We start from the raw sequence: 121,896 nt of genomic DNA, 5'->3' as shown, positions 1-121,896 counted from the left end.
AACTGTCGCAACGGCCATGAGCGTCGACTCCCAAATTCTTATGGGTTATCAAAGAAACATTACGCCGTAAAGGCCTGATGTGAATGCTGAAGAGGCGGAAGGCGACGCCAAACCCGAGAGGAAACTCATAATAAATATGCTGACACGACTGCAACGACGACGACTCTAATTGTTTCCTCACAAGCTAAACAACACGATTTTTTTTAGTCAAATGATTAAGTTACATTTTTTTGTGATGATTTGGAACAATGATAAATAACGTGTTCGGCAAGTTTTCTAATACATTTTTCGGTATTTTCTTTCCTAGTTTAGTTATACTCTAGGTTCCTACAAAATAGGTACTTGTAGTGCTGGCGTTTTTCTGCACAAAAGTATTCTTGATTTGATTCCACCCGATGTAGAAATTACTTAGATTTTTTATTAGCAAATATGTAAACTGTAGTGTTTTTAAAAACACACATAATGTCTTTATTTTTAGATTTTTTTTAATTAAGTGAAAATTATACACTCCAAATCTACTTTAACAATTTTCTATTTAAATTTTGGCAATTCAATGACTTTATAATAAAAACTGCTATGATAAAGCTGTCGGAAGAACCAAAATTTCAAAATGTCTTTGTTCCAATTTTTTAAATTTAGTGAATTTCTGGTTAAAATGCGCCAATGACGCATTTCCGACTTACTTTTGTGATTTTCTATGTCTCTGGTTTTATTTCATATGGTCCTAAAGTCACGGATAACAACACATTTTAAGCTTAAAATGTAACATTTTATTATAATTCAAAGGTTATACTAGAATTTTAGAAAACAATTTGTTTCAGATGAAATTTTTCGAATTTTTATTTTTGTTTGACAAAATCTTTAAAATTATATGGAATTTCACGTCAAAAAATGTTCTAAATAAACTAAATAAACAGAAAAATTACATTTTATAGTGAATTTTGTATGAATTTTTGTCAAAATATTATTTCCTGTTTTAGAGCGTCAGTCATTTATTGAAAAATGTTTCAAAATTAACAAAAATTAATGTATTTATATTTCGGATTTTTCGGCAAAATACTTCTAGTTTACTTAATCTATAAAAAACGTTTCTAAATTTACAATAAATCAACATTTTAAGCCTAAAATGTAACAATTTTACATCTTATTGTGATTTAAAAAACATACTAAAATTTTAGAAAACAATTCGTTTTAAAAGTAATTTCTCGAATTTTTACTTTTGTTTGGTAGAATCTTTAAAATTTATTGTCGAAAAACGTTCTAAATCAAACAAAATAAACAGAAAAATTACATTTCGGAGTGAATTTCATGGTAATACGTGGTTTTATCAATAGGTTTAATAATTAATGCAGTTAGCTTTCTGCTTTTTGCAAAAAAATGCTTAATTTACTTAATTACTAGTAAAAGTTTCTAAATTTATAGAAAATTTCAAACCTAATTTATCAACGATTTTATATTTTTCGCTGAAAAATGGGATTTTAAATTCATATACAATTCATTAAATTTATGGACACATTTCTTTTAATTTAGGCATTTTTGGTTTATTTGTGTAGCATTTTTTGAAAATTTGACTGAATGTTTTGTCGAAAATGCTGAAAATATATAGAATAATCATATATGATTTTAATTTTTTTTCTAATTTAGTGAGTTGTTTTAGAGCAAATAAGAGATTTTTAGACAATTTTTTATTAGTATTAAATAAATCATTAATATATAAATAATTTTATTTGCCTTCATAAAAAATTCAGTTACTAAAGTAATCTTATCAAAATCTTTAAAATTTTGTGCGTTTATCGTTTATGTTCTGAAATAGAAAGTTTTATTTAATAGTTTAGCGGTTTTGTTCGGCAAAAGATTTTCTACATTGTTTTTATACAATTTTGTCTTTAGTGAATTGTTGGTCAAAAAAAACATGACGTATTTCCGACTTAATTTTATAATTTATACATTTTATACGGATTTACAACATATTTCTAAGCAAAGAAAAAACATTTTGTTTCGATTTAATATTTGTTCAAACATTTTATTAAATAAAGTGTTCCTAGCTAATTTTTTCGATTATTAGTGTTTGACATAACATTCAAATTTATCGAATTTTTTTCGAAAAAAGCGCTAGATTGAACAAAACAAGCTTAAAAAAATTGAGTTTTTTTGTGTTTATGTTTTAAAAATAATTAATTTAAATCTAAGGAAATAAGAAAATTATTTTTTCTTTTGACGTAATAGAAATTTTTAACACATTGTTTAGTGTGTTAGATGGTAAATAAACAAAAAATATAAAAATTTGATTATAGAAATGTAAAATAAGTTACTATTTTTAAACGTTATTTGTGATTATCCCGGCGCATTCACCATTTTTGCTAAATATATGTATTAAATATTTTGCTATAAAACCATGTTTTTCGGTAAAACTTTAAAGAAATGTTTTAATATTGTTAATTTAATGATTCGTTAGTAAAAAGTTTCGAGATCGTATCTAATAACAAACTTAAAAAAATTGAGTTTTTTTGTGTTTTTGTTAATCTATTTATGTTTAAAAAATAATGAATTTAAATCTAAGGGAATAAGAAAATTATTTTTCCTTATGACGTAATAGAAATTTTTTAACACATTGTTTAGTTTATTAGAAGGTAAATAAACAAAAAAAAATCTAAAAATTTGATTAAAGAAATGTAAAACAGTTTACTATGTTTAAACTTTATTTTTGTTATCCCGGCGCATCCACCATTTTTTCTAAGTATATGTATTATTAAATATTTTGCTATAAAACCATGTTTTTCGGTAAAACTTTGAAGAAATGTTTTAATTTTGTGAATTTAATGATTGGTTAGTAAAAAGTTTCTAGGTCGTATCTACGATATTATCAAAAATGCAATTTTATTAAATTTTCTGAATAAAAACTGTCGATAATGCAACAATGTTTCGAAATAGAAAGTTTTATTTAATAGTTTAGCGGTTTTGTTCGGCAAAAAATTTTCTACATTGTTTTTACACAATTTTGTTCATAGTGAATTTTCGGTCAAAAAAAACCATGACGTATTTCCGGCTTAATTTTATAATTTATACATTTTATACGGATTTACAACATATTTCTAAGCCAAGAAAAAACATTTTGTTTCGATTTAAAATTTGTTCAAACATTTTATTAAATAATGTGTTCCAGGCTAATTTTTTCAATCATTAGTGTTTGACATAACATTCGAATTCATCGAATTTTTTTTCGAAAAAAGCGCTAGATTGAACGGAACAAGCTTAAAAAAATTGAGTTTTTTGTGTTTTTGTTTTAAAAATAATGAATTTAAATCTAAGGAAATAAGGAAATTATTTTTTCTTATGACGTAATAGAATTTTTTTAACACATTGTTTAGTTTGTTAGAAGGTAAATAAACAAAAAAAATATTAAAATTTGATTAAAATGTAAAACAGTTTACTATGTTTAAACTTTATTTGTTGTTATCCCAGCGCATCCACTATTTTTGCTAAGTATATGTATTAAATATTTTGCTATAAAATTATGTTTTTCGGTAAAACTTTGAAGAAATGTTTTAATATTGTGAATTTAATGATTGGTTAGTAAAAAGTTTCTAGATCGTATCTAATATCGCTTCGATATTATCAAATGCAATTTCATTAAATTGTCTCAATAAAAACAGTCGATAATGCAACAATGTCACAATTTAATCCATTATTAGGCAAAAAGTTGTGACGTGTTTGTTCTAAAAAAAACTCCAGTGTTCGAATTTGGAATATTTAATTAATCAAGAATCTATAAATAACCATCGGACTCTAATTAAAATTCTGTTGTGTTGGACGTGTCAATAATGGACCCTTAACCATAAAAAATTCGTCAATTTGCGATCGAGTCAAGCAATGTAATAAAAAATAAAGTGTGCGTTAATCTTGCTTTGAGTTTATCCGACATCTCGTTGGAATAAATTCTGCTAAAAATTCTTAAATATTTACACCGTCTTTTGAAATATTCGCTGCCTTTCGTCCGTAATCGTTATTTGTATCGTCTAACCCCCGTCGTTTTTAACCAGTGCCATAAACTCGAATATAAGAAGATTGTGTCGGAGCGTTTATTTTTTCTATGAATATAAAATTAGCCGCACATCGTACACAAGCGCGCCCTCCACAAGTAATATTTTTCGTTTTCGTTAATTACTCCCATTATACATTGAAAATCGATTTATTCAACAATATAAATACAAAAGCATTGTTTGGCATTGTTCGCGGCCGTGCTTTGTTCCTACACCTTGTGTTCCCATTACGGCTATAATTAAAGTTATATTGCGACGTTAATTTTTGCATTGTACTTCGGGGCGTTATCAACAGGATTCCGTTTTACGAGTTGCAAATAAGATAATACACGCCACTTTATGGACAGAGCTGTAAATTTGATCCGGAATTGCAATGTGGGAGATAACGACGTGGGGACGGAGATAAGCCCGGGATCATCTCCAACTATCATTTTTGGCGGCTTTTTGCGCTAGTTTGATTCGCTAATCTTGCGAGCTTACGTGCTATTGAGACGTAATTCGGTATGTGACACGTCTGCACGTATAATTGTCGTTGTCGCATGTTATTATGGAAATACAGTGATGATTTAATGGCACGGTTTGTAACTTTACGCCGACGGTGACAAGGGCAATATTGCGAAAAATGTCAAGGGGGCCATATTTCACGCCTCTGGAAACATTCGCAACAACCACCCATATTAAATTAGCGTTATGCACTGTATTTTGAGCTTTTGAACACATTCAACGCAAGAATTCGCTGGATTTTATTGCCACAACATGAATTTTCCTGCTTTCAAATCGAAATACTCTATTAAATTTAGATTTAATTTACGGTAGATTTGATTTGGTTTTGATGACGAACAATGTAAGGAATTTCCACATTTCATGAAAAAAAAAATCAGAAATTTTGTACGGTGTGTTAGAAATTAATAATTTGGAAGAACCTTAAAAAAAATTTAAACTAAACTAAAATTCTAGAATAGAAAATGAGACTAAATAGAAAAAATAAATCCAATAAAGAATAAAGCGACAAAAACAGAATTCATCGTACTTAAAGTATACCTAAACTAATTTATCTATCTTGTCCGGAAGATTAAGAACATATAAATAAATTAAACTTTGAAAAATAGAATACCCAATTTTTTATCGTAATTTAAATGACGAAATCATCAAATAATGGACTTTTTAATGAAGATGAAAAAACATTTGGCGCCGGTTTGTAAAAAGCTCTGTTAAAATTTAATTCGTTGTTCAAAGTTAACACCAGAAATGGACCAATCAAAATGCTTCAATTTGGTCAGGTGATTAGTTAGCCGCATTTAATTGCGGATTAAATAAATAATGTTTCAATAAACCGGCTTTGTTAAAATTTAATTCGTTGTTAAAAATTAAAAACGCGGATGGACAAATCAAATTGCTTTAGTTTGGTGACGTGATCAGTTAATCATGCATTTAATTGCAGATTAACTTAATAACGCTTCTATAAACCGCTTCTTATTAGTTTGCCAAAAAAGGTTATATGGACCCTTAAAATTATGATTAAGGACCGATTTATAGAAAAATTATTAATTTAATCGGCAATTAAATGCTTGAATAACTGACCACGTGATGACATTGAAGCGTTATTAAATTTTAGCAACGACTTAAATTTTAACAGAGCTTTATCTATACCCACCCTAAATCTTATTAAAGCAATAAACAATAAACTGTAACGTGATAGAAATTTTTTAACACATTGTTTAGTTTTTAGAAGGTGAATAAACGAAGAAAATATAAAAATTTGATTAAAGAAATGTAAAAAAAGTTACTATTTTTAAACGATGTTTGTAATTATCCCGGCGCATCCACCATTTTTGCAAATGTACGAGTGAATTGCAACAAAAAAGAGATTTGATATTTGAATTAAAATAATAAACGCGTGTGTATTACATAATTGGAAAACTCTAGGACTTGATAATTCATATTTTTTTGTATTTTTTGAATTTTTTATTACAAACTTGCATTGGTTTTCAAGAATTTTAATTCCAATAATAAAATTCCGTGTAAATATGGACCCATTACTTGTTTTTTCACAATTAAAAAATAATAACACTATATATCTTATAAGTTTTTTTATTATCTTATATCTCAAAAACTAATCAGTGCACAGAAACTGGTGTTTGTTTTTTTTTAAATATGTGTGATTTTTATTAGTTTTTTACTCATTTTTATAATTAAAATTAATTTATTTAGAATATCAATATTAATAAAATTGAAAAATATGAAATCGACATTTTATTATTTCTAATGTTTTTCTAAATAATGTTACGTTAATGTGAATTTAATTTAATTTAATTGTTTTGCATAAAGTAATATTTAAGCATTTTGCAGCTCCTTAATTGTAATGAATTAAATAATTTTAACTACAATAAACTGTAGAAAATTTTGTAAAAAATTTACAGACAAGAAACATAAAATTTTAATATCTTTTTTGTATTCCTTTGTTTGGAAAAAGTAAAATAAAAATAATACTATTTTCTAAAAAACAAATTTTTTATCATAAACCCTTAAAATTATGATTAAGGACCGATTTATAGAAAAATTATTAATTTAATCTGCAATTAAATGCTTGATTAACTGACCACGTGATTCAATTGAAGCGTTGTTAACTTTTAGCAACGACTTAAATTTTAACAGAGCTTTATCTATACCCACCCTAAATCTTATTAACGCAAAAACAATTAACTGTGACGTGATAGAAATTTTTTAACACATTGTTTAGTTTTTTAGAAGGTAAATAAACGAAGAAAATATAAAAATTTGATTAAAGAAATGTAAAAAAGTTACTATTTTTAAACGATGTTTGTAATTATCCCGGCGCATCCACCATTTTTTGCAAGTGTACGAGTAAATTGCAACAAAAAAGAGATATGATATTTGAATTAAAATAATAAACGCGTGTGTATTACATAATTGGAAAACTCTAGGACTTGATAATTCATATTTTTTTGTATTTTTTGAATTTTTTATTACAAACCTGCATTAGTTTTCAAGAATTTTAATTCCAATAATAAAATTCTGTGTAAATATGGACCTATTACTCGTTTTTTCACAATTAAAAAATAATAACACTATATATCTTATAAGTTTTTTTATTATCTTATATCTCAAAAACTAATCAGTGCACAGAAACTGGTGTTTGCTCTTTTTTTAATATGTGTGATTTTAGTTTCTTTTTACTTATTTTTATAATTAATATTAATTTATTTATAATATCAATATTAATAAAACTGAAAAATATGAAGTCGAAATTTTATTATTTCTAATGTTTTTCTAAACAGTGATAGTTTATACAAAATTTTTAATAACATTTTTGTTAGCACCAAAACGTTAACGTGAATTTAATTTAATTAAATTATTTTGCATAAAGCAATATTTAAGCATTTTGCGGCTTCTTAGTTTAAATCAATTAAATAAGTTTAATTACAATAAATTGTAGAAAAAATTAAAAATTACAAACAAGAAACATAAAATTTTTATATTTTTTTGGACTTTTTTTATTTAGAAAAATTTAAAAATAATACTATTTTCCAAAAAACAAAATTTTTATTATTAATTAAATAAAATAAATAAAAAGGTGTTAAACAAAACTCTGTTTCAAAATTTAGAACTCTTTCTATATCAAAAAAGTTAAAAAGACGAGCGAAAAAGTTGAGTTGTTATATTTTAAATAAATAATAAATAACTAAATAAGGTAATTGAAAAAATTAGGGATGAACTTTTAAAGATGTTATTTGTTTACTGGAATCACTCCTTATAAAGTAAAATTAGAGCAAATAGATAATTTACTTTAATTTTTTTATTTGCCTTGATCTTTAATTTTTTGTTTATTTTTTATATGTTTTCCAGAAAGTTAGAGCAATAAACTATCAAAAACAAAAAGAAAATATGTTGTCAGTAAAAAAAATAAAAAAAACTAAATTTTTCAAAAACCAATTACGTTATAAATTTTGAAATAATGTTAAAATGTAGTGCTTATTTACAGAAATACAATTCATTTGTTCAAGGTTTTTTTTTGAAAAATGAGTCATAAGAAAGACTGTAGACCAAAAAAATAGCAAATTAAAAAAAATGTATCTGAAAATCAAGAAAAACTAAATTAGGTTTTAAATTATCTTTTGTCTAATAATTTTTTACATTGAACTAATATTATTTAATTAATTAACTATTATGAGAAATAATTGTAAAAAAAATCTAAAAAAACTGTAAGTTAGAATTAGACATCGCAGCTTTAAAAACTACATATGGGAAAAACGGTTTGGCAGTTGGTGACAAATAAATCATTACGATCTTAGAAAAATTCGTTAAAAATTATTTGCCCTAACCTGGCGATTAAATTGATCGACTTTCCATCTGACAAAATGCAAATTTTTTGAGTTTAGTATTGAATAATACGTGGTTGTTTCCAATTCTGCCTTATAATTTGGCGTAGTTGTGTCCGAAAGCGAAACAAGTCTGAAACCACTTTATTTCGTTATTTATGTGCATAAGTCAAACGTCAACTGGAGAGAGGGTCGATAATAAATGGAAAGCCACGCTCGTGATAGCACCAGATGAAAATGCTGTGAAATATGACGACTGCTATCTCCTGTTGTCAGTGGGTTTCTATGTTAAAAAGCGAACCGAAATTAACATGCGGGACGGCAAATGCAACATTAAAGTTGAGCCAAGGGCGGCCCTTGTAGGGCACAAGACTAATCACAAACGTACACGCATCGGAAAGATGGGGAAAGTGGGTCAAGGGTAGGAAAACATGGATGTTTCAAGTCAAACAAAAAATACTATTAAATTTTATTTTAATTAAAATAAACATAAACTGAAGACTTTATGAGGGGGAATAAAGTTTGAAACTGAAAATTCTTCCGGTACAACAATAAAAACCATTTAATTCTGGCATTATAAATGTTATACTTACACAAAACATAAACTTAAGTTTATAACTGGGAAGTTAAGTTTCTAATTAGTAATGGTGCTCACTAAAATTAAATATAGAATACAGTGATCGAATTTTTGTGTTAAATATAAAAAATGAAAAAAGTGAGAGTTTTTGAATAAACTGTTTTCTGAATTCCAACAGAACTAATTTTAAAAAAATTTTAAACAAGTTTTTTGGTGCTTTTCCAATTATTGTAAAAATAATTATTGGACGATGTTGATTTTTTCAATATTTTATATATTTTAAAAAAAAAATGCTAAAATCGGAATAAATACCAATTAGTTTTTGTTAACCAAAAGAGTGAACTGGTTATTATGTAAAGGTTCATTTTTTTATAACTTCAATTTAAATTTTTCTTCGAAATTATTTCATTTATTTTGGGATTACTTAAATTATGGAAGCAGTGGACCAGCAAAACCTTGATCACTTAAACAGGTAGCATAAAAAAATTGAAATAAACTTGTCTAATATTCAAATTAAGACTTAGAAATTTTCGTTCTCCGTTTCTAGAAAGAAAACTTATCAAACAAGTGAATTGGAATGGCGTTTTTAAAGAAATAAACTAAAAGAGGAACATCAAAAATATTTGTTGGATGTGATAATAATTGTGTTTTCACTAATTTTTTTGGCTCTAGGATACTTTATTTTATTATTTGAAATCTACACATTTATTGAGCCTGAACGCAAAGAAACGGAAAAAATCTTTGTTATGGGTGATTTTTCAAAAAGATCTTCGACATTTTAGCAACAGTTATGACATTAAAAAAAATTAAAAAAAAAATAAAAAAGAAGGAAATTAAATTCAAAAGTAAAAGAAGTCATTGATAAGTAATTTTTCACACAGGTTTTGCTGTTTTTACTTGCTATATTTATAAGGGTTTATTGTTTTTGTGTTAAAATAATGCAAGAACAAAAAGTTAAAGTCTGCTGTGTATTTTATTTTTTATTATTTAATTTTATTTTTTATACCTGAAAATGTAAAAAATGTTCTATCAAGAATAGTAAACAAAAACCATTGACGTCACAAAGTTACTTAATTTTTCTTTCTTGATTTTTGGTTCTAAAATTTTAATTTATAAATTTTTTTTTAATGCTAACTGCTAGAATTTTGTATTTGTCTACTTCAACTTATACCAATGTCTAAAAAAATAAAATAATTTAACTAAGTCACAATTTTTCATTGTTTTTTGTAATTAATGTAGATTGAAAAGAAGAAATTAAAATAAAAAAGATATGAATGTTATTGAGAGTCTTACACAAAGAGTTCAATTTTTTGTTCTTGTTTTATTTTTTAAACAGTGATGTATTTTAAATACAATGTGTTTTTATTTTAAATGATTCTCATCTAGTTAACGTTGAAATTGGTTTACATGTAAAGAAAAATGTGCCGCTCTACTCAATTGAATCCTCTGTCAACAAATGTCAAATCTTTCAGTTGTGAAATTCAATTAATTTCTTTAAAAATTTCGTTAAAATACAACTAAATTGTTAAAATGTGCAAGAAAACATTTTTATTATCGAAGCTTATTTACGAATTCGAGACTGAATAAATGAAGAATGGTAATATTCCATGTCTAAATGTCTGTCACTAGATCTATGAAGCGGCATTTTTTGATTTTACATGAGAAATTTACAGACGACTAGATGAGAATCATTTAAAAACACGTTTTATGCTAATTTTGCAAAAAAATATGAAAAAAAACATCTGTTGCTTGTAAGAAAGTTATGAACAAAAGGATAAAGCCCATTATGTTTCTTTTCAATATTTTTTTAATCTATTTTTTTTTCTTACCATAATGAATTAAATGTGTACTATCAAAAACAGTGAACAAAAATGTTGGTTGTTTTATAAAAAAAAAAAAAATTGACGTCACTACCCAAAAACCAATGTCATCAGAAATGTCACAATGATGTCAATATCTAACATTAAAAAAATAAAACCGACCTGTACATTTTTTTTTGAAAACTGACTAATAACAAAGGTATGAATTTTATGCTTTACTTTTAGTGCAGTCTGTATTTAATTGAATGTTTAGTATTTGATTTTTTTTTTCAATTAGGTGACCTTGTGAGTTTGGAATTGTTGAAAATTGTGGGGTTTGCAATAAATTATTAAAATTCCATCAAATAATTTAATAAATTTTGAATTTATTTAATTTTTTGAAAAACGGTCACAGTTAAACGTCTATCCAGTTTATTAATCAAAATGCTAAATTCGTTTATTTACCAGTAGGTTATTTCTTTAAAAGCTCCAAAATTGCGATTGGAAATTAGTTATTGTCATTCGCACACCCTCCTTGTATCAATTCCACAGGTGAAGTATAAAAAACCCTCCGATTTATCTTAACCCTCTCCCCGTTTAATTACGATGTATATTTTATTTTGGCATGTGGGTGGGAGGGTGTGGGTGTAGTTTCCTGCAATGCTCGAACGGAAGCGACGATAGCAGCAGCGGCCGTTCGTGTGCCCTATCACGCTACTCCTCCACTAATGATTCCAGCATAGCAGGATCCGGACTCTGATGCATACACGGAACATGCGGCCACGGTACACTGAATCGCATTTCCAGCAGGATGTGCATGCAGCGGCTACACGTGTGGCTGGCTCAAGTGCTCCGGAATCACCGACGAACTGAGCTCTTCACGGAAACTTTTAATTAATATAGTAGGTACGACAAGAGGGGCGCCCACTTCACCATTCCGGAGTGGATTATTGTGGAGGAGGTGTCGTGACGCGAAATTGGCAAAAAATTCACGCAAAAACTTTGTGCGTCATTTGGGAGGGTGCGCTGACATGGGCTGATTTAATATTTCAACTACTGGCGGGCAAAAAATAACTACAGCCTAATTCAGTAGCTGATAACAAAAAATAAGACGGTAGAAATATTGGTGTGATGGAGGGAAATGTTGTCTATTTAATAAAACGAATAGTTGTAGCTAATTGGTTTTTTTTTCGTGATAACAAAAAGTTTTTTAGTTTTTATCTATCTCTGCTTTTTGAGCAATTTACGAAAAAATTAGAACATTTTTTTTTGAGAAAAATAGACAAATTAAAGAGCTTTTCAGCGATAATAAGGTCTATCAAATAGGATAGGTTTTAGCAATTTTTTTAACAAATTTTTATTTTTTTTTATTTTCTTAACTACGGCAAAAGTATGCAAAAAAGTGTAACTATTTTAATTCAAGTTTATGTAAAATGAACCGGAGAATCGACTGGTGTCAAGAAAATCGATAAATTTCTTATAATTTTTTAGTTATAATTTTTTTTTATTTTACCTATTTTTGTTTTTATGAGCTAGTTACGAGAAAACTATTAGTGCGAAAACAATGATCTTTTTTGATAAAGATAGGTAATCAAAAGAGCTTTCCAACCATAATAAACTTTATAGAGTTATCTCTAACAGTTCCGGAGTTATTGCATGATAGATGTACCGAAAATCGACAAAAATTTTGACGAAAAGTGAAGGACTAAAAGTAAAACGGTTTATTGCATTGTAAAGAGCAGATCAAAATCTATGAAATATGATAGACTTTAGCAATTTTTTTCAAAATTTTTAATTTTTGGAGACACTGGGGGGTGTTAACAATTTTTTATTTTTTTTATTTTCTTAATCACAGCAAAACTATGCAAAAAAGTAAAACCTTTTTAACTCCAACTAATGAAAAATGAACCGAGGAATCGACTGGCTTCAAGAAAATCGCAAAATTTTTAATAATTTTTTAGTTATGAATTTTTTTAATTTTACTCATTTTTGCTCTTATGAGCTGTTTACGAGAAAACTATTAATTTAAGAACAATGATTTTTTTTTTGAAAAAGATAGATAATTAAATGAGCTTTTCAACGATAAAAACTTCATGGGGTTATCTTTAATATTTCCGGAGTTATTGCTTGATAAATGTTCCGGGTACCGAAAATCGATAAAAATTTTGACGAAATGTGGAACAATTGCGGCGAAACTATAAGACTGAGAGTAAAATGATTTATTCTATTGTAAAGCGTAGATTAAAATCTGTGTAATATGATGGGCTTCAACGTTTTTTTTCTTAAAATTTTGAATTTTTTGGAAACACTGGGGGGCGTTAATAAGTTTTAATTTTTTTTTATTTTTTTAATTACTGCAAAACTGTGCAAAAAGTAGAACTACTTCAATTCCAGCTTATTTAAAATGAACCGGGGAATCGACTGGCGTCAAGAAAATCGCAAAATTTCTAACAATTTTTTAGTTATGATTTTTTTTAAATTTTACCTATTTTTGCTTTTATGACCTATTTATGAGAAAATTATTAGTTTGAAAACAATATTTTTTTTTAAAAAAGATACATAATTAAAAAAGCTTTTTAACGATAATATTTTTTGTTGGGTTATGTCTAATAGTTCCGGAGTTTTTGCATGATAATTGTTCCGGGTACCGAAAATCGACAAAAATTTTGACGAAAAGTGAAAGAATTGCCACGAAACTTTAAGACTGAGAGCAAAACGATTTGTTCCATTGTAAAGAGCAGTTTAAAATCTATAAAATGTGATGGGCTTTAGCAATTTTTTATTTAAATTTTGAATTTTTCGGAGACACAGTGGGGTGTTAACAAATTTTTAGTTTTTTTATTTTCTTAATTACTGCAAAACTGTGCAAAAAAGTAGAACTACTTTAATTCCAGCTTATGTAAAATGAACCGGGAAATCAACTGGCGTCAAGAAAATCGCAAAATTCCTAACAATTTTTTAGTTATGAATTTTTTTAAATTTTACCTATTTTTGCTTTTATGATTTATTTACGAGAAAACTACTAGTTTGAGAACAATGTTTTTTTTGGAAAATATAGATAATTAAATGAGCTTTTTAACGATAAAAACTTTATGGGGTTATCTCTTATATTTCCGGAGTTATTGCATGATAAATGTTCCGGGTATCGAAAATTGATAAAAATTTTGACGAAAAGTGAAACAATTGCGACGAAAATCTAAGACTGAGAGCAAAACGGTTTGTTCCATTGTAAAGAGCAGCTTAAAATGTATAAAATGTGATGGGCTTTAGCAATTTTTTTTTCTTAAAATTTTGAATTTTTCGGAGACACGGTTAAGGTGTAACAAATTTTTATTTTTTTTATTTTCTTAATTACTGCAAAACTGTGCAAAAAAGTAGAACTATTTTAATTCTAGCTTATGTAAAATGAACCGGGGAATTGACTGGCGTCAAGAAAATCGCAAAATTCCTAACAATTTTTTAGTTATGAATTTTTTTAAATTTTACCTAGTTTAGCTTTATGAGCAATTTACGAGAAAACTATTAGTGCGAGAACAATGATCTTTTTTAAAAAAGATAGATAATTAAAGGAGCCTTTCCAACGATAATAAACTTTATATAGTTATCTCTAACATTTCCGGAGTTATTGCATGATAATTGTTCCTTGAGGAAAATTGAGGCACAATTGTTTTTTTTTAAAGTCTTTTGAATAAAAAGTTTTTCTTAGACGCAAAAAATTTACTACTTGTAATAATAATGAACAAAAATAAATGAATTATAAATTATCTTCGAATTAGAATTTGACTGCAATAAATTGTAAACTTTTCTCAACTTCTTTTCCTACAATTTTTTACGTAATTCTTGTACAAAACCACATTTCAGCATCACTTATACATATTTTTTTTCTCAGCGACTCATTGAATATAAGAAATCAATTGAAAAAAAATCACAGTAAAATGTACTTTTAGCAGGTTCACTCTGTATGTCTTTTATAAGCACCGACTTTAACACATGTTATCAGAACTCGTGTGCAAAATAAATAATGATTATCATACGTATAATGTGTACTCAAATAAGCTTGTAACCATTTGCAACAACAATATTGCAGTGCCCATGCTGTTTTTAATTAAGTTGTGTTGTGTGTTATCTCTTATCATTATGATAAGTTGATGCAGTTGTATGATGTGCCAATCAAAAAAGTGAAAGAAGCATGGTAGAGTCATTAATTAAATTTAGGTGAAACACCTGATAGATATTAATAAACAAGTAGTCAAATTTAGTTGTCAAAAGAGCTTTTTGAGGATCAGTTTTGCTATAAAAGCACCAAAATCGCTACTGATCCTTACAGTACGTTTATTTGGTGTTAGTGAACAACAGGTAAAAACTAGTTCTGTGTTATTTGTTGTTTATTATTTTTTTTATAGTAAATATGACGAAAGTTGTAATTTTGTTGATCCTTGTCATTGCTGTGGCCTCAACCTTGGCCTACTCCACACCTCATTTCCACCGCTTCCGCAAAGCCGACGTCGACCAAGCTGAAGTCTTCAGATCCCTCTCCAACTTCTTCGACCAATTGAGCGTCGAGGCCGCCAACAATCCGGGAAATCCGGGCGCTCCGGGAGCTCCGGCCCCTTAATTTGTTTCAAAGTTCGAATAAATTTCAACAATGAGATGTTGTGTTTTCGTTGATTTAATGCGACCAGAAAGGGGCTGTTAGGGCGCATCAATCCACAGACGCACACACCTGTAGATAGGCCATTTCACCCGGAATGGGATTACATGGGAAAAGTTGCTTCGGTTTATTGTTATTTGGTTTGGAAGGATGGAAATTAGCGTTTCCTTATTTCTTTATTTAAAAAAAATCTTTTACACTTATTTTATTTCTTTTGATACTTTAAACATAGCCCAGGCCAGGAACAAGTTAATGAACCACAAAACAAAACCTTTTGCTGCAATCACAAGAACTGTAAGTAATGCAGTCGAGCAATAAAATTCGAAATCTAATTTTGAGTTACTTGTTTTTGCAAATCTTAGACAATTGTCGTAATCGGCACCTAGAATAACCACTGTAAGAAAATCCCAAACGCAAATCAGTAACGTGACCAAACTCCAGGCTTTGATACTTTTTGATTCGTGTCGAAGCCAAACTGAAAATATCTTAGTTTCGGAATCAGAAAATTGCACAAAATTTACCTCGAACTGAAACTGCAATCCAAGCCAAGTCTAAGAAAAAATAAATCAACATAAATCCAAAAAACACACCGTCTGTGAAAGCTTGCTTGGTGAAAACGACCTCATTGTCTGAAATTATAAATTAAATTTTACAGCTCGTTTTTTTGATAATTACGAACTGTTTAGTAACAATTGGTAAATGAAAAAACCGATATAATCGTGGTAACTTTTTGGCTCCAAATTGGCCAAGTGGTCGTTGGAGTAATAGATCATGCAAATGAGGGACATAAGTGTCCATGCCAGGCCTTGGATCTGTAATAAAAATTAATAAAAAATCTTGATGTAATTTAAATTATTTGACCTACGATTCCAAAAACACTAGCAATTTTTTTAATCTTGACATCGGCTTGTGTTATTTGCATTTTTCTACCAATGACACTATTTTTCTAACTACGTAATCACTCTGTACAGACAGGGAAATGAAAATAAAATCGCTCCACCGCCTGATTTACATAGCGGGATAAGAGATAAGATATAAATAACTGTGGGAATTATTACCAGGAATTCATAAATATTCCTGTTTGATTTATTAGTAATGAAATAGTTTATTTAAATAAAGTCGTAAGTGATAAATTGTTTATTTACAAAAAAATTATATTTTGAGGAACTAAGGAGAAATTGTTATACACACCTTTAAATAAAGATTAAAGGAAAGTAAAGTAGATAGGACTTATAATTGTTCTTTAGCTTCGCGGTAATCGGCCTTTTAATGATTGAAATCTTGTACGAAATATTGCACATTTTAAAAATTTTATTATGAGAATTGTGATGGCGTTACACGTTTCGCGTTAGTTTCGCCGTAATCGGCATTTAAAAAGTTAACAAAAACAAAATTTAAGTTGTTTTTTTAAAGTTTTTCTCACTCGAAAACAAAAAACAATGCTAAAACGTCGTAAATTGGGGTTACTTGCAAACTTAACTTTTTGGCCTAGTTCTTCTAGTTTCGCTGTAATCGGCGTTTGAAAATTATTTTTTAATGATTTTGCCTAGAAACGTGCTACATTGTGTGGTTTTTTTATAATAAATACAACGGCGCCGTTTGTTTTGCGCAAGCTGCAAAAGTTCTGCCGTAATCGACTTCTGGAAAATAGGTTTTTTATTGGTATAAAATATTGCTTTGAAAGTTATTTTATTTTATAGATTTTTTACGGGAAATCTAATGATGTTAGACTTGTTCTGCTTAAATAGTACGTAATACATGATTCTGAGCATTTTAGTTTAATCCATTCTTATTCGAAAACTGCTAAATTTTTTTTGCAAAATGTTTTCTGAATTCGTTAATTGGGGAAAAATTATTACACACACCTTTAAGTAAAGATTAATGTAAAGTAAAGTTGATAAGAGTTATAATTCTTCTTTAGCTTCGCCGTAATCGGCCTTTTGATGATTGAAATCTTGTACGAAATATTGCACATTTTAAAAATTTTATTATGAGAATTGTGATGGCGTTGGACGTTTCGCGTTAGTTTCGCCGTAATCGGCATTTAAAAAGTTAACAAAGGCAAAATTCAAGTTGTTTTTTTTTAAGTTTTTCTTACTCGAAAACAAGAAACTATGCTAAAACGTCGTAAATTGGGTTTACTTGCAAACTTACACTTTTTGGTTTAGTTCTTCTAGTGTCGCCGTAATCGGCGTTTGCAAATTATTTTTTTATGATTTTACCTAGAAACGTGCTACATTGTGTTGTTTTCTTATAATGAATACAATGGCACCGTTTGTTTTGCGCAAGCTGCAAAAGTTCCGCCGTAATCGACTTCTGGAAAATTGTTTTTTAATTGGTATAAAATATTGCTTTGAAAGTTATTTTATTTTATAGATTTTTCACGGGAAATCTAATGATGTTAGACTTATTGCGCTAAAATAGTAAGTAATACATGATTCTGAGCATTTTAGTTTAATCCATTCTTATTCGAAAACTGCTAAATTTTTGTTTGCAAAATGTTTTCTGAATTAGTTAATTGGGGAAAAATTATTACACACACCTTTAAGTAAAGATTAAAGTAAAGTAAAGTTGATAAGAGTTATAATTCTTCTTTAGCTTCGCCGTAATCGGCCTTTTGATGATTGAAATCTTGTACGAAATATTGCACATTTTAAAATTTTATTATGAGAATTGTGATGGCGTTGAACGTTTCGCGTTAGTTTCGCCGTAATCGGCATTTAAAAAGTTAACAAAGGCAAAATTCAAGTTGTTATTTTAAAGTTTTTCTTACTCGAAAACAAGAAACTATGCTAAAACGTCGTAAATTGGGTTTACTTGCAAACTTACACTTTTTGGTTTAGTTCTTCTAGTGTCGCCGTAATCGGCGTTTGCAAATTATTTTTTTATGATTTTACCTAGAAACGTGCTACATTGTGTTGTTTTCTTATAATGAATACAACGGCGCCGTTTGTTTTGCGCAAGCTGCAAAAAGTTCCGCCGTAATCGACTTCTGGAAAATTGTTTTTTAATTGGTATAAAATATTGCTTTGAAAGTTATTTTATTTTATAGATTTTTCACGGGAAATCTAATGATGTTAGACTTATTCTGCTTAAATAGTACGTAATACATGATTCTGAGCATTTTAGTTTAATCCATTCTTATTCGAAAACTGCTACATTTTTTTTGCAAAATGTTTTCTGAATTCGTTAACTGGGGGAAAATTATTACACACACACCTTTAAGTAAAGATTAAAGTAAAGTAAAGTTGATAAGAGTTATAATTCTTCTTTAGCTTCGCCGTAATCGGCCTTTTGATGATTGAAATCTTGTACGAAATATTGCACATTTTAAAAATTTTATTATGAGAATTGTGATGGCGTTGGACGTTTCGCGTTAGTTTCGCCGTAATCGGCATTTAAAAAGTTAACAAAGACAAAATTTAAGTTGTTTTTTTGAAGTTCTCCTCAACAAAAAACTATGCTAAAACGCCGTAAATTGGGTTTACTTGCAAACTTACACTTTTTGGCCTAGTTCTTCTAGTTTCGCTGTAATCGGCGTTTGCAAATTATTTTTTAATGATTTTACCTAGAAACGTGCTACATTGTGTTGTTTTTTTATAATGAATACATCGGCGCCGTTTGTTTTGCGCAAGCTGCAAAAGTTCCGCCGTAATCGACTTCTGGAAAATAGGTTTTTTATTGGTATAAAATATTGCTTTGAAAGTTATTTTATTTTATAGATTTTTTACGGAAAATCTAATGATGTTAGACTTATTGCGCTAAAAAAGTATGTAATACATGATTTTGAGCATTTTAGTTAAATTCATTCTTATTTTAAAACTGTGACATGTTATTTTTATTTACAAAAATTATTATCGGCACTTTTAAATAAATCTAGTCTAAACAAGAAACTGGTTCAGAATCACCGTTTCAGTCATTGGAAGGCAATCCGGTGGTTTTGTGATTTTTATTTTTTTATCTTGGCAGTTTGGTAAATAATTTTTTAGGTGATTTTCAAAAAATTCCCACATTGCGTTTTGCTGACTATTGACATACTGTTTTACAACATCTATTTAAATATTTAATAGATAAGATACTTTGAAGTTTGATTTCATAATTTATATTTCATAACGTATGGATTAGACTGCTGTTTAAAAATAGAACCTGAGTGAACAGATTTTTTATAGGTTAATCCGTTTGTTGCTTCAGAACAATAATTTTCTTTCATAATATCTAATCATTTTTTGATATTCGAGCAATGTAGTAGATTTTAAAATACCATTTTTGAGTAGGCACTAAGACAAAAAATACGCTGATAAAATTACTTTAAAACAGTTTATAAAAAAGGCTTTTGACTGCAAAAAATTATTAATTAACCAATTCTCGTATAATATACTTTCGTAAGGGAGCTAACTAAGCAACAATTATATTATATGATAAAACTTAATGATCGTAACATTTTTGACGTTTTTCTACAAATAAAAAATGGATTTATAATCTTGAGTTTACTTTTGCAGAAAATTTATTAGGTAATGTAAATATCTACAATTGATTACGAAAAAAATATTTTACATAAAAACTGTAACTATTTAAAAAAAATATGAAAATAGGCAGAAGGGGGCGTTGATATTGTTAATTTTTAATGCCATTGATAATTTAGGTGTTTGGTCAATTGTTTTTTTTTCTTAAATACATTTTATTTAACAGGCAATTACAATTTTTCCAACATACACATGGTATTTTAATTTCCTAGAAATTAATCGCAAAAAAGTTCAACTAATATTTATTTTAGTAATACTTGTACAAAGTATTCAAAAATGATTGTTCATCAAGTCGACTATGGAATTCAAACTCAATGTGCCGCGTCATTCAGATGACTGTTGTAGTTTTTGAGAAATGTCATATCTGTCAAATTTTTGAATCAGCTTTTTACTGACTTTTTTATTTTTCGGCAAAGTTATTTCAAGTGTTTCTGTAATTTTTACTGTTGTGTATTTTTATTTATTCGATTTTTATACAGGATGAGCCAATAGTGGGTGGTTTCTGACATGTTCATAAATACAACCAAAAATACTTATTGCACTTAAATGAAAAACCTTAATTGAATCAACGTTGGTTTTTTGTCTTTTAAATAATAATAGCCTGTAATGAAATTTTAGCAAAACTGTCAAGACAGACTTGACAGTACTCAGAACAGAAAAAATTCAGAAATAACCCACTATTGACTAATCCTGTATGTGAAAAGGAACTCGTACTTTACTCGAAAATGGAACAAAATGTTTGAAATAAAAAATGTTTACTTACCTGTCTGTTTGTGTGGGATAGGTGAAAGAAAAACCGTACAGATTAAAAATATTTTATTGCTTCTTTGGGCTAGAGTGAATCGAATATAATATATGTTGCTCTAGATTAACACATGCATACACTATAACTACCTAAACTTTCCTTTATGGGTGATGTATATAAAGATTGACGTAATTCACATTTTTATTTTTGTTGAATTTTATTGCTTTCTATTCCAATTTGTGTCAGAATGTTCTATCGACTGCAAAAGGTTTATGAAGTTATCTTCAGTCAAGCTCTTGTCTACAACAGACGATTCATCCATTCCATCCCATTTTATTTATATCGCTTGACGGCGGAAAATCCCCGAAAAGGAATCGCCCTTCCGCCTCGAAAAAGTACTTTCGATAATTAAATCGATGCTAACGAAAGAGAAAGCAGCGCGACTGTGTTTAAAAGATATATTCCAATCAATTGGAAAAATGTTTAATAAAACTCGAGCGAATTTCACGCCCCATAGAAATTTAATGAATGCAGGAATCCGCATTATTGTTGATTGTAGAAGTTGGAATTGAATCCCGGATAGAACGGATGGAACGCTTTATTGTAGTCCTTTAACAAGCGCCGTGAATTAACTATTCTAATCTTTACACGTGAATTCTACGAAATTCGAAACGCAACAACCGATTTAGATTTTTCTTTAAATGTAATTGGTGTATGTTGTAAGGCTGCGACTAGTTTAAGCTGACAACCAAACAAGTCTGCCCCATCTCTACACTGCCGTCGACAAACTCGCCCTAAATATCACTTGGTTCACTATCATAAGCCTTAAAGTAACTTAATTCTAGGTGCATGCAGTATTGCTTCGATTTACATCAAAATCTCGCTTTTAATTGTGGCTCTTTTTTTTGATATATCGATTTGATTCCGAGACTGTGGCGACCTTTGGTTTGTTCCTCCCATAGAGTATGCATGTAGTAAAGGTAAAAACAGTGTCGGATTGGGGGCTATTGGGCCCACCGGGAAATCCCTGGAAGGGCCCTTTCAAATTTTTTTATAAGTATATAGGCTGATTTTAAAACGTCAGGCGCTGTAGAATTTTTATCAATGGCCTGATTTTAAAAATTCAATAACTTTAATAAAATTGCTTTTGGTGTAGTATTTAATGCTTTTAATTTTTTTCCAAATGTCATACAGTAAAACCTCTCAACAACGGACACCGATGAGGAACTTTTACTTGTCCGTTGTAGAGAGGTGTCCGCTAGTGGGAACATTTTAAAATAGGTTTTGTTACGTTCCTACAAAAATGTCCGTTGTGAAGAGGTGTCCGTTAAGGGAGATTTTACTGTAGTATTTTTTTAGTCTATTCAACTTAGACCCATATTTTTCTCTGAAAGATTTTAGCTTTTTCAGTGCAAACATGTGCAATTTATTTTTTTACTAACAATTTTAGTTGAAAAAAATTAATAAAGTTGGATAAAATTTAATAAAGGTCAATAGAGTGCTGTCAGCTGGTATAAGTACACACTTGGGCGGAGCCTAATTGCGCACAAATGTAAGAAGTGGGGAGCAGTGGCGTTTTTTATTTTTACAAGCTTCTATTTTTTTTAGGTTTCTTAATTTTCTAAACAATATTTTTGTTCAAATCTTTAAATTATAAAAAGAAAATTATACTTTCGAACAGTTAAATACAGCCTAAAATATTCTATGACATTTAGAAAAATCTTAAAAGCATCAGCCTGTACTAAGAGTTATTTCATTTAAATTTTTTATTTTTTGAGATCGGGCCATAAACAAAAATTCAACAGCATTATCTGTTTTTTAAAATCACCCTGTATGAGATGTACAGTGTCAAGTAAAAAATCTCGTACACCTTTGACAATACTTGTAAGTTCCTAGTTTTTTGACAATGAAATGTCAAAAGTGCTCCAAATTTTTGGCTTGTCCTGTTATAAGAACGTTATAATAAATTATCATTGATCACTTTTCAAACAAATCCTCGAACAGGTCGATTTTATTTTTTTAAATGGAACATTTTTACATCATAGTAACATCTGTAATGTCATGCGTTTTAAGTTGTAAGTTGAAAAGCTATTTTAATTTTTTTTAATGACAACCAACTTTTTTGTTTACTGTTTTTACTATACATCTTTATCTTTCCGATAATCAGAAAAAAAATAAAGGCTTTGTCTTTTTGCTCTGGCTTTATTTTATAAAAAGAATTGTTTTTTATGTTTTTTTTTATTAATTACCATATAAACACTTAATGTGAAACCTTTAGTGGAAACTTTAATAACTTTTACAATTTATTTATTATTTTTTTCTTTTTTAACTTTTTGCTTTATTTTTTGGAATTTTATTATACTTAGTAGAAAGATGTGTACTATTTAAAACGGTGATCAGAAATGTCGATTGAAATCTGAAAAAAATTGTTTTGTTTCTGAAACTAAAATGTTTAGAAAAAAAATGGATTTATATTTCTGAGTTTATTTTTTCAGAAAATTTATTAGATAATGTAGGTATCTACAATTGATTACGAAAAAAATATTTTACATAAAAACTGCAACTATTCAAAAAAAATTATGAAAATAGGCAGAAGGTGGCGTTGATATTATGTAGACAATTTAGGTGTTTGGCCAATTGTTTTTTTTTTCTTAAATACAATTACAATTTTTTCAACATACACATGGTATTTTAATTTCCTAGAAATTAATCGCAAAAAAGTTCAAGTAATATTTATTTTAGTAATACTTGTACAAAGTGTTCAAAAATGGTTGTTCATCAAGTCGACTATGGAATTCAAACTCAATGAGCCGCTTCATTTAAATGACTGTTGTAGTTTTTGAGAAATGTCATCTCTGTCAAATTTTTGAATCAGCTTTTTACTGACTTTTTTTGGTTTCTAGGCAAAGTTGTTTCAAGTGTTTCCGTGATTTTTAATGTTGTGTATTCTTTTGTTTTTGCATTATTTTGACGCATCTGTTACTTTGACGGCATTCCCAATTTAAATTGAGCGGCACATTACATTTAAATTTTATAGGTGACTTGATAAACAATCATTTTTGAGCACATTGTACTTAATTAAATATTTAGTATTGTTTCTTGCCTAACTACAAAAATAAAAATACTTAAGATTAAAGTAAATAAAAATGTATTACTTAAAAAAATATTTTATATAAGAAATAAAATGAGCTATTTGGCAATACCACAGCCATCTTTATAATTTAAAAATGCAACTTTATAACTTATCAACTCAGGGGATGAAGTGAGAAACTCGAGTTTTAAATTTAATTAAAAACAAGAATTTTTTAATATATCTTTAAAATATAATTTTTCGAAAAGTGTTATTTTGGGAAAATTCCCGGTTTCCCGGCGCCACAACCCGACACTGTGTAAAAATATATCCGCCCAACGCACGGGAGTATGTATAACGGGTATATCAAAACATTGCTAACTTAAAACGACTAACACAGAACATACGACTAGAGCACGAGCAATCCGGTTCAGAAACGGACTAAAACAGTCTTGTTATTGGACCTTTTGTTCGCAGAGAGACACCGAAGGTAGGGAGACACAATTCAGACGAATTTGCCCAATTTTGCCCAATTTCTCATCTTTTATTGACACCGATCAAAAGCACAGCCACGGAAAGACACTAACTCCGGTCGCAACGTTGGGCAAGCTTGTCTGCACGAACATGCACGAACACTGAGAAACACCAATTTTGTACTTATATAAATCAGCGATTTAATCCGCTTCTGAAACTGTCCCATTTTTAAGTGTTACAGCAAACGCTTTGTTGCAAAAATAATCTTTTTCAGGCTCTGATGGTTGTACTGGTAACAATTAAAAATTGTCGCTGGCGAAATCATTCGTTGTACAATTTTGGCCATTACTCGTAGACACTCACTATTCTACCAACTAAAGTGGGAAAAAATTGAAACGATATGACGGACTTGTCGGGTTTTGCGTTTTCACAATGGCATAGTCCTTAAAAGCCGTGACTAGATAAACTCCTATGACTTCTACTTATATATCTCACTTGATTCAAGGTCGTAACGAATATGGAACTATACAGGAATATAATTTATAATACGAATTGACATCTACGACTATGAGTTCGTTGCTTTATTAAATTCTGTCAGTTTACGTACGAATATTAAGCGTTTTTCGGTATTCGAGTATTGCTTTTTATTGCCTGGCCTTGCCGCAATCTTTTTATATTAATAAAGTTTTATTTTTCAATTATAATACACGATTTATGTACAATTAAACTCTGCAAGAAACCTGCCCCCGTACAAACTTATAGCCATTTTTCGGGTTATGACCTAAAGGACGGTACGTTTTTAAGACTGGTCATGGATTAAACAGATATCAGCTTACTCAAAAGTTAAGTGGAGATATTTTATTTTGTACAAGGGAGGTTTTGACCCGATTCCGGTTTCCCGAGTTGTTGCTACATTTCCGGGAGAGATGCGCAAAAATTGCAAAGTTGAAAACGGCTTTTATCTAGCCTCACTTGCTGTTTACAGGAGATAATAGTATTTGGACAGGATTATCCAAAAACATAACGCTTATCAGCAGAATTGTTAGTTTGATTTAATCAGAATTAGTCAAACAGTGGTGAAACGAGAGAAATGCCAATGCCAAAGTCTGCATAAAATAAGCAAAAAATTATAGAATACATTCAAGTAAAAGTATATAAAACTTAAATATTTTTTTAGTTTCGCCGTAATCGGCTTGTTAAGAATTAACTCTTTTACAAAATACTGTTCATTTTTAAGATTCGTTCTGAGAATTTTGATAGTGGGGAACTTTTTGCATTATCTATTATAGTTCCGCCGTAATCGCCATTTGAAAAGTTAAACATGATACACGTAGCTCTTCTAGTTTTGACGTTATCGGAGTTTGCAAATTAATTTTTAAAAATTTTGCTATGAGACTTTTATACTTTTATTAACAGCATTTCAATGGCGTCATACATTTTGCGTATGCTGCAAAAGTTTCGCCGTAATCGGCTTTTTGAATTTGTTTTTGTGCGAAATGTTGCCTTAAAACTTTGGTTATTTTAAAACAATTTTACTGGAAATCCAATGGTGTTAGTCTTTAATTGCTGAGTCTAATAGTTCCGACGTAATCGGCGCTTAAAACATCAAAATGATAAGACTGCAAAATGTTTGAGTTTTTTTCGAAAACTGAAAGATCACCGGAATGACAGATCAAGTCCAAAAAAAACAACCGCATTGACATGTCAAATTATATTTACTAACAAATTTGATACTTTTAGTTTCGCCGTAATCGACGTTTGAAAATTGATTTTTTAAGGTGTTGCCTTGAGCCGTGCATCTCTTTATAGGTTTTATACAATGATTACAACGACGTGGTACATTTTACAGAAGCTGTAAAAGTTTCGCCGTAATCGGCTTTTTGAACAATATGTTTTTTGCACGAGATTTTGCATTAAAACTTGTTATTTTAAATTTTTTATGGTGTTAGATTTTTTGGCTTTAATAATTTCGCCGTAATCGGCGTTTGAAAGGCGAAAAAGATATGATTATCTACAAATGTCGATACTTTTCTCGAAAACTAAAATATCAGATATCTACCGGAAAGACATGTCATAAATTTTATTAATTAATAAACTTAGACTTTTGTGTCTTAGTTTTTTTAACTCGCCGTAATCGGTATTTGCAAATTATTTTTTTTAAGATTTTGCGTTGGGACGTGCGTCATTTTAAAGCTTTTTTACAATGGTGCTATACATTTGGCGCATGCTGCAGAAGTTCCGCTGTAATCGGCTTATTGCGTTAGCTTTAATAGTTTCGCCGTAATCGGCTTTTTGAATTGGTTTTTGTACGAAATATTGCCTTAAAACTTTGGTTATTTTAAAACAATTTTACTGGAAATCTAATGGTGTTAGTCTTTAATTGCTGAGTCTAATAGTTCCGACGTAATCGGCGCTTAAAACATCAAAATGATAAGACTGCAAAATGTTTGAGTTTTTCTCGAAAACTGAAAGATCACCGGAATGACAGATCAAGTCCAAAAAAAACAACCGCATTGACATGTCAAATTATATTTACTAGCAAATTTGATACTTTTAGTTTCGCCATAATCGACGTTTGAAAATTGATTTTTTAAGGTGTTGCCTTGAGCCGTGCATCTCTTTATAGGTTTTATACAATGATTACAACGGCGTGGTACATTTTACAGAAGGTGTAAAAGTTTCGCCGTAATCGGCTTTTTGAACAATGTTCTTTTTGTATAAGATTTTACATTAAAACTTTTAAAGTTTTTTTTTAATGGTTCAATTTTTTTAACTGGCTTCAATAATTTCGCCGTAATCGGCGTTTGAAAGGTGAAAAAGATAAAATATTCTACAAATGTTGGTTAAGTCTGAACAGAACTTCACCAGAATGACATGTCATCAATTTTATTTACTAACAAACTCAGACTTTTTGTCTTAGTTTTTTTAATCTCGCCGTAATCGGTGTTTGCAAATCATTTTTTTTTTAATTTTGCATTAGGACTTGCGTCATTTTATAACTTTTTTACAATAACTACAATGGTGCTGTACATGGTGCAAGCTGCAAAAGTTCCGCTGTAATCGGCATATTGCGCTAGCTTTAATAGTTCCGGCGTAATCGGCGTTTCAAGGTTGTAAAAGATAAGTTATTAAACTACTTTTGGCGTTTTTCTTAGAAACTAAAAGACTTTAAGCAAAATGCAGATAATCATTGGAATGAATTTGTTCTTGGTATTGAAGCTCCGTAATCGGCTTATTGAATTTGTTTTTGTAAGAGATATTGTCTTAAAACTTGTGTTATTTCAAATATTTTTTACTGTTAGTCTTTGTTTGCTAGATCTAATAGTTCTGACGTAATCGGCGCTAGATACATCAAAATGAAAAGACTACAAAATGTTTGTGTTTTTCTCGAAAATTGAAAGATTACCGGAATGACAGATCAAGTTCAAAAAAACGACCGCCTCAACATGTCAAATTGTATTTACTAGCAAATTTGGTCGCCGTAATCGACGTTTGAAAATTGATTTTTTAAAGTGTTGCCTTGAGCCGTGCATTTTTTATAGGTTTTATACAATGATTACAACGGCGTAGTACATTTTACGGAAGCTGTAAAAGTTTCGCCGTAATCGGCTTTTTGAACAATGTTTTTTTGCATTAAAACTTGCGTCATTTTAAAGTTTTTTTTAATGTTAATGTTTAATGTTTTATTTTTTTTTACTGACTTCAATAATTTCGCCGTAATCGGCGTTTGAAAGGTGAAAAAGATAAAACTACCTACAAATGTTGTTTAAGTCTGAACAGAACTCCACCAGAATGACATGTCATCAATTTTATTTACTAACAAACCCAGACTTTTTGTCTTAGTTTTTTTAATCTCGCCGTAATCGGTTTTTGCAAATTATAATTTTTTTAATTTTGCGTTGGAACGTGCGTCATTTTTTAGTTTTTTTTACAATGATTACAATGGTGCTGTACATTTAGTGCAAGCTGCAAAAAATCCGCTGTAATCGGCTTACTGTGCTAGCTTTAATAGTTCCGGCGTAATCGGCGTTTCAAGGTTGTAAAAGATAAGATAATAAAATGCTTTTGGCGTTTTTCTCAGAAACTAAAAACTTTAAGCAAAATGCAGATAATCACTGGAATGAATTTGTTCTTAGTATTGAAGCTCCGCTGTAATCGGCGTTTGAAAAATTGTTTTTTTTTTGTGCAAAACATTGTCTTAGGACTTGCCTCATTTTTAAGATCTATTATGGGAAATCCAATGGTGTTAGAGTAATTGTTCTAGCTCTAATAATTCCGCCGTAATCGGCATTTGAAAGTTAAAAAACAAAGAAAATATGATGTTTTTGGCGCTTTTTTCGGAAACTGAGACTAAGACTTTTTCCATAGATTTTGACGCGCTGATTACGGCCGTATCGGTCTTTTAGATCGTGGTATTTTAGTTCCGTTGTAATCCACTTTTTTTGGAACGTGTATCATTTTATAAATTTTCTATGGCGATTACAACGATTTTTTGGGTTACAATTAAAAGTTTTACGTTTTGTTTTTGGATCATTCTGTATTCCAATCAAAACAAGCTCACCTCTCCGAAAATGTTTCATTTTTTTTTCTCGTAATCGTGTAATGTCATCGTCAAAAATACTTAATCGACGGTGATGGTCTGCGTTTCGGCGTGCACCGTCGTTGTCATCTTCAGCGTTTTTGTTGTCGAAACGTCGCTTCCTTGCTTCTTGGTCTTGTCGTCCCACAGCAAACAGGCCGTTTCCTGGTGCTTGTTCAGGTATGACTTGAGCGCGAACGTTTTGTGGCACTGCGGACAGCTGAAATTTTTATCGCCTGAATGCGTCTGCATGTGCGCCCTTAGATTCGACCGATCAGCGAAGGCCTTGCCACAGTGGGCACAGCCGTAGGGCTTCTCTCCAGTGTGCGACCTTAAATTAAAACAAAAATAAATTAAAACCAACTACTCTTTAGTTCAGTTAATTAATTCGTCAGCGAAGGCGACTAATTTATCGTTAATGTTTAAAGCACGAACGAGCTATTGCGAGTAGTTAAACATTTTTTTCTATGAATGTTAATACAAAATGAAAGTAATTCACGACACCACAACTGCCATTGTAAATCGGAGCAAATTCGGAAATAATTGGTCGTATTTTCTAAAAACTGGTCGCCAGGAGCCACGGTAATTTACCTCACCGGTAGTTTACTGAGCAATTTGTGTGTTTTTAAAGCAAAATTAGGTGTACCTTAAGTGGCCTTGGAGCAGCCAAGGCCTTGAGAACTGCTTTCCGCAGACGCCGCAGCTGTGCGCCAGCTTGTGCGTGAGCAGATGCATAGCCAGTGCAGGCATGCTGACGTAGGCCTTCCCGCACGTCATGCACTTCTTCGCCGATTGCGAGTCCAAGCTGCGATGGGTTTGTTTGTGACGCGACAGGTTGCTGGACGTGGCGTACTGTCTTCCGCATTCGCCGCAGGAGTATCGATTCAATTTCGTCGTCGTCGTCGTCGTCGAGTCGGGGGAGTCGGTGGGGCACCGGTCCGCGGAGTCGTCCGACTCCTCTTCGACCACTTTGTAGAATTTCTGAAACAAGAATAAACACACATTTATGATCTATCTCTATTTATAATAAGTTGCTAGTTTTATTGAACTAAAAATGGTGGATGCGCCGGGTCACATACCTACACAAGAAAATTTTGCATTATTTTAATTTTTTTTTAACTACGGCATAACTATTTAAAAAACTTTTTTTACCCTTACCTATGCAAAATAATTTGAAAAATCTATTGGCATTAGGAATATTTTTAAATTCCCAATAGTTTTTAGTTATGAATTTTTTAAAATTTGTCCAATTTTTGCAATTTTTTGTAATTTTTTCGAAAATTTTTAGTCGGAGAACAATATTTTTTTTTGCAAAAGATAGATCATTAAAAGAGCTTTCCAAAGATAGTACACATCATAGGGTTATCTCTAATAGTTCCGGAGTTATTGCTTGATAAATGATCCGGGTAAAAAAGTCAAACATCAAAAATTCGAACCTATGGACTTTTTTTTGACTTTTAACAACTGTCGAGGAATGTAAAGGCATATACAAGTCTAAAAACCTACGATAAAACGAGTTTTTAAAAAAAATATTTTTTCACCTTTTTAAAAGTAAGTGTATTTTACACAGGAAGTTTTAGCAAAAAAATTCAAAATTTTAAATCTCGTGAAAAGTTGGTATAATACAGAAAATGAGCCGCTGAATTCACTGGAACAAACCGCATTGCTCTACGACTTTTAGTTTTTGAGTTATGAATTTTTTTGTTGAAAAATTATTACGCAAAAAATTAAATTTTTTTTATTTTTGTGAAAAATTTATGTAATATGTAAAATGAGCCGCAAAATTCAATGAAACAAACCGCATTGCTCTACGACTTTTAGTTTTTTTTTATGAATTTTTTTAGTGAAAAACTTTGATCGCCTTTGTAGCCGGAACCGTTGCCCGGAGCGACTCCGGGTTTAGACGAGAAAATAGACAAAAATAAGCGCTATCAGATGAATTTTTGTTCGTTGCTCTAAGTCTTACAGTTTCCGAGAAAAATGCAAAAAAAGGTTTCCATTTTCCATTTTTTTCAATTTTCAACCGCCAATTACGGCGAAACTATTAGAGTTATCGAGAAACGGAAAAATGGAGGACAACCGGAATAAAAAACTCTACAAAATGGCATAGGACTCAAGGCGATATCTCGCAAAAAAAATTTTCAATTTTCAAACGCCGATTACGGCCAAACTAAAAGAGCTAGGAGAAAACGCTTTTTTAGATCGGAAAGAGCACATCAAAATCTATAAGATAGAATTGGTTTTATTTGATTTTAGGACACTTTAAAAATTGACCGATTTCTAAGGGGGGGGGCGTTGATTTTTTTTAATTTTTTTTATTTTCTCATTTACGGCTAAACTATTCTAAAAAGTGGAACTATTTTGATTCATACCTATGCAAAATGATCCGAGGAATCGATTGGAATCAAAAAAAGCGCCAAATTCCCAATAGTTTTTTAGTTATGAATTTTTGCGTATATGAACTAATTTTTGCTTTTATTTGCATTTTCTCGAAAACTATAAGTCGTACAACAATAATCTTTTTTGCAAATGATAGATCATTAAAAGAGCTTTCCAAAGAGAGTACACATCATAGGATTATCTCTAATAGTTCCGGAGTTATTGCTTGATAAATGATCCGGGTACCAGAAATCGACAAAATTCGCGACAAAAATTGAAAAAATCAAACATCAAAAATTCGAACATATGGACTTTTTTTTGACTTTTAACAACTGTCGAGGAATGTAAGGGCATATACAAGTCCAAAAACCTACGATAGAACGAGTTTTAAAAAAATTAATTTTTTTCACCTTTTTAAATGTCAGTGTATTACTCAGGAAGTTTTAGCAAAAAAATTCAAAATTTGAAATCTCGTGAAAAGTTGGTATAATACAGAAAATGAGCCGCTGAATTCACTGGAACAAACCGCATTGCTCTACGACTTTTAGTTTTTGAGTTATGAATTTTTTTGTTGAAAAATTATTACGCAAAAAATTAAAAAAAATTTTATTTTTGTGAAAAATTGGTATAATATGTAAAATGAGCCGCAAAATTCAATGGAACAAACCGCATTGCTCTACGACTTTTAGTTTTTTTTTATGAATTTTTTTATTGAAAAACTTTGATCGCCTCTGTAGCCGGAACCGTTGCCCGGAGCGACTTCGGGTTTAGACTAAAAAATAGACAAAAATAAGCGCTATCAGATGGATTTTTGCTCGTTGCTCTAAGTCTTACAGTTTCCGAGAAAAATGCAAAAAAATGTTTCCATTTTCCCTTTTTTTTAATTTTCAACCGCAAATTACGGCGAAACTATTAGAGTTATCGAGAAACGAAAAAATGGAGGACAACCGGAATAAAAAACTCTACAAAATGGCATAGGACTCAAGGCGATATCTCGCAAAAAAATTTTCAATTTTCAAACGCCGATTACGGCCAAACTAAAAGAGCTAGGAGAAAACGCTTTTTTAGATCAGAAAGAGCACATCAAAATCTGTAAGATAGAATCGGTTTTATTTGATTTTAGGATACTTTAAAAATTGACCGATTTCTAAGGGGGGGGTTTAATTTTTTTTTAATTTTTTTTATATTCTTATTTACGGCTAAACCATTCTAAAAAGTGGAAGTATTTTGATTCATACCTATGCAAAATGATCCGAGGAATCGATTGAAATCAAAAAAAGCGCCAAATTCCAAATAGTTTTTTAGTTATGAATTTTTGCGTATATGATCTAATTTTTGCTTTTATTTGCATTTTCTCGAAAACTATAAGTCGGACAACAATAATCTTTTTTGCAAATGATAGATCATTAAAAGAGCTTTCCAAAGATAGTACACATCATAGGGTTATCTCTAATAGTTCCGGAGTTATTGCTTGATAAATGATCAGGGTACCGGAAATCGACAAAATTCGCGACAAAAATTGAAAAAATCAAACATCAAAAATTCGAACATATGGACTTTTTTTTGACTTTTAACAACTGTCGAGGAATTTAAGGGCATATACAAGTCCAAAAACCTACGATAGAACGAGCTTAAGAAAAATTATTTTTTTCACCTTTTTAATGGTAAGTAAAGTAAGTAAAGGAAGTTTTAGCAAAAAAATTCAAAATTTTAAATTTCGTGAAAAGTTGGTATAATACAGAAAATGGGTCGCTGAATTCACTGGAACAAACCGCATTGCTCTACGACTTTTAGTTTTTGAGTTATGAATTTTTTTGTTGAAAAATTATTACGCAAAAAATTAAAAAAAAAATTATTCTTGTGAAAAATTGATATAATATGTAAAATGAGCCGTAAAATTTAATGGAACAAACCGATTTGCTCTAGGACTTTAAGTTTTCGAGTTATAATTTTTTTTAAACTTTTTCATTTGTTCAGAATTCATGTTTGTTGCCCTGTTTTCTTGGGAATTGCCTTCGAAAAACATTTTCCGGTCCGCGACCCGTTTCAGCTGCAGAGACTCGAAGTATCTCGGCATTAGCATGTTAGTGAGATCGATGGCACCGCCGCGTCCCCAACACAAACACTTGTTGTAGTCTCTCAACACATAAAAGTAAAACTCGACGCTCGTTTAGAAAAAAACGACGGAAACAACACCGAACTTCATCAAAGTTGGGCGGCGACGAGCCGCTGAATTTCACCAATTCCAACTTTCAAGGCTCTGATCGCACCCAATTATTTATTTCATATTTTTGAACCTTCGTTGATTATTCACTTAGTTGGAGGGCATTTTCGATGTATCCATTTACACACAGACCTGTTGCTTTGACGCAAAACGCCAAGAAGATTTTGAGCCGCTAGTGAAAACATTAAAGTATTTCTGGGCGAGGATTAAGCCCTAAAACTGGCTTGACTTTTATTTTATGGCCCGGAAATTAGTCGTTTATTTTACTTTGCGTGCCGTTTTATAATTAAAATGTAAAACAAATAATCAACAAAAAATTAATAGAATAGCATGTTAGCTGTAACAACTATTACTTGGCAAAATACGGTATTAAACCAAGCAATAATAAAGCAAAAAAGCGCTTGTGAAAGACAAGCATTTTAATGAAATTATTTATTTTCAAGCAGCTACACTTTTAGCAAAGTTGAATTGAAAAATTACATCGAATTTAGTTTGAAGTAAAAGACGTTCAGTTTAAAGAGAGAATTAATTTATTTTAAATTTTCAAAGCACGTATTTACATTACTTTTCTTTCATTTGCACCAATTAGACTTCAAAGAAGTTTTAAATCTCCAAGAATAGAAATTCTTTAACAAGTACTTTACAGTTGCTCGAAATGTTAGTGTTTTAATTACACACTTTTTCCTTTAATTACATAAAATTATATTTTGCTAGCTGAGGAGCAGGGCGTGTTTTATAAACTGTTTTGATGAACGTGGCAGAAGAAAATGCCAAGGACTTTTCAAAAAACTTTGCTAGATATAAATAACTGCGTTGTATTTTTTTCTTTCCTGTATTAATTATATTGATGTTTACGTTTGTAGTTAGAATTTGTTGTAGTTTTTTTTATAATAAAACTTGTATTAATTGAACGGTCGACGAGTTGGTACTTTTTTAGCACTTAAAATGGTCCTTCGAGCCGGATATTTTGTTTTTTTAACTAAATAGAACAAATCAGATTTATTTTAGTTAATTTCTTAAAGTCTGGTGATTAATAATGAATTCTTACCGTTTTGGGTGCTTTGGCCTCCTTTCCCCCATCAACATTATGATCGAGCGTGTCCCTATCATTGTTATTTTTCGCCGCCTTGTTGCTTTTATTGGTCCTTTTATTTTTCCGCTTCCGTCTGTCCGGAATGTTGAGATGGGAAGATGCTATCACTGTTTCGTGCTTGTCGGCCTGTTCGGCGGCGGCGGGCTGTTGGGGCGGCGGCGGCGGCGGCTCCTGCAGCCTGCTATCGGGCTCCGGCGACAGCGGCAGGATCAGAATATCCTGCTGCGCTTGAACGCTCCTCAGCTTGGTCCTGTCGCTGAAGTCGGCGTCGGAGGAGCACTCGGAGGTGGGCGGCGTGGGGGCGGCGGGCACCTGCACCACGTACACGATCGGGGGCGGGTAGCAGGGCACGGTGACGGGCAGTGGGGGCTCCGGGGACAGCGGCCGGTAGTAGCAAGGACTGGGCGACGGGGGGCTGTCTTCGTGGGGGACGGTGGGGTGGATGGTGACCACCCCGGGGGCGGGGAGCGGGGGCAGGCTTTGCGAGAGGGAGAGGAGGTCGTGAGCGGCTTCGGTCTCTTCGGCGCTGCGGGTGCGGAAGATGGGGGAGTCGCCGGAGGCGGTTTTGGAGGCTGGCGGCGGCGATGAAACCGCTCCGTTGGGGATGAACTCATGAGAGTAGCCTGAAGATAAACAACGATTTTTACACAATTATTTATTAAAACTAATAGTAAAACTAAGAGTAGGAGCAAAGCTTTTTTTGTAATGTTATTTAAGCGTTTAAAACAAACGTTATTAAATACGCTTATTATTAACAATTACGTTAAAGTATTTTACGTTTTTACGTAAATACAACTTTAAGTTAGTAAGTACAACGTTAATAAGTAAGAGAAAAATAGTTTTTAAACTACGTAAGGTAAACGTAATCATACAGCCAAATAACAACGTTATAAATTTCGTTAAATCAATTGTTGTAACGTTAAAAAAACTGCCATAGTAAAGAAAAAAATCATCAAAGGGCAACCTACTACTAATTTCGAAACGTCAATTATACGTTTAAAGCAAATGTTAGTAAATACGTTAGTAATAACGTTAAAGTTTTTTTACGTCTTTACGTAAATACAACTTTAAGTTAAAAAGTACTTTAAACGTTAAAAAAATGGTTTTCAAACAACGTAAGATAAACGTAATCATACAACCAAATAACAACGTTGAAAATTTCGTTAAATCAATTGTTGTAACGTTAAAAAAACTGCCATAGTAAATAAAAAATTATCAAAGGGCATAATTGTCAATTATACGTTTAAAACAAACGTTAGTAAATACGTTAGTAATAACGTTAAAGTTCTTTTACGTTTTTACGTATCTACAACTTTAAGTTAAAAAGCACTTTAAACGTTAAAAAAATGGTTTTTAAACAACGTAAGATAAACGTAATCATACAACCAAATAACAATTTCGTTAAATCAATTGTTGTAACGTTAAAAAAACTGCCACAGTAAAGAAAAAAATTATCAAAGGGCAACCTACTACTAATTAGAAGTAGAAGTAGAAGCTTTGTGTATTCAGTTTTTTTGAAACGTTAATTATACGTTTAAAGCAAACGTTGGTAAATACGTTAGTAATAACGTTAAAGTTCTTTTACGTTTTTACGGAAATACAACTTTAAGTTAAAAAGTACTTTAAACTTAAAAAAATTGTTTTCAAACAACGTAAGATAAACGTAATCATACAACCAAGTAACAACGTTGTAAATTTTGTTAAATCAATTGTTGTAACTTTAAAATAACTGCCATAGTAAAAAAAAAAATTATCAAGGGACATAATTGTCAATTATACGTTTAAAGCAAACGTTAGTACATACGTTATTAATAACGTTAAAGTTTTTTTACGTTTTTACGTATCTACAACTTTAAGCTAAAAAATACTCTAAACGTTAAAAATATGGTTTTTAAACAACGTAAGATAAACGTAATCATACAACCAAATAACAACGTTATAAATTTCGTTATATCAATTGTTGTAACGTTAAAAAAACTGCCATAGTAAAGAAAAAAAATTATCAAAAGGCAACCTACTACTAATTAGAAGAAGAAGTAGAAGCTTTGTGTATTCAGTTTTTTTGAAACGTTAATTATACGTTTAAAGCAAACGTTAGTAAATACGATAGTAATAACGTTAAAGTTTTTTTACGTTTTTACGTAAATACAACTGTAAGTTAAAAAGTACTTTGAACATTAAAAAAAATGGTTTTTAAACAACGTAAGATATACGTAATCATACAACCAAATAACAACGTTGTAAATTTTGTTATATCAGCCGTTGTAACGTTATGAAAAAACTGCTATAGCGTACCGAAGAGACTACACACCAATTTGTATCACCCTGTAGAAAGAAATCTTTAAAAGGCAACCTACTACTAAAAAACTTTTTCTCTAAAGTTGTGTTCTTTTTATCCTGCAGTATATGCAGCAAGAAAGGTTATTACATCAGAGACGAAAAAAGTTGTTATAAGATAAAAGTGCTAAAACTCTTGTGTACAATAAAATTAATAATTGAGTGGATTTCAAAAGACGCTGCTGTCGCACAAGTATCCTGTAACAGGATTTGTCAAGCCAAGCACGCCTAGGAAAGACGTGTTTTCTCTTGTGTTATTGGTTCTGTCTGAAGTTAAGGAGATTATTGTTGACGATAATGACATTAACTCATTTTTTCGACAAGGAATTGACCTATTAAGTTATCGGGGAAAACCTCTATCACAAAATAGACACTGCACAATCCTCAGAATAGAAAATCTGAGGGAATGTCATATGGTAATAATTTGTAATTACTAGAATCTACAAAAGTGACCAATTCTTAAAAGAAGTGTCGAAAAAAGTACTTTTTTTTGACAAAATATTGTAGATTTTCTATTGATACTTAAGATTCTGTTTGGAAAAATATCGGACATTACTTTAAAAACAAAGTTAAACAAAAATAGTTTTATCGTGAGTTTTGAACACGCAGCATCCGCGTAACAAATCATGCAGGAGATAAAAAACTTGTTTACGCCTCCGATTCGTTGTCACTTTTCCATAAATCTGTAAAAACTTTGTTCGTGGCAATAGTTTTGGTGTTTATTTCGTCGATTGCACATTTCTGTAGTCTGCACGTGTCCGAAAAACACAAATAAATCAGCGAACGTGCAAGATTCCAGGCCGATGGCTCCGAATAGGCCGTGGAAGGAGACCAAACAAGAAAGGAGGAAGTGGAGTGAAGCGAAGGCAACAGGGAATTGGCGCTAGTCTCCGAACTGTTGGCATTTGGCCCGCTCGATTAAAGGCATGGCGAAATTTCCGTTCAATTTAGTTTCTTGTTGCGCTTGTGAATGGCCCCCGCCCAACGCCGCCGCCGCCGCCGCCGACTTCCAAAGTAGCAACTACTCCTCGGGGAGGTGTTGTAGATAGCACGACGCGATCGATTACCGATTTCTTTCACAGATTTCTTCTCCAAAGCAAGTTTCCGATTCCGACGCTCGGTTTAATATTCTGCGAGAGGGGAGTTCGTTAAATATGCAGTTTAGAGGTTGGTAAACAACGGCTTGATTCGGGAAAATATTTTGCAGGGTTTTATAATCAGGAGACTGATTGATAAATAGAGAGCGGATTTTTAAAAACAACAATTAGGTATTAAAATCTAGTAATTCAGATTTCTTTTTTTATTAATATATATAGAAGGGAAAATAAAACAAACAGCCATCCTATTATAACGGACGGGACACTGCACAAATTTTTAGATTTAGCCGTGAATTAAAATTTGAAATACACACAAGAACATGATATACAATCTGATGACGGACGGGACAGGTTTTCACCTCACATTTTCATCGTTGAACAATTGTGTAAAAATTCTGTTAATTTAAAAGGCACTAATTGTAACAATTATTTTTAAAGTTATAGGTAGTACCTGTTAAGACTTTTAAAACCACAAAACCAAAAAATAAGGTAAAGTACAACGACTTCTAATTAATTTTCTTTTTGTTTACACATGACGGACGGGACAAAAAAACCGTATGTATAAAAATTGCTTTAAAAAATTAATTCAGGCAGGTTTTAATTATTAAAGATTAAAACATTACGTTTTGTAAAAAATTAAAAAAACATATTGCACAAAAATAGCAATAACGAACGTAATTGAAAAGAATATTGGAAGTTACTTACGATAAGCTGATAACAAAACAATTAATATTAAAAATAGTGAGTTTGAAGTTTTCAGAAATAAGTGACTGAAAAGTTGAAAAACTAAAAACATCATAGAACTGTAAAAAAGAAACACTATCTAATAAATTAAAACACTTACATTCTAAACAAAAAAAACAAAAAATAGAGATACTGAAAAGCTGAAAATCGTGAAAACTGAAAAACGGAAATACAAAAAAAAAAACTGAAAGACTGAAAAATTGGCAAATTATATATAAGTCTATAGTACTGCGAAGAAAGAATATTAGAAAATTAGAAAACTGAAATTATAAGATGATGAAATTTCGAAAAACTGAAAAGAAATTAGGTAAAGTAAATAAGAAACCAAGATGATAAAATTCTGAAAAACTTAGAAACTGCGTAACTGAAACACCAAGGAACTATGAAATTAAATGAATAAAAGCCCAAGAAACAAAAAAACTATTAATGAAAAATAAAAAAAATAAAAAACTGAAAGTCTTTAAGAGTGGCAAATTTAAAGTCTGTAGAACTGCAAAAATAGAACATAAGAAAATTGGAAAACTGAAATTATAATATGATGAAATCTCGAAAAACTGAAAAGAAATTAAAAAATTTAGAAACTAAAATGATGAAATTCTAAAAAACTGAGAAACTGCATAACTAAAACACTAAGAAACTATGAAATTAAAAAAATGAAAGTCTAAGAAACAAAAAAACTATTGATGAAAAATAAAAACGATAAAAAAAACTGAAAGTCTAAAAGAGTGGCTAATTCAAAATCTGTAGAACTGCAAAAAAAGAACATAAGAAAATTGGAAAACTAAAATTATAATATGATGAGATCTCGAAAAACTGAAAATAAATTAAAAAAACTTAGAAACTAAAATGATAAAATTTTGAGAAACTTAGAAACTGCTTAACTAAAACACTAAGAAACTATGAAATTAAAAAAATGAAAGTCTAAGAAAAAAAAATATTGATGAAAAATAAAAAAGATAAAAATAAACTGAAAGCCTAAAACAGTGGCTAATTCAAAATCTGTAGAACTGCAAAAAAAGAACATAAGAAAATTGGAAAACTAAAATTATAATATGATGAAATCTCGAAAAACTGAAAAGAAATTAAAAAACTTAGAAACTAAAATGATAAAATTCTGAGAAACTTAGAAACCCTGTAACTGAAACACTAAGAAACTATAAAAGTAAAAGAATGAATGTCTAAGAAACAAAAATTTTTTGACAAAAAATTAAAAAAAAACTAATCTAAAATCTAAAAATCTAAAAATTTAAATGTTTTTTTTCAACTAAATACTAAGTGACTGTAAAACTGAGAAACTGAAAAAGTACAAAACTGAAAAAAAAAATAATTTGTAACATGACATTAAAAATTATTGCTTTTTTTTAAGTCTACGAGGAGTGATTATTTGATTTCAAATGTTGAGAAACTGGATCAGATTTTAGTAAAATTTTAGAAACGATGGTCTAACAGGGTTTCTAATTAAGTAATAATTAGAAGATTTTTTAATTCCCAAACTTCGATAAAACTTAGAAAAAATTAAAATGGGAATAGTAACCAAAACTGTTTATTAGAAATAAAAAAAAACAAAAAACTAAGAACCGGTTAATAGAAGCGTCATTTATTTAATTCGCTATTAAAAGAGTGCTCAATTCTATATCCATAATATTAATAATAATAATAATAATAATAATAATAACAGCAGTAATAAGCAAAACAGATTTGTATAATTGAAAGGGCTTGATGTTGATTGAAGAATTACAAGTTTATGTTAGATAATGTTCTTGTTTTTTATAAAAAAAGAATGATGTGCTATTGTCAGATGTTGTAGTAATATTTCTATGTTGTTTATTACTCTGTGGAAAATAGCAGTTGCTAACCGTTTTCTTTTCTAAATGTTTTTTTTATATTTACAATCAAGTTTTAGGGAAGTTTTGTAAAAAATGGTGTCTATTCATTAAGCTGGCATTGTGTTTAAAAAATTCGATGTGCTGAGATGCCTAAGTCGTGTAGCTTGGAACTCATCTCCTTAAACCTATCAAATATTTCTGTCAGAAAATTGTTTGGAAAGTTGTAGCGCGCGAAGACGGTAAACAAGCCCACCCTCATGTAAACCAACAAGTTGATATTACTTGAAAATTTCCCTCCGTATATATTATTAAACACCGTTGGCAAATGGAATTTGAACTAGAAAGCGCGCCACCGCGCCCAACAGACTGTATATAATCCTCTGAAACTTTTAACTTATCTGCTGTAATTTTATAATATTAAACAAGTGGGTTTCTGAGGCACCTCGTTATCTTTATTACCGAAAGGAAAGCGGCCAACAGCGCTCTCTACAATAACAAGACCGGCACAAACGACAGTCTTACTTCGCTCCCTCGAGAATACCTAATCTAATTTGGTAAACCTACTCAAAACTCCTGACGTTATATTTTATACAGCGGCCTTCTCCCTGTTTAGACGGCTTTATTCGCCACTCGTTTTATTTCGCACGGAAAACGCTCCGCTGGGCCATAAGTACGTTCTAATTGGAAAATTTCATAATTTAAGGAAATGCGGATTAAAAAAGAACACTTTTGTCAGCCACTTTGTACCTCCAATTCCAGCGTAAGCAACTTTTCCTCTTCTTTTCAATTTCACAAAAAATACAACAAGCATTTGCATTTGTTTGTATTTACAAATAAGCAAAACAAACACAGGAATTCGCGGAATTTATTATCGGAAAGGAGGATGTGTGGAATAAATTGCAAAACAAAATGTAAAAATTTACATTTTTTCTCGGAAGTAGTAATGGCTGCAGAATATTTCAACGAAAACTATTTTTTTCTCTTTTCCTAAGAATAGATTGAATATTATTCTCGTCAGATTAAAAAAAATTGTCGAGTTTTAAAGGACTAATAAAAAAATAAATACACGTTGTAATTTCAACATGTTTTTACATTTATTTGAACTTAAAAAAATGCAAACAAGCACACAGGAACTCACTGAATATTTTGCCGTAAAGGAAGATGTGTGAAATAAATTGCAAAAATTTACATTTTGATCTGGAAGTAATAAATGTAATGCACGTTTTTTATAAATTCTTTTATAAAGCATTTAAACTAATATTTTATTTGTAAGTACATTTATTACTAATTTTAAGAAATATTAACAGCAAATCTTGTTTAAGTTCTCATATAACTCATATAACGATTTGTCTTAGAGATTTTAGTTTTGCGTTTGAGGAAACAACAGATTAATAATTATTTTTGACAATCTTTCAAAAATGACTTATTTACTTTTTACTTAAAAAACACTATGCCTTTTGACCTCCGAGAAGTAATTTTTAGGTATTAATTTAAACTTAGTTTAACTGAGGAAATAAACGTTAATTTCTGGAATTTTTTCTTATTGTTAAATTAATTGTTAAATTGTTTAACAAGAAGTTTCTAGGAATTTTCAGATTATCTAAACGTTCCTAAATCATTTAATAATGATTTAAATGCTAGCTGAAAACCAAATTAAATTAGACTTATTGAAAACCACCAAAGTTTATTATTCTTTAGTCGTGTCTAAATAAAAATTATAATTATTTACACATTTTTCAAATAAAACTAATTAATTTAATTGGTTCAAAAGTTGAGTATTATTCGTAAAAATTTTTATGAAAATACTTTTTCTCTTTGTTAAGTAAAAATTGTGTGTACAATCATTTAGTTAAAAAAATAGACGATACCTAATTATGTTTATGAACATAGTCTTTAAATAAAGCTTCTTACAAAATATTTTTTCTTACAAATAAGTAGGACTTTTAATCAGTCATTTAATTAAACAAAAATTAAATAAATAATGTAATCAATAAAGTACCGGGAACTACATTTTGTAACAAAATATTCTTTTAAAGTAGGAGATTTTTAAGAAATATCTGAAAATTATTATTAGTTTCCTATCATAATAACAAAGTATCTACTACAGACAAATTTTCAAGGAATTTTTACTTTAAGTAAATAAAAATCGATAAATATTTAATAAACTGCAAAAACTAACATTTTGCCAATAGATTAATTTGTTTTGATTTTTTACAATTTATTTGCAAACAAAACAATTTCAGAAAAGTTATCAAAAATGGTGGATGCGCCGGGAAACTTAGTTTTATGTAAAAAACCTCAAGTGTGTATCTGTACATTTATTTGTTTAATACAAGATTGGTAACAGTTTTTAATAATTGATTTTTGACAAAATTTTTAAAATATTTGCTTTAAAAGCGATTAATTGATTTGCAATTTTCTGTTACTTTTAAATTTTTTTCACACTTCTTTTCGGTTCGACGAAAGTCAGATTTTCTAAGAATTTTTACTTCAGTACTCGTGACATTGCAGAATTCATTAAAATGAAATAAATCGCAAAAACTTATCATTTTGTAATTGCATGTAACAGTTTGTGTTAGATTTTTACAAAGGTTTAAAAAAGTTTTGACACAGAAGTGTCACACAAAAGTGATCAAATTATTTGTAAATAAAACTAATTCAAAAAATAATAAAATATTAAAAATGGTGGATGCGCCGGGAAACTAATTTTTATGTAATGTTATGTTATTTATTTATTTAATCTAAGATAGATAACAGTTTTTAATGATTGATTATAAAAATTGATATTAAAAGCTATTTGGCTAAAAAGTAAATAATTTATTTGCAAATGAATTATTTTAAAAGAATGATTTAGTTATTAAAAATGGTGTGGGCGTCGGAAAACTTATTTGGTGTAATTAATAATTTTTTTAGTAGAAGGTGAGTAGTATAAGTAAGTTTTAAAAAATATTTGACTAAAAAGTAATCAATTTATGTGCAAATGAAATATAAAAAAATAATTTAGCTATTGAAAACGGTGAAAACGCCAGGAAACCTATTTTATGTAATTATTTATTTGTTTAAAACAATTTTTCATAACTGGTTTTATACAAGACTTCAAAAAGTGCTTAGCACAAAAGCGCCAATAAAAAAAATAATAATTTCGTTTGTCAAAAATGGTGGAGGCGCCGGGAAAATTTGGTTATTATTTTTACAACTATATTTAGAATAATTTGGGTTATTGATTGCTGTTTTTATTTTGTTCTAGTAAAAAATGGTTACATTATACAAATATTTTTGCAAGTAGAATACTCTTCGATTTTTAAATATTAATACGAAAATTCTATTACCATACAATTTATAAAATTTAGCAAAAGCCAAGCATTAGCAGAGCACCAATCGACTAGTTTTCTACTTCTAGGTACGTTTCATTCTATTGAGAAGCCTTTACCAAGTTGGAATAACATGTAACAATTGATAAATAATTTGCTCAATGTTTTTATTCTTGACGATATTTCACTGTAACAAGAAAGAAAAATCACCTGTCGGTATTAATTGCAAAGAGACTTGTACCCAATTAGTGCACCGAAGTACAAAATAAGCTTTTTGAATCGACAAACCACCCACACGACTGATTCGCAACAAAGCTACAGGTTGAGTTTCGGTTTAATCAGTTTAGTAGCGCGTTGTTTTCTCTGCTGTGGCACAGCAGTCTCGCTTCTTTGTAATAATTTTGTCCCTCGCGACGTCACAGTTAATGAAGTGTCTAACAAGTCCGAAAAAATCAAATTTTAATTAGACGTCGGCAGCCTTTACGCGAGCATCCTTCCTAATTAAATCATTTCCGGAGCGGCATCGCCTTCAAAGGCGTCTCCGAAACGAAACCATTCATTTTTGTACGTTTGCACATGTTCAGTGGCGCAACCACTGTTATTGTAACTTTTCAGAGTTAATTTTTTTTTCATTATTGCCGGAGGAGGGCGGCCATGTTGGCCTAGCAACAAGTAGCTTTCGCCTTATTTATCCCATTTCACTTTCACAATTTGCAAACATCGCCGAAATTAAGCGGGAAGGTTGTTTGCGGAGGATTTGTCCGTGTAAAAATTTTCAACGGCTTGTTTACGGAAGTGTCACGAAGGTTTACTTTGGGGTTTTAGTGCTGTTATTAATTTTACTGGCGTCTAACGGCTCTTGTTGCTTTTAATGGCGGGTTGGAGGGAATCAGACGCGGCTTAGTGGTCATCCTGGCCGTATTTCCTTCCAAGATACTAAAAACTTTGCTCTATTTGTGCGCCAATGTTTGTTCTTCTTGCTATTGTTCCAACCGAACTGCAAAGATTGTCAATATTCCGCCCAGATTTCATAATAAGGTTAAAACGGGCACATATTGCTTATCTCTAAACAATCTGGAAAAGCAATATACCTGAGAGTTTGTTTGACTCCGCAAGCTTTCCGGATTTAATATCGCGTTTTACATACAAAACGAAATCTATTACAGCGTCCTGTTTTAAGTGAGACCGTGTTTTTCAAGAACTAATACCTTTTAATGCTTTTTAGTTTGCCATAAAAACACTAATCCTGAGTTTTATCGGAGCATTTAAGTGCTGAATGTCTATCGTGCTTAGTCGCCATTTGGCGTAATGGGAGTTCTACAATCGGACGTTAATAAACGAATGAATCTGATGACACTAGCCGTTAATTTTTGATGAGTAAACGCAAATTGTGCGATTAATTGGTCTGTTTGTATTTTTAAACAAGGCAAAAATTTTTAGACATTGTTGTATTTAATGAAAAGCAATAATTAAAAACACATTTGTGTGTTAAAACACTATAATTATAAAGAAAAAGAAATTGAAGAAAATGGTGGAGGCGCCGGGTCAATATTTTTATAATTATATTGTTTGTTGATGTGTTGATTTTTTTATTATTTTACGTACGGCTAAACAATTGGAAAAAGTGAAACTATTTTAACGCTTACCTATGCAAAATGATTCGGGGAATCGATTGGAATCAAGAAAAACGACGAACTCGCAATAGTTTTTAGTTATGAATTTTTGAGCATATGATCTAATTTTTGCTTTTATTTGCATTTTCTCGAAAACTATAAGTCGGATATCAATAATCTTTTTTGCAAATGATAGATCATTAAAAGAGCTTTCTAAAGATGGTACATATCATAGAGTTATCTCTATTAGTTTCAGAGTTATTGCTCGATAAATGATCCGGGTACCGAAAATCGACAAAATTCGCGACAAAAATTGAAAAAATCAAACATAAAAAATTCGAACATATGGACTTATTTTTGACTTTTGACAACTGTAGAGGAATGTAAGGGCATATACAAGTCCAAAAACCTAAGATAGACAGAGTTTTAAAAAAATTAAATTTTTTCACCTTTTTGAAGGTAAGTGTATTACTCAGGAAGTTTCAGCAAAAAAATTCAAAATTTTAAATTTCGTGAAAAGTTGGTATAATACAGAAAATGTGCCGCTGAATTCACTGGAACCAACCACATTGCTCTACGACTTTTAGTTTTTGAATTATGAATTTTTTTGTTGAACAATTATTACGCAAAAAATTTAAAATTTTTTAATTCGTGTGAAAAATTGATATATTATGTAAAATGAGCCGTAGAATTGAACGGAATAAACCGCATTGCTCTGCGACTTTTAGTTTTTTTTTATAATTTTTTTTTGTTTAAAATTTTGATCGCCTCTGTAGCCGGAACCGTTGCCCGGAGCGGCTTCAGGTTTAGACGAAAAAATAGACAAAAATAAGCGCTATCAGATGGATTGTTGTTCGTTGCTCTAAGTCTTACAGTTTCCGAGAAAAACGCAAAAAATATTTCCATTTTCTCTTTTTTCCAAACTTTTGACTGCCGATTACGGCGAAATTATTTGAGTTAGCGAGAAACAGAAAAATGGAGGACAACCGGAATAAAAAACTCTACAAAATGGCATAAAACTCAAGACGATATCTTGCAAAAAAATTCAATTTTCAAACGCCGATTACGGCCAAACTAAAAGAGCTAGGAGAAAACGCTTTTTTTCATCGGAAAGAGCACATCAAGATCTATAAGATAGAATTGGTTTAATTTGATTTTGAGACACTTTAAAAATTGACCGATTTCTAAGGGGGGGGGTGTTATTTTTTTTTTTAATTTTTTTTATTTTCTCATTTACGGCTAAACTATTCTAAAAAGTGGAACTATTTTGTTTCATTCCTATGCAAAATGATCCGAGGAATCGATTGGAATCAAGAAAAGCGCCAAATTCTCAATAGTTTTTTAGTTATGAATTTTTGCGTATATGATCTAATTTTTGCTTTTATTTGCATTTTCTTGAAAACTATAAGTCGGACAACAATAATCTTTTTTGCAAATGATAGATCATTAAAAGAGCTTTCCAAAGGTAGTACACATTATAGGGTTATCTCAAATAGTCCCGGAGTTATTGCTTGATAAATGATCCGGGTACCAGAAATCGACAAAATTCGCGACAAAAATTGAAAAAATCCAACATCAAAAATTCGAACACATGGACTTTTTTTTGACTTTTAACAACTCTAGAGGAGTGTAAAGGCATATAACAGTCCAAGAAAATATGATAGAACGAGTTTTAAAAGAAAATAATTTTTACATCTTTTTGAAGGTAAAGTGTATTCTCATGAAGTTTTAGCAAAAAAATTCAAAACTTTAAATTTCGTGAAAAGTTGGTTTAATACAAAAAATGAGCCGCTGAATTCACTGAAACAAACCGTTTTGCTCTGCGACTTTCAGTTTTTGGGTTATGAATTTTTTTAGTGAAAAATCTTAATCGCGTTTGTAACGGCTCCGGGTTTAGACGAAAAAAGTTAAAACGTTTAAATTTTGTTGAACCGTAGTAACTTTACCTTTTCCGCATTAAACCAAAATTATTTATTTATTTATAGCACCCGGAGTTGACTTCAACTTTATCCATTGTGTTAGACCAAGCACAAATTAAACCAAAATCCGCTTTCAACAATAGTTTGATTAAATTAATAATAAATAGATTTCTGTAATACAATAGAATTCATCCATGGTGAAAATTAAACGTGGGTAGTTCAGCTTTTCCCCGAATTCCTTAGCTTCTTATTATTGAATAAATCTAAAGTTTGTGTTGTGTTTGTTCCTCTACTTTATTTTATTCCAACCTGTAATAAAACCATTATCACATCGAAATTATTCACACAGCCTAAAAAGCTATAGCTGCTTTACTTAAAATAAGGGAGAATCAATACTCAATTGCTTTATCAATAGTCATTAAGTGCGGAGTGAGGTCGAAATCGGATGTGCGTGTGACTTTAGAAGAGTAAATAATCAGCACAAATAGCTTTGATAGCTTTAAAATTACAGCAATAACCTAGAAAAATCATCAACTTTTTACATATTCATTTGATGGAACACTGAATTTACGAATCGACCTTGAGTTACCCCTTGGGTGCAAAGTCTTGTAAGACTTCGGAAGCCCTCGTGGGGCGCCTTAAGACCGGCTTATTTCCGGTCACTCTTCCCATTCCGGCTACAAAACGGCTGGAAATGGCACTTTATTGTAAATCAATTGCTGTAAATAAGAACACGTGAAAAATGTACGTTTGTGGTCGTATTGATTTGCAATCCGGCTGTCAAGTTATTATTCAAATATTGAACGTCGAAATAATGAAATCGTAATCCTTTGATCAAGGCTGGATTTGAGAGTGATTGGATTTGGGAGATACGGCCAGAAAAAATTATTTTATATCTGCTTGTGATAAACGGCGGGAGGGTAATAAGTCGTAAAATTAAAGTTTTCAAGTGGCGAGACATAAAACTTAGGTTTAGCGCTAGTTCGCTTCATCGCCTCTACGGAGTTGTAATTTTTATGGCTGTTTGTGTATGAGACAAGAGGTTTATGCATTACATGAAATTTGGGCGTGTTTGCTTAGGGTGACCTACTGGAAGCTTCTAAGTAATTTTGTCAAGAAAAATATTTATCAAAATACTCACTAACTTTTAGTTTTTGTAACAGTTTTCACGTCACAAATTTGGACATTTGTGCTTAAATTAATTAATTTAGGTAGTAATTTATTATACAAGGTGTTCCGTCTAAACCACACATTAGAAGTATTGTTAGTTCGAATAATCTCTTAGGTCCTGCTTCAAGATGGTGACACTTCCGGTTATACCGGAAGTCGCTATCAAGTCATTTATTTGTATTGTAAAGCTATATTTTTGATGTATTTTTGGATTTCTAGTCTTATTTTAAAGTAGTTTTTATAAGCTTTTCCTATACCTAAATTTAGCCGTTTTCGAAATATTTAGGACATTTAATTTTTTTTTAATTTGCACCTTTCTGTTCAAAAATCAATAACTCCGCCGTTTTTTAAAATTTGGAAATGGTTTTTAGCTCATTTGAAAAAAGAAGTCTTGATTTTTTTTTGATATTTTAAAATTTTTGGAAAAGTATAACAAATTCCAAACAATTAAAGTTAAGTTTTTCGAACTTTAGTCTCGCATAACTCAATTTTTTTAAATAAAATGACACAAATTTTTTTTCATTAAACCGTAGAGAATTTAATTCTGCATCGATCTGTATTATTTCTTATACTCATGTTTGACAGTTTTTAGGTTACAATAACTTTTTGTTGGGATTGAGAAATTTATTACCGATAGAACTTTTGTCATAGTTTGCCATGGAAACAAAAAAAATATGGGAAAGTAAAGTTTTTTAACACAACATTTAATGAATTAATTTTATCTTCACAGGACAAACAACACAATTTTAAACAGAATTTGTCTTTTGTTTAATCACAAATGTTTTTGTGACAAACTATGCAAAAAAAGCTGTGGTTAGTACGAAATTTTCTAGAATGTCAAGAAAACCAACATAACTTGAAAATTATCACAGATAGGTAAAGGAAATGTTAATACAGATCGATGCAGAAAAAAATTCTCCTCTATATAGTAAAATAAAAATAAAGTCATTCTATTTGAAAAAATTAAGTTATGGGTACTTGAAGTTGCCCAAACTTAACCTTAAAATTTTTGGGTTTTTTTAACATCTTTTCCAATTTTGATACACTGAGGAACAGATATAGGCTTTTTCTTTTAATTCTCCAAATATGGTTTCAAAATCTCTATAACTAAGAAAGTTACCGATTTTTTTAGTGACAGGTGCAAATCCAAAAATTTTCAAAAAATTTTAAATATCTCGAAAACGGTTAAACTTGGGTATAGGGAAAGCTAATACAAACGGCCTTAAAATAGCTCAATTAATCTAAATATGTAGTGAAAAAGATAGGTTTCTATTTAAAATAAGCAAGTTAATAACGACTTCCGGTATAACCGGAAGTGCCACCATTTTGAAAATATTTTATTGGGCAGAACTTAACGGATTATGGCTGAGTACCAACTTTCAGTTAAATATCTTTATTAGAACTTTCAATACTTCTAATAAATATAATAAGTTATACTTTCTTCAGTAAGTTCAGTAAGCTGTTAAATAAATTTTTACTTATTTTATATTTTTTGTATTTTTTTTATTTTTATTTCCCTTTTTGTTGCTAAATGCGCTGGCGCTGTTTATGCAGCTTCAAAGCGATGTAAATTCACTTAGAGGCTAATGCCAGGTGAAATGGCGAACTTTCGAACGATTTTGGACTGTGTATGACATACATAAACGTTCTAAACATGGAATGCATCAAGTTGCTCTCATGCGCTTGAATGAAGCGAACTAATTGAATTGAAACGAGGTTCGAACGTTGCTCCAATGTATATGTATGTTCTAATATCGACATGTTTTAGTTAGATGGTAATTATGGAAATATCAAGCCAGCTGTAAATGGCATAACATTGTGGATGTTGAGTAAATATGTGTAAACCGCTATTAAACTTGATATTTGAAAAGTCATTCATAATCGGAAAGTTTTGCTCTTATTGTTGTTGCAAGTCATTTTACTCGAGAAAATTAACTTTATTTATTTGGACGAGTTGTAGGTTTTCTTGGGAAGTAGCTAGTTAAAGAAATTGAAACTATAAATGTAAAAACTGAATTACTCGACTCTTGAAGCCAAAATAAAACTGCGAAATACAAGTACTGTCTACTAAACTGTATTTTTTACCTAAATATACGTATATACAGGATAAGTGAATATTAGAAAATTGTTTTTTTTTCAAAAACCGCTGATACAAACTCTAAGATACACCTAAAGTTATTTTCAAAATTGCAGGGTATTTTCGATATTTGCTACAATAAATTTTTTTTTGTTATTTTATTGCATTTTTAACACTGTTATCTTTAAGCGAAAACTGTTTTATTAAAAAAAAAACAAATTATTTAAAAATATAAGCAAAATCGATTGATTATTAAAATCAAAATTATTAATGTTAAAATCTACGTTCAAAAATGCAATAAAATTTGTGTGTTATTTAAAAGAAAACATTAATTTGTATTGTAGCTTATTTTTGAAACAGGTGAGTCAAGGGCTTAGTATCTACGGCTTTTATAAAACAATATCTATTTTTTAATTTTTTAATGGTTAGGTCAGGTCAGGTCAATAATCAATATATAAAAATAGAATTCAAAAAAAATATTATATTTGAAAATATAAGTTTTTTTTTTAAGAAATATCTGTTTCTTATCAAAACTCAATCAGCACTTCTTAACATCAGGATTTATATTTTACATTGACTTTAATTTTCATTTGTTTGGCATTGATGTACCATTTATAACTTGGATTGTTTCATATCTGACTCGCTGTAGTAAAACATTTTTTTGTTTTTGTCATCACCAGTTTTCCTGGTACTTTTTGGTGTTCCTCAAGGATCAATTATTGGACCATTGCTCTTTAATATTTTTATTATTGATTTTTATGATGCTGTAGATTTTATTTGTCTTCTCTATGCAGACGATATGAGAATTTTCCGAGTTATAAAATCCAGTAATGAGTTATAAAATGACATGAATGCTTTGGTAAGTTAGTGCAAACAGAATGAATTAGATTTAAATATTTAAAAATGTCGATCCATTATTTGCTTCAGTCACAAAGTATCTCATACCATTCCTAACTATGTCGTATTAGATTCCACTACATTAAAGATAATCGATTTTATTAAAGATTTAGGTGTATTTTTAGACAGTAAGCTCATTTTTTACATCACATTGATTTAATAGGGTGATGCAGCGAGTAGGTAGAGTCAACTATTCACCTTTAAATGTTGAAAAAATATTTTTTTCTTAGCTGTAGATACTAACCCTTGCAATATCTAAATTCCTGAAATTAGCCACAGTTCTAACTTTTTTGTTTTTTTAAAAAAAACATCCTATATTTTTTACACTTTTTTTCTTTATACCTTGAACATTCTTTTATAAAGTGGTAAAAGCATCACTTTTGTAGGAATTAAATAAAAGACGTAAAAATGTTTTTGTTAAAAAATTAAAATATTTTGTAAACTAAGCAAAATTGACCTATAAATATTGATCTTAAAATTATTCATTTTAAAACCTATTTTGAGAAATAATAAAAACAAAGATTGTATTGTACCTTTTTTTCCGAAACACTCAGTATATTTCAAAAAAATGAAGTGAGTCAGGAGGTTAGTATCTGCGGCTTAACATTTACAAAAAATATATTGTAAATTTTTTGTGTAAATATAAAAATTATTCTGGCGCCTCCACCATATTTTGGTATAATGTATTTGTTAATTTTGACAAAGTTGTTTAATTATTTGTAATTTAAGTTTTAATTATTACTTATTATAGGTGCGTACGTAGTGACAATTTTTTTTATTTCATCTTAATATAGTAAATATTCGCTCAATTGATTTTTTTCTAAATAACTTTTAAAACTTGTTTTGAGAAATAAAAAAAACAAAGTTTGTATTGTACCTTTTTTCCGAAACACTCTATTTCAAAAAAATTAGGTGAATCAGGAGGTTAGTACCTGCGGCTTAACATTTACAAAAAATATATTGTAAATTTTTTGTGTAAATATAAAAATTATCCTGGCGCCTCCACCATATTTTGCTATAATGTATTTGTTAATTTTGACAAAGTTGTTTAATTATTTGTAATTTAAGTTTTAATTATTACTTATTATAGGGGCGTACGTAGTGAAAATTCTTTTGTATACTTCTTAATACAGTAAATATTCGCTCAATTGATTTTTTTCTAAATAACTTTTAAAACCTATTTTGAGAAATGAAAAAAGCAAAGTTTGTATTGTACCTTTTTTTCCGAAACACCCTATTTCAAAAAAATTAGTTAAATCAGGAGGTTAGTACCTGCGGCTAACCATTTACAAAAAATATATTGTAAATTTTTTGTATAAATATAAAAATTATCCTGGCGCCTCTACCATATTTTGGTGTGATGTATTTGTTAATTTTGACAAAGTTGTATAATTATTTGTGATTTAAGTTTTAATTATTACTTATTATAGGTGCGTACGTAGTGAAAAATTTTTTGCATTCTTCTTAATACAGTAAATATTCGCTCAATTGATTTTTTTCTAAATAACTTCTAAAACCTATTTTGAGAAATGAAAAAAGCAAAGTTTGTATTGTACCTTTTTTTCCGAAACACCCTATTTCAAAAAAATTAGTTAAATCAGGAGGTTAGTACCTGCGGCTAACCATTTACAAAAAATATATTGTAAATTTTTTGTCTAAATATAAAAATTATCCTGGCGCCTCCACCATATTTTGGTATAATGTATTTGTTAATTTTGACAAAGTTGTTTAATTATTTGTGATTTAAGTTTTAATTATTACTTATTATAGGTGCGTACGTAGTGAAAAATTTTTTGCATTCTTCTTAATACAGTAAATATTCGCTCAATTGATTTTTTTCTAAATAATTTTTAAAACCTGTTTTGAGAAATAAAAAAAACAAAGTTTTCATTGTACCTTTTTTTCCGAAACACCCTATTTCAAATAAATTAGGTGAATCAGAAGGTTAGTACCTGCGGCTTAACATTTACAAAAAATATATTGTAAATTTTTTGTGTAAATATAAAAATTATCCTGGCGCCTCCACCATATTTTGGTATAATGTATTTGTTAATTTTGACAAAGTTGTTTAATTATTTGTGATTTAAGTTTTAATTATTACTTATTATAGGTGCGTACGTAGTGAAAAATTTTTTGCATTCTTCTTAATACAGTAAATATTCGCCCAATTGATTTTTTTCTAAATAATTTTTAAAACCTATTTTGAGAAACAAAAAAAACAAAGTTTGTATTGTACCTTTTTTCTGAAACACTCTATTTCAAAAAAATTAGGTGAATCAGGAGGTTAGTACCTGCGGCTAAACATTTACAAAAATATATTGTAAATTTTTTGTGTAAATATAAAAATTATCCTGGCGCCTCCACCATATTTTGGTATAATGTATTTGTTAATTTTGACAAAGTTGTTTAATTATTTGTGATTTAAGTTTTAATTATTACTTATTATAGGTGCGTACGTAGTGAGAAATTTTTTGCATTCTTCTTAATACAGTAAATATTCACTCAATTGATTTTTTTCTAAATAACTTTTAAAACTTATTTTGAGAAATGAAAAAAGCAAAGTTTGTATTGTACCTTTTTTCCGAAACACCCTATTTCAAAAAAATTAGGTGAATCAGGAGGTTAGTACCTGCAGCTTAACATTTACAAAAAATATATTGTTAATTTTTTTGTATATGTAAAAATTATTCTGGCGCCTCCACCATATTTTGGTATAATGTATTTGTTAATTTTGACAAAGTTGTTTAATTATTTGTGATTTAAGATTTAATTATTACTTATTATAGGTGCGTACGTAGTGAAAAATTTTTTGCATTCTTCTTAATACAGTAAATATTCGCTCAATTGATTTTTTTCTAAATAATTTTTAAAACCTGTTTTGAGAAAAAAAAAAAAACAAAGTTTGTATTGTACCTTTTTTTTCGAAACACTCTATTTCAAAAAAATTAGGTGAATCAGGAGGTTAGTACCTGTGGCTTAACATTTACAAAAAATGTATTGTAAATTTTTTGTGTAAATATAAAAATTATCCTGGCGCCTCCACCATATTTTGGTATAATGTATTTGTTAATTTTGACAAAGTTGTTTAATTATTTGTGATTTAAGTTTTAATTATTACTTATTATAGGTGCGTACGTAGTGAAAATTTTTTTGCATTCTTCTTAATACAGTAAATATTCGCTCAATTGATTTTTTTCTAAATAATTTTTAAAACCTATTTTGAGAAACAAAAAAAACAAAGTTTGTATTGTACCTTTTTTCTGAAACACTCTATTTCAAAAAAATTAGGTGAATCAGGAGGTTAGTACCTGCGGCTTAACATTTACAAAAAATGTATTGTAAATTTTTTGTGTAAATATAAAAATTATCCTGGCGCCTCCACCATATTTTGGTATAATGTATTTGTTAATTTTGACAAAGTTGTTTAATTATTTGTGATTTAAGTTTTAATTATTACTTATTATAGGTGCGTACGTAGTGAAAAATTTTTTGCATTCTTCTTATTACAGTAAATATTCGCTCAATTGATTTTTTTCTAAATAATTTTTAAAACCTATTTTGAGAAATGAAAAAAGCAAAGTTTGTATTGTACCTTTTTTCCGAAACACCCTATTTCAAAAAAATTAGGTGAATCAGGAGGTTTGTACCTGCGGCTTAACATTTACAAAAAATGTATTGTAAATTTTTTGTGTAAATATAAAAACTATCCTGGCGCCTCCACCATATTTTGGTATAATGTATTTGTTAATTTTGACAAAGTTGTTTAATTATTTGTGATTTAAGTTTTAATTATTACTTATTATAGGTGCGTACGTAGTGAAAAATTTTTTGCATTCTTCTTATTACAGTAAATATTCGCTCAATTGATTTTTTTCTAAATAATTTTTAAAACCTATTTTGAGAAATGAAAAAAGCAAAGTTTGTATTGTACCTTTTTTCCGAAACACCCTATTTCAAAAAAATTAGGTGAATCAGGAGGTTTGTACCTGCGGCTTAACATTTACAAAAAATGTATTGTAAATTTTTTGTGTAAATATAAAAATTATCCTGGCGCCTCCACCATATTTTGGTATAATGTATTTGTTAATTTTGACAAAGTTGTTTAATTATTTGTGATTTAAGTTTTAATTATTACTTATTATAGGTGCGTACGTAGTGAAAAATTTTTTGCATTCTTTTTATTACAGTAAATATTCGCTCAATTGATTTTTTTCTAAATAATTTTTAAAACCTGTTTTGAGAAATAAAAAAAGCAAAGTTTGTATTGTACCTTTTTTCCGAAACACTTTATTTCAAAAAAATTAGGTAAATCAGAAGGTTATACCTAAGGCTTAACATTTTCAAAAAATATATTGTAAATTTTTTGTGTAAATATAAAAATTATCCTGGCGCTTCCACCATATTTTGCTATAATGTATTTGTTAATTTTGACAAAGTTGTTTAATTATTTGTGATTTAAGTTTTAATTATTACTTATTATAGGTGCGTACGTAGTGAAAATTTTTTTGCATTCTTCTTAATACAGTAAATATTCGCTCAATTGATTTTTTTCTAAATAATTTTTAAAACCTGTTTTGAGAAATAAAAAAAACAAAGTTTGTATTGTACCTTTTTTTCCGAAACACCCTATTTCAAAAAAATTTGGTGAATCAGAAGGTTAGTACCTGCGGTTTAACATTTACAAAAAATATATTGTAAATTTTTTGTGTAAACATAAAAATTATGCTGGCGCCTCCACCATATTTTGCTATAATGTATTTGTTAATTTTGACAAAGTTGTTTAGTTATTTGTGATTTAAGTTTTAATTATTACTTATTATAGGTGCGTACGTAGTAAAAAAATTTTTGCATTCTTCTTAATATAGTAAATATTCGCTCAATTGATTTTTTTCTAAATAATAATTTTAACTGTAGTTTTTCTTTTTTAGTTGAGTTTAATTTTTTTATTTGAACACCGTTTATATTATTTTCGAATTTTTTATGTTTATTTATAAAAAAATAACTGCAAATAAACCACCAAAAGCTTCACAGTGGCTCTCAACAGATGGGTTAATAAATTTTTTTAAGAAAGTACACATTTTTTGGAAATGTGATATAAGGGTTTTTAATTAGTCTGATCATAACAAATTCACATCTGAAATATTACTAAGCCATTCCTGTAGAAACGCCAATGTTCAGCAAAATCAAATTATCACTGTAGAAGCAAACTCATTGATTTCTAAAACACAAGATTTTTTTTGTTTAGAAAAATAAGCATAATTATTTTTACAATTTCTTTTAAACAGCTCATTGTGTGAATCAAATAAATATGTTCAGCACTTGTGTTATACTGATTATTTAAATTATATGTAAAAAAAAATTGTAAAATTTTTTCACAAGTTATTTCATATTGTATCATATAATTCTAAATGCCTTTGAAGTCTAATATTCTTTCCATCTTTTTTAAACCCACCCTCGTATTAATTTTTTCGTTGGTTGTATGTTGATTAGTCCTTTTTGCCTGTTGTAATTGCGCCTCTTATTAAACATTCCAAGCGTTCCCGATTCGATGCAACATGTTTACTAGGTTTGCATGCCATCGAACCTAGTAGGCTTCGACTCGTGTTTACCACGTTTGGCCGACTTCTCCCGATCGCTAACCGAACCGCTTTGCTATGTATCGATGCAGAAATCCCCTGTATCGACTAAAATGACTCACTATCCTTCCGTAAAAACCGTCCACACTGTATACCCCGTCTGTGTGTTTTACCTGTGCTGCTGGTGAGGGGCGTGTAGTAAGGGGGCGCCACGCAGGCCTCGGTGGGGCTGTCGGGCGCCGCGGCGGCCACCGCCGCCCCGTCCCAGCAGTCCTTGTACTTGTTGCTCTGCTTCTTCACCATGTAGCAGCGCGGCATCGTGCGGCCGTATCGATCTCTGCTGTTGCAGGTCCCGGAATGCACCGGCAGGTGGTTGAGTGATGGCGGAGGATAGGTGATAGCAACAAGTAGCAGCAGCAGCACACGCCGGCTTAGCCAACAGGTAAGCACCGCCGACCTGGAGGAGGACTCCGCATGGGGAGGGCGCTAGAGGCGCACCCGCATCTTTTCCCTCAAGCACACTGCACACACACACTGCCACTGGAGTCTCCTGCTTGAAGGCTCACTGGGTTGCACTGAGGGTTTGTTGTAGCGACTCACCACTCCCTGGTTGCAAGTGCTGGCGTCGTGACGTTGGCAGCGGGGTGGCGACGCTCACGCATGCGCCAGAAAGCGCGTGGGATCGATCCGGACCGACACCTGTTACCGAACCACCGACGCTCGCCTGTCTCTTTTCATGGGAGCAGGGCGCTCGCTCCGAGAGGATGCAGTCGGTGCATGGGCATAGGGGACAGGACATACAAAAAGGATGCAAATTGATTTTTACTTAACTAGCAGTTTTCAGCTGGAAAAAATGCCAAAAACGTGCTCAAAACCTATAAAATTTTGCATAATTCTTTATTTTTTTGGGCAAATAAATACTTATTTATTTTATTCTATGTGCTTTACTGTAAAAATCCTTTAAGGAGGTTTACGTGTCATGTGATCGACATACTGGTGACTTGATTTCTTTTAATTTGGTTATTTCTGTACCACTTACACAAATAGGTCTTAACAACGTAAAAGCATCAAATTGTAGCGTATTTAACCCTTAAACGTTTACGCTAATAACTGGAAATATTTATTTTTGCTCTGACTACAAGATTTGAAACACCCTGTACTATATTATGAAAAATAAAAAGTTTTTTTTTGGTAATTTACTTCCATTTTAATGCGTTAATAAACATATTAACGAACGCAGCATTAACATGTGCGATGTTTTTGTGGTCATTACTTGACGGAACATTTTTTACAAATTTTTTTGAGTTGGCTCGAACCAAATTCGCGACCGTGTTTGGCAATTTCACAAATTTCAGGGAGCGTCTATGCCAGATTGCCTTTATTATCAGCCAGTTTCGTGTTTTTTGGCAGAATTTGGATAAAAAAAATTAGAACAGTTTTTTTTTTAAATTAAAGGCACTAGTAACTCAAAAAACAGCTTCATCTTAAGTGATAGTTCTGAAAGCGCTTATTACAGTAGTGAAAACCGTTTCTCAGTATTTGCTCTCTGACTCAAGTTATTTCTATTTAAAGTTGAAATTATGACGTCATAACCGCCTAGCAAGCATTTGATCCAATATGATCAAATAGTTTTGGACTTTAAATGACATTGTTAAAGTTTAGCGAAACTTGAGAAAATTTTTTGGATGTTTTCGCGAAATTTAAAACAAAATTTAGAAAAGAAATTAGTCAAAAAATAGTTATAATTATTTAGTTTAAATAGTCTCCGATGTTTTTGCGAAGTTTAAAACAAATTTTAGAACAGAAATTAATCAAAAAATTTGCAAATTTTTGACTTTGTAGAATATGTGTGAAAAATATTTAAATATATATAATGTTCTTGGAGATTGAGAGGGTTCAGTGATAAGAATTGTCTTTGATAAGAAGCGGTTGTGACGTCACGATTTTTTTTTTGAAGCGATTATCTCTATTGTTATAAAACGAATGATATTTTCAATTTCTATTAAAACATAAAACAGGTAAAATAAGTTGCCAATGTCTTTAAGACATTACCAATCATCACAAAAATTTCTAATCCCATTGAAGGTAAAATTTTTTGTTTAAAAATGGCAAAAAAAAGGCAAATTACAAACAACAGTATAAAAAACTCGTTTTATAAGTTTACTTTTTATTTTTATTTTGTTACGTTTACAGAGTAACAAACAACTGTTTGGTTACGACTCCAGAACCACTGAATAACAATTGATTTGTTGTGACAATGGTGACAACTGCTTCTGTATATATGCTGTCTTGATTTTAAGCTCTTAGTGTTTTCTCACTTCTAATACAATCGCTGATGATTAAAATTTTTTGACGATAGTCATGAAATGAGGAAATAATGAATGTTAAAATAATAAAATGATAATATGATAATATGATAATATGATAATATGATAATATGATAATATGATAATATGATAATATGATAATATGATAATATGATAATATGATAATATGATAATATGATAATATGATAATATGATAATATGATAATATGATAATATGATAATATGATAATATGATAATATGATAATATGATAATATGATAACATCATAACATGATAAAATTATGAAATTATGAAATGATGTAAACATCAATTTCAGTCTAATCCGATCACTTTTTAGCTAGTTTTAGCAAATTTTTTTGGAAAAATGGATTTAAATGCTTAATAAAGGAAAAAAATAGGAACTTTTTACTTAGTTTGGCCTGTCTTTACAAAACTTACAAAAAACGAATGAGTCTTTGGTTAAAAAAAAAGTGCTTAAATAATTGATAAAGTCAAACATAACACAATTTTTTATTGTTTTTGTTGATTTTATTCAAAATTTTGCTGAAACTGTTAATCAACATTATGTTTAATTTAGTTCGGTGAGTTTTTAGCTAGTTTTATAGAATGGTTGGGTTTAGCTAAATGTCACAAAACAACTAGGAGAATTTAGTTTAAAAACGTTACTGAAAAATCAAAAATGGAATTTTTTTAAATTATTTTTGTAAAGAAATGTTGACAATAACATGAATTTTAAGATTTGTCAGCCAATATTTTTTTAAGTTTTCGTTTTAATTTTTACGAAATTTTGATAAGCAATAAATTAGATTGAGTGAAACATACAGGTAACATCGAATTCGGTGTAATTCGATGTTTTTTTTTGATGTTTGCAAAAAAATATGTACCAAGGCACTAAAAGTCTTATCTTTTTATTACAACTGTGTGTTTAATAAAACAGAAAAAAAAACTTACGAGTAATAAAAAATGACTTTGTAATACCGAGATGCATGTTAAATATTTTCCGAAAACAATCGCAATTTGATCAAAATTTGTGTGAAACTGTTTACTCTAAACTTAAACAAATTTACAAAATCACATAAAGTATATTAATTTGTAGATTTAAAAACTAGTACTGAAAAACATAAGAACAACGTTTTCTTGCCGATTTTGAACTTTTGACTGACGAAAAAACTGTTTTCTTGTACTTATGACTTTAGAAGTAATTAACAAAACATTTCACAATATTATTAACGTTTAAAGCATCTGTGGCACAATGCGTGAACTCTTTTCAGAGTGATGTGTTTTTAATTATCCCGGCGCCTCCACCAATTATGCCGCATTTAGCGTGGCGTAAGGTAGGCGTATGCATATTTACACGCCTTTAATTTAATGCAAATCGAAAAATAATTTCTGGTCTAAATCAGCTTATGCCTCATTAATCAAAATTACATCTTCACCTCACTATTACTGGTCAAAATTGAGTGAAATGCACTTGAGTTAATTAATGCAGTCAAAAATGCTAGTAATATTTTAAACTATGGCATGAAAGCATAGTTTAGTCACACTACACATCGAGCCAATTAAATTGTGATGTCGCTGAATTTATCAACTACAAAGCTCTCCTATTTTAATTAAATCCGGCACTATCCCGGCACAAAAATAAACCCGTTTGAAAATTTAATCAACCAATTTAATAAATTAATGATTTCATTTTCATCGATGTAATTTGGTGAATAATTCACCTGTCGGTGACTAGAGCCATCGAAAACACGCTTGTTTCTCGTAAGACGTTTATTAATTCCTCAACGATTCATCATCATTACGAGTAAATTCCTTCATTAGCCGGATCGCTGTCTAACTTTACGGCGAATTAAAAGTTGGATGGAAGTCCTATTTTTCATCCGCAAACTGGAAACGTGTTATCTTAAGCTGAAATCGCCATTTTTGATCGCTGAGACGGTTTGCCGGAACTAAAAGCGTTTTCTTGTCGCAACGCCAGGATTAGCTGTTTGTCTTGCTTTGAATTTTACTGGGTTTTTCCCAAATTAGCGCCACCAGTGGTATTAATAGCGCATTTAATTATATTTTGCTTTATTCTACGTAAATTAATGGACGAAAGCATAAATAATTTAGATAGTACATGCATTTAATAATAAAAATGTGTTCGTGAACTGTTTTATTTTACCAAACACTGGACGAGATAATTGCTTGCGATAAGCTCACTATTTTTAAGAAGAGTTGTTTAGATTATTTCTTAAATTAACAAACGCCCCCTTGTCAGGTGATTTAAGCCACCCCCTGGCACATATCGAGCGTGGTCTTCCCCTTGTAGTGTGGGAAAATTGCGCCTTGCTAGCCTCGAACAATTCGCTCCCTTAGGAGTCGGCCGGCTAGCACCAGGTACCGTCCGTGTTAGATCCTATCATTTACTCATATCTCGCCTAATTTCCCTCCAGACACGGTGTCACTCCAAGCAGAGCCCTAAACACGCTTTAATTTCATTCCGACTCGAGGGGAAATGGGCCCGAAGTCGCCGTTTGAGCAGATTTTGGGTCTGAATGTTGAGTGTTTTTTATAGAGGCATTTAGATAAGATTATAGTCACAATCGTATTTGTGAAGCGTTGTGGCTAAGTTTGATCAATGAAGACAATAAAACCACGATAAAATTTTTGGAGAAAAATGTATATAAATACTTGAATGCGAGTAGAAAAGGGCTCTGAAGTTGGTCTCAACGTTGATAGATTTGTGTATATTTAATAATAAGGTGCGATTGTTCTGTTCAATTTTTATAAATTTAAATAAAATTAGTATAAGTTACGGACAAAGTTTTTCTTTTCTTTCTCTTTACTCTAAAAGTGGCGACTGAATTTTTGGGAGGTTAAAACTTTATTTAGTTGTCAAAAAATTGTAAAATAATAGAAAGTAGATATGAAAAAATGTGGTAGTAAAGGATACATTTTTTATTAATTCCAACCTCAGGAAAAACATAACATAATTTTTAGTGAATTAAATTTTATTACAAAAACAAATAAAACGAAATAAGTATTCAGAAAACAATACAGAGGGTCAAAAGTGCAGCCTTTTCGAGGGCAAAGCAGGTAGGCAACAACCACTCAAGAAATTTAGGTACTTTGGTCCTGAGGTATATCCGCTATTTTTGCATTTTTGAAACTAAAATATACATCATTTTCTGTCTACAGGGACTTAAGTATCATTTTTAGTTCCGAAAGTGCAAACAATTCTTTATTGCCCGAAAAAGCTATAAAAAAGTTAATAATAATAAAGCTGTAAATTAATAGAAATTAGGCATTAAAATATCTTGTATTATTGGACACATACAGCAGGACGAACAAAAACATATTTTTTGGTAAAACACATTTTATTACAAAAAAAAATAAAACGAAATACGTTTTGTAGAAAACTTATAATTCTATATTGCACAGAAAATCTATAAAAAAATTTAATAACAGACGTTGTAAATTAATGGAAATGAGGCATTAAAAAAAAGTTTGATGGGATACATTTTTTTTATAATAATTTCTACAGCAGGAAAAACAAAAATACATTTTGCCAGAATCAGGCATATTTGCATTATGAAATGTTTTACATTTAATTAAAATTTTTATTTTTAGTAGAATTTTGTATTCAGAACTTTTAGTGCAGTTTGCCACTAATTAATTTTTCCACAACTTCTTTAGAGTATTTTTTACAAAAATGTACACTTTTTTTACAAATTCAATAACTTCAAGAAGTAACAGGTGTTTTGTCTTCAACTTTTTTTTGGTATTTACTCGAATTTTAAAGTATGAAAATAAATATATCTAAATAAAAAAAAAAAAAATTACACTGTTAGTAAGTAACTTTAACGCTAAGAAACTATAAATATATTACACAAAGAATATGAAAAATTGTGACATTGAAATTTTGATGAACTAAGAGACTGAAAAACAGAGAAACTGAAAAAGAAAATTTTTGATAAATTGAAACAGATTTTAAGTATAAAACCAATGCACTAAGAGACTGAAAACTACTGAAATATCTAAAGAGAAAAAAACTAAAAAACAGTCAGACTAAAATTCTGTACAAAACTGTAAACTGAGAAACTTGAAATTGTAGGACAATGAACTATCAACTCAAAAACATAAAAAAATAAAGAAATGAATATAAAAAATTTAAACTTTGAAATTTGAAATTTTAAACACCTACTTACCTATAACTAATCTTACAATAATTCTCCTTAAACTTTTTTAAGTTAATTTATTTATAATAGATTTGATTAAACTTTTAGTTAGAAATAAAATATTTCGATTTCAGAATGTATGACTTCCAGCTTATTATCTTGACTGTAACAAGTTGTTAATTATAACTGTTTTATTTATCGTTAAAGTACTTTTTACCAACTACAACTTACTAATTAAAATCTATTTTGTTTGCTAAAAAATTGTATAGCGAAAACACATTTACTTTTGTGCTGGCAGCATTTAATTCAAGTTTACTTTTTGAATGTAAATTAATCACTGTTGTAAAAGATGCATTGTTATTAATTTTTTTGGTTTTATTTTATTTATATTAGCTGTTTCAAAACTATAAAAACACCGACGTCTCATTTTACCAAATATTTTTTTAATAAGACTGATAATTTTCTAAAATGGTTATTATTATTATATATTATTTTTTGATGTGCATGAATAATTTATAATAGCTAATTTTGAAAAAAAAAATGCGACGTGGACGCTTTTATAGTTTTTAAACAGTTAATATGTAAATTATTTTTTTTTGAAATTTGTATTTGTGTTGCATTTTTTGTTTTTGGTAACTAATTATGAATCAATGAGTTTCTTATTGTAATAGTTAAGTTTGTACCGACTTACATTAGGCTACGATCACCCTTAAAAACTTTCCCGAAGTACGGCGTCTGATATACAAGGTGATTTTGCTATAATTTTTTTTGCGCCGTATTTTGCTTTGCATCAATGGCTAGGAACATTTAATAGGTTAGTGTCGCTATCGTTGAGATGGAAACGGGCATTTTTTTACGATAAGTAAACACAAAATTATAAAAAATATTGATTTTTATTAAGTTTAGAAGATACTTGAATGTTGATTGTAATAAAACGTAAAAAACCGATTGTGAGTTTTATTAAGCAAAATTTTTTACATATGTCTTACACAAAACAAGTTTTAGAACAATTTTAAAGCAGCTACTACATCACAATGTTTTCGCGTGGGTACCTAATAAAAATCTGAACATCATGCAATCAACTGCAGTCCTGTACCGAACAGACCATTTCTAGTTTAATTAAATCGTTGCAACATTGCAGGTACTGCAATAGTTGTGTTTGTTGCTATTAATGTGTCTGTTTACCAGTTAACCGGCGAATTTTGCAAAACACCAAACTTGAGTCTTGTCCACTAATTAACGTTGTTATTTTTAAGTGCGACAGTTTAAGCTCCTGTGAAAAGTTGATCTTCTTAGCGCTCCGTTCCGTCGAGATGGAATAAGTGGCCTTCGGCAGTTCAGTTCGTCCAATTTTCTTAAACATCGAAAAATCTCGTCGTTGTCGAAATAAGTCGTTTGTTTTGCGACCCTCTGAAGCTTTAATATTAGTCCAAGGCAGGCCCGTTCTAGGCGAATATCATCATTAATTACAGCCAACAGGGCTCAAGTTGATGGCTCCGGACGTTTTAAAGCGGCTTCCTTCTCCCTTCGCTGCAAAAATTCCGCCGTGATGAAATTTTAATTGGTATCGATTCGTTGTTAATTGTAAGAACAGGCACGTGAATTGATTTATTGTTCTTGTGAGCACGGTAATCGGATTAGGCAGATGACCACAGCCCTACTGAAGATGTTATGCTAATTCAATAAAGTTAATATGGAACACGGGTAAGGTGGAAATTTAATTAGCACCGGATGCTCGGAGACTGCAAGATGCAAAAAGATGGAGATGGAAGAGCAACAGTTGGCCAGGATAACACAATTTTGGCACAAATCAATACAAGGTCTAGGTTTATTGTAAGGCCATTATGCAATTTCAGGCTTGTGAAAAATTCACGTGGTGGAAAGTGCGTTCTGAAATTTTAACGTTTTAATTATAGAACATTTGAGTCACTTTCTGTTGACATTTCAGGTCATTGCATTAACGTAAATAGTTGATTGTTATAGATTATTTTCTCGCTGCTCCGCAATTTCATCAATTATTTAAGGTATTAAACGTTACACAGAGCATGATTTCTTAATATAGACGACCTGACTTAAATTTATTTTTATTTATAGCAAGGAAAAAGGAGGACGTGGATTGTTGTTTTTACTAGACACATGAAACTTTATAAATAATTAAATTACCGACAAATATGGAACAATACACTGGAGTTAAAATGATAGGGAAGGATGTTTTCTTAGAAGTATAAGATGTTGAATTAATAACAAATCTACTGTTAGTTTAATTTTTAAATCTAATTCTACAATAATAATTTAAAAAAATGCTCATAGTTTCATTAAAATTTTAGTACATATTTGAATTAGGCGACTTGTTCACATTTTTTTTTAAACTCAAAAATTAATAAATGAAAAATAAAGAGTGACATAAATTTACTACAAGACTTGCATTTCTTCCGTAAAAAGATTCACTTTTGTAATATTTTGTAATATTTTTTATATCTATTACCTAACTTTGCTTCTGCTAAAAATATCTTACAGTATGTCACAAACACTAATAGTAACACCGAATTCAGCGCATACTATTAAATAGCTGGTTTATAAAAATCTTTATTACATTTTAATTCGTTGTTAAAAGTTAACCACGCGATTAGACCATTCAAGTTATTTCAATTTGGTCACGTGTTCAGTTAATGGTGCATTTAATTGCAGATTAAATTAATAAAACTTTTGTAAACCGCTTTTTAGGACCGGTTTATAAAAGCGTTATTAATTTAATTCGCAATTAAATGCGTGATTAACTGACCACGTGACCAAATTGAATAAATATGATTGGTCGATTCGCATTGGTAACTTTTAACAACGAATTAAATTTCTGTAATCCGGCACTTAATGTTATTCTCTACCTATGTAAATTTTTTCAGATTTTTTACTCTTTCTTATAATTAAAATTAATTAATTAACAATATTAATCAATAAAATTGAAAATACCTAAGTAGTAATTAATTGAAGTTTAATCATTACTAAAGTGAGTTTAAAAACCAAAATTAATTTAATTTTAAATTTAATTAAAAATCAAACAAATTCGATTTAAGTTGCCATTTATTTTGCATTGGGAACATAAATTTTAATTGCGATTAAAATGTTTATTAAAGCGTTCCATACTGTAATTTTAATTCAACGATGCTTAAATGACGTTTTTGAGCAAAAAATTTTTTTGCAAATTTTTACTAATACCTACGAAAAATTTGACTAATTATTTATTTTTTGAAGGTATCAATATTTAATTTACCAACGTTTAATTTGTTGTTCTCAGATGACACAAAACAATAACAATTTTTTTGAAACTACTTTACAGCAGTGTTGTGTAAAATATAATCTAATTAAAAATTAATTATTACAATTAACAATGTAATTTGTAATTCAATTACTCTGTAACAGATTATTCAAGAAATGTTTATTTACATTTACCCAATGTAATCGATTAATGTGTAACTAATTACAGATTAATCTAATTACAACGTAATTTAATTAATTTGTATTAAATTACATTGTAATTTTATAATTTGGTATTTTTTATAAAATATTAGAATCCGTCGTTTTTAAAAATATTGTATAAGAATGAATACTCGCACAAAAAATAGAAACATGTTATAAATTTTTTATTAAAATTCCACCTCAAGGTATTAAAATTTGTATAAAAATCTATATTTTTTAAATTATGTTTATCAATTTATATTTTTAACTTATATTCATGAGTATTAGTATTTGGGTTTCACTTCCAAAATCTTAAAATCTTCGTTTTTAACCAAAAGCTCTAATACCAGTTCTTCTAGGTACACCAATTTAAAAAATAATGGTTTTTAAATTTAACTGCATAATTTTCAGGGAAGTAACTTCAAAAATGATGAACGTAATTTATACTTTAACACCCATTTAGCAACCTTAAAAAATTATTTTGTAAAATAGTTTGTTATAATGTAATTAATTACAAAGATTAGTTTTTATATAAATTAATATGTAGGTAACTGATTATAGGTAATAAAAAATAATTACAATTACATTGTACGTAAAACTCGAGGTAAAACTTCTCAACAACGGACACCGATGCGGAATCTTAAATTGTCCGTTGTCGAGAGGTGTCCACTAATGGGAGGTTTTACTGTAATTGAATACAAAATGCCAACTTTGCTTATAAGTAATAAATAAATTAATTAATTAATTTTTATTATAAAGAATTGTAGAAAAATTAAAAAAAAAATATTAAAGAGCAAACACTAAACTTTGCGCTACTATTAGTTAATTTTTAAGATTTTTTTAAGTTCTTGTATTTAAAAAAATGTAAATTTTTAACACAAAGCTTTTCCACGTATGATCTGAAACTACTATTGGTCTTAATTAACTAAAGTTACAATTAAACATCTACTAAATTACCTAACAACCTCATCTAAAAGTGGGTCCGTAATTTTTTTATACTACTTTAGTAATTTTTTTTCTCTAAGATAATGTTCAAACTATTTAATTTTAACTCACATAACTTTAACTTTGTTTCGTAGAAAAATGCATAAGCAAGACAAATTTTAAGTGGTCTACAGTAAGATGGTACGTCTGATTATTTTCCAATAAAATAGAAACCAAAAAAATAAGAAGAAAAAGAAGAAGAAATGGTAACAACATTGCTGTATTATTTTTTCTTATAGTTATAAAAATTGTTCTCAATCTAATTAACTTTGGTTTTTTAATAATTCCATTTTCGAAATCATTATTGTTTTGATTAAATTACGCACAAAAACTTTAATTATTGTTGAGAAACAATTTTACGCAAGTATTTTAAATAAAACATATTTTATTGTAATTATTTTCGCCCTTTTATTTGTTCGAGCTCGAACCTCTCAATTCAACAAGTACCCCATCCACCACCTCCCTTTCCCTCTTGCTACATTTCAATCTGCAGCAACACCGTCTCTAAACTAGCAGCATGTTGCATTGTCCCAACTTTTTGTCCCTTGCGCATCTGTTTATCCCAGGTAGCAGTTTTTGTCGCAACAGTTTCATCTGCTTTGGCCATTGTTGCAACGGTCTGCCAGACACGTGCCTCGACTTTTCCGGTTAGCGAAAATTTACACCCCATTGTTCTCATTACAGCTGAGGGGAGCTAGCAACAGGAGGTTGGCCACATACAGGGTGATTCGCCTAATTCAGCTGATCGATGGATTTACGCGAAATTTGTCTTATGTAATGAATAAGTGGGCACGCCCACGTGCTCAAATTTCAGGCGGTAATCGATGGGTTTTGATGGATGATGACGGGAATAATGATGGAGTGTGCGAGAGGGCGCTATTTTACACGAGAAGACTTTAATTTCGACGAGGAACAAACAGCAAAAATATGCTAATTTGGACGGAGTGTCTGATTGGTGATCACAGGGTGCAAATGCAAATCGTTTACAAATTCGGAAAATTAGTTGAAAGCAACTTTCTGTAATTATTTTGCATGAAAACTGTTGATTTTTATTCAAAAGATTGCATGTCAGGGCGAAAATAAGAAAAATGTTAGTGTCAAGTATTTACTTGGCATTTTTGCAACTTAATCAATTTTCCTTTATTATGCAAATCTGTTACTTTTATGTACACCATTTTACCTTAAATAAACATTTTAATTTTTTATATTCTTGGAAAGAGTGTTTTATTGAATAACTGTCTCTAAGAAACTAACAAAAATTTAAAAAAAATTGTAAAAATTATTCTTGGAGAAACTAAAAGAGAACTAAACTGAAATGCCAAAAAAATAATGAATTGAAAAACTGACATTCTGAATAGCAAACTATTGAGACACTAAGAGCCCGTTTCTATAAAACTCTACAACGCAAATAGACCAATCAAAATGCTTTAATTTGGTCACCTGACTATTTAATCACGCATTTAATCCCAGATTAAACTAATGACGCTTCTATAAACTGGTCCTAAATAAGCTAATGTAGTAGGTACTCATAACGTTAATGTTTCAAGGACTGAAGCACTGAGGAACTAAAAAATCCAAAGAATTAAAATAGAACAAGATTTAAGTTTTTCTGTTATAAAAACGAAAGTAAATCAAAAATTGATAATTTTGCTGTTTTTTGCCGTTATTTTTAGACAACTTTTATAAACCTTTAGTCAATTTTAGTCAATTTTTTTTTAAAAGAATGCTTAATTTTTTATTTTACTTGGTGAAAAAAAAATTAATTCTGCAAATATCTGTATTAGCATTTTCTATACTTATCTGTTATAAGTATCGAGTTTTGACATTGCCAGAAATTTTTACTTACTCCAGATATTTTTGCACAGTTTAACAAAAGAACGTTTTTTATTAAATAAATGATTTTTATTCACAATTTAAACCTAAGACACAAGGGTCTCATATCTTTACCACCATATAGGACATGAATATTTCGCCGGGGTTTTGCTTATAATATCTATTCATTTTACAATAAAGTTCCTTTGACGTTAAAAAACTCTAAAATCAGCAATTTTAAACACAAATATAAAATGTTTCTTTCAAAATGATTTTTTTGTTTTTCTTATTTTCTTATTTTTCTTCTCTGTAATTTTGTTAAATAGAATTAGATTATATTTTTTTATTATAATTTTTATGTTTCATTAATCACATTGTTTATTTTTATTTTTTATTATTTTTTATTTATTGTCTGGGCCAAAACCTTGATCAGTTTTGCTGCATTTTGGTCCATTGTAATTATTTTACTGCCACAAATAAATTATTATTATTATTATTATTATTATTATTATTATTATTATTATTATTAGTTCTCTTTAAAATTTTGTTTTTTTTTCGTTAAATCAAAATAAATTTATTAAATTTAGATTTGAAAAACATTGATTTCTTATACAATGTGTGCAAAAATGATTGTTTATCAAGTTGACTATGGAATTCAAAATTAATGTGCCGCTTAGTCTAAATGACAATCGCAATTTTTCTGTCAAGTTTTTGAACTAGCTTTTATCTCACTTTTTGGCATTTTTCGGCAAAGTTTTTTTAAGTGAGGGTTTGTTTTGATTTGTGTTTTGTATGTCTGTAATTTTTGTTGTTGTGTATTCTTTTCGTTTTTAAATCTTTGCATTATTTTGACGGATCTGTCACTTTGACCGCATTCACAATGTAAATTAAGCGGCACATTACGTTTAAATTTCAAAGGTGATTTGATGAACAACCATTTTTGAACACATTGTATTTTACCACTGATTAATTTAAAGTTTGAGTTTGAAGTTCTGCAAACTTAATTTTAAAAATTTGGTGTTTGCGAATATTTTTTGCAAATTCAAAGCACCAAAAAAAGACTTAAATCTTTTTTTTCAAAAATGTCAAAGTAGATTTCAGAATTTTTGAAAATAGCTTAGTTATTGATTTTTAAACTCAAAGATGCCAATCCAAACATTTTGAAAATAACTCACGTAATCCAAAAATGCAGTAGAAACATAGCTTTATATTTAAAATAAAAATTTACTTAAAATAAAAAATTTGATAAAAACTTCTGGTATAACCGGATATGCCGCCATCTTAGAAATATTTTTGTCAACTAGGATCTAAAGAATTATGGTTGTGTACAAATTTTTAGATGGGTATCATTATTAAAATTCCTAATACTTCAAATGTGGGTTTTAGTCGGGACACCCTGTATATTATATAGATGTTTCTGCTTAAACTATTAAGAGTAAACATTGTGTTTTATTAGTTTTGATTTTTTTAATTAAAATGTTTAACAATTTTTTATTGAGTACTGATACAGAATTAAAACTCCTGTATGATCTCAAAGAAGTGATTGTTTTTCCAAGAAAGCTAGAAGTCACTAAAGTACTACATAAAAATCAAAACAAAAATAATATGCTAGTTAAAAAGATAAAGAACTTTTTTATCTTTAAATGTAGAAAATAATACAGAATATTATTGTTCAGAATTCTTGATACTGGACCTTATAGTACTCAGAATAAATCAATAATAATTGTGCGGTAATATTTTATTTTTTTTAAATTGTGCATATAATAATATGATAGCTACAATTACCTACCATTTGATTCACAACTCATTTACTTCGTACTAAATCGGTTATTTTGTAATAAAAACTAAAAATGGAAATATTTTATTGTAGTGTTTAAGTTAAAACTTCTATTTTAACAACTAGGAACTTAAAAATCTGATTTGAATAATTCTACCAAAGTAATAACCTATTTAGATACAAATACGAGCTTAACATCATTACTACTTGCTAATTTACAAGTTTCACTTGCGAGTAGTGTTAAAGCACATGTTTCATTAATTAATCCAGCTTGTTGTACATATGGAAGTGTGCTGTGTTGGTTGCCCAACATCTGACTTTGATTCTTGCCTGATTACAAATTTTTATGATCAAAAACTGTAGAAACTTGTTATTCCGGATGCAGTGCGCCCCCATCTCCAGCAATTAAGCAAATCCTCTTCGGAAATGAAAGTTTCCATCATAGAGAAGCTCCGCTGAGTAGTCCTTCGGCGAAAATGAAAGGGTATTTTCGACGTGGAAATATCTCGGAGCCATTTTTCATTCCGCGCCTTGACAGCATGGCGGCTATTACGTGATGGATTTCCAATCACCTCGATTTCAAATCAAACTTTCCTGGAGCTGCACCCTCTTCGTAATGACAGTGCTACAAACATGACAGTCTGAAAAGTGGAATATTTCTCGGTCCACTCCCTCGACGAAATATTCCACTCACGTGCCGAAGAATACGAATAATTTTCAACAACTTTTCGGCCACAATGTGCCGCCGGATGAATAGTCATAATTGCGGACCAACGACTCATCACCGGACTCCAATGCCAACTTTTGCAAGTTTTGCAGGCTTTCTAAGGGAACTTTGGCCGGTTTTCTGGAAAAATTTTGCCGAAAAAACATCGAATTGTGATGTTTTAAGTTCAAATTTAATAGTAATTTTTTCTTTTTTTTTTCTTGTTTGTTATTTGTTTGCCCTTTCACAGTATGTTCCATTATGGACTGTGATTTTAACTTTTTCAAGAATTTATGTATTATTCATTTTATTGATCAAGATTTTAAAAGATATGTTTTAAAAGTTCTTCCATTAAACCAATAAAAACATAATTTTTATTGTAAAAATTTCTATTGAAAAAACAAAAAAATCAAAATATAGGTTTTTGTAAAAAAAGCTCAAAAAAGGTTGCAAAAAATATAATTAATTGTTATACTAAAAAATTGTTCTAAATTAAAAAAATAATCGAAAAACTGAAATTATATGATAACAAAACTACGATAAATTGAAAAATTTAGGAAATGAATATGAAATATGGGGACCCAAAAAGCTAAAAATTGGAAGCACTTAGGGACTTAAAAACTGTGTGATTGAGACATTAAGAAAAATATGACTGAAAGACTGCAGGCTCGAGTAAAACAAAAACTTTCTAGATGTAGAATTAGAATTAAAACTATTAAATTAAAAAACCTGATGTTTTTTTAAACAAAATAGTAATAAAATTATTGTTAATATTTAGGATACAAGATACAAAAGGTCAATTTAAGAATTTAAAAAAAATAAAAAATGTGCCAAATATTTATCATAAATCAAGCTCGAGTTGAAAGCTAACTTCGAATTATTTTGTCTACATTATTGTGACTAACTTTTTAATCATATTTTAGACAATTCCTTGCTTAAAAAAGAGTAAAACTCTTTAAAATGCAGCTGAATCAACGATCTATCACTATGTGCTTAAATAAATTGTTGATTTTTGACGGTTACTTGCTTATAAACAAAAATTATTGAAGAAGCTGAAAAAGGGTTATCAGCAATTTAAAAAAAAATGCAACCTGACTCCGAAAATTCAAAATGATTTTAGTAATTTTAAGTCTTTTAAAATGGACGAGGATAGTTATTTAAATTGAATAAGTAATTTATTGGATTCTAAAATTTTCGTATATTGTAGTTTTTTTTTCAAACTGTTTTATTGATTTTGTTTTTTTTGTTCTGTTTCTTTAGTTGTTTTATTTTTAGTTTTTAGTTTTAGTAGAGTGAAAATGGAAGTAAATTTTATTTTGTTTTTTATTATTTATTTATTTAAGTTTGAATAGTAATACGTATAGGGTTTGCCTAGATTTGTACAGTCACGATCAAAAGAATGACATTTTTTAAACCGCAGCCACAAATGATTTCGATATGATAATTAATGTTTTTATTTAGTTAGTTTTTAGTCGAACTTTTGCTATCCGAGCTGGTTGGTAAGGGTGTCATACTTTTTGATCGTGACTGTACTTACTACAATTCAAATAAAGGTGATGTGGTATGATGATAATGATTATTATTATTATTACTATTATTATTATTATTATTGTTATTATTATTATTATTGTTACTATTATTAATATTATTATTATTATTATTATTATTAAAATATACTAGGTTATATATGGACCATATTGGCCAGATTATTGTGTCTAACTTTTTAGTCAAATTTTGGACAATTCCCTGTAAAAATGAAAAAAACTCGTTTAAATGCGGCTGAAACAACGATCTATGCACTATTTGCTTAAATAAATTGTTGATTTTCAACGGCTACTTGCTTAAAAAAAACTTTAATAGAAGAGACTGAAAACATCTTACCAGCCATTCCAGGAAAAATGCAATCTGACTCCGAAATTTAAAAATGATTTAGTAATGTTAAGTTTTTTTTAAATACACTATTCGGTTTATATTTAGTGTATTTTGCCCCAAAACATTTTTTAGAAGAGGATAATTATTTGAATTGAATGAGAAATTCATTGAATACTAAAATTTACATATATTGTATTTTTTTTTCTTGTTGTTTTATTTCTTGTTTTGTTTTTTTTTCTTAGTTGTTTTGTTTTTAGTTTTTAGTTTTAGTAGAGTGAATTTGTCGTAAATTTTAATTTGTTTTTTATTATTTTATTATATAAGTTTGGTTCGCCTAGAGTTGTACAGTCACCACCAAAAAAATGAGACTTTCTAAAACATATTGATATGATACGGTTAATGTGGACGTTAGTCTAGTTTATAAACTAGCTAGATATTATGTCAACTAGCTAGGCTATCCGGCTCGGTTGGTAGTGGTGTCATTCTTTGTGATAGTGACTGTACTTACTACAATTCAAATAAAGATTATTATTATTGTTATTATTATTATTATTACTACTACTACTATTATTATTATTATTATTATTATTATTATTATTATTATTTTATTATTATTATTAAAATACACTAGGTTATCAAAAATTTTATTACTGTAGTTTTTCTGTTTGTTAGTGTTTTTTCTCTCTTTTAGAGTCAAATTTAAGATTGTTTCTCAAAAGTTCTCAATATATAATTTGAAAAAGAGCTAAAATTTAAGTAGATTTTTTCACTTAACAAATTACCCTCGGCCTCGGAAGGTGGTTAAGCACCTTGGCACGGGGCAAAATCCCGCTAATGTCCCCAGCCGGGCGTCACTCTCTCCAGATAAGACCTATCTGCAAGCACCCGGCCCCACTCGCACACATCAAGCGATCGAAGGCACTCGATAAGCCCCTGTCGTGCTTCCGGACTCCCCTGCATCATATCTGCAATATGAGACGACTTTGCATACAAATTAGCCGCATCACGGCCAGGCCCTGTCCACACACATGCAGACACAACGTCGGAATGTTATCGCATTTAATTAAAAAATGCTAATGAACGGTGCGTTATTCTTATGCAGATACAACTGCACCACCCTTTATTTTCACGGGACGAATTTATGCTAATCGACCAGAGGTGACTATGGGGATGGAAGGGCTGGCTGGGCTTAGGGTCAACATTGGGGTGAAACGATGAGGGGGAATGTAATGTATTTATAGGCAACATGTAGTTGTATCTGTTTAAAATAGGTACCTACATTTCTGCTCTGTGTTCTGTCTTTTTTTAATAGATTTATTTCTGAACAATTATCTAATTTTTTATTTTTTTTATAATAGCAAAACTCTTTGAAAAAATGGAATTATGTTGAGTCTAACTTATGTAAAATGAAACGGGAAATCGATTGGCGTCGAGAAAATTGTCTAATTCTCAATAGTGTTTTAGTTATGAATTTTTTAAACTTTTATTTATTTTTGATTTTATCTACAATTTTTTCAACTATTAGTCGGAAAACAATAGTCTTTTTTGAAAAAGTTAGATAACGAAAAGAACTTTCCCACGATAATAAACTTAATGAGGTTACGTCTAATAGTTTTGAAGTTATTGCTCGATAAATGTTTCGGGACCGGAAATCGCCCAAAATCGCGACAAAAATTGGAAAAATCAAACATCAAAAATTCGAACATATGGACTTTTAACAACTTCAAAGGAATGTAAAAGCATATAAAAGTTCAAAAAACTATAATGGAACGATTTTAATTTTTTTTATTTTTTTCACTATTTTGGAGGTAAGTGTATTACTCAGGAAATTTAGCAAAAAAAAATAAAATTCTAAATTTCGTGAAAAGTTGGTATAATACAAAAAATAAGCCGCTAAATTTACCGGAATGAATCGTTTTGCTCTACGAGTTCTAGTTTTTGAGTTATTAATTTTTTAATTATTAACCCGGCGCATCCACCATTTTCAAAATTAAAATAATTTAGTTTTAAAGTTACGAATTTTTTAAGATTGGTGTTAAAACGTTCTTTTTCGTACAAATATGATTAAAAATACGTTACATAATTTAACAAAAAATGGTAAAATAATGTATAGAGCACAATCTGGAGCAATACAACGTCTTATGTCTTCTTGTGGTTGTTTATTTTATTCGCAAATTTTGGAGCGAAACTTTGAGTGGAGTCGAGTTATACGCATTTAGATAATGATGGCAGTGCAAAGTTCTTTCCAAAAGTTGATAAAACCGTGTCTCGGATTACAATAATTTACTTAAATGCCTTCCCTTGGCGTCGCATTATTTCAGAAGTTTTGTCTTATGTCATGTGTAATTCTATTAGGTTAAGTACTTACCTTTGTTGAAAATTTCCGGCTTCTTTAGAAAGAATAAAAACTTGGATCAAGTCCGCTTTTTATTTGACTTGCCTGACAAGTTTCACGTTTTAAAAATACCAACAAAACAAAGTTTTAAGCATCTAGTTAAGAAGAGATTTTAATGTGGTTGTTGTACTCATGTGGACGAATAAAGACAAGCATTTCCTTTTTAACTTTAATTTTAAATTGTATTATGTTTTTTAGTTTCTCGTTTCTCTTTTATTTATTTCCTAAATGTTTCAGTTTTTTATAGTTTCTCTACCTCATAATTTCAGTTTTTTTCAATAAATTGTTTTTGCGTTCCAGTTCCGTGGTTCTTTATTTCTCACTTTTTCAGTCACTGTAATTGAACTTCAATTTTATTTTTTTAGTTTTTTTGTATTTTAGCTCATAGGTTCTTAAATTTTTTAGCTTTTTAGTTTCTAAGTGTATTGTTTTTTTTAGAATGTAATAAATGTGTTAACTTACTAAAGTTTCTTTTTTTCAGTTCTATAGCTGTAATAATAATATCGCCAAAATAAGCTAACTTAGTTTTTAACTTTAATTTAACTTAGTTTTATTTTAGTAATTATATTATAATGTGTACAGTCACTCAAAATAAAAATGAGGCGTCTATAACTCGTAATCTAGATTTAAAAGGAGTTCGATATTTCCTTTGAAAAAAATTGAGGATTTTTTGAAAATGGTTGGTTGGGACAAATGTCAAATAAAACAATTATTCTCAAATTCAGTGCGACGTTTCAACATTTCAATAAACACAGCAATAAAAGATTCTTATTCCACTTTGATTAATTTTACAATTCTGGCGAAATTATTAATTAATTATTAATCAAAGTACTAAAAAGTTAGGGAAAATAAAAAAAAAAATATTATTTTTGGTCTAATTTCTCTTTCTGGTTTAACAAAGAGATCAAATAAATATTTCTTTTGAGTTTCAGTTTTTGTCTTTTTTAGCTTGGGTTATTAAGTAACAATTTCGAAAACGTGTTTAACTGCTTGAAAGAAGAAAGAATAATTCAATTTTCGAACAAATTGTGTCATTTTTCAACCTACTCATGACGAAATTTCGCTCAAAAACAAATTAAATCAGGTGAAATACGCAAAGTAACATTTCCAGTTTTATTTTATTTTTGTAATTTTGTGACGTATTATGACAACATCCACCAACTTCGACGAATTATTTTGTAAATTTTGGACGGTTTTTGATCAAATCTTGTAAAATAAATAATCTAAAAATGCTCGATAGGCGTTTGTTTATGGATGTGTCATTTTCATTTTCAGCGATTGTATGCGTTTTTTTCGACTTATCTTATTTTTTACCTTAAAAAAATTGCTCAAATTGTGCAAAAATAAGAAATTATATCTTAATTTGTTCAATCTGAATTTTTTTAGATGATTTTAAAAAGGACGAAATTTCGCCCAAAAACAAACGGAATTTGGAGACATACTCAAAGTTACATCTTCAGTCTCATTTAATTTTTCTAATTTTGAGGCGTGTTTTGTCAAAACACCACTAATTTCGACTTATTTTGTAGTTTTTGGACGGTTTTTGATCAAATTTTGTAAAATAAATAATTCAAAAATGCTTGATAAGCGTTTGTTTATGGTCGTGTCAATTTCATTTTCAGCAACTGTATGTGTTTTTTTCGACTTATCTTATTTTTTACCTTAAAAAAATTGCTTAAATTATGTAAAAATAAGAAACTATATCTTAATTTGTTCAATCAGAATTTTTTTATAAAATGTTGAAAAGGACGAAATTTCGCCCAAAAACAAACGAAATTGGGGGAAATACTCAAAGTTACATCTTCAGTCTCATTTTATTTTTCTAATTTTGCGGCGTGTTTTGTCAAAACATCACCAATTTCGACTTATTTTGTAAATTTTGGACGGTTTTTGATCAAGTTTTGTAAAATAAATAAATCAAAAATGCTCGATAGGCGATTGTTTATGCACGTGTCATTTTTATTTTGAGCGACTATATGTGGTTTTACCGACTTATCTTATTTTTTTTTACTTTTAAAAAATTGCCCAATCTTTGCAAAAATAAGAAATTATACCTTGATTCGTTCAATTTTATTTTTTTAGAGAATTTTGAAAAGTTTTATTTTTTTTAATTAAGCTAGAGTTTCTAGCAAATGCATGCTTTCTAATACAATTGTCTCTTACAATTGTTAATGAACAGGCGCATTGTCTTTGTAGGATTTTTTTTGTAGGAATTAATAAAAAAATTATTTTAAATTACCAGATTTTATTACCTAACTTTTGTTTAATTACAATCTTTTTAAACGCCTAAATTGCACACTTTCTTTCTCTACAAAAATATTTAACTTTGAGATACAATGTGTTTTTAAATAATTCTCATCTAGTCGTCTGTGAATTTCTAAATTAAAAAATACTGCTTCATATAACTAATGACAGGTATTTCCAATTCAGAAATCTGCTTCGATAATATAAGTGTTTTCTTGCATGGTGTAACAATTTAGTTGCATTTTAACGAAATTTTTGAAAGAAATTAATTGAATTTTTCAATTGACAAATTTGTCATTTATTGATCAGAGCGGCCCAATTTTTTTTACATGTAAACCAATTTTCAAGATAACTAGATGAGAATCATTGTATTTTGGTGGCTTTCGGGACGCAATCAGGTGGTCGTGCAGCACCGACAGTAGCATCGGCAGCAGCAGGCGCTGTGGCACGTGTCCCCCCGGGTGGTGCACGCGCCCCACGGCCACGTGTTGGAGTACGTCTAAGCCGGTGTCGGGCGCACCCCGCAATCGATGCGCGGCCTCGGGGTGGGAATGCCCCCACTCCACTCCTCCATATATAAAGCAGCGGAGGGTTAGGGCGCGCTCAAAGCCACGAGGGGTCTGTTTAGTTTAGTTCTGTTGTGTTCGCTCTTTCGGTGCTCTGCCTGTCTTCTCTCCTGTCGTCTGTCCTCTCGTTCTTCCGTTCGATGTCGATGATGTCTTCGCGACGGTGGTGGTGCGAGCAGTGCGCGAGTGCGCCCCTCTAGGGATGGACGGTGATGACGCGAAGAGGGCTCGCCGTCGCCGTCGCCGACTAGTCACGCGATAGCGCCATGCCGCGCTGTCTCATGGCCAAGAAGTGGAAAGCGTATCCGTGGCCGGAGCGCCCCGAGCAGGACGACGACCACCAGGACCCCGAGGACGAGGAGATCGACGTCGTCGGCGATGCGCCCGCCTGCTGGGGGCCCTCCAGTCCTACGGCCGGCGCCACGGCGCCCAGTCCGCCGCCGACGTCTCCGAACGGAACCACGCTCATCTACAACGGTACACAAACAAACACATCAACCCCCACCCCATCATTTTGCAATCAAACTAAATTATTCGACTTAAAGGACACTATTTTTATATTTGAGAATCTATAATTTCTAATTAAATCAATTAGAAAAAAAAGATAAGAGACTTTAACTATTTACGAACACACATGATCACAGGTGACAAATTGCCCGTTTGTTTGTTATTAAGAACTACACAAATAATTACAAATTCAGTATCTAACTAATGGACGAAAAAAATCTAGTCACTTGTCCAAATATAGTAGAGGAAATGCAGAAGATTCTTTTTTGGGAATAGGCAGAAAAGGAAACGTGTTAGTTCAATATAAAGTGTATTAATTATTGAAAAATTTATTATATTTAATAATACAATTGATCAAACTAAACATAGATTAGAAACTTTCGTAAAAAAATTTTAAAATCGAATATCTAAGTAAAAATCGTCAATCGTGTGAGTTTCTTATTTTCTTTAGCAATTGCTTAAACTTATTTTCTCAGAAAATATTAAATATTTTTGCAACAAAATAGCCTACACTGAGTTTACAATTAATATTTCAAATAAGCATTTAAACATTTAATTTTGTCCATATAATAGTAGAGGAAGTGCAGCAGATTTATAACACCTGTTTGTTTTTTGGGAATAAGCAGAAAAGGAAACGGGTTAGTTCAATAAAAAGTGCATTAATTATTGAAAAATGTATAATATTTAGTAATACAATTGATTAAACTAAACATAAATTAGAAACTTTCGTAAAATTTTTATCAGAAAATATTAAATATTTTTGCAACAAAATAGCCTACAGTGAGTATTACTCTAGGTACACATTTTTAATTCGAAAAATTTTCATTAAATCGACACAAAATCATAAACTAATGTCACTTCATCATTTAAACAATAACAATAAAGATTTTGTATAGTAAATGATCATACAAAATTTTTTTTTTAAACTTTTCGAAATGTATGTTTCATTTCTGTGTGGATATCAGCGAAAGTATTACGGCCTGTTTTTAGAACTTAATGATAGTGTAACATTATCATAAAAATATTTTTATGTATTGTTTAGAAGCGCAGCGAGCGAGTCTTGCAATTATTTGCGTTATACACGAATTAAATACTATGCTTTATCTACGACTGCATGGTTGAATTATTTATTAAATTTAATTTTTTATTATGTTTTATATAGATTATAAAAACGTCGATGAAAGCGTTAGTTGTGTGCATAAAAATAGATGAAAATAGATTGTTAAACTTTTAACCTGAAAAATGCAAGAAAAACTTATGAAAATGATAAAAATGTTTGTGGCATATAAACCAGCACTCGAGTTAGCAATGATTATTAAAAAGATAAAGTCTGATTGGAACTTATTGTAGAAATATTTTGTGGTTTGTTTAAAAAGGTATTACAAAAAATTGCCTGTTTTGGCTTATTTTGCTTATGACAGACTACTGAAAGTTTGTTACTTGAAGAAATGTTGCATTTTTTTTGCAAGGTTGTTTGTTAAGGCTTTTTTTAACTTTTCACCGAAACGATGGTAAAAGTTAAAAATATTATTTATATTTTGTAAGTGCAAAGTCAAAAAATTGAAGATATGTATTGTTTCAAATTATTGATCCAAACATATTGCTTCTAAAAATAAATAACATCAACAGAAATGCCTCAAATGCCTCATATTTATTAAGTTAATAGAAAAGTGACAACATTATAAGGGCAAAGCGAATGATGATTCATTAATTCATTTGGTGGTGACAGGAGCCCGTCATTTGTAAGAATTTCCCAGGTTTGTGAAAAAATTTTCTTAAATTATTTTTTCTTTATGAGAATTAATCCAAATAAAACTTTACCCAAATATTTACAAAAAAAATATATCTAACTTGATAAATAGCATTAATGTCGTAAAATAATAATTTTTTGCTTTCAAAATAATTCATTGTTAATTTCGGTTCTTGATTCAGTTTTTAGGTGTTTTTATTCTGTATATTTTTAGATTTTCTAAATTGGGTCGACTTGTGATAAATAAAAAAATATAAAAACCTTCAATTACAATTTTGTGTTGTAACATAATTTATTTAGATTTTAAATATTGAAATACACAGTTTGAATTTCAGTGAAATAATACAAAATTTTCTACTATAAAATTGATGATGTAAAAAGTATTGAAAAAAAAATATTGAAGTGCGATGCAGGTGATGCAAAAATTGCAAAAAAATCGATCAAAATGTTTAAAAAATATTTATAATAAAGCAGTCATTTTGCTAATTTATACCTAAATTAGAAGGGTACTATAAAATTTCTATGTAGTAATAAAGACATGTAATAATATGTAATAACATGATACTGTCCAGAAACGTAAAAAAGTGTATTAATACGAATAAGGGCTGAATTTAATCTAAAAGATATAAGTTTACTGAGTAATAAAAAATAAACTCTGTTAACACAATAATTGCCGGAATTATAATGCAGTTAATTTTAAGAAAATGAATAAGATTTTTTTGAAATATTTACGCTACAAAGAACTTATGATAAATCTGAAATAAAAAAAAATTAAGAATTAATTAAAACCTGTTTCCATCAATTTAAATCTTAATTAATTAATTTTAACTTCAATGTCATGCGGAAATAAAAAACAAAAATCCTTTACCAGCTTTCACCATTATTTATAAGTAAAGCCAGAGCACTTTTGTAACACAAATGAAAACTTTTTCGTACTACAATAATTTAATTGTTACTTTTGTAGTAAAATTTGTGAAATTGTAAATTTTATCCCGAAATAAAAACGAGCGATCAGCTCCAGCTTTTATACGCAACCACTCGCCTTTTCCGTGGACTCTTGACATTTTCAGGATTTAAAGTTAGATCGACTTGCCGCGAGACCGATTTGAGAATTTATTCAACAGGTAATAGAATATTTTTACAGTCTGCGTCCGAGTTCGATCACTCTAAAAATAGAAATGCTTCCAATGATCAATTTTCAGATATAGGTAGCTACAATTTTAAATCCCATTTATTTTTTACGGCTTTATTCCCACCGTTCGATTAAACCTTTTATGCTAAATTCGATTAAGGCGTAATAAAAACTCGGGGAATTTAAAAGTTTCATTCAAATGATCAAAGTAAATTGCGAAAAGTTTCGATTTGTGATTTCGGACGCAATTTAACAATTTTACGTCGTTGGTGTAATTACGGCTAGGCATAAGTAGGTCACTAGGGCGCCACAAGAGCAATCATTGTCAGAAACCTTGCGTATCGTTGCTTGAAATGAAGCAGAAGATCGGAATTTGCATGGAGAATCTAATCATTTTAATTCACTTTGATAATGAACTCGTTAGGAGCGGATCCTAGACAGAGGCTCCGCTAACGAGGAAATTCGTGTTATTACTTCTTGTCTTCTTTATTAAATCAGCGGGAGCTTTCGTTTTTTCGTAACGCGATTAGCGGCCAAAACTCGGAATGCAAATTCTGCTTGCTTGCGCAACAGTTCCCTCGCTGTAAGCGCGAAATAATCATCTCGGAATTCCGAAAAGGGACAATGCCGTAAAAACGAGGCTCGTAAAAGGAGTCGTCGCATCTTATTGTCCTATAAGAAGGAGAATGCGGGATATGCATAGAATAACAGAAGGCTCTCCGTATAACAACAGCTGGCTGTTGAGAGAACGTCGCTCCCCTTTTAATTAAATCGGATACATCACAACAGCTGGCGGTGCAAACACGCTGCCACCGGCATTAAAAGAGCCCCATCATCGCCCGAACTCGATAAAAAGAAAAGTTAATATTCAACAGTCACACTTAGGTGTGCCACGAATGAAAACCAAGGATTGGGGCACGGGCTCTGATTGATTTTACTAATCCGGAGTGCCGCAAGGCTCAAATTAGGTCCTTTACTTTTTCTATTATTTATAAACGATATTACTGCAGCAGTAACTTGTAACAGTCTTCTATTTGCTGATGACCTTAAGCTTTATAATATCATAAAAACCGATAATGATTGTCAAGTCTTGCAGAATAACATCAACAATCTCCTCCAGTGGTGCGAAGCTAATAGGCTAAACCTAAATATATCTAAATGCTTTATTATGTCTTACACAAATAGGAAAATTCCGATCATGTATAGTTATAATGTTAGTGGTCACATTTTACAAAGAACAGACACATTTAAAGATCTAGGAGTTACCTTTGATAACAAACTTTTATTTGTGAATCATATTACAAATATTGTTAATAGCGCGTATAAAACTTTAGGATTTATTTAACGCAACTGTAGAGAGTTTACTAATTTAAGAGCCTTAAAAGTCTTATTTTTTGCCCTTGTACGCTCCAAGTTAGAATATTGTGCAATTATTTGGTCACCTATATATGCCACGCACATAAATAGTATTGAATCAGTCCAAAGAAAATTTTTGAAGCTGCTATGGTATATTTCTTTTAAAAATTACCCCGATAGGGGATGTGACCAACTAGTGCTTTTAAGGACATTTAATATCAATTCTCTAGAAATTAGGAGAATTATCTCAAGTATTGCATTTTTACATAAATTACTAAACAAGATTGACTGTATTGCTCTTCTTAATAAGATAATTTTTCTGGTCCCTAGAATTAACTCACGGCATCCCATGACTTTTTACAGTTGCAGTTGTAATACGAATGTTTTATTAAAATCACCTTTATATGTAATGTGTAGTAATTTTAACAAAATTAGCAGTAGTTGTGATATTCATTTTTATTCATTTAATTACATTAAAAATCATATAATTAGTTACTTTAGTGGCTAGGTAAAATTTAATTTTAGTTCTTGTTTCTTAATTTATTATTATAGTATTATTATTAGTTTGTTTTAGTTTATTTAAATTATTAGTTTTTGCATGCAGCACGATCATTAAGTTTAAGTTTATTTTCTGTAATTGGGTGTTTCACCTGTTGAAAATAAATATTATTATTATTATTATTATTACTAATAACAATGCGTCATAAAATGTGGATAAACATTATGGCACACGGTGTAATTACTATTCATAAATTTGATGCCAACAACAAATTTATGTGCACAAGCATAAATCAAAATATAATCAGATGAGTGTCTACATTCAATAATAATACATCACGGCGTAATTGATTTCGAATCATATCAAGCGATTCAGCTGTTTTTGGGCTGTTTCAAAATTATGATGCAATTCAAATTAATATAACACCTATTTTTAAAAACAATGTAATTTCAAGAGTGCCAATTTTCGTAGTGGCGAAAAAGTTTTGGACAAAATTAAATAAAAAACAATTTTCTGGTCGAATTTTTGATTTATTGATATTTTCAGCTTCTCTATTCATTTAATTTTGCTAATTATTACAACACGTTTATAACCATTTGAAAAACAAACAAATTTATTTAAAACAACAGAGTATATTACGGTCTGTAAACTGTAAGTGCATTTTTTTGGTCGCGATTGCAATGAGGGTACTGAGGTTTCCTAAGCGTTTGAGACCAAAAAAAGAACTTACAATGTCAAGTTTGTACGCTATTTTAACAATACCTGCACGAATAAGAAATCGTAAAACATTTTCTGAATGTATATTTTTATGAAGGTGTTTCAAGTAGCATACGTTGGTATGTAATATTTACTTACAGTCCGTGGGCTGTAAGTAAAATATTATTGCACAGTAACCATGGAGACTTGCACCTGACTAAAAAAGCGGCTTACAAAAAATAATATTTTTCAGTAAATGATGACTTACAGAACAGAAATAAATAAATACAAACCAATGCTTTATTTTTTCCAAAACGATACTTAGCTAGTATTAATAAGGTACAAAAAGTGTTTCTGAAAAGTTGTTCACAGTTTATGTAATCAATAACTTATGTAGTGTTAAATGATGTAGATTGTTAGTTTTTATTTTTTTAGATAAATATTTGTGTCTAATTTTAGATTCTGGTTTTACGAGTTTTTTTTTATTTTAATAGTACCGTAAAATCGTAAACAAATAAAATTGAAAAGTTCTACAAGATTTTTTGCTGCTTACAAAATTTGGGCAAATAAAAGGACAATAATTATTAAATTTAAGGTTATTTTTTGTATTAACTAATATTTCGAAAGAGATTTAACATTGTTAAAAAAATCGAGAAGAATACTGTGTTTGTAATAAATATTTTAAATTATTGTTTAACTGTGTATTTTTCGTGTCTAGATACTTCTAATTGTAACCGTCTCCAAAAAATTTAAAATACGTCTTGTAGATTTGTGTTTGGTCTTCGTAAATATGATAGGATTTCAAATAAAATAAATGATATAAAATAAATTTGTTTAAATATCATATTTCTGTATTTACTCACAAAGTTGTAGTGACGTCAGTTTCAAAATTCTTAAGGAAAATACTTGTGTTTAGAAAGAGTCTTCAGGTGGAACTTTTAAATTTACGTCGCACATATAAGGCGGTTACTCTTTATAATAATTGGACAAAAAAAGTAAGTCGTTTTGATGGAGCAGAAGATTACATTATTTTAAGTATTTGCGCTAACAGATACACGCAATTATTGCAATTGATGTGCCAAAATGTAATTTATTATATTTAAAATTTAAAATTTTTTACCCGGCGCATCCACCACTTTTAATATTTTTTATTTTGATTGTCTTATTATGTTGCTACTATTTAGAATGTCTCAGTGGGTTATTAAGGCAACTTTAATCTTAAATTTGGTAAGAAATATATGCACAATAAACTAAGAGATATTAATGTACCAATCTGTGGTATCTTATTTTTAAATTATTTGCCTGGCGCATCCACCATTTTTTCTATTTTATTTTTGTTGTTTTATAATAATGCTACTGTTCAGAATGTTTCAGTAGGTTATTAAAGCAATTTTAATGTTAAATTTTGTAAGAAATATATACAAAAACAAACATTAATGTGCCAAAGTGTAGGTTTTTATTTTTTAAATTATTTGTCTAGCGCATCCACCATTTTCTACTATTTTATTTTAATTGTTTTATGATGTTTCTACTATTCAGAATCTTTTAGTGGATTATTAAGGCAATTTTAATGTTAAATTTGGTAAGAAATATAAACAAAACTAAAAGACATTAATGTGCCAAATTGTAGTATCTTATTTTTAAATTATTTGCCTGGCGCATCCACCATTTTCAACTAATTTATTTTGGTTGTTTTATGAGGTTGCTACTGTTTAGAATGTTTCAGTAGGTTAAATTTTTATCTTAGAATTTGTGCGCCAAAATGTATTTTTCTATATTTTAAATTATTTGCCCGGCGCATCCACCATTTTTTAATATTTTTATTTTGATTGTTTTATAATGTTGCTACTATTCAGAATATTTCAGTAGGTTGTTAAGGCAATTTTAATGTTAAATTTGCTAAGAAATATATACAAAAGTAAGAGACATTAATTTGCCAAAGCGTAGTATCTTATTCTTAAATTATTTGCCTGGCGCATCCACCATTTTCTACTATTTTATTTTGATTGTTTTATGATGTTTTTACTATTCAAAATGTTTTAGTGGGTTATCAAGGCAATTTTTTTAAACAAATCGCCAAAATAATTGTTTAATTTTAACTTTAGGTTTTTTGGTATTAACATAATTGAAGATGATTTCCTAGCTTTAAATCTAACAAATAGGACAGCATTTGAAAATTTCATTGTGTTATACTTTTTAATAAATTATGTTGCCCAACCCAACTTTATTAAATTTCAAACAGTAATAATAAATTACAAATCGAGCATTTAACTTTTATTCTATTCATTTTTATTTTCTACATCTATAGTCATTTTAATAAGCGTCGTTTAAATTTCTAACCATTTGTTGCCTTATCATTTTATGCCGTAAATTAAACGTGTAGTAACTTTGTATTCTTTGTGCTTAATGACACTTCCACATATGACCTACCTAAATTATCAATTGTGAACCCATCACCCATCGATCGCTAACCCTCCAATTTGTTTCAGGCTACCTTCACGAATTCTCTCCTTCCACCTATCCCCCAACCACCTTCATCCCCCGTAACGACCAACCTCCAAGCGGCCAAACGCAACCATCTTACGCAACCTTACGAACGGTGGTGGAAACCCAAGACCTTCGTCCCGACTACAGCACTCCCACTCCTCCCCGTTCCCGCAAATCTCTCGCCATGACCTTCACCAGCACGGGAACAGCCCTCTCCCTCCCGCCCAAAAAGAAGGACATCTACCGTCCTTACTCCCTCGACGACAAACCACCGCCGCCTCCACCCCCCACCATCCGGGTACCCGCCGAGGAGGACCTCCACGCCGCCCACGCCATCCTCGACCTCAGCGCCTCCACGACGGTGTTCCTGCCGCCGCCGCCGCCGCCACCACCTCCAGAACGTAACGATGAAGACAACGTCCTCCACCCGGCACCGGTGAAGAGCGGCAAAACGATAGCCTACACTTATGAAGCTTTTTTCGTCAGTGATGGGCGTTCCAAGAAACGGTTTACTCCAGACGAGACCTTGACGGCTAAGGCTCTTGTTAACGAAAAGCCCAAATACACTTGCAGTGAGTGTGGGAAACAATACGCAACTTCGAGTAACTTGTCACGTCACAAGCAAACTCACAGGAGTTTGGACTCCCAATCGGCCAAGAAATGTATAACCTGTGGGAAGGCTTACGTCAGTATGCCTGCCTTGGCTATGCATGTGCTTACGCACAAATTGGCTCATAGATGTAGCGTCTGTGGTAAGCAATTCTCGCGACCTTGGTTGCTCCAAGGTCACTTAAGGTCACACACGGGGGAGAAGCCCTACGGGTGTGCCCACTGTGGCAAGGCGTTTGCCGACAGGTCGAACCTAAGGGCCCACATGCAGACGCACTCAGCTGATAAAAATTTCGAGTGCCCCAGGTGTCACAAAACATTCGCGCTGAAGTCGTACCTTAACAAACACCTGGAGTCGGCGTGTCTTAAGGAGGAGGCGGGGCCTAGCAGCTGCGCGGAGGAGGTGGCCAGGGAGGTGCCTGTGCCCATACGCGTCTATGCGGCCTAGTCGCATTTTTTCCGTCTTTCCTGGCAAGTACCGAAGGGATCGATATTAGACGATCCCTCCTGTACTTTTTCCCAAGTTAGTGTAGTTTGTAATCGCGGCACGTAGTGGCAGTGTTCCGTCACGCCGCCTAGATTAGCCGTGATTTATTCTTCGCGAACTGACGCCCCCTTGTAAATATCCCTCCCAAAGAGATAACACATCGCAACACGTCCAATAAGTTAGGGTTAGATGTAAGATGGTCTCTACCTTTAGAACACCATGGACGCGGAACGCGTCCACCGAACAGATGTTATCGGCACCCTTTAGTTAATTAAATCGCGACATTCCAAACGTTCTTCACGAACAAAAGCAAAGTTTCACAAACAACGAAGTTATGCAAATACTAGTATTATACATATTTAGATTAAGAGTGGAATTAAGTGAGATTTAAATATTATAATGAGCGGCCGGAGCCGCATCTAGTCGCAGCCTCTAGTCCCGGACCTGGTTAATCCATTCTAGTCCCAGTTATAGTCAATTATCGTTTCGGTTCGGTTTGTTGTTCAGATCTATATGATATTATATACCGCGCGGAGTCTAAAGCACGACTTAGCCAACGACTTTTATTCCAATTGTACTATATATACATAGCGAACAAGAGAAAATTATTAAAAAAAATAATTGAGATCAACGAAGCATAGTTTTGGCAGTATTTTTGCAAGCATATATTATACATGATAACTATATATTTATTAATACGGTAATGACCTTGTCAATACCGACGTCTAGGTAAACGAAGGAGTAGCACCTATAACCTGTTGTCCCTGATTGTTACGAGTGGGCCAGTGCAATGAAAAACAACCAAAATGCAAACAAGACAAAAACCAACAAAATCTACACTAGTCAATTACAGTCAATTATAATCTTAGATGTTCTTCTAATTTTAATTCAAAATTCTATAAAAAATGTTAAGACTTTAACCAAATTTTTTATTAATAATAATATACAAAGCGTGTCAGAACTAAGCAACGTATCCGGCTCGAAGAACCATATTTTGTTGCTCAAATTACAATTTAATAATGATATTAAAAAAATAAAGTTGGTATTGTGTAATTCATTTTGTCAGAAATTATTATGACAAATGGGCAAAGTTTTACAGTAAAACTTCTCAACAACGGACACCGATATGGAATCTTCAACTGTTGAGAGGTGTCCACAAACGGGAGGTAGAAATTTTAATATAGATTAGGTTACGTTCTTATAAAAATGTCCGTTGTGAAGAGGTGTCCGTTATTCGGAGATGTCGATTAAAGAAGGTTTTACTGTAACATTTTTGCACATTTTTATTAATTTTTTTCTAAATACTGGGCACTTAATTTTACATATAATTATTAAGGATAACTTCCTAGAATTGCTTTTTGTTATTTATTATACAAGACGGTAAAGACACTGTTTGCCTACGAGTGAAAGTTTAAATTTGTTAAGGAAAATTTACCAAAATTACTTTTAGTTATTTATTATGCAAGACGGTAAAGAAATTGTTTAACTATGAGTGAAAAAGTTAAATTTAGCAGTGACGAAGTCGTGAGTGAACTTATTTACGAGTCGGTAACAATCTTTATCGTCGTGTATAATACATTTTTTTCTATAGCAGAAGTTGATAAAAAAATAGTTTGACATTTACTATAGAAAAACTACTGTATTCAAAAAATAAAAAGCTAATTTTTTCATATGATAAACTAAGGGTAGGTTTATAGAAGCGTCATTAAGTTAATCTGCAATTAAATACGTGATTAACTGACTACTTGACCAAATTGCACAAATTTGATTGCTTCATTCGCGGTAACTTTTAACAACGAGTTAAGTTTAACAAAGCTTTCTATAAACCGGTCTTAAGACACGATTTAAATTTGACTGAATTTATTATAAGCATTTACAAAAACAACTATATTTTTTTAGTGTAAGTAAATTAAGATAATTTAGCAAATATTTTATTACTTTATTACTTTTATTTTGGAAAAAAATAATAATGTGTGCAGCTATTTGGTATGTGTGTATAACATCTAAATATCGTGCCTTTAATTTAATTTTTATCAAATCAGCAATACAGAACAATACAACGAAAAAATTGAAAAACAACAAAATTGAAATCAAAAAGTATGCATTTTTGGACGTTGCTAATATAACACACAAATTTTCGTTGGATTAATATAAATATTAGTTAGCAATATCTCAAAAACTAGAGCTGATAAAAAAAATCTGTTGGCAATTTTAAAATCAGCATCCGACAATTACTTAACAACAGCAAAAAAATTGAGGCAACAGATATACGTATATACTGTAAACTAGTGTGATAATATTACAAGTTACAGCTGCTAAGACATCGACTGTTTACAAGTAGTTACATTTTGACAAAAATAGTTTTTTTGAAGAACATAAGAGGACAAGAAAAGTTTAAACTAAAGGAATTTAATTAAATTGGAGGTTTTTTTTTTGATTAAAATTTGAATGTTACTCGAAATCAGTGATAGGAGTACAGCATTTTATGCAGTTTTTCTCTAAAACTCCTACTAAATCCATTGAATAGTATATCACGTCTATTAAAATTTTACAAGAAATATTGAAAACAACAACAAATTTAACGGCAATAAAAAAGCAAGTAAATAAAACTCAAAAAAAAATGAAATATTGTCAAAATTTTAGAAATTCTAGTCATTTGACTTAGGAAGAATCTGACTCGCTCTGTATTAATAATTAATAATATGAATACCTAAAAAATTAAGGGCCTGTTTATTGAAAGCAAAATTAAAAATTTAAGTCTCTATTAAAAATTAATTGACGGTTATTGGTTCACTTGGTCACGTGATTGGTTAACCTTACGATGGATTCCAGTTAACTTAACGATGCTTCTTTAAACCGGTCTAATGTACATTTTATTATTGAGAAAATAATGAAAAACACAGTTTTGCTTTTAAGTACTAACACAATTTAATTTTATAAAAAAAACAAATACAAAAGTGTAAAAAAATGTATGAACAACATAAAGCAAAATTAAAAAATAATTATTGTTTCATGCATCTATCTTATGTTTTTGAAAAAAAGGCATAAAAAATGCATAAAATTAAAATTAGCAACACAAAAAATATCCAAAATTGGCAGTGAAAATTTGAATTTAATGGAAGATTCGGTTTCTAGTCATAAAATATTGGAACAGTTCTATGTTTAAATTTTTTTGTCTTGTTTGTGTGTGGTTTAGAATGGCCCTTGCGCTGCGCCAGGCGAGTGTGCATCTAGTCATTAGCCAGATAGTAGTGTGGGGCCGCATCCGGCGCCACTGGCGACCTCGGCCACCTTTGGTGTCGATGGTGCCTTAAAGCCATTTCGAGGGGCCGTCGCCCAACAACGAAGAGCAACATAAAAATTTTAATAAATTAACCCGAGAAACCCAATTCGTCCACTCCGAGCGTCCGCCAGTGGCGCACCAGCCAGTAGCGTAGAGAGCACCGTAGCGTGTGAAAGCATAGGCATAAAAATAGGGGTTATAATTTGACATATATTCATATAGTTTATAAAAATATTCGCTGGCAATAAGTTCGGGGGGGAGACGCGAGCCGCGACACCCTTGAAACACTTTCGAAGCAATAAATTTTGGGTGAGGTGGGGCGAGAGGGCAGCGGGGCTCAGTATCAGCCCCCGGAAGCCGGGTATTCAAAAGCAATAAGCACAGTAGTCGGGTCAAAGGCGGCCTGGAACCATAGCAATATAGAGATAACGAATACTTAAGTAATATAGACTTAAGAACTAGACATCGAATGAGCCAACGGCAGCGGTGCCACTCGTCACGTGGTCAAGTCCAAGCGATTTGATTGGGGCGGGCGGCGCCGCTGCCGTCTAGATTAGCTGCCTGCCTATCTATATATAAATATATAGCAATATAGTGTCAGCAATAGTTTACAATTATACTATTAACGAATATAATCAAAGCAATACCATATACTGTATTATTTATTTAGTATTATAGAGTTTAGACGAACCTATACTAAAAATAGCCCTCTAGCGTGGTAGTGTCACGCCCGAGTAGCAGCAATGCCAAAGATGTGGACATGTTGATGACGTTTTCGTGCATATTTTCTAGAATGTTTCGTGTTCTGCTCAGATTATTGCAGAGGTTTAGGCACTTTGGCTAAGCGCAGAGCTTGCAGAACCTGTACACTTGCAGTCCAGTACTTGACCACTTCATTATTATTATTATATTTCATTATATGATTATTATTATTACTGTAACACTACATAGTAAGTTTTGTATTATATTTTCATAATAAATAGACTAGAAAATTTAGCGATTTTTGCACTTCTCACCCTTTTCTTCCATTCCCCTTTGTTGAAACAAAAATAATTAAAACAAAAAAATCTCCAATGAAGAAAAATAGTCATGAAAGGTAAGTGAACATTTGTCACTTTTTTACGACTAAAACTTAAAAAAAAATTTTTGGATCTGACGAATGAAAACTAAAAAATAAAAAATAGACTTTGTATCTGAAAAAAAAAAATAGAAAAATTTAGTTATTAGCGTTAGCAGTAGATTTGCGAAACAGAGCTGATGTAATCTCGCATTGGACCAAAATAGCCCAACACCATAAACCGACATTTCCGTTCACACAATCGCTGGTTAAAGTTCAAAGTTGATTCTCGCGTTTTTTTCTTATCTAAGTCAAGAACATTATTCTCCTTGATTAAATTTAGTGGCCTACATTATATTTTCACACTACTTACTAATCGTGTTCTAATTGTTGGCCATATCTTTTCGCCGATTAAATAAATGCTTTTCCACGTGGAAACGACCTGATAAACACATCTTTTTTTTGCTTTGAAAATTTTATTGTAGGACCCGTAATAAATTTTAACCGAGTCGTTTCAGATAAAAGCTTAAGGGGCTTGTTTATGAAAAAACTTCCACGATAATCGTTCACGAGAGGGTTTGGTGCCGAAAAAATACGACATTTAAAGGAAATAGCAATTTTATTGTTGTTTAGCCAATATTGAACTTTCACCTACAATTCACAACAACCAATACAACAAAAAATGACAAAGATTGATTTTCGTGACCAAAACTTGCGCCAATTTTGCAAAACAAATACATTATTTTCTACTATTGTTTCGGTTTAAAATTTCGGTTAAATGTAAATTTTTGCCTTTTTTTTGGGAAATGATAGGTATTAGGTAGTTTAGGTAGGTAGAAGGTAGAAGCTTACTTTCAAAAGCTTAATTAATTTTTTTTGACTCGTTTCAAAATGTTTTTATGTACGTTTCTTTGACTTAAAGACCTTAAGAAAAAAAAGTTTTATTTTTCGATTGGAATTGTTAATAATTATAATCTAATTGATTTACTGTTGTTAGGTTTTTTTATTTACTCTGTTCTAAAAAAATAGTAAAATTAAAATAAAAACTTATATTATTTTTAATAACACTAAAGTAGCTAAAGAGCATTTCTTTTGATCACTTAAAAAATAAAATACAAATTAAATACAGTAAAATTTCTTTTAATTGACACCTTCGAATAACGGACACCTCTTTTGAACGGACATTTTTGTAGGATCGTAGCAAAACCAACATTAAAATATTCAACTCTCATTACTTCATTAGTGAACACCTTTCCACAACGGACAGTTTAAGATTTCCTATCGGTGTCCGTTGTTGAGAGGTTTTACTGTATTAGGTACGAATTTTTCCTGCTTTCTTGACACCAATCGATTCTTCGGATTACTTTACACACTTTTCATTGAAAATATCTACATTCAATCTAATAGTTTTGAGAAAAAACAAAATTTATCTAAGAGAAATAAAACTAATTCTAATTTTTTGCAGAATTAAACTACTTTCTATAAATTCCTTTTTACAGAGAATTTTAACTAATTGTCTTAAACACGTGCTAGAATTCTTTAAAAAATTTTTTGATAGAAACTAATAATAAAACTTTAAAAAGTGCTTCAAGCACTTTAATTTTGTTCAATAATCTTGAAATTTCTAACTGGAATTTCTAAAATACCTAAGTGTTATATTTTATAGCGTTGAAAAGATTTATTAATCAGCTGTTTTTTGGAAATACGATCATTTTTCTACTACCAATAGTTATCGAAAAAAAAATAATTAGAAATCCAACTGTAGCAAAAATAAACAGTTGTGAATAAACTGAAATGTATTTATTTTAATTCCAAAAAATTTCACGAAACTCTTACTACTTTCGCTGAATGCTTACAATTTCAAATGTTTTATTTATCAATAAGTGTGTTCAGCTGTTTCCATTAATCTAGGAAACTTAAAAGTAGTTGTAAAATAAACGAAATATTTGTATCGGTCTAAAAAAAAACGAAAAATTTTTTTTATTAAAAACGTAGAGAAAATAAATCACAATTTTCACAAGTAATAGCAACAAAATTGTTTCTTGATTAGTTTTAACCGTTATTTAATCTGATACAACTAATCAAAGGAGCAGTTTTTTCTAAATAATAATAATAATAATAATTGTCAAAAGATTAATTTTTTTTGAATTTCAAAATGTTTTAGATTAACAGTTTTTGAGACTTTGATGAACTTTCTAAACTACAGTCAGAACTGGCAACAAAATATTTACCATACCTTTAAAACTATGCTAACGTTTTTTTGCAAAGAATCTTGTCTGCCCTACAGTTAAACATCACATCTTTTTTTATTGTGAAAATTTACATTTTAAGCATTTAAGTTATTTCCTCGTAATTTTACTGTTTTTTAAGTAAAAATTATTTTTGTTTTCGGTCAAAACTAAGCTGCTTAAGTGCTTTTTTGTTTTAAGAAAGACTAAACTTCAACATATTTTAACTAAGCAAGCGCAAAAGTCGTCGTTTCTAACTCAAATAAAGCGTTTTAAGTTTACTAGCGTGACTTATTGGAATTTTCGATAATTCACAAAAAATTCTACTAACTTATTAACAAATTTTTTATAGTTCCAAATATTTGCACAACTAATTTCAAGGTTGACAGCTTTTCGTTGCAGAATATTTACAAGAAAGATCACTAAACTTTTTCGATTCTAATCGATTTTTATAAAAATATGCTTGCTGTAAACCATGTATTTGAAATTGTTTTGCCGTAATTGACTTAAATTATTAAAGATTTTTCTTATTTTTTTCGATTAACTAACAGTCAGAAACAGATTTGTATCAGCTTAATCCTTTCTAGATTAATTTAAAGGATAATGTAAGGACAGTTTTTTTTAAGTTGCTGCAGTCTGCCGACCCCTGCTTCCTGCCATCACCATCTCGTGCCGTGTCTTCCCCCGATAAAGACTCTTTCCCATCAGCGGCAATCCAGAGGCGGCTGATGCGGGATTAGCATTCAGGAAGCCATTAGCTAAATGACGTGATGTATCTGCTGATTACCTCCACTCCCATCACTGCATCGGGCCCAAGGTGGAGCGGAAATATCGGCCATGATATCCTCTTATTAATGTGTTCGAACAGACATTCCCGAAACATTTCCTCCCTTTTCCAGTGAAATACACACGAAATCGCATCGATTCGGCTAATGACGCAAAAGGATCATCTACTTGTTGGAGGAAGAAAAAATGGAATTGAAAAGTTTATTTGTGCTGGAAGTGCATAAAGTGCTAAATTAGTTGCTTGGGGCTAATGGTCCTATCGAATGACATATCCTACACAGATCTGGTTTCATCAACTGAGCCAGGAAGCACTCGAGTGCGCGTGCAATCTGTCAACCTTCTCTCGTCTACACGTCCTTCCTGCTTATTCCCGGCCCTTCAGCGGCCTAAGCACCTCTCGTTACGCGCCTACGCCTGTTATTAACCAAATACGGGATACTGATAAGTGATAACTGATAAACGGCCTGGTTGAGAGCTCACGTGATATATCCAATTTAATTCGATTGCCAATAACAGATTAGCGCTAGTTACTATAGTCCAGAAGCTACTGAATATTTGGTACAAATTTTTCAGGCAGAAATTTTCATTATAAACGTTTGTTTTTCTAATTTAAAAACAAAGTCGCAAATTTAATGCTTATAGAAGTAGGCAACTTTCTTACTCGTTAAACACTACACATTTCCCAGTGGTATAACTTTCCCGGGCTCACCCTACATCTTTAAAATTTGTTGAGTCATCTTGTAGTGTAAAATATAAAACTGAAACTATTTCAAAAATTTCAATTAATTTAAAAAAATCGTCGATTTATTCTCATTTTCACACGTATAAGGAGAATTATTTGACTATTATTTCTTGTGTTAATGTTTTTTTTAGCTGGTTTTTGTTATTTATGTTGTGGTTTGTCATGTTTTTAATATGATCTGGTTACTGTGGTTTATTCTTCTGTCGGTTTTCTTAATTTTCTTTCAAGTTGAAATTTTTTTTAATTTTTTTGTTTGGAACTGCAACTAATTGTTGTGTTTAAAGTGTATCTTGTTTACTGGCTTTTCTTCGTCCACATGTTTTTTTTAGTCTTTTAACTTATGTTTTTTGTTCTGAAACAGTTTCTTATTCTGGTCAAACAGCTATCATTATACTATCCAAAGACGGGATATTATCCTACTTTCAAAATTAAAAAATTTAAAAATTAGGTCGAAAAAATCGATTTTTTTAAAGCGCAACACTGTTTCAGCTTGAAATTTCAATATTTTGCAAAATTTCGTTTAAAATTAAAGAATTGTTGTTCATTTTTATGATAAAAACTCATTTATTTTGCTAATATTTGTCCAAAAAACCTCCAAAAACCTCACACTTAAAGTATAATTTACAGTTCTAAAGCAACAAATTTTTTATTCATTTAATTTTTCAAAGACAAATTCGATATCTGGTGACTTGGATTATTTAATTTAATTCTCAGAAATAGGCAATTTTTTCACTCGTTGAACACAACACTATTTCCCAGTGGCATAGCTTTCCCGGGCTCACTCTATATCTTCAAAACTTTTTGAGTCATCGTGTAGTGTGAAATATAGAACTTTATTTTTTTTTAATTTCAATTGATTTTAAAAAAATCGTCGACTTCTTCATTTCCATTTTTACACGAGTAAGGACAATTATTTTCATGTTTTGGTTGTGGTTTGTCATGTTTTTAATATAAATTGGTTATTGTGGTTTTTTCTTATGTCAGCTTTTTTGGTCTTATTTCAAAATAAGTTTTTCTTCAACTATTTTTTTTGTTCTGAAATAGCAATCATATGTTGTGTTTAATGTGAATCTTGTTCACTGGCTTTACTTCGAGCATAGGTTTTTTCACAAAATTTCGTTCAAAATTGGTTAATCGTTGTTTCTTCTTATGATAAAAACTTATTTATTTTATTAAATTTTGACCAAAAAACGACCAAAAATTTCAAACTGTTAGTAAACTTTACAGTTCTGAAACAACAAATTTTTGATTAATTTAACTTTGCCAAGACAAATTCGATATCTGGTAGCCAATATCATATTATTTTATTCTCATAGAAATGGACAATTTTCTAACTCGTTGAACACTATACACTATTTCTCACTGGTATTACTTTCCCGGGCTTACCATACATCTGCAAAATTTGTTGAATTACTTTGTAGAGTAAATTATAGAACTGAAACTTTTTCAAAAATTTCAATTAATTAAAAAAAATTGTCGACCTCTCCATTCTCATTTTGAGACGTATGAGGATTTCTTTTTCATAGAAATGAGCAACTTTCTTGAGCACTACAGGATTTCTCAGTGGTATAGCTTACCCGGGCGCACCCTACATCTTCAAAATTTGTTGAGTCATCATGCAGCGTAAAACATAGAACTAAAACTTCTTCAAAAATTTTAATTAATTAAAAAAATCGTCAGTTCTCCATTCTCAGTTTTTTTCAACTATTTTTTTCTTCTGAATCAGCAATCATTTTTTATATTTAATGTGAACCTTTTTCAATAGCTTTACTTCGACCACGGTTTTTTGCAAAATTTCGTTCAAAATTAATGAATCTTTGTTCATTTTTATGCTAAAAACTCATTTATTTTGCTATATTTTGTCCAAAAAACGCCCAAAAATCTTAAACTTAAAGTGTGACTTTACAGTTTTAAAGCAACAAATTTTTGATTGATTCAATCTTGCAAAAAAATATCTGGTGACTAATATTATATTATTTGATCTTGACAGAAATGAGAAACTTCCTTACTCGTTGAACTCTACACTATTTTCCAGTGGTATAGCTTACCCGGGCTGACCTTACATCTTCAAAACTTGTTGAATCATCTTGCTGTGTAAAATATAGAACTGAAACTTTTTGAAGAATTTGAATTGATTTTAAAATAATCCTTGACTCTTTCATATCATTTTCAAACGTATAAGGACAACATTTCCATTTCTTTTTTTATAGAAATGGGCAACTTTCTCATTCGTTGAGCACTACACGATTTCCCAGTGGTATAGCTTACCCGGGCTCACCCTACATTTTAAAAATTTGTTAAGTTATCTTTTTGTGTAAAATAAAAATTCAAATTAATTAAAAAAAATCGTTACTCTCGTTTGAGTTTTTTATTAATTATTTCAGTTTAAATAAATAAATGCTTGAATTTAGTCGATGTGAGAAAATTAAATTAAGGGTAGAATGTTGCATTTTGCACGTATCCATAAACTGGCATTTGTAGTATGCCGACAAAATTAAATCCGTTTAATTTCAAACCGGTTTCTGCTAAACTGATTCAGTATCGTTATTAACACATTGGATTAGAAATAAATTGGTTCGGCGTAATCCGTTTCAATAAGTGGTGTAACTTTGTGTGAGGTTCTAAAATTACAACGGCTTTACCAATATTAATTGCAACTCCTTTTTTATTTTTTGAAGGAAATATTTACGAAATTTGAAAGAATGTGAAGTTATTTTGAACGTGCTTTTTATTTTTTTGAATAAATGATTTGTTCTCGATATTGCTCGGTTTCCTTCAGTTGAAAAATAAACTTGTCGCAATTACGTATTCTGGCAAGTCATTGTGCAAAATGTTTACATTTCTATCAATGCTCAACCTCCGGAGTCTATATTATTTCCCTCTCGCATACACTACACTCTCCACAAAAATACACTGGGGTCACGGCTGCCAATGTAAATATTGATTGTCCATTCATGCGTCTCTATCTACAAGTCGAAGCGAAATTCCTTGGAATTGTTGCATAATTCCCGTTTGCGTATGGAAAAGAAGATCGAGAAATTTTCGTAATTTCGTTCACTGCCTATGTCTGAGTCAAAGATCAAAGGGATCTTTTGTACATGTGTGTGTGTGTATTGGAGTTCATTTGAAATGCGGCGGTTGGGATGTTTGTAATTTTCGTCCTCTTCAACAGTTCTTTCGTTTCCGATCCAGGTTTGCTTTAATTAAGCGCAGGGGAGTGCCGTTGTTGGGGCGAATTGATGCGATTTTAATATCTGCACCTGTTGGCAGAACTCTTTTTCATTTATTTACGGCCGGAAAATGAACGCTAAATCACGCGGATCACTTCAGCGTTTATCAAGTAATAATAAATATATAAACTGAATCATAGTTTAATTTATTAACAACTTCCAAAATATTTAACATAAATTGAAAGAGACTTAGGTCAAATAATTCAATACGGTTGAAGTGTAATCACTTAACATATGAATCAGTGCATTGGGCAAATTAATAGAAAAAACATAATACGTACATTTTAATACAGACTGATCCGGAAATACTGAGTCTGTTGGCAACACATTTGAAAGTATTTGTGCTCGTAATTAGCAACACTGCAACTAAATTCGATTTTTTTTTTGACAATTACTTGACGTTCAACCCCACAAGAATGTTAAATTGTTGTTAACTGGAAGCGTACTCCATTGGTATCCTTAAAAATTTGAGTTCAGTTTTGCCAACAGACTCAGTATTTCTGGATCAGTCTGTACTTCAGATTATGCATCACATTTTTACAAGCCAAAACAAGCTAAAAATAAGCTTACACAAATAAGCGTTAGAACAAAATAACGTTTAAAAAATACAAAAATTTATAGTTAAGAAATAATAATAAATATAAAAATAATAGTAATAAAAAAATATTGTAATTTAAATAACAAGAAGCTAGTAGATTTTTCTTACTAGAGATAATTTACTTAATTCAATTCTGGGACAAAAAATACTTAATTGATCAATTAATAATCTGAAGAAAAAATGTTTCAACATTATCGTAGTTTAATCTTACAAGTACTAAAACAAAAAATAAGATGCCATTTTAAATTTTATTAATAATGATTTACGATTACTTAAAATAGTAAATGGATCTGACAACTGGAAAACTTGTGGAACAAATTTTCCTTAAAATTTCAAAATTCCAGTTCTCTACCAAGGTATTGTGATTTCAACTTTAAATTGTGATTTATTTGTCACAAGTTTTTCAGTCAATGGCTTTTCTTCAGTTTCTTTACTTTTGCTTTCATTTACTTCATCTCTACTAATTTAGCTTTTTCAGTTTCTAGCTGTTTTGTGAACGTTTTCAAAGTTGTACTTGTTTCAATAAATTTTTTTAGTCGGTTTCTTCTCGGTTCTCACATGTGTAACAAAATTTTTTTCTTTACTTTTTTCATTTGTTTTCTTTTTTACCGCTTTTTTTTACGTTGTGGTTTTTCTTTTTTTATGTTTTAGACAAAAACTATGGTTTTTATGTTTTTGTCCGAGTCTTTCTTCTTGATTGAAGTTATTTTTCAATATTTATGGTTTTTGAAACAGCAAACATTTGCTGTGATCAATTCAGATTTTGGTTTTTTTGGTTATTTCTTTACAATTTTTTTTAAGTTTTTGCCAATCACTTTTTTCCGCTGAAATAACAACCATTTATGCCTTTACATAAACAGTTCTTGTAATTTTTTTAAAGAATGATTTTTGGTCTTGCTTCAGGTTCACGTTCTTCAAATTTTTGTGTTTTTGAAATAGCAAACATTTGCTGTCTTCAATACAGATTTGGTTTTTTTTGTTTTTTTATATTTTCAATTTTTTTTTAAGTTTTTACCAATCAATTTTTTCCACTGAAATAACAACCATTTATGTCTTTGACATAAACATTTCTTGTAATTTTTTTTAATAGATGTTTTTTGGTCATGCTTCAGGTAGATTCTCTTTCAAATTTTTTTGTTATTGAAACAGCAAACATTTGCTGTCTTCAATACAGATTTTGTTTTTTTTTTTACAATTTTTCTTTAAGTTTTCGCCAATCAATTTTTGCCTCTGAAATAACAACCATTTATGTAATTTTTGTAATTGTAATTTTTTTTAACGGATGTTTTTTGGTCTTGCTTCAGGTTGACGTTGTCTTTCAATTTTTTTTTGTTTTTGAAACAGCAAACATTTGCTGTCTTCAATACAGATTTAGTTTTTTTGTTTTTTTTTCTTTACAATTTCTTTTAAGTTTGCGCCAATTACTTTTTTCCACTGAAATAACAACCATTTATGTCTTTGACTTAAACAGTTCTTGTAATTTTTTTTTAATAGATGTTTTTTGGTCTTGCTTTAGATTGACGTTGTCTTTCAAATTTTTTTGTTTTTGAAACAGCAAACATTTGCTGTCTTCAATACAGATTTTGTTTTTTTGTTTTTTTTTCTTTACAATTTTTTTTAAGTTTTCGCCAATCACTTTTATCCACTGAAATAACAACCATTTATGTCATTGACTTAAACAGTTCTTGTAATTTTTTTTAATAGATGTTTTTTGGTCTTGCTTTAGATTGACGTTGTCTTTCAAATTTTTTCGTTTTTGAAACAGCAATTATTTTCTGTTTTCAATGTGAACTTTGTTAGGTGTTTCATTCTTTCACAGATTCACTTTTTTAGGTTTTCCCAAACTAGTGTTAAACTAGTTCTTCGAGTTTTTTTTTCTTTGTAACCTTTCTTAGTCTTGTTTCTTCAGTAGTTTTTCTTCGTTGAGATTCTGCTATTTGTTTTTGTTTCTAAAACTGCAATTATTTGCTGTCTTGAATATGAATCTTGTTCTTTGGCTTTTCTATCTTTATAATATTTTTTTGGGCTTTCGACAACCTGATGTTTCAAGTTGAAGTAGTTGTCTTTGAGATAAATTAGTTTTTTCTTTTGTAGGTATTTTTGTTTTTGTTTTAAGATTTTTTTATTTTTGAAACAACAATTGTTTCTTATTTGGGTAAGACAGCAAACATTATACAGCGTGCTCAAAAACTGACTCACGAACTCAATGGTGTGTGGTAGAGAATTGGTAACATATAAAGGTAAAAATAGTAAAAAAATTCTTTGTATTAAAGTTATTGATAAATAATGGATTTTATATAAATGATATGTGGCAACGTTGTCTAACAGTCATGATCGCAATAGAATTTGAGCAACAATAAAAATAAATTATTTTTGAAACGGTTTTCTAGGAAATAATTCCCAGTGTTGGCACATCTACACATTGTGATTTTTTGGATGAATTTTAATTTTTTTAAATTAAAAAAACTGCTAAAATCTGATAGTAAATTTAAAAATAATTATTCGTCGTTTTGTTACGGAACGATTACCTGGTATGAAACATAAAAACATAAAAAAATAATGAAAACTAAAGAAGTTAACACAATAAGTTTGTAGCTCCAGATTTTTTTAAATATAACTTTAGGAATTTTTTCAACATTTTTCCCGTAATCTGCACTTGCTTCTCAATAACGTACCACTGAGTTGGTGCGCCAGTTTTTGAGCACTCTGTACTACGAGTATCTTCACTATACACAATAACCTCGTTTTTATTAGATTTTTTATAACATACTTTTCTTCTTGTTTTAAATCAAACAAAGACTTTCTTTCCTATGTGTATCTTTTTTTTTTCACACAACATGCTCTTATTTTTTTTTAACCAATTTAACTTTAACAACGATGTTTTGAATTTTTTTTTGCTTCACGAAATTTGGTCGCTTCGGATTTTCTTCTACAATAGTTAATTTCAGTTCTGGAATTTCGGGCAATTTTTCAAGGTTTTTTTCTTTACTGTAATTTTTTTGTTTCTAATTATTCTTCAGTAATTGGCACCTACTTGTTCCTCAATCGGCTAATTTGTTAATATAGTGATTTAAAGTCACGTATTTTTACCCTTGCAAAATATTCAGAAATTTAATTGTGATTCAAATGCCTGTTTTCTGGCTTTCTGTGCCAATCGCACGTTAGGATCCCCTCCGTTCAAATTATATTAATTAAAACTCCCTCCTTCAAAACAAAGCTCCCTCTCAATCCGCTAACGAGCGATGTTCTCACCACCAGCGCAGTACCTAGCTGTAGTAAAAAAGGGTAGAAATGGCACATCGGAGCGCAACACGGTCGAGAGCGTTCGTAATTCATTAATTCGTCGATTGATTGCATCCGTCCGACCGTTGTGATTGGATTAGTTAGCAAAACTCGCAAAGCCGAGAATTGATGCACTTGCACAATGCATCACGGGACATGCAGAAGAGGACGTGTGCTATGCAAGGCCTGCAGCCACAAGTGGCCATTGAGAGCTGCAAGCATTGCACAGACACGAGCCGGAGTGGACTCGAGTGCAGGCACCTGACGACTAAGAGATAACGAAGAGAGGTTCTGAAGAACAAGCTGCCACATTCATTTTTAAAAACATTCTTGGAATTTTTTCTATTTTTGTAACTGGAGCACCAATAATAATAATGTTTATTGGCAAGAAAATTCAATTTTGTTAAATAGATTAAATATTTTTTTATTATTATATTTTTTTATTGTTTGGACCAAAATCTTGATCAGCTTTGCTGCCTTTTGGTCCAACTTCTGGTAGAAACAACTTGTCAAAAATTTTAATTTTATTATCGTATTTTTTTTGTTGTAACTAATTATATTGTAACTGTTTTACTGTCACAAATAAATTATTATTATTATTATTATTATTATTTTACACTTAAGTGTCTCACTTGTCATATATAATAATGGCTTACTGCCCAACAAAAATGACTTGGATTTCAATAATTTAAAATTCAATAAAAAAACGAAACATTATATACAAGTGTTTAAAAATATTAACTATGAAGAGAGGAAAATACTAACATAAAATAAGAAAAAAAATTGTGAAACATTTAAAAATCTTAAAAAAAAAGATTAAAATTCTGCAGATCTAAGTAACTGAAAAAATGATAAACTAAAAAACTATATAACTGCAAATTAAATACCTTAAAAAATTGAAATAAACTGAAATTGTTACAAGTTTGGTAAAAGTTGAATAATTGAAAAAGTTAAATGGAAGACACAGTTTTTTATTTTTGCTTCTGAAAGATTATTAGATTGTCTAGATAAAAACATAAGACGTAATTTTTAAATGCCCAAGTTAATAACTAAAAAAATATAAAGATTTTTAGCCAAATTTGGTACATTTTTAAGTTTTGTCAGAGAATCTAACAAAATAATTGAGTTTTTGAGTTTCTAGAAAACTTGAAATTTTTTTGGAAAACATTGAATATTCAAACTACAATTTTTTGTTTAGTTTTGAACGTCTTATAATTGGTCTGTTTTACTATAGCTAATGAGAAACGCTTCAATCGTATTGCAATTTTTTTGTTTACCAGGTAAACAAGTCAAAGGTGATTTGTATATTTTTACTAGATAATTACTTATTTCTGGGACAAATAAAACACCAGTGAACCTGTTTTAGGGTCGGCTTTTCTTACAGAACGAGATTTCGTCTTAAAGCCGAATAAAATGATCAATTTTTTAAAAAGTAGGACTTTTGCAATTAAAATCTTTACTATCGGTTTAAAAAAATTAATAATTACAATTATAATAATTAAAATAAATAAATTTTTAATATCAAACTTAACAATTAGCCAACATTGCAATTTTGACACTTCTACGTAAATTATTTTTTTATTCCAAAATCAAGGCTGTTACAAAGACTTTATAAAAATTAAAATAGTATTTAATATAGAACTAGAGAATGTATATTTTCAAAAATTAGAGGGTGAAACATTTACAAAAGAATTTTAACGCTGAGAAACTGAAATCATAAAAAAATAAAAAATCAACACAGAACTTTTGAATAACTAAGCAACTGAAAAACTGAGAAACTAGAAAAACTAAAGAACTGGAAAAGAAAAAACACTAATAAATTAAAACATTTGATTTTGAATAAAATACAAATACACAAAGTGAAAAAAATGCTACAAAAATTAAAAACTAGAAAAAAACTACAAAACAGTAAAATTAAAATTTCCTAGAATGAAGTGAATAAAAGAGTGATAATTAAAAAACTATAAAACTGCAAAGTAAAAACATAATTAAGATAATTTAAGATAGAAAAATTACAAAAAAGTGAGAATCAATCTTTATCAAAAACAAATTGATTCACAATTTACCTACGATTTTTAAACCCAAGTGTACTAGAAAACTTAAATTTTTTTGAAAAAACAGCGAATTTTCAGTTAGTTTGACCGACATTTACAAAATAATCAAACTACAATTTTTTGTTCAGTTTTGAACGCCTTATAATTGGTCTGTTTTATTTTAGCTACTGACAAACGCTTCAATCGTATTGCAATTTTTTTGTTTACCAGGTAAATAAGTCGGAGGTGATTTGTATATTTTTATTGGTTAATTACTTACTTCTGGGACAAATAAGACACCAGTGAACCTGTTTTAGGGTCGGCTTTTTTTACAGAACGAGATTTCGTCTTAAAGGCGGATAAAATAGTCAGTTTTTTTAAAAAGTTTTACAATTAAAGTCTTCACTATCGGTTAAAAAAAAATGATAATTAAAATCAATAATTTTATAATATCAAACTTAACAATTGGCCAACACTGCAATTTTAACACTTCTACGTAAAATATTTTTTTATTCCAAAATCAAAAATTTATAAATAATAATTTATAATTCCAAAATTGAAATAGTATTTGATATAGAATTAGAGTATGTATATTTTTAAAAATTAGACAGTTAAACAATTACAAAAAAATTTTTACGCTGAGAAACTAGAATCATAAAAAACTAAAAAATATTAAGATAGAACATTTGAAGACCTAAGCGACTGAAAAACTGAGAAACTGAAAAAAACTAAAGAACTGTAAAGGAAAAACACTACTAAATTAAAACATTCGATTTTGAATAAAAAACAAATACACAAAGTAAAGGAAATGCTAAAAAATTAGAAACTAGAAAAAAATCTACAAAACAATGAAATTAAAATTCTGTAGAACTAAGTGATTGAAAGAGTGATAATTAATAAACCATGAAACTGCAAAGTAGGAACATTATTAAGATAATTTAATATAGAAAAATTACAGAAAACTGAAAAATTGGGAAAATGGATAATATGAAAAACTTATGAACCTAACAAGCTGAAATAATGGAAGCCTGAGAAACAAAAAATTTGAAATTAACATCATGGTAATATTTGTGACGTCACAGGTTTTTGCATAATGACACCTTTTCGAATTTTTTTGAACGGCAATCAATTTTTTTGGTTACTGTTTTTGATAGTGTAGGTACTTTTTTATTTCTGATGAGTACAAAAAATAAAAAAAAATAGGTAAAAAAAATTAAACACCGACTTTATCTTTTCGTGTCTTTTTTATTTTATAAAATGCGATTTTTTTGTCTATTTTAAAAAATTATAATAATAAGAATATAAATTTTAAACTCACTGTGTATACGTTTCTGTAATGTTTGCAAGTATGCATTAAATTTGTGATAAATCGGGTTGTCAACTCATTCACGACATGCCCGAATATTTGCTTTATCAAGCTTGAATAAATAAATAAATCAGGCTTAAATGTTGGATTGAAACATAATTTAACGTCGCTCTATAAATAGGGAAAAAAAGTTTAAAACGCTCAAACACTTTGTAATATTTTCGGTAGATTTGATGGAAATTATCACGAATCGCCCCAACACGTCAATTCCATTATTGTTTCTGCAGATCGATCAAAGCTTAATAAACCCATCCCGCGCTTTAATTTGGAGCACTGAAGCCGATTTGAATCAATTTATTCGTCCTTCCACCCACCGACCTTCCTCCAGTCGGTAATTTCCCGCAAAGCATAAACAAGTCGTTGCCTGCATTGATCATACATTGTTTACGTCCAACTTTATTGTCATGTTACATACTCGGTAAACAAATATTAACGACATCATATTTACCGCAGCCTGTAATAGAACGCGAAACGATGATTTATTACCGTTTCTGGTACACGCCACCGTTTATCGCCTCAAGATGGCGCCGGACAAGCACGTGATCTAATTACCCTAATTGGGTGAAGTACCGAACCGTTGAGTAATGATATTGTTTTGATAGCGCCTCGGCCGTGACGTATGCAGATGGCTGACGGTCAGCTGTTGATCAGCACCAGGTGCTGGGGTACAGCTGGGTCGTGACAATGCAACAAGTCCGTTCCGCCCTCCCCTACTAACCCGATCGGGGAATTATTAAGGCCCCGAATTTGAATCTAATATCGGAGCGGTATTGGACAAAGCGGCACTATTGCAATTATTTCAAAGAATTCGGGGACAGATGGCGGAAAAACGAGCAGATGGGCCAAAGTGTGCCGCTTACTTTAGATGCATCCGGATGGCTGTGATATATTCGGTTTTAATTTGGACAGGTGGGGTCGACTGCCCCTAACGTTCGTTTAAAAGGATATTCATTTTTTAAATTAATTTTATCTGCATATTTTTTCCACGAAAATTTTTAATTCTGGACAGGCTGCTTCTCTTCTCTACTTGAAGTTCTAATTTATTGCTCAAAGACAGATTTATAAATAAAATTTATAAATAAAGGCTTAATTATTTTTTGTATTTTTTGGATTTCGACAATGAATAACTGATTTCAATTTATTGAGTAAAGATTTATTATTAATGATCTAAATTAATTTATATAATACTGATAAAATAATCTATAAATAATCTTTGCTACAAGGCAGCATAGAAGTGGAACTTTTAGAACAACGGTGCAGTAAACTGAATATTAATATTGTTTTTTGATTTTTTTTTAAATATCTGTAGTAAGAGAAGAAGATTTTACACGCTATTAAATTTTTATATAAGAAGATAGTGTCAACTTTTGTTTATTTTTTTGATTAATTTTTTTAAGGAAATAAAATTTGGTAATAAAATCATTGACACATTTATTTTTTTTTAGTTTCTTATTGTTGTTTACTTTTTTCTCTAACAATATGGTTAAAAATTCGTATTAAAAAAAGGTTTTTTTTAATGTCCTAGAGAAGAATTTGAATTTGTAAACAAAAATTTTTCTACTTTGAATTTATGACTGCTAAAGGATTAAAGGTCAAGTGAACAAGTATGGTGTAATAATAAATAGCACCAACACAAAAACATAAAAAATTCTGGATAACATTATGGTAAATATTTATTTTGGTGGATTCTGTAAAGAAAGCCTAAATAAAGTTGTTACATTTTTTGTGTATTATTTATTTTTGATATTATCATCCGATTTCATTTATTTTGAAAAATACGAGTAAATAACATATCTACAGATTCCAATTATTTTAATAATTAGAGTATTATTGCTGGTTTTTTGGTTTGATTTATTTTTCAAAAAAAATGTTGATGTTGAGCTTTTGTTCAGACTTTTCGTTGATTTTTAGATTTGATTATAAATGCATAATCCATCGGAGAAAATGACATTGCACTATTTCATTATTGTTTAAAGTATTTATAACAATTATAATGTAACACTGATAATAATAATCTCAAAACAGCTTAGAACTGGGATATTTCTTATTTAAAATGAATGTGATAACAGCAGAATTCTTACACAATATTAAATTTTTAAAGCGATGAAGAAAACTCAAGAATTTAGGAATTTTTCGTTTCGTTATTTTTTACGAGTATTTTTATTTTTTATTATTATATTTTTTTATACTTTGTATTTTTCTTCTTACTTTTTTGTTAAAATTGTTACATGAATTGTGGTTTTCGAAGCTAAAACAAAGCAATATTAGGTATTCCAGAGCGAGTTTTGCTATTCTTTGTGAAAAAAATCGTCCAAAATCAACTAATTTTACCAAAACTGCTGCACAAATCGTCGTTTTCAACTAGTTATCAAGTGATTTTAGCTTTATTCAGCAAATTTTGATGATTTTTATTTATTTTGTTTATTGTCCAGTTTTCATTTTGAATGAAAATGAGTTGAACTTTTTTCATCTTGTTTTTCGAAATTTTTGTTTTGTATTTACCTATTTCTCATAATCGTTCAAAATTAGGCAATTTCAACAAAAATTTGGTTTGATTTTAGCTTTTACGAAGCAAATTTTTTTGATTTTTATTGGTTTATTGTATTTTTTAGGTTTTTTATTTTAAATGGGAATGAATAGAAATACAATATTTACTCATTTTTTATTGTTTTTTGTTTATTTCGAGGTTTCAAAAAAATTGATGCTTAAATCGTCGATTATAAGTTTCTAATAATTGCATAAAGTGATTTTAGCTTACAAAAGAAATTTTATTATTGTTTTTTATTTTTTATATTTTTTTAAATAGGCAGGAAAAATGGCTAAAAATAAATTAATTTTTCTGTGTTCTTATTTCTTGAAATTTTATTCTTTGTTTACTTTCGTAATTGATTCCGTTAATATCTTTATATGTAATTGTTGTTAACTTTTGGATTTGGTACTATTTCAAAGCTGTTTTCATTTTCTCTTGTACAGAGAAAGTTATTACTGAAAACATATAACAATGAAATTAATATTTATCGCAAGAATTTATAATTTCAAATATTTTTCATTTATAACATCACATTTGGAATTTGGTTTTTGTTTCAGTTTGAACGATTTTTTTTAAATTTCTGTGATAAATTAATATCTGAATTTATTTAAAAAAAAATGATATAAAAAAAATAAAAACGCCACAAATATTTAGAACATGTATATTTATTAAAAAAAAAGAAAATAAGATGACCCAAATTTTTATTACTTAACCACTATCTAAATAGTACTATAATTTGACACAAATTTTTCTAACCATATCCCTGAAAACACCCATGGCACCTCGAATACCCGCCATAAGTTTGGTAAAAATCGTGCCCACAGTACGAACAATCAACTTTGTGTGAAACACATTGGCCTAAATGGCACTTTTCCCGGTCCCACGTTTCCTTTTTATGACACCCACTACTACATGGGTTGAGAGGAACGTAGCCGTAACTACCATGACACCCATGGCACCTATAATGGTACGGATTACACCCATAAGACACACATGGGATAATGACAATGCAGCACTTTTCAGAGTGTGGTTTCGCTGTTGATGTTGTTGTTGTTGTTGGTGTTACAGGTGTTGTAGTATTTGTAGGTACAAGAATCGTCACTGGTACTAGCTTTGGTACTACTATTGTTCTAGTTTCAGTTGGTTGTTGTCTACTTTTGGTGCTAACAATATTGTTGTCGATGGTTTTGTTGATGTTGATGTTGACATTCATGGTGTTCATGTTGTTGATTACGTTTGTCGAAGTGACGTTCATGTGCATTTTGCTTTCGTGTGTTTCTAAACGTTCCGGTCGTGGTGTTACTTTAGTTGTTGATGTTGACCTACTTGTAGTAACAGAAGTGGGAGCTTTGGTTGTTGAAGGGCAAGGTGTTGTTGTATTGCAACAAGTGAGTTGGCATTGGTTTACGCAAACAACAGTTGCACATTGTTGGTGACAAGTGTTACAACTGTTACAACAAGCATAAATGGTTGAAAAGTGTGCCAAAATTGTTACAAACCAAACAAAAACTTTCTGGAAAAAATTGAAATATTTAGTAATTGTTACCTACTTTTGGCACTCACTCACCATGGTCGAAGTTGTTTGTATCAAAGATGCCACTAAATTGTTACAAAATTACAAGGCCTTCACATCTACTTTTGGTGATAACACTTTAAGAGTAAAAATCTAAATGACGACTTAACATTACGATAACCTAATCTAAGTTAAGTAAGAGCACACTTTTAACCCTCGATGTAAAAACAACCACGACATCTGATATAACTTTGGTAGGTTTTGTAAAAATCGGTCGTGCAATTAGTACAATCAATTTCCGTTGTGTTGGTACAACTGTTCACATCGCAGGTTTCTCTAACCCATGTTGATCGTTTCTGGCATTTGCCTTCACATGGGTCTATTGGTCGGAAACCGATCCAATTTTTACAACCGCCACAGGTGAAAAAATATGGATCACAGTTGAGTGTAATACAAGGAGTTACAATAAAACAACAATCTGGGACAGTCGTATTGGTGCAACAATTCTGTTTGTAACAAGGATGGTAGCAGCAATCATTTGTGTCATAGCAGGCGTAGACAATGCAAAAAAAGCAAATTGCAAAAATAAATCTCTACAAAGAAATACTATTTTATAGGAAAATATTTGAAAGGACTCACCATGGCCTCGATTGGTCAAAGGACAGTTGAAAAATAAATTGGCAAAGAAAAGGCGACCTCCAGAGTCACTTTGATAACACTTATCACCAAAAATTTTGCAATTCTAGATGTCGCTTCTAACTAAAACTTTGAATTTTTTTTTAACAATTGTTAAAGTATTGGTGGTATTAGCCACTAGTTATTTGAAATTGTTGTATTACGTATTAGATAATTTTTTATAGTTCTATTTTTTGGTCATCATTATCGTTTTTTCTTGTCTCTTGGTATAAAAAGACACTAGTAGGTTAGGTCAGATTAGCGTATTACACATTTTGAGAAAATTTTAACATTTATATTTGCTTCCCAAAACAATGCATAATTTTTTTGCAAAATTTTAAAGAAGAACCTTTTTTTCTTTTTATTCATATTTGGTAGTTTATATATTTTTTTTAAGTTTTTTTTATAGCTCTATTTTCGCCATCTTTTATAATTTTTTATAGTTCTGTTTTTTCTTGTCATTATTATTATTTTTTCTGGTCTTTTGATGTAATAAGACACTTAGCAGGTCAGGTCAGGTCAATTCAGGTTAGTGCAGTACATATTTTGAGAATGATATTTACTTAGTAAAACAATATATAAATTTGTTTGCAAAAATTTTTTTTTATTGATATTTGGTAGTTAAGTTTTTTTGTATATATTTATTCTAATTTTTTTTGTATAGCTCTATTTTCGTCTGTCATTATTATAGTTTTTTTGCCTTTTGGTATAAAAAGACACTAGCAGGTCAAATCAGGTCAGGCCAGGTTACCGTGGGACAAGTTTCGAGAAAATTTTGACATTTAGCGAAACAATGCCTGATTTTTTTACGAAATTTTAACGAAAATCTTTGTTCTTTTTATTAATATTTGGTAGTTTTTTAAAACATCTTCTTTTCTTAATTTTTTTTGTATAGCTTTATTTTTGTCGGTCACTATTATCGTATTTTCTTGTAATTTTGCATAAAAAAACACTAGAGTAGATCAGGTTGGCGTAATACAAGTTTTGAGGAAATTTTGATACTGATATTTACTTAGCGAAATTACTTTACTTTGCTAAATTTTAAAAAAGAACTTTTATTCTTTTTATTCATATTCGGCAGTTTTTTATATATTTTTTTCTTAACGTTTTTTTTGTATAGCTTTATTTTTGCCAGTCATTATTTTTGTATTTTCTTGCCTTTTGGTATAAAAAGACACTAGCAGGTCAGGTCAGGTCAGGCCAGGTTACTGTGGTACAAGTTTCGAGAAAATTTTGACAAGTAGCGAAACAATGCCTGTTTTTTTTTGGTAAATTTTAATATAAAGTTTTTTCTCTTTTTATTATATTTGGTAGTTTTTATAAAACATCTTGTTTTTTTAAGATTATATTTGTATAGCTTAATTTTTGTCTGTGACTGATGTCCTTTTTTCTAGTATTTTGGTATAAAAAGACACTAGTAGATTAGGTCAGGTCAGGTCAAGCCAGGTTAGCATGGTACAAGTTTCGAAGAAATTTTTACATTGATGTTTGCTTTGCAAAACAGTGTCCGATTTTTTTTGCTAAATTTTAAAGAGGAAAATCTTTTTGTTTTTTTTTATTTGGTAGGTTTTTGGTATAATAAGACACTCAGCAGTTCAGGTCAGGTCAGGTCAGATTAGTACAAGTTTAAGTTGATATTTACTTAGCAAAACAGTGCATGATTATTTTTACAAAATTTTAAAGAGGAAAATTTTTTTTAGGTCAGGTCAGTTTAGCATGGTATAAATTTCGAGGAAATTTTGACACTGTTAAATTTTTGGCGAAATTTTGAAGAAAAAAGTTATTTTTCTTTTTTTTGATATTTGGTAATTTTTGAATATAATGTTTGATACTTAAAATTTAGCAAATATATAATACCTATATGTGATGAAATTGTTTAAATATCGTTATCAAGTTTCGAATAAAGAATAAAAGATTAACTACTCAGATTAAGCAATTTATTTTAAAACATTATTAATTATTGTTACAACTTAGAAAAAATATAAAGAAAAAATGATTATTGGTAGAAACAACCATGACATTGAGAGTATCCATGGTACGTTTGGTAATAATCATGTCCACATGACCCACACTCGGACGTTTGCACTTTATGACATCCTCCGCCACCACAGGGATTCACTGGGAGATAACCATATCTGCTGTGACACCCCCCACAGCGCGTATGATAAGGGTTGCACCCTTGATGAGCACAAGGGATGATAACAACACAGCAGGGTTGTGGTGGGGGTGGGGGTGGCGGTGGTGGCGGTACGACTATTACTGGCGGTGGTTGATGACAGTCATGAACTGGTGGATGTCCTGGAGGCATGGTTATTGGTCTTTGTGTCGTGGGACACGGTTGCGGAACGGTGACAATACTGGTGCCGTTACCAGACCATTGACTTTTCTCCTCGTTTGAAATATTATTGATAACGTTACTGTCAACGTTGATGGTCATGTTGATAATGTTCTGGTTGTTGATCACGTTTTTGGAATCAACGTTAACGTGGACTTGTTCATCTCGCGAGGAAGTTTCCGACTCCCGTTCTCGTTCTCTTATTTCAATTTCTGTTTCTTTGGGACAACAATCGCGTCTATGGCTGTGACAACAGTTGGACGTTTCGTGTTGGCAACAATTTTGTTGACAGTTGGCAACGCACGGCGCAGTGTTGCACTGTTGTTGGCAGGAGGAACAACAATTGGAACAACTCGATGATGAGCAACTGCCACAGCAAGAGCTGGACTGGTGTTGACAACAGTTTTGCTGACAGGACTGGTAACATGGGATCGTTGTACATTGATTTTGGCACGTGGAACAACAATTGGAACAACTTGATGTTGAACAACTGCCACAGCAGGCATCAGAATGTAGCACATTGATTGTCAGGAAAATAACAAATATGGAAAAAAGGGACACCTTCTAGAAAAAAATACGAATTGTTATCATGAATAAATTTGTGTTACTTGCCATTTCTGTCAACTCGTTTCGTCTGCAGGAAGTGGTACAATAAGCCGGAGGAGTCCTTCATTATGCTTAGATAAATTGCGTGAAAAAATCCTGCCTAATGACCCGTCAGAGATATGTGGGTTATTGTTGTCAATGTCGCATCTAATCATCCGAGTTAGAAAAACTCTTGTGTTCAACACAAACAAGTTACAAATTTGAAATCGATCATCGCTAAATAAATAATACTCTACCGGGCAAATAATATAAAATAGTCTTTTTGTTTGCGTCTTGCTACCCAATTTCCCTTATTTATCAAATTCGGCATTGTCACGCCGCTCTATCGACTACCGATTAATATACAGGGTGTGGGCCATCGTGCGAATGTCCCACCTGTGTTTGGATTGTTGCAACAGTCGGAAAAATGACGGCGCAACAAGCAAACAGTAATATTCCAGCAGCGAAGAGGGCCTGCTTCATTATGGAATCGGTCGGAAAAAGCAATTTGAGGCAATTCCGACAGACAATCGGATGCGCATCCAGTGAAAAGAGACGGCCGAAATGCCGGCTTTTGTACTAGAACCGAACCGAAAACAAATAACAGCTCTTCAGCGCAAATATAGTGAATATATAGAGATAGGCGCAAGAAGGATCTCTCGACGCGGAATTACAACTTTGTGACGAGAGTTTCGTTTGTTTGGATAAGGAGGCTTTGTTTCCGGAGTTTTTTCTAGACAACTATTTCCAATCAAATTTTTAATTAATTGCGCTCCACCCTCGATAATCCGCCCCTGGAAAATCCGTAACGCAAACCCCCATTAACGTATCCAAACAATCCGCGGATCTAATTGTTGCATTTCGTTAGGAAGGGTAAACAGTGACGGGGGTTGGAAGGGGTCATGTGCGCTTATGATTTAAGGGCGCTGTCTTCATCCCAAATATCAACAAGCTAATTTATTCGGTTCGGTCGAGGCGTTCTCACAAAACCACCGCACAAAGTGCAAAGTTTTTATTTTCGGTTCGTTATTTGAGGACGACATTTCGCAGGGAAAGGTCGGATGGCCCGCAGCAGGAATATTACGGTGACAGGAAAGCGGCAGCAGGGAAACCACGCCACTAATGAGCTGTGCTGACATTACATCCTTCTTAACAATAAAATTACCACGCAGTCAGCGCATTGCGACGGTTGGAGATTGTACCAGGATGTGTGTAAACTCCACTGTTTTCATACTCTTTAAAAAAATCTAAATTTGTTTTTCTTTGGTTTCACAAATTGTTTATTCACAAAATGAACTTTTGTGCAAGTTTTTGAACAGTTAAACCAAACCAAAACAAACAACAAAAATAAAAAGTAGAAAAAATTGAGTATTACACTCGTTTTATAACACTTAATTGTAACACTCATTCTATTGGAGCACTCTTTCGACGTGCTCTAAAACTATTTGTGTATTGGAGCACTCCTTCGTCGTGCTCTAAAACCAATCGTACCACAATATATAAAACTTTTATAAAAATATAATACAGTAAAACCTTTCAACAACGAACATGGAAGGAAAATTTTCAATTAGCTGTTGTGGAAAGGTAGGAAATTTTACTATAGGTTTTGTTACGTTCCAACGAAACTGTCCGTTGTGAAGAGGTGTCCGTTATTCGGAGATGTCCATTAAAGTTTTACTGTATTTTAAAACTGCGATTACAAAAGTTATGGCAAAAGGCAAAACACTATTGTAATTTCTAATCAGCGTCAAAAACCTATAAAACGACACAGGTTTAAATTTTTAAAAAACCTTCGACAAATGTGCGCTTGTTTAAAGTTTTTTTTTACTTACGCACATCCAAACAATAACCTATATAAATAGGTTTGGACTAAAGTATGACACAAGGCTATAAATGTGATTAAAATCACTTTTGGAAAATATACAGGGTGTCTTAAAATTGGTGAATACCGGTAATTTTCAGACACACTGTATTTTTCTAATTCTGTAATTTTAAAATTTTTTTGAGTTCTATATTTTTTCTGTATTTTTCGGTAAGTATTCATCACAGAACAAAATATTTTTTTATTTTTTCTCTAAATGAAAAGAGCTTTTTACCTACTTACGAACTTACGACTGGTACACAGTTATTTGTGGCCCAAAATTTTGAAAAAATCGAAAAAATTAAAAATTTCAAAATTTGAGTGTCGCTTCTGCTATTTTTAGGCTGCTTTAAAAACGTATAAAGCGTTTTTAGATTTGTTGAAAGATCAAATGATGTGAAATCTTATTATTTTTTTAATGTTTGAAGTGTTTGTATTTAATAGTGTATAGTGTAGCTGATGATGGTACTTTAATTCCGAAACGTCTGCTCAATGCATCATAAGAATAACAAATTATTATTTAAAAAAAAATAAAAAAAAAATAAAAGCCATTTAAAATTTAATTTAAAAAAAACAGATATACAAGTTGCTGTAGATTTTCTTAAAACGTAAAATTTTACGTGAAATTTTCTTGTCCAAACAGTTTTTCACTATTTTTGAATTTTGGCTTTTTGTTACACTTTTTTCAAAAAAGTCAAAATTTTTGTAAAATTTTAACTTTTTTTTCACCTTTTAATCGCCGATTACGGCGAAATTTTTAGAGTTAGTTCGAAAATTTTAGCATCTTATAATTGCCGTAAAATGTAAAATAAGGTAAATTTTGTGGCAATATTTTGCAAAAAATTCTTTAGTTTTTAAAAGCCGATTACAGCGAAACTAAAAAAGCTATTACTTAAAAGATGACGCCGTTGTAATCAGTGCGTCAAAATCCACCAAAAGCAACAATTTTAAATAAAATTTAAGGTTTGTCTAGCAACACTTTTTGTGTTTTTGTGTCATTTATCTTATTAACTAGTCACAGATCACAAACAAAATACTGAGAATTTATGACTGACTGTTTTATATTAGTTATTACGCATATTATTCTCTTCAATTAACAAAAATCTACTAAAACTAGATTAAAAATAGAAGAAAATGCAAACTTTAATACAACCGAAAGTCATTTTTTGCTTTTGTAACAGTCTTAAAGACTTAAAAATACTAACTAATTTTAGTTTTTGAATTAGAAATATTTTTAGATGGCGAAAACGTTTCAAATATGAGGTTCTAAGTGTAAAAGTAATCACCATAAATGATACAATAAATTAGAATGACCTGCAATAACTAGTTTTCGATAAAAATGTGTTTAAAGTTTTGAAAATAAGTTGACGATAAAAGTAAATATTGTAAGTGAAAAAAACAGCCTTTTAAAATATTTTTAGGCTAAAAAACATCATCTTCTGAGTTACAATTTTTTATATTGTAAAAAAAATCTTCTCTGTACTTGAGATTTTTAACACTTTTTACTGTTTTTTACTTTTCAAACACCGATTACGGCGAAATTTTTAGTCAAACACTGTCGTTATTGCCGTAAACGATAAAACTTTAAGACAATGATTTGTAAAAATTGGTGTAATTTTTTAAAGCCGATTACGGCGAAACTAAATAGACTTTAAAAAAAATGAATCAGCTAGTCAAAAATTGTTAAATTTAATACATGACCAAAAATACTCATGTTAGACATTATAGATAGCTGAATTTTTAAATCTGGAGGTTCGACTAATTTTTCAGCAAAAGGGAAATAGCAAAAAACACTGGGGTAGTTTCAATGCGAAGAGCGTCCATTTGATAGAGTTGAAAAAGCTAAATAAATTAAAGCAAAGTTCGCTGTAATGAACTCGGATGAGTTACGAGCGTTTTCAGCAAAATAATTTGGCAATGTCCGCAATAAACTCCGTCGAAATTTGAAAAACGTCCTTCGTAAAATATTCGTTAATTACACAATCGGGAATTTATTTTTCTCCATCGACAGGTCGAGCCTGCTTTGAAAATGGCAGGCCTGATCTGCTAATTGGGGTGAGACGCCGGTTTATAAACTTTCAATATTATTCTTGTCGGCCTCCCTGGGGCCTAATGACTTTCCTTTCGTAGTTTAATTGCGACCACAGTAATTATATACTTCCATGTAATTTCGGGCCTTGCTGAAAAGTTTAAATTACTTTACATTGGTGTGTGACGGCTCGATAATTCCCCTCAAAAATTTTTTTTCCAAACTTACTATGCCAAAATCAACAGGTATTTTGTGCCTCTATGTGCGGAAAGCTCGCGTTTAATTTTCCCGGCATGTAAAAGGAAAATGAACTTCCTTTATCCCTAAGTGCTGCAATTAGCCGCGACATGAATTTGTACTTTATGTCGCGAGCTTATAAATAATGTCTGGCATTTCCAAGAAATTTTCGTGTTGTATTTAGCGAGGAATGACAGCTAAAGCTCATTTCCTCGCGAATGCTTTTTCAAGTTTGGCGCAAAGGGGCGACTGACTGCCCGCAGGAGCGTCTCAAAATTACAGAAATGGCAAGCTTTTGTGAATTTAAAACACGGCTTTCCTAACTGGTAGTATTAAAGTAATCATGAGTAACCCAGTATTTAATTAATTGTTGCGCAGTAAAAAACTAAAAATGATCGGTACAATACAATATTTTGCACAGTTATTTTTAAATTTTGTAATTTGTAAAAAAAATACATTGAATGATATAAAAATATTAATTAAAAGTTCAGTATTATTTAAATTAAATTGGATTAAAACCAGAGCTTTCTGAGACTTAAATTTCAAAAATAAATTGCTCTTTTAACTCAAAATTATACAGTTAAAATAAAAAGTTTCCTAGTTTGACCATTTTTTAAATGTGCATTTAATGTTTCTACTGTGCATTTATTATTTATACAGTGCGTTTATTATTTTTACTCTGCATTTATTATTTCAGCTGTGCATTTATTACTTTTACAGAGCATTTACTATTTTTGTTCTGTATTTATTATTTTTTCACTGTGCACATATAATTTTATTACTTTTACGTATATTATTTTTGCTATACATTTATTGCATATTTTTTATTTACATCTAACAGTTTTTGAGATAACAATCAGTTTTGTGTCTCGAGCCAAAATGTATTGATACTAGTAAGAGCTTTTTATTTTATTATTGAAAATAATTAGATTAGACAATAAGTAATAATCTAATTTTTTTATACATAATTTGAATTTGTTTACGGTTTTTTTTCTACGAGCGATAGTTTTCAGGTGTAAAGTTTGAGCAAATGGTTAAAATTTGGTTTATCACTTCGTAAAATATTATATTTTTTTGTAAAGTGGAGATCTAGCCTAACTCAATCTAGGTTTTTCTTACATAGAATTGCTTAGAAATTCCGAATTTGTCTTTATTTTTTATCTATTTTAACATGTAGTTTTTAAGATAGCGGTCAAAATTTGCTTCCTTAAGATCATAAAGAAGGAGAAAAGTTTTTAATTTTTTTATTTACTACAACTTTTCATTTGCAAAATTGTTTAGTAATTCTAAATCAGTTTTGGTTTTTTATCTACGGGCCACAGTTCCTAAATTATCAGCTAAAGTTTGAGAAAATAGTTGAAATTTTCTTTATCAAAAGCAAAACATTTCTTAAATTGTATTTTTTCTGGCAAAGTGGAAAATCAAATCAATCCAAAAGTAAGTTTTTCTTATGGAAATTTGCCTGAAGATTTCAAAACTGTCGTAAGTTTTTATCTAGGGTTTACTCTTTTTGAGATATCAGTTAGTTTGTTTCCTCAAAATAAAGATAAGTTAGAGTAAGAGATGAGTAATTTTTATTTTTTTATTAAAATTTACTACTTGAAACAATTGATATTCTAGCTTTTTATTTGTGAAAGTGTCCAAGAATTTAGAGTCTGTGTTTATTTTTTGCATAAGCGATAATTTTTAAGATATTAGTTCTAGTTTAAAAAACCGGATATTTAATTTTATCAAAACTCAACACTCCTTAAAGTATTTTTTGATAATGTAGAAAATTAAACCATTTCAAATGTAAGTGTTTTTTACGTAGAACTGTCTAGAGATTCCGAATTTGTATTTATTTTTTGTCTATTGTAACAAGTAGTTTTTAAGATAGCGGTCAAAGTTTGTTTCCTTAAGATAGAAATTAATTGAAGTTGGAGAATAGTTTTTATTTATTTTTATTTAAACAGTTCAAACAATTGATACTACAACTTATTATTTGCAAAATTTTTCAGTAATTCTAAATCAGTTTTGGTTTTTTATCTACGAGCAACAGTTTCTAAAATATCAGCTAAGTTAGAGAAACTGGTTGAAAGTTAGTTTATCAAAAGCAAAACATTTCATAACTGTATTTTTTCTGGCAAATTAAAACAATTCAAAAGTAAGTTTTTTTATAGAAAATTGCCTGAAGATTTCAAAACTCTCGTAATTTTTTATCTAGTTTACATTTTCTGTGATATCGGTTAGTTTATGTTCTCAAAATAATGATAATTTAGGGTAAGAGATGAGTAATTTTTATTTTTTTATTGAAGTTTACTAGTTGAAACAATTGATACTCTAGCTTTTTCATATGTGAAAGTGTCTAATAAGCTGAGTTTGTTTTTATTTTTTAAGTATGAACGATAATTTTTAAGATTTCAGTCTTAGTTTAAGAAACCAGATATTTAATTTATCAAAACTCAACACTTCTTAAAGTATTTTTTTTCGTCAAAGTAGAAAATTAAACCAACTTAGATGTAAGTGTTTCTTACGTAGAATTGTCCAAATATTTCAAAAATGTTTTTATTTTTTATCTACAGTTTATAGTTTTAGAGATATTGGTTAATGTTTGGTTTCTTGAGACAAGGATTAGAAGGTTTTCAATTTTTTTATTAAAGTTATTGC

At 30.2% G+C, this 121,896-nt stretch overlaps 2 protein-coding genes, 3 long non-coding RNA genes and 2 other non-coding genes across 7 annotated transcripts; 3 read left to right on the top strand and 4 right to left on the bottom strand.

Moving 5' to 3' along the window:
• The first annotated feature begins 14,803 nt into the window (after positions 1 to 14,803).
• LOC135267165 (uncharacterized) lies at positions 14,804 to 15,407 on the top strand. Its single transcript, XR_010335505.1, has 2 exons — positions 14,804 to 15,112; positions 15,160 to 15,407. It is a non-coding gene; the product is annotated as an uncharacterized LOC135267165 (long non-coding RNA).
• Positions 15,408 to 15,570: 163 nt separating this feature from the next.
• LOC107397703 (uncharacterized) lies at positions 15,571 to 16,427 on the bottom strand. Its single transcript, XR_010335503.1, has 4 exons — positions 16,273 to 16,427; positions 16,087 to 16,219; positions 15,929 to 16,036; positions 15,571 to 15,882 (listed from the first exon to the last, which is right to left on the bottom strand). It is a non-coding gene; the product is annotated as an uncharacterized LOC107397703 (transcript).
• A 4,304-nt stretch (positions 16,428 to 20,731) lies between these two features.
• Positions 20,732 to 57,379, bottom strand: LOC100141988 (zinc finger protein with KRAB and SCAN domains 1). Its single transcript, XM_064356974.1, has 4 exons — positions 57,235 to 57,379; positions 34,450 to 35,117; positions 29,445 to 29,779; positions 20,732 to 29,129 (listed from the first exon to the last, which is right to left on the bottom strand). Exons 1-4 carry the CDS (start codon positions 57,377 to 57,379, stop codon positions 28,841 to 28,843), a joined length of 1,437 nt encoding a protein of 478 aa, XP_064213044.1. The 3' UTR covers positions 20,732 to 28,840.
• Positions 57,362 to 57,994, top strand: LOC135266387 (uncharacterized). The gene is made up of 2 exons (XR_010334406.1): positions 57,362 to 57,503; positions 57,654 to 57,994. It is a non-coding gene; the product is annotated as an uncharacterized LOC135266387 (long non-coding RNA).
• A 21,388-nt stretch (positions 57,995 to 79,382) lies between these two features.
• On the top strand, positions 79,383 to 93,159 carry LOC658241 (scratch 2). Its single transcript, XM_964647.4, has 2 exons — positions 79,383 to 79,834; positions 87,787 to 93,159. Exons 1-2 carry the CDS (start codon positions 79,624 to 79,626, stop codon positions 88,839 to 88,841), a joined length of 1,266 nt encoding a protein of 421 aa, XP_969740.1. The 5' UTR covers positions 79,383 to 79,623; the 3' UTR covers positions 88,842 to 93,159.
• Positions 93,160 to 110,662: 17,503 nt separating this feature from the next.
• LOC103312301 (uncharacterized) lies at positions 110,663 to 112,284 on the bottom strand. Its single transcript, XR_010335054.1, has 3 exons — positions 112,168 to 112,284; positions 111,583 to 112,121; positions 110,663 to 111,528 (listed from the first exon to the last, which is right to left on the bottom strand). It is a non-coding gene; the product is annotated as an uncharacterized LOC103312301 (transcript).
• Positions 112,285 to 114,126: 1,842 nt separating this feature from the next.
• On the bottom strand, positions 114,127 to 115,694 carry LOC135267903 (uncharacterized). The gene is made up of 2 exons (XR_010336292.1): positions 115,151 to 115,694; positions 114,127 to 115,102 (listed from the first exon to the last, which is right to left on the bottom strand). It is a non-coding gene; the product is annotated as an uncharacterized LOC135267903 (long non-coding RNA).
• Between the last annotated feature and the right edge of the window lie 6,202 nt (positions 115,695 to 121,896).

The sequence above is a fragment of the Tribolium castaneum genome, chromosome 1 (assembly GCF_031307605.1).
Source record: "Tribolium castaneum strain GA2 chromosome 1, icTriCast1.1, whole genome shotgun sequence".
NCBI lineage: Eukaryota > Metazoa > Arthropoda > Insecta > Coleoptera > Tenebrionidae > Tribolium > Tribolium castaneum.
This window is presented reverse-complemented; position numbering and strand designations above follow the sequence as displayed.

Coding starts and splice junctions, on each gene's coding strand:
- LOC100141988 (XM_064356974.1), bottom strand. CDS start 57,379: ATGCCGCGCTGCTACATGGTGAAGAAGCAGAGCAACAAGTACAAGGAC. Junction 35,118..57,234: donor GCCCCTCACCAGCAGCACAG/GTAAAACACACA, acceptor GTTTATCTTCAG/GCTACTCTCATGAGTTCATC. Junction 29,130..29,444: donor CTGCTCCAAGGCCACTTAAG/GTACACCTAATT, acceptor TTTTAATTTAAG/GTCGCACACTGGAGAGAAGC.
- LOC658241 (XM_964647.4), top strand. CDS start 79,624: ATGCCGCGCTGTCTCATGGCCAAGAAGTGGAAAGCGTATCCGTGGCCG. Junction 79,835..87,786: donor AACCACGCTCATCTACAACG/GTACACAAACAA, acceptor AATTTGTTTCAG/GCTACCTTCACGAATTCTCT.